This window comes from Zea mays, chromosome 6, assembly GCF_902167145.1.
Source record: "Zea mays cultivar B73 chromosome 6, Zm-B73-REFERENCE-NAM-5.0, whole genome shotgun sequence".
NCBI classification, from domain to species: Eukaryota; Viridiplantae; Streptophyta; class Magnoliopsida; order Poales; family Poaceae; genus Zea; species Zea mays.
In genome coordinates this window covers 95,801,824-95,928,973 of record NC_050101.1, presented here as the reverse complement: position 1 = coordinate 95,928,973, position 127,150 = coordinate 95,801,824, and the positions used below count along the sequence as shown (strand labels likewise).

Below are 127,150 nucleotides of genomic sequence, written 5' to 3'. Positions count from 1 at the left end.
GCAGTATGAGTCTAGCCAGTCCGGTATGAGTCTAGCCAGTATCGTTAGAATCAGGATGAGTCCATGCAAGCGATTTTGTTTGGTTAACACGTTATCAGCACGCTCTACCTCGACGTTACTGCGAGATCAGATCTGCATCAACTCTCCGTCAAGCCGGCATGTCTTCGGCCTAGCCGAACTGTCCTATGCGACAGGCTTCGATTTCCTCTACGCAATTATGCGGTATGTTTAAATTGGATATAGTATTTTTGATCTGCCAATGTGTGCGCGTTGTGATCCATGCGCCAAGAACTTGTCATCGTTGTGCCACGCCTACGCCGGAAGCGTTCGCGTCGGAGCCTCGCCGGGAGACGGGGCTACGCCAAAGTCACACCTAGTCGAGACCGTCACTGGCCGGAGGGACTGCGCTAGCATCCGGGCAAGCGTCGTGGTCGTGCTGGAAGCGGCTGCTCCGCGCCGCCTCGTTGGCCGTCTGGCCTGTAGCCTGCTAGGTCGTATGCTCCACTGCTCCTCCCACCAAATCGAGAGAGGTTGAGAGCAGCTGGATCCTCGGTCTTAGCAGGCTGATCTGTTTTTCCGGTAGATAAAGGAGAGCGTGCGGTTGAGAATTTTTTTTAATAAAAAAAGTGACCGCTATTGACCGGCTCGCCTCGTTTTCGCTTGGAACAATAACTGCCGTCCATGCAGCCACACACACAAAAAAAAAACTTTACGCCATGAGGTTGCATGCACCATGCAATGTGCGGGAAGGAAAAAAAAGTCCACAAGGGAACACACGTTACAGATTATTGTGCAACAGCGTCTCCTAAAACTATATATTATTGGTGCATTAATCAACTTTGGTGTAATTTTAATTTATACATGCTCATGTTATTTATTTTATTTATTTCCTGTTGCAAATAACAGATAGAATTAAGCATGTTCTCTACCGCAATTTTTATTTTCAATTAATTATTTCCCACAGTAAATAATTAGTAGAAAAACACATGTTCGAATATAGGAAAAATGCCTTCATACACTTGATCTGCTTATGCATTAATTCCAATATTATTTGTCTGCTTTATTTCTCGTAGTAGATAATCAGCAGAAATTATTAAAATGTGTGAAGGATATAGTGCGCATACTCAAATCACTCATGTTTTTTTTTGAGTTTTTGGACTCATATCGAGCGATTAAATTGTATATTGGGTACTCAGACACACCGATGAGATTGCGTTATTAATCGACTGCGTTATGGCATCAACTATGCATTGGCTGCGCCCTGGCAACACGACACAATATTTGTGTCGTACGAACTTGGCTGCGTCATGTGATTGCTATGTCGCGCTCTCTATTAATCGAATCGCTCCTGTTGAGTCAGACCGCTATCGCTGAGTCGCGTATTTTTCGCATGCCCTGTAGGCACTGTATGTCAACCGTGATCATCGAGCCACAATTGCACCTATTGTGCACGTTGCGTGGACTTATCGTGTACCCCAATTACCGAGCCATAATTGTGCCTGTTGCGCTTATTACGAAGGCTTGTTGTGTTGTCGTGGCCCTGATGGCCGCACACACGTTGACGCTAGATACGCTAGAACTTGTACTCGAGTGGATTGTGGTGGGTTGTTCAAGGTCCTGAAATCACATTATGCGCAACCTTTATAAACAATTTTGTTTGGCCCTATATTTTATTTGACTGTGTTGTGTGGCATTATATAAATATATCGCCAAGTGGCCATAACAACTATATCAAGCTCTATAGTGCTTGAATAATCTGGGAAATTAAATTGAAATACAATGAAACACAGATAAGTTAAATCTTTGCTCTCTCCTCGTGCATAAAGTTTTACCCGAAGTAACCTGAAGAAATTCAATATTAGTGCATGAAAGCCTTTTTGGCACAGAAAACATCACAAATTGGGATTCTATTAGTAAGCAAAAGGCCTTACTAAATAATTTAAGACTATAAATCTCAGCCATATATTGCTCAACCAGATGTTAGCACATTGCTCTCTTTGTCGCTAAATGACATGAAGCAAACTATGAGATAAAAGGACATGTAATCGCCAGCAACACGAAGTTGCGAGTATACCGAGAGGTTATTCTGAGAAAAATTTCACTATGTTGGTGTGAAAACCATAGTGTGTTCCCGTCGAACCACTTTACTCGTTCTATTTAGAACCTCTATGCTTGTGTCGCATACATCTCTCGGAATTGTAAATACTTATAGTCACTGAATTGACTCGGGATAGTCCTTTGACAAGTTTGGTATACACTGTAAACTAAATGGTAAAGGTCGGTCCTGAATGGACACATACCTGGGGTTTATGTAGTCGAACTACACTGAATTCCACCCTTTGGCATGCTTACCATTATCTACCTCCGATGTACCAGAAGTGAGAAGAGTAGACAAATAACTATGAAATCCCACATCACCACAAAGCTTGTAGCTAAATTAGACATTAACATATTCTTGGTCCTCGGATCCAGAAGAGACATATGTCTTGACCGCTAGTCTACTAGTGATGATAATTTGTGATAGAAATATAAAGATCTTATGGAGACATGTTGTATTCTCCCTAGTCCTGATGACTCCTTCGTATGAGAGTAGTACTATCTGTTGTTGAAGACGGATCCTAGGCGGATACTAGTCTTGTTTTGTTCTTGCCAAGCAGTTATCATCATTTGTTTCATGAATAGCTAGTTATATGGTGATTTTCCCAGATAAAAAGTGAATTCTTGGCCTTGTCTGTTCTATTCCAAAGCTTCTCTTTTTGCTGAACAATGAAGAGATCGAAATAATACTTTATAGAACAAGTTGGTATATAATATGAGGAGAAATATTTGTCATGATGGCAACACCATAAATATTTGACTATTGTTATAAGTTCTCTCCCAAAATTATAATACCTAAAAAAATGTTGCATAACTTGAAACCCGATTTCAGACCGGTATGAGTAATTGGGTAAACAATGGGCAATGGTAAAACGAGTTGGACTATACATCTCTGCATAACAAAAATATCTGTTTGGCAGCATTGGCCTGACGCCGTGCACTTTACTACCAATATAATCACACACATTTTTCCTATGTGCCTCAAAGCACAATGCAAACAGTGAATGTCTTTGTGAGCGTTAGACCTTGATGGTCATTTTACTTGTTGATCTGAAGTCAACTAATGGCTCCAAATGACAAATGGTATTCATGAGCCCCTGAAGAAGCCTTATGGATAAAATAGTGTTGTGCATGTTAGTCTTAATCTTAATGATTGACTGTGCATTTGGTAATAATAACAATAAGTTTGCAGAATTGTAACCATGAAGCAACTTGTTGTTGCATGTCTCATTGGATGTTGAGACTACCCCTTCATGTTGAAGGACAAATATGTAGTATTCATGCCACTACATTAATCTAAGTCCAAAGCTCACTGCATAAAACCCCTATCTGTAATGTGTGTAAGATTTCCCAAATAAATCACCACAATAGCATACATTGGCCACAACTGGATGATTGTGGTTGGGGATTTTATATGTATGCTTTTAGAACATCTCGGCATTAGGGGGAGGAATGCCCATATAGTGTAATGCCTCAATATTCTATTAAACGCACAAAAGCCAAATTGAACCTGTCGTTCGGTGTGTACTCCTGTGTATATGGAGTTTGCCAGAAATCGTTGAGGAGTAACCATATTGGTTTGAATGCTTCTACCAGATGTAGATGTGGATATACCCGGGATTAATATCGTATCTACATTTGACTTATTGGTATTTGATCTATTCTCGGGGACGCCTGCGAATATGATCCATCAGCCTTAGTCAAAGCATATGTTCTGATTGCAGATTCACGTGGTCTGTGATAACTCTCCTTCGATTAATTCACCCTGATGGTGATTTGCCTCACGAAGAGGTTCATCTTGATGACGAAATTCCTAGCAATGCGCGCAATATCATTGTGCTGGGAATACGGAACAATGCATCTTTCGTTTTGGGAAATGACGAAGATCATTATTAAATGTGGGAGACAAATATGTCGACACTTCTCTTGCCTCTCTAGATTGCAAAGGGATCCAAAACAAAGTCCTAGGCATGAGTGCTTTAAGCTCTCTTATCGGGTCATTGATAAATGCAATCGAGGCTGAACCAATAATCGCAAAATGAAAGTCGAGAGCTTGAAGTTCGGACATTTATGGGCACTATTGAAATAATGTGTGGTGAATGCGATGGTTCAAGTGGTCTTGTGAGAGACCCATCCCACATATGTGTTGAATAAACACTGTTCCGCTATGTAATATATCTGGCAAATGGCATGAATTAAAATATGCAGTTAATAGGATTCTAAAGTTCCGTCATGAGATCCTAGGAGGACTCATATATTTGAATTATAAATATGCAACATATAAATCTCATACCAAATAATACATTCCTGATGAATGATCACTCTCCTATGTAGGGAGAATATCTCGTAGTTGAGACTATCGTTCCCAGATGGAATCTATCCAGAAGAAACAAAGTCTGTGTTGAACACCAAAGTTTGATAATCTCTATAAAGGGATAAAGACCCATACAGACCCGAAAAGAAATAAGATGAGGTACCAAAGGACTTGAAGTTCACCGAATAAGCACATGTGCATTCCATGAGTTTTACTCATGGTAATTTTCACTAGATGTGGAATTATGGTATCCTCTAAAGCCCTGATGGCAGAAACCTATAAGGGTTAGGTGTTACTGGCAAAATATCCCCATTGTGCCAGAATGACAGACTATAATGATGTATCTGATCGATGAAAAATCCCTGATGGATTACGATCTTAGATGGACTTTTGTTACACCATCATAGATGTTGCAATAGATGAACGCCTCGAGCGATGTGTCATATTTAGAATATGTACTATTGCAACTATATTATCCCCTAAGTCCTATTGAAGGACATGTTATTTGCTTTGCACAACTATGTATAAATTGTGGTGTAAGATAGAAAATGATAGCACCCCAACCTCATTCATTCTTGTTATTCCAGATGAACAATGAGACATATATCTTGAAGAATATGCTTGAGTTATGAGGGATAAAGACTTTGACAGATGTCATCGTCAGGGGGAGCGAATGCTTATATTGATCACAACCGTGAGACAATAAATGTCATATTCTATGCCCTGAAGGCGTGAGCTTGATGATCAATATGTGAACATTTACGAAACTTTCTATCAAATATATAGATCTAGTCGATCGAACACCATCAATCAAAGTGGCTTATTTATATTGATACGTGCACTTACCTCGTATATCCTAGAAGTGAGTAGAGGTAAAGTTCCTGAAATAGTCCTTGCAAGGATATGCAATCCGTTTGCTAAATCTTTATGTGCATATACTTCTAGAAGAAGATGTTTTGCCTTATTGATACAGTTTTGCAAGGATCAGGGAGAGCACATTTCTAAAAGTTAGCCCTTGTAGAAGATTCGATAGAATCTAGATCTCAGAGGATCGAAATTTGTCCCGATGACAGCTGTTGTACTCTTTTTCCCTTTGTGAGTTTTCTTGAAGTTTCTCACATGAGGTTTTTAACGAGGCAACAAAGTGCAAATGCAATTTGTATCACCATGCTCTCATTCTCCATATTTTTCCCACTGGGGTTTTCGGAGTTTTAACGAGGCATGTGTTGGTCGCGGTATTCGCCCAAGGGGGAGTGTTAAGTAACCCTAGTTAGGGTTATGTAGGCAAATACCTGCTTTGCCCCTGAGGGGTCTCACATCTCTATATAAGGAACCTGTACACCCCTTCATATAATAGAGATCAGAAAGAGGCCAGAGGCCCAACTCTATATCATGTGTCTCGTGTGTTTCCTCTGTCGTGCTTATGGGAAGGGAGACGGGTTCTCTACATCTTCTTGCGCCTCTACTGCTGACGGGAGGGAAGGGAGCGGATCTGGTGATCTGTGGTAACGTAGTTCTTAACAGTTTGTACATGCTTGTGCAGATTAGACACCGACTTTGTTTGGTTGTTTGCACTGAAACGTGAGTGTATAAATAAATCTCTAATATTATATAGTATGATTGACATAGTTTTGTCCACCAAAGTCTTAAAAACACTAATATAAAATTAATTAGTTGATCAAATCTTTTTAATTAAAAGATATAATAAAAAAACAATCCAAAAATGTATTCTCGTTTTGCATGCTGCATGTAGCGGCCGACTGTGTCCAGCCTGGGCGCGCGCGTGCGCGAGATGCGGGCGTATGGCGTGGGCCTGGCCGGAAGCCAATATCTGCATCTGACGATCCTGCATCTATAAAGAAGAGAACCAAACAAACAACACTTTAATGACCCACGGGTGCAGCTGCATGCGAGCAGCAGTCAACCAAACACACAGTATATAATCCCTATCCATCAGTGGTAAACTTATCGACATTTGATTGTTCTATATGTATTTTTTCCATCTACATCCATATATAGATTTTTTTCCCCACTCCACATGGCAATATGGCATATTTGAGTGTCTTTGATGCATTTAGGTGAGACCTTATTTTATTTACGATGAATTTTGTTGTAGATCATGTCTTGTGAAGTCATGAACCTAGGTTTTAACTTTGAAATTTTGATCTTATTATTACTTGCCAAAGACACGGAACAAGGTAACGTGTTCTTCAAGGTAAAAAGGTTATCGACCTAGTCAGACTAAAGAAAAACTATTTCTATAATTGGATTACTCATATCATGTCAACATTTATATAATGCAGTAAAATAGTTTATCTCCTGTGCTAGCAGGCTTGTGTAGCTTAGTAGTTTTACTTAACATTTACTTAATTTGTGTAGTTAAGTTATTTATCCCTCTAATTTAGCTTGTGTAGCTTTGCTATTTGAGTAGTGCTAGCGTGCTAAGACTTTGTGCATGTTGCTCGCGAGTATGAGTAGGAGCTTTATGCTTGATTCAGTGTTAGTCATATAGGTTGTGTACTCACGAGTATGAGTAAGAGCTTTGTGCTAGGGTGCGTTTTTTTTTTTTTTTTTTTTTTTTGCTTTTGCCATTTTTGCATCGTCTATTTATAGATGGTTCTAGTGAGAGGAGTACGCAGTCATTTCTGTACCGCCTGCTCGGTCCAGTGAGTACTACAAACGTCTGTTCTTTCAGTTGCTGAGCAAACAATGGATGATATACATTTCCTTGACTTGAATATGGTACCACCGGTTGAAGAATAATGCTTAGGGTAAGTGATCTGTGATGTCCTCTCCAATTTTTTAGTCTTTTTGTAAAAGGTTGCTTAGCTAAGTAATTTGTGTTAGATGGACATTCTCTTCAATTTTTCAATAGGTTTAGATCTGAACTAAGGACTTGGCAATGAAGAACATGTCAACCACTTGTTTGACTTGAATATGTTAACATCGCGGCAGCACGCGGCTTGCTCTAGTTAGGTGAGGAATCCATGGCTCGGCGCTCGGCGAGATCAGGGGCGACGTTCTGCGGTCGAGAGGTGCAGATGTGGTACGAGTTAGACGCGCTGGGTCTCGAAGAACGAAGCCTTTTATTGATGAAAGAACCGAGCAGCCGCGCTAGCCATAAATGCAAGGGACAAGGACGTCCAAAAGTCATTTCAAAAGCAACGGCGATTTCCATTTGAATCTTTAGAAACAATGGCAGAACGACCGAGAAAAAAGAACCAGGAAAAAGGACCGGAGTGAGTACCGTTACCAGAATTTAGCTTTTTGCTGAGTGCCAAATATTTTATCGAGTGTTTTTTTTCGGCACTCGACAAAGAAATTTTTTGTCGAGTGCCACAAAAAAACACTTAGTAAAAAAAACACTCGGCGAAAAAACTCTTTTTCGAGTGTTTTATTTTTTACACTCGGTAAAAAATTTCTTTGCCAAGTGTTTTTTTGACACTCGGCAAATAGCTTCTTTGCCGGGTGTTTTTTTCAACACTAGGCAAAGATAATTTAAAAATCACATTTTAAAGCAGTAAATTAATTCAAATAAAAAAGTTTTGAACTACAAATTTGTATAACTCATCATGATGTACAATTTATATTTTGAACATTTCATATGACAAAATAAAAATAAATTTGTTTATAAAACATATCTCTCTCGTAGTTTATGAAACTATAAGAGAGATGTATAAGATTTATGCATATTGTTAGAACGATCATGTGAGATGAACAAATGACCAAACAACCAAAATAAATTTTGTAGATCTTGAGAAGTTATAGTTTTTTGTAGTTGGCAACTTTTTCATTTGAAGTCATCTTGTCAACGAAAACTACGTCTAAATTTTAAAAAATTAAAATTTGAATTTTAAAAACGACCTCGAAGAAAAAACCACCAGCATAAAAGTTGTAGGTATTGAAGAGTTATGAAACTTTGTAGTTGACAATGTTTTGGTTTAAAATCGTCTTGTCATGTAAAACTATGTTTGAATTTTAAATTTTGAATTTTTTAAACTACCTCGTATGGAAAAACCACCAAAATAAAAGTTGTAGACCTTGAAATGTAATGAAACTTTGTAATTAACAATTTTTTAATTTGAAATCATCTTATCAAAAAATTCATGTGAAGTTTTCAAATTTTGTAAACGGATTCGGATGTACAAACTATCAAAATAGAACTTGTAGATCTCGAAAAGTTATGCAACTTTATAGTTTGTCACATTTTCAAATGAATTCATTTAGTGCTTTAAATAATCAAATTACTCTCAATTTGTTATAGTACATGAGGAATGAAAATGTAATATAGACATAATTGATGTAGTGGTGTAGTGATAGAGGAGGGTATGCGCGAGAGAGATGTTGCGAGTTTGAATCTCACCATTAACAAAATATGTAAATTTGAGTCAAAATAATAGTGAAAATGATCATTCACAAAATATGTAAATTTGATTCAAAATAATAGTAAAAATGATAGGGTAATGGGTATGGTAATGTGTAGTGGTTGGAGAGTTGTTCCTATAATTTAAAAAATGTTTTCCTGTTTTTTTTAGATTTTTTCGATTCTTAATTTGTCAAGTGCTTTTCGACACTCGGCTCCGAAAAAAGTACTCGGCAAAGTATCTTTTACCGATAAAATATTTGTGAGTGTAATATTCGACAAAGTTTCTATCGAGTGTAAAATTAACTTTACCGAGTGTCTTAGACACTCGACAAAAAACACGATTGTGGTAGCATACTATAGTAAAGATGCCGATCGAGAGATGAGAAACGAGAGAAAGAGGTAGTATTATTCTTTTATACAATAGCTTGAGCTAGAGCCTAGAGGAGATGAGAGAAAGAAGAGGGTAGTTATCGATTTAAAAGGATGCAATGAGTTGGGATGGTACATATGATTTCGAATTGTATTTAAATAAGAAGAGCGGTTGCTTATGCACACTGTACGAGACTACTTTTGCTAATATACATTAGTATATAGCATAATACTGGCATACCGCGACGTGTCGAAGGCCCATTGGAGCCTCATGTAGCACTTGCTACGTGTCGCGTTTACGTACGCGCGTGTGATGGTCCCTGCTGAAACTGCAGATCGAAGGCGGCATCGTCACTCCTCGCTTTCTGAAACTGGGTCCATGCAAGATCTCTCACGGTCGTCCCTGCCTGCTGATGATCTGCAAATTCAGTTGGTGCAGGCACATCGGATTCAGCACACGCTGATGCATGCATGCAGCACAGGGGTACGGTGGATATATTAAAAAAATCCTAATCCTTGCAGCGCCGACGACTGCGCCGTGCATGGCTTGGCTTGGCTTGGCAGGTAAAATTGTTGAGTACGTACGCCTCGTGATCTGCCTCGGTATGTATCCAGCTTTCTTGTTCTTGCTTGCTTGCTCTTTCTTCGAAATTTGACTCTAGATTAGGCCCCTGTGCAGGTTGACCCGTTCAGATTTGACTGAGAAGGCCAGTTAGATACAATCATACAACTGTTTCTGTGCTTCCATTAAGAAATTTAAGATATACCAACACGCATGCAGAGCTAGATCTGTGTGCCGTAGTTGCAGCGTTAAGAGAAGATCTGTACATTATTCCTAAGGTGGTGTTTGGTTTCCACGTCCTAAACTTTAGTGTCTAATGTTTAGTCACTTTTAGTTCTAAAATACCCAACGAGATGACTAAGTCACTAAAACAGATTTTTTAAATTAAATAAGATTTGTAGGGACTAAAGTTTAGTATCTATATTTCTTAGGAGGAACTAAAGTTTAGTATCTAAAATTCTCAGTGGACAGTATCATACACATTAATGTGATGCCACTTAGGTTTTTTTTGATGTGACAAGGTATTTAATAGGAGGGAGAGAAAAGTTGTATCTTAAGTAAAATACAGCCTCTGTTCCCACCTGCAGGCTCGCACCCTCCCCTGAGGCGGGACCAGGGGCCACTGTCGGTACCCTAAATCAGGGGTACCTTCTCCTACAGCATAAAGGCATCGCACCCATGCGACGTCTCCTGGCCACGCGGAGGACTGCGCCTAACTCCACCGGATGGGCGGGCCAAAGGGCGCCACGTGGCGAGGAAAGGCACCATGCCTCAGTAAGACCGGACCCCCTCAGAGGGTCACCGGGCCCCTATATACATACAAGTCCGGAGCCCCAGGGTAGGTCCGAACCCCGGCAGGGTTCCGGAACGAGAAGGACCTTGGGGGATGCAGGGGTCCGGTGCCGACACGTGTGCAGGCCTTGCTCTCCGCTCCCCGCGCAGGCGAAGGCCCGCTGCTTGTGGCCCATGACATAAGCCATCGGGCCGAGCCTGACGTAAAGCGGTGTAGCCCCTGCATTTATTGAGGAGAGGACGCGCCGCCTGCCACTGCGCTAACGGGCGACATGCCCTCTCAGCATTTAATGTGTCCCGTCCCATCCGCTGGCAGGCGGCGTCAAGGTCATCCAGCAGGCGGCGCGCCTGCTGGGTCTGCTAGCGAACAGTGCGCCCGTGCCAAGCAGCGCATTGTGTTATCCCTTCTACAAGAAGCTTCCCCTGCACGCCGAAGATACACAGATCTCGGACGACAGGACACAAGGGGATTGCCCCGGCAGCAAATATTTATAGTCCCAAGTGTTATATTCTCTATGTCCCTAGGCCCACATGTCGGGGCTCAGTGCCTTTGTGCATGCCCCCCTTCAGCTATAAAAGGGGAGGCATGCGACGTTACGAGACCCAACTCTAGGCAAACACTCTCAAGTTCATACAAGCTCCCAAGCAATACATCACACAGTGGAGTAGGGTATTACGCTCCGGTGGCCCGAACCACTCTAAACCCTCGCGTGCTCTCGTGTGTTGATCCACCAGTCTTGTAGCAAGCAAAACGCTTAGGCCCCTCCTCTCTTTAGGGTTTAGGGAGGGTGCAATCCACCACCCGGCCGGGGAGATTTCCTCCCCGACATTTGGCGCGCCAGGTAGGGGCCAGGCTTCAAGTTTTTGCTTGTCTCCTCGCTCAGCATGATGGTGCGGATCATCGAGCACCGCGTCAAAACTTCGAAGGATTTCGTGATGGAGCAAGAGGTTGCATCCTCCGCGCCACGAGTGCCCGACCGCCCCGACTCTGGGACTGCTGCCGTGCACGCCGTGCAGCAGCACACGCCAGCGCAGGCGTCCCGGACTCCGTCGAGGGCAGTGCCTACGGCGTTGTCTGTGGCCAGAGAGTTGCTACGCCACCCCCTAGCTCTACGGCATCACCGGGGGCCATGAAGTAGTGGCGCGATGACGTCGACCGACTGCTCGGCATGGCACATTCTACTTCGACCAGGTCGAGGCCTCGGTCATCCCGGCACCAATGCGAGGCGACGGCGTATGTGCGCTCGCCCTCCGTAAGGGGTGCACAGACCGACGACCTCCGGGCAGAGCTCAACCGTAGGCGTACGGGAGAAGACGCCCGGGTCTCTTTGAAAAGGGCGCGTGAGCGCCGACAGAACGTCAAGGGTCGCAACCTCGACCGAGATTTCGCTGCGGAGGCGCCGCAGACACCAGTGGCCGCCCGGTCCCAAACGGGTGTCCCCTTGACCGGCGTGGGCTGCGCCGCTCTCGCTGACGATCTTCGCACGGCGTCATGGCCGCCCAAGTTCTGGCCACACCTGCCGGAAAAATACGATGGGACAACGAACCCATCGGAGTTTCTGCAAGTATATGTCACCGCTGAAAGTCGCCTAGAGGGGGGGTGAATAGGACGAATCTGAAATTTATAAACTTAAGCACAACTACAAGCCGGGTTAGCGTTAGAAATATAAATGAGTCCGAGAGAGAGGGCGCAAAACAAATCGTGAGCAAATAAAGAGCGAGACACGATGATTTGTTTTACCGAGGTTCGGTTCTTGCAAACCTACTCCCCATTGAGGTGGTCATGAAGACCGAGTCTCTTTCAACCCTTTCCGTCTCTCAAACGGTCACTTAGAACGAGTGAGCTTCTCTTCTCAATCAAACGGAACACGAAGTTCCTGCAAGGACCACCACACAATTGGTGTCTCTTGCCTCGGTTACAATTGAGTTGATCACAAGAAGAATGAGAAAGAAAAGAAGCGATCCAAGCGCAAGAGCTCAAGTGAACACAAATGTCGCTCTCTCTAGTCACTATTTGATTTGGAGTAATTCTGGACTTGGGAGAGGATTTGATCTCTTTGGAGTGTCTAGAATTGAATGTTATAGCTCTTGTAATGTGTTGAAGGTTGGAAACTAGGATGCCATTGAATGTGGAGTGGTTGGGGTATTTATAGCCCCAACTACCACAATATGGTCGTTGGAAGACTGCTGTCGCATGGCGCACCGGACAGTCCGGTGCGCCAGCACGGTCAGCCAGTCGTTGGGGTTCGACCGTTGGAGCTCTGACCTGTGGGGCCTTTGGGCTGTCCGGTGGTGCACCGGACAGGTCCTGTAGACTGTCCGGTGCGCCTCCCGCGCGTGCTCTGACCTCTGCGCGCACTGTAGCGCATTGAATGCGGTTGCAGTCGACTGTTGCGCGCGAAGTAGCCGTTGCTCTGCTGGCACACCGGACACTGTCCGGTGAATTATAGCGGAGTGCCCTCTGATTTTCCCGAAGGTAGCGAGTTTAGCTTTGAGTGCCCTGGTGCACCGGACACTGTCCGGTGGCACACCGGACAGTCCGGTGCGCCAGACCAGGGTGCCTTTTGGGATGTCTTTTGCTCTCTTTGTTTGAACCCTTTCTTGGTCTTTTTATTGGCTTATTGTGAACCTTTGGCACCTATAGAACTTATAGACTAGAGCAAACTAGTTAGTCCAATTATTTGTGTTGGGCAATTCAATCACCAAAATCAATTAGGAAAAAGGTGTAAGCCTAATTCCCTTTCAATCTCCCCCTTTTTGGTGATTGATGCCAACACAAACCAAAGCAAATATAGAAGTGCATAATTGAACTAGTTTGCAGAATGTAAGTGCAAGGGTTACTTAGAATGAAACCAATATGTTCTCATAAGATACGCATGGATTGTTTCTTTATATTCTTAATATTTTGGACCACGCTTGCACCACATGTTTTGTTTTTGCAAATTCTTTTGTAAATTCTTTTCAAAGTCCTTTTTCAAATAGTCAAAGGTAAATGAATAAGATTTTGAGAAGCATTTTCAAGATTTGAAATTTTCTCCCCTGTTTCAAAATGCTTTTCCTTTGACTAAACAAAACTCCCCCTCAATAAAATCTTCCTCTTAGTGTTCAAGAGGGTTTTAAGATACAAATTTTGAAAATACTACTTTCTCCCCCTTTGAATACAATAAGGTATCAATTGAAAAAATCATCATTTCAAGACTCAAATTTTGAAAATTGGTGGTGGTGCGGTCCTTTTGCTTTGGGCTAATACTTTCTCCCCCTTTGGCATGAATCGCCAAAAACGGATACTTGAGTGAAAAATAAGCCCTTTTAACTACTTTCTCCCCTTTGGCAAACAAAATATGAGTGAAGATTATACCAAAGTTGGAGAGTTGCTCGGAGCGACGGCGAAGGATGAGTAATTTCGATGGAGTGGAGTGGAAGCCTTCGTCTTCGCCGAAGACTCGAATTTCCTTTCAATCTATGACTTGGTTTGAAATATACTTGAAAGCACATTAGTCATAGCATATAAAAGAGACATGATCAAAGGTATATTAATGAGCTATGTATGCAAGACATCAAAAGAAATTCCTAGAATCAAGAATATTTAGCTCATGCCTAAGTTTGTTAAAAGTTTGTTCATCTAGTGGCTTGGTAAAGATATCGGCTAATTGTTCCTTGGTGTTAATATAAGCAATTTCGATATCCCCTTTTTGTTGGTGATCCCTTAGAAAATGATACCAAATGGCTATGTGTTTAGTGCGGCTATGCTCAACGGGATTATCCGCCATGCGGATTGCACTCTCATTATCACATAGAAGAGGAACTTTGGTTAATTTGTAACCGTAGTCCCTAAGGGTTTACCTCATCCAAAGCAATTGCACGCAACAATGGCCTGCGGCAATATACTCGGCTTCGGCGGTAGAAAGAGCTACGGAATTTTGCTTCTTTGAAGCCCAAGACACCAAGGATCTTCCCAAGAACTGGCAAGTCCCCGATGTGCTCTTTCTATTAATTTTACACCCTACCCAATCGGCATCCGAATAACCAATCAAATCGAATGTGGATCCTCGAGGATACCAAAGCCCAAACTTAGGAGTATAAACTAAATATCTCAAGATTCGTTTTACGGCCGTAAGGTGAGCTTCCTTAGGGTCGGCTTGGAATCTTGCACACATGCATACGGAAAGCATAATGTCTGGTCGAGATGCACATAAATAGAGTAAAAAACCTATCATCGACCGGTATACCTTTTGATCGACGGATTTACCTCCCGTGTCGAGGTCGAGATGCCCATTGGTTCCCATGGGTGTCTTGATGGGTTTGGCATCCTTCATCCCAAACTTGTTTAGAATGTCTTGAATATACTTCGTTTGGCTAATGAAGGTGCCCTCTTGGAGTTGCTTCACTTGAAATCCTAAGAAGTACTTCAACTCCCCCATCATCGACATCTCGAATTTCTGTGTCATGATCCTACTAAATTCCTCACATGTAGATTCGTTAGTAGACCCAAATATAATATCATCAACATAAATTTGGCATAGAAACAAATCATTGTCAAGAGTTTTAGTAAATAAAGTAGGAACTGTCTTTTCGACCTTGAAGCCATTAGTGATAAGAAAATCTCTTAGGCATTCATACCATGCTCTTGGGGCTTGCTTGAGCCCATAAAGCACCTTAGAGAGTTTATATAGGCCCTGTTTGTTTCGGCTTCTAGCAGCTTCTGGTCACCAAAAGCTGCTGCGGACTGCCAAACGCTCAACTTTTCAGCCAGCTTCTATAAAATTCGTTGGTGCAAAAACCATCCAAAATCAACGTAAACACATAATCGGTTGAGTCGTTGTAATAGTAGGAATCCGTCACTTTCTAGATCCTGAGCCCCATGAATAACTTTATCTTCCTCCACACGTAATCGTAATGATATTCAGATTCTCCTCGTAGCCAGATTCTCCTCACAGCCAGATTTTCAGAAAAGCTGGTCAGAAAAAAGCTGAACCAAACAGACCCATACATGGTTAGGGTACTCACTATTTTCAAAGCCGGGAGGTTGCTCAACATAGACCTCTTCCTTGATTGGTCCGTTGAGGAAGGCACTTTTCACATCCATTTGATAAAGCTTGAAGCCATGGTAAGTAGCATAGGCAAGTAAAATGCGAATTGACTCAAGCCTAGCTACGAGTGCATAGGTTTCACCGAAATCCAAACCTTCGACTTGTGAATACCCCTTGGCCACAAGTAGGGCTTTGTTCCTTGTCACCACACCATGCTCATCTTGCTTGTTGTGGAAGACCCACTTGGTTCCTACAACATTTTGATTAGGACGTGGAACTAAATGTCATACCTCATTCCTAGTGAAGTTGTTGAGCTCCTCTTGCATCGCCACCACCCAATCCGAATCTTGAAGTGCTTCCTCTACCCTGTGTGGCTCAATATAGGAAACAAAAGAGTAATGTTCACAAAAATGAGCAACACGAGATTGAGTAGTTACCCCCTTTTGAATATCGCCGAGGATGGTGTTCACGGGGTGATCTCGTTGAATTGCTTGGTGGACTCTTAGGTGTGGCGGTCTTGGAACTTGTTCATCTTCCTCATTTGATCATGGGCATCTCCCCCTTGATCATTGCTCTCCTCTTGAGGTGGCTCAACTTCTTGATCTTCTCCTTCATTATTTGAGCTTTATCCTCATCTTGAGTTGGTGGAGATGCTTGTGTGGAGGAAGATGGTTGATCTTGTGTTTGTGGAGGCTCTTCGGATTCCTTAGGACACACATCCCTAATGAACATGTTCCTTAGCTCGACGCACGGAGCCTCTTCATCACCTAATTCATCAAGATCAACTTGCTCTACTTGAGAGCCGTTAGTCTCATCAAACACAATGTCACAAGAAACTTCAACTAGTCCAGAGGACTTGTTAAAGACTCTATATGTCCTTGTGTTTGAATCATATCCTAGTAAAAAGCCTTCTACAACCTTAGGAGCAAATTTAGATTTTCTACCTCTTTTAACAAGAATAAAACATTTGCTACCAAAGACTCTAAAATATGAAACATTGGACTTTTTACCGGTGAGGAGTTCGTAAGATGTCTTCTTAAGGATTCGGTGTAGATGTAACCGGTTGATGGCGTAGCAGGCGGTGTTGACCGCCTCGGCCCAAAACCGATCCGAAGTCTTGTACTCATCAAGCATGGTTCTTGCCATGTCCAATAGAGTTCGATTATTCCTCTCCACTACACCGTTTTGTTGTGGAGTGTAGGGAGAAGAGAACTCATGCTTGATGCCCTCCTCCTCAAGGAATCCTTCAATTTGAGAGTTCTTGAACTCCGTCCAGTTGTCGCTTCTAATCTTTTTGATCCTTAAGCCGAACTCATTTTGAGCCTGTCTCAAGAATCCCTTTAAGGTCTCTTGGGTATGAGATTTTTCCTGCAAAAAGAACACCCAAGTGAAGCGAGAATAGTCATCCACAATAACTAAACAGTACTTACTCCCGCCGATGCTTATGTTAGCAATCGGGCCGAATAGGTCCATGTGTAGGAGCTCGAGTGGCCTGTCAGTCGTCATGATGTTCTTGTGTGGATGATGAACACCAACTTGCTTCCCTGCCTGACATGCGCTACAAATCCTGTCTTTCTCAAAATGAACATCTGTTAGTCCCAAAATGTGTTCTCCCTTTAGAAGCTTGTGAAGATTCTTCATTCCAACATGTGCTAGTCGGCGATGCCAGAGCCAGCCCATGTTAGTCTTAGCAATTAAGCAAGTGTCGAGTTCAGCTCTATCAAAATCTACTAAGTATAGCTGACCCTCTAACACTCCCTTAAATGCTATTGAATCATCACTTCTTCTAAAGACAGTAACACCTGTATCCGTAAAAAGACAGTTGTAGCCCATTTTACACAATTGCGAAACTGAAAGCAAGTTGTAATCTAAAGAATCTACAAGAAAAACATTGGAAATGGAATGGTCAGGTGATATAGCAATTTTACCCAATCCTTTAACCAAACCTTGATTTCCATCCCCAAATGTGATAGCTCGTTGGGGATCTTGGTTTTTCTCGTAGGAGGAGAACATCTTCTTCTCCCCTGTCATATGGTTTGTGCACCCGCTATCGATGATCCAACTTGAGCCCCCGGATGCATAAACCTACAAAACAAATTTAGTTCTTGATTTTAGGTACCCAAATGGTTTTGGGTCCTTTGACATTAGATACAAGAACTTTGGGTACCCAAACACAAGTCTTGGAGCCCTTGTGTTTGCCCCCAACATACTTGGCAACTACCTTGCCTGATTTGTTGGTTAGCACATAAGATGCATCAAAAGTTTTAAATGAAATGTTATGATCATTTGATGCAGTAGGAGTTTTCTTTTTAGGAAATTTTGCACAGGTTGATTGCCTAGAACTAGATGTCTCACCCTTATACATAAAAGCATGATTAGGGCCAGAGTGAGACTTCCTAGAATGAATTCTCCTGATTTTGCTCTCGGGATAACCGGCAGGGTACAAAATGTAACCCTCGTTATCCTGAGGCATGGGAGCCTTGCCCTTTACAAAGTTAGACAATCTCTTAGGAGGGGCCTAAGTTTGACATTGTCCCCCTTTTGGAAGCCAATGCCATCCTTGATGCCAGGGCGTCTCCCACTATAGAGCATGCTTCTAGCAAATTTAAATTTTTCATTTTCTAAGTCATGCTCGGCAATTTTAGCATCTAATTTTGCTATATGATCATTTTGTTGTTTAATTAAAGCCATATGATCAAGAATAGCATCATTGTTAACATCTTTACATCTAGTGCAAATAGTGACATGCTCAATGGTAGATGTAGAGGGTTTGCAAGCATTAAGTTCAACAATCTTAGCACGTAAAATATCATTGTTATCTCTAAGATCGGAAATTGTAACATTGAAACATCTAATTCTTTAGTCTTAGCAATCAATTTTTCATTTTTATTTCTAAGGCTAGCAAGAGAAACATTCAATTCTTCAATCTTAGCAAGTAAATTAACATTATCATCTCTAAGATTGGGAATTGAAACATCACTAACATTAGAATCAATCTTAGCAATTAATTTAGCATTTTCATTTCTAAGGTTGGCAATTATATCATTACAAGTGCTTAGCTCACTGGATAATTTTTCACATTTTTCTACTTCTAGAGCGTAAGCATTTTTAACCTTAACATGCTTTTTGTTTTCCTTAATTAGGAAGTCCTCTTGAGAGTCCAAGAGGTCATCCTTCTCATGAATAGCACTAATTAATTCATTTAATTTTTCCTTTTGTTGCATGTTGAGGTTAGCAAAAAGGGTGCGCAAATTATCCTCCTCATCACAAGAGTTATCCTCATCACTAGAGATTTCATATTTAGTGGAGGATTTTGATTTTACCTTCTTCCTTTTGTCGTCCTTGGCCATGAGGCACTTGTGGCCGACGTTGGGGAAGAGGAGGCCCTTGGTGACGGCGATGTTGGCGGCGTCCTCGGAGGAGGAGGAGGAGGAGCTTTCCTCGCAGTCCCACTCACGGCACACATGGGCATCGCCGCCCCTCTTCTTTTCTTTCCTCTTGCCCTTCTTGTCGTCACCCCTATCACTATCACTAGATAATGGACATTTAGCAATGAAATGACCGGGCTTACCACATTTGTAGCAAACTTTCTTGGAGCGGGGCTTGTAATCTTTCCCCCTCCTTTGCTTGAGGTTTTGGCGAAAGCTCTTGATGATGAGCGCCATCTCCTTGTTGTCGAGCTTAGAGGCATCGATGGGTTGTCTACTTGATGTAGACTCCTCCTTTTTCTCCTCCGTTGCCTTGAATGCGACCGGTTGTGCTTCGGGCGTGGAGGGGCCATCTAGCTCGATGATTTTCTTTGAGCCTTTGATCATCAATTCAAAGCTCACAAAATTTCCTATCACTTCCTCGGGAGACATTAGTGTATATCTAGGATTACCACATATTAATTGAACTTGCGTGGGATTAAGAAAAACGAGGGATCTTAGAATAACCTTGACCAATTCATGGTCATCCCATTTTGTGCTCCCGAGGTTGCGCACTTGGTTCACCAAGGTCTTCAAGCGGTTGTACATGGCTTGAGGGTCCTCGCCTTGGTTGAGTCGGAACCGACCGAGCTCCCCCTCGATCGTCTCCCGCTTGGTGATTTTGGTCACCTCATCTCCTTCGTGCGTGGTCTTGAGTACGTCCCAAATCTCCTTGGCACTCTTCAATCCTTGCACCTTGTTATACTCCTCTCGACTTAGAGAGGTGAGGAGTATAGTGGTGGCTTGGGAGTTGAAGTGAACGATTTGGGCCACCTCGTCCTCATCGTAATCTTCTTCCCCTACGGATGGTACATGTACACCAAACTCAACAACATCCCATATGCTTTTGTGTAGTGAGGTTAGGTGATATCTCATCATATCACTCCACCTAGAATAATCTTCACCGTCAAACGTTGGTGGTTTGCCTAATGGGACGGAAAGTAATGGAGTATGCTTAGGAATGCGAGGATAGCGTAAGGGAATCTTACTAAACTTCTTGCGCTCATGGCGCTTAGAAGTTATGGACGGTGCGTTGGAGCCGGAGGTGGATGGCGACGAAGAGTCAGTCTCGTAGTAGACCACCTTCCTCATCTTCTTTTTCTTGTGTGAAGGGGATCCCTTCACTTTGTTGGCAGACTCCCCGGATGGAGCCTTCCTGTGGCTTGTAGCGGACTTCTCACCGCCGATCCCTATCTTCTTGGCGTGATCTCCCGACATCACTTCGAGCAGTTAAGCTCTAATGAAGCACCGGGCTCTGATACCAATTGAAAGTCGCCTAGAGGGGGGTGAATAGGGCGAATCTGAAATTTATAAACTTAAGCACAACTACAAGCCGGGTTAGCGTTAGAAATATAAACGAGTCCGAGAGAGAGAGGGCGCAAAACAAATCGTGAGCAAATAAAGAGCGAGACACGATGATTTGTTTTACCGAGGTTCGGTTCTTGCAAACCTACTCCCCGTTGAGGTGGTCACGAAGACCGGGTCTCTTTCAACCCTTTCCCTCTCTCAAACAGTCACTTAGACCGAGTGAGCTTCTCTTCTCAATCAAACGGAATACAAAGTTCCCGCAAGGACCACCACACAATTGGTGTCTCTTGCCTCGGTTACAATTGAGTTGATCACAAGAAGAATGAGAAAGAAAAGAAGCGATCCAAGCGCAAGAGCTCAAGTGAACACAAATGTCGCTCTCTCTAGTCACTATTTGATTTGGAGTGATTCCGGACTTGGGAGAGGATTTGATCTCTTTGGAGTGTCTAGAATTGAATGCTATAGCTCTTGTAATGTGTTGAAGGTTGGAAACTTGGATGCCATTGAATGTGGGGTGGTTGGGGTATTTATAGCCCCAACTACCACAATATGGTCGTTGGAAGACTGCTGTCGCATGGCGCACCGGACAGTCTGGTGCGCCACCGGACACTGTCCGGTGCGCCAGCCACGTCAGCCAGCCGTTGGGGTTTGACCATTGGAGCTCTGACCTGTGGGGCCTCTGGGCTGTCCGGTGGTGCACCGGACAGGTCCTGTAGACTGTTCGGTGCGCCTCCCGCGCGTGCTCTGACCTCTGCGCGCACTGTAGCGCATTGAATGCGGTTGCAGTCGACCGTTGCACGCGAAGTAGTTGTTGCTCCGCTGGCACACCGGACAGTCCGGTGTGCACCGGACAGTCCGGTGTGCACCGGACAGTCCGGTGTGCACCGGACAGTCCGGTGTGCACCGGACAGTCTGGTGAATTATAGCGGAGTGCCCTCTTATTTTCTCGAAGGTAGCGAGTTCAGCTTCGAGTGCCCTGGTGTACCGGACACTGTCCGGTGGCACACCGGACAGTCCGGTGCGCCAGACCAGGGTGCCTTTTGGGATGTCTTTTGCTCTCTTTGTTTGAACCCTTTCTTGGTCTTTTTATTGGCTTATTGTGAACCTTTGGCACCTGTAGAACTTATAGACTAGAGCAAACTAGTTAGTCCAATTATTTGTGTTGGGCAATTCAACCACCAAAATCAATTAGGAAAAAGGTGTAAGCCTAATTCCCTTTCAACCACCATCACGGCAGCAGGTGGAAACACCGCCGTAATGGCGACATATTTTCATGTCGCCCTGTCTGGACCTGCCCAGACTTGGCTCATGAACCTCGCCCCAAGATCAATCTACTCCTGGGAAGAGCTCTGTGTGTGGTTTGTGGCGAACTTCGCCAGTGCTTATCAATAGCACGGTGTAGAGGCCCACCTCCATGCTGTGAGGCAGGAGCTAGGGGAGACCGTTCGGAAGTTCATCTCCCGCTTCACCAAGGTGCGAGGTACGATACCTCGTATTTCCGATGCCTCCATCATCACGACCTTCCGACAGGGGGTACGTGATAAGAAAATGTTGGAGAAACTGGCCACACATGATGTGGAGACTGTCCCCACGCTCTTCGCCCTGGCGGACAAGTGTGCAGAGCTGCTGAAGGCCGAGCATGGCACTCGGCCCCACAAACTGGGACCACCCAGATGGGTGGTTCGGGTGCCATCCCCTGGGATGGCAGAAAGAAAAAGAAGGGTCGCGACTACGAGAAGCCGCAGTCTACCGCGCTGGTCGTTGCAGCCGCGACCGGAGGCCGGGGCGACCGCAACAAATGCCCACGACCACAAAGGGGTAACGGTGGCTCGTGCCCTGTACATCCCAATGGTCGCCATAGCACCATGGAGTGTCACAAGATCATTGATCTCGCAAAACGCGTCAGCGAACGCACCAGCGAGCGACGTGAGCAGTCTTCCAGAGACGGCTCCCCACCTCGCCGCCGTCCTGGCAAAGAAAAGGTCGACGATAGCGAGGTGGCTGTGGCTCAACAGGACCTCGGGTATCAGTCACCCGAAGGGGACCAGAAGGACGTCTTCGCAAAAGACTCCCACTCCGACGGTGATGACTAGGCGGACCACCGGCGGGATCCCATGTCCCCCGGCCTACGGAGCTGAAGTCTGCCTTTGTCACTCCGTTTTCGAGCTTCGAGGAATCGACGGTCAAGCTTCGGTGACCAAGTGACCTGGTTCTTCGAGTTCTGCAAGGTTGAAGACCCTGAGCATCTATTTGGTGAAGGCAAGTGTCCTCTGACCCATTATGTCCTATTCACTTATAATTCACTATCCTGCATTACTTAATTGAAACCTAAGGATTTACTAGCTTTCTATTCACCTTGTCCTTGATTTACCTTTTGGGTTACTATGGTTAGCTACATGCTAGCGCTTTACTTTAATCAATGAACATGATGAGATACAATGATGATACTATGATTTTATTCTGGATATGATGATGTACTTGTGGCATCTAGGGGACTCGAGCAGTTTTCTCGAGTACCTCTCCATAAGGACCTGTTCGTTGAGAGACCACCCGGGATAACAATGCAACCATGAGGGTGGAATGGGGTGCCCTTAGCTAATTAATTAGAGGAACTAGAAGTTTAGTTGCTTCGCCGTCGTGCCGTCAATGGGGTCCAGGCACAGTGCTTGCTCTGCCGAGGCTGAGTGCCGAGGTTCTTTCGTTTTGCTTTTTAGTCACCTTCCTGCGGGGAGAGGTACTGTGTTTATCAAACTGGAGAAACCTAACGGGCAGCTATGACCTCTAGGGAATCTTTGTAAAGGCTTCATAGTGAATCCCTGGCCATTCACCTTGGGAGTGAATAAGGGTCTTGCAAGCCCGGGCTAGAGAGGGAATCACGGCTCATGGGTAAAGTGTGCGACCTCTGCAGAGGGTAGTGAAACTGGTATATCAGCCGTGCTCACGGTTAAGAGCAGCCTTGGGATCCTCTTTGATTAGAGATACTCCGGATACACTTCAGATGGTGACTTTAATTATGTTTTCTAGTATTTCTTCTCTGAGGAAGTACTTTTTGGGATTATAACTTGGGTTTTATGATAAAACCTGGCTCCTACTAATAATAAATACCTGACCAACTAAAAGCAACTGCTTGAGCCTAGCCCCACATAAAGCTAGTCCACTTCAGCCAAACGGGACATTTGCTGAGTACGTTGATGTGTACTCATCCTTGCTTTACCACCAAACACCAGGTTGTCCACATTGCAACCACTGCTCAGGAGAAGGCGAAGTCGTGGAAGGAGACTTCCAGGAGTTTCAAGACTACGACGAATTCTAGGTGTGGGTTGGCGGCAACCCCAGTTAGCTGCCTGTGAAGGCCTTATCTTTACTGCGTTTCGCTAGCACTTTGATTTAACTGTTAAGTTGATGACTATGTGGATGTCTATGACTCTGTGATGTAATAAGTTAATACCCTTTCATGTTTTTATTCGAGCACTGTGCGATGATGTTCATTTATGTAATCGTTGTGTACGTGAATTCTGATCCTGGCACGTACATAGTTCGCATTCGGTTTGCCTTCCAAAACCGGGTGTGACATAAGTGGTATCAAAGCCGTGCTGACTGTAGGACCGCTGACCTAGAGTAGCATTGACCGTTTTAAGGACTTATTGACTTTTACTTCACCCCATCCTTGATGCTGCTTCAAAATATTAGTCACCTCGACTAATTCTATGTTATGCTTCTATATATCACCTTGCCAAATGTATTTTGTTCTAATATTGTCTATGCTTCACCTATTCATTCTATTAGATCTGATCTCACTCTTGTGCTTGCGACATCTTTGTAGATGCCCCCTGACCATAACCTTCTTGTCTTTTTGGGATTCTTTCCTCTTTCGTCATTAAGTTGTTACCATCTGGCGAACTCTAGTTCTTTGGTATTGACATGCTTGTATCCCTTTAATACTCTTGTTTCAAATACTTGCCTCTAAATTTCTATTGCCTACTTAGACATTTCAGTTAACATGTCCTTGACCACCCCTATTTCTTAATGATCCATGAGCGATCATTTTATTTTGCACAACCGTGATAATCTCGTTGTTTCCTTGTAACTTCCTTCGGTAATGAATTTTTACTTCAACTCTTCTGTTGGAACCTCACTTATCTTATCCTTGATTGTTTTCTCCACTTAGTCACTTTGTGAATCTTGCCTTAACTCTGTCCATGGATTATGCTTTTCATCATTACCACCTTTACCCTTGTCACCTCTATATCTTACTTGATGCTTATGTTATACCTGTCCTTTAAAATGTTCTCTCTTCCATCTCAATTTTATAGTTGTATTTTACCCATTTTCCATTGGTTGTATCCTCTTCCTTGTCGCTTGCGAGTTTTTAACTCCATCCTTTGTTGTGCTTCGGTTGGGTATTATCTTTACCTTTCTCATCTCTAGATCTTACCTTGGTGATTACACTCTGTTCATTCTCTAAAATCTCCAATCTCCTATCCCAATTTGAGAGCGGTGTTTTACTTATCCTACCCTTGGCAATATCCTCTTCTTATCGCGTGAAAGCCTGGATGTGACCTCCTTTGTTTGTTGTACTCATACCACTGGCTCTCTAATGCCTTCATCTTTTCTCTCATACCCTTGTCTGTTATCGCCTTTGACCCTTGCGATATTTATGTCTTCTACTTAAACGCTTACCTTGAACTTATCCTTTAAAAGCCTCCCCTTTCTTTCGACCAAGTTTGAGAGCTGTGAGTTACCTATCTCTCCCTTGATTTCTTTTTGCTCCTTAACACCTTACAAGTGTTGTCTTAATTCCATCATTTGCTGTGTTTTTATTTGCTATCACCATCACCTTGTCATCCATCGATCTTGCCTTGATACTTAGCTTTATTCATATACTAAAAAAAATATCCCCTCTTCCACCTCAAATTGAGAGTGGCAGTTTACCTATCTAGCCCTTGGACGTGCCCTCTTTTTTCACTTGCACGTTCTATCTTATCTCCACCCTTTGTGGTATTTATATCCTTCGTTCTTATACCCATTTACCCCTCTCCTACATCCTTGTCTGTTATCACCTTTAGACCCTCGTGATATCTATTCCCTTGCCTTCTGCTTACATTGAACCTACCCTTTGAAGCCTCCTCTTTTCCATCCCTGTTCAGGGATAATGCCTCACCTATTTCATCGTTGACTGCTCCCCTTCTTTGACACTTTGCAAGTCCTGTTTAAAATACATCCTTTATTGTGTGTTTGTTCGTTATCACCTTAACCTTTGTCATCCCTCGATCTTTACCTTGATGCTTATCCTATACCTGCATTTTAAAGTGTAACGCCCCGAATTTTGCAGTTGAATTTTTTTCTTTTCTTTACTCGCCAAAATTCGGGCGTTACCTTTCCTTTTCTTTTTCCCTCGCTAAACCTTGACCTTTTCCAAAGTTCTAGCGGGATTCGGTTTGGATTTCCCGTGTAAGAAAAACCCTAAATGCTTTATGTTGCTCGATGCACCATGCCGAACCTTGCATTTCCTTTGATTGCTTTGAAAGTGCAAATGCATTCATGTAGAAGAATCGGATTTCGAAAATGTTTTCTTTCTCTTTTCTTTCTCTTTTCTCTCTCTCTTCCTTTTTTTTTCTCTCTCTCCCGCGCCGTGGGCCGACCCCGGCCGGCCCAGCCGCCCCTGCGCGCCCCCCCCCCCCTGGGCCCAATAGGCCCAACCGCCCCCCCCCCCCACCTCCCCTTTTTCCCCAAACCCTCTCCCTCTCCCTCTCATTTTCTCTCATTTTCTCTCCCTCTCCCTAAGCCGCCGCCCCTACCCCTGCCCTAAGCCGCCGCCGCCCCCTGCCCAGCCGCCGCCCTCGGCCGCCCCTGCCGCCGGCCGCCCCTCGCCGTCGCGCCCCTCCCCGGTGAGCTCCCCCTCCCCCTCTCCTCCCTCCCCCATCCCCTCTCCCCTTTCCCCATGGCCGGTTCGGCCGCCTCCCTGCCCGCCGGTTCGGCCGCCCCGCCCCCCGGCTCGGCCGCCCCCTGCGCCGCCTCCCTGCCCGCCGGTTCGGCCGCCCCGCCCCCCGGCTCGGCCGCCCCCTGCGCCGCCTCCCTGCCCGCCGGTTCGGCCGCCCCGCCCCCCGGCTCGGCCGCCCCCTGCGCCGCCCCCTGCCCCGCCGGTTCAGCCGCCCGCTCCCGCGCCCCGCCTAGGGCCGGTTCAACCGCCCTAGGGCCGGTTCAACCGCCCCCCCCCCTTCTGTTTTTTTTTTATTTTTTTTATTTTATTTTATTTACTTTCTGTAATCATAATTACTGTATTTTAAGTAGGCTAATCACTGTTCATGCTATGGGAAAATAGGAAGTTTAATTTAAAATTCCGTTATGCTATTGATGCACGTAGTTAATTGTTTACCCTGTGCAATGTTGATCAACTAAAAGTGATTAGGTTTCCATTAGTGTATATGTAACAGAATTCTTTTGTTAAAAACCAATTGTGTCATTAGTGCATAAGATTTAACCCCCCCTGCGAGACCTTTCCCGTTTCTTTCTAACCATAACAAATGCGTTATCGAATGTCATACTTGATGCATATTCGCTTTATTTGTTATCTTGTATGGTGTACTGTTCTTTTGTATTAAATATGTGGATGTATGTATGTATGTTTGCGCTCGCATAGAGAACGATCCGGTCGAAGAGCCCGAGGAATTCGCAGGAGAAGCCCCTGAGCAGCAGTCGTTTGGTGGAGGCAAGTGTCCTTTGACCTATCTATGTCCTATTCATTCTTTAATTCACCTCCCGCTTTACACATTTATACCTAAGGATTGACTAGCTTTTGTTATCCATGTCCTTGTTTACCTATTTGGGTCGGATTATTACTACTTAGTCTGATGCTATTGCTCAACTCTAATCAATGAACATGATGTGATTATCTATGATACGCTGTTTTCCCGCTCTTCTTTATGATTATACTTGTGGTTTTCAAGGGGACTCGAGCGGTTTCTCGAGTGCCTCTCCGTAAGGACCTGTTCTATGGATGACCGCCCGGGAAAACAGTGCAACCATGAGGGTGGAATGGGGTGCCCTTAGCTGAATAATTAGAGGATCCGGGGTGTAGTTCACTTAGCCGTCGTGCCGTCAATGGGGCTCGGTGTATGCGGCTCGCTCTGCCAAGTTTGGGTTCGCCCCTTGGGGAGGAGTGCGGTGCATTTAGGAAACCTAACGGGTGGCTACAGCCCCGGGGAATCTTTGTAAAGGCTTCGTAGTGATGCCCTGCTGGATCACCTTGGTAGTGATCAATGGAGAGTCATGATCTCCGGGCAGAATGGGAATCACGGCTTGTGGGTAAAGTGCACAACCTCTGCAGAGTGTTATGAAACTGATATATCAGCCGTGCTCGCGGTTATGAGCGGCCAAGGGAGCTCCAATGATTAGTGGTACTTGATCAGAGATATTGTGGTACAGGTGGTTATGAGACTGTTGAATCTGGTTATGATTATGGTGCTGGTAAGTGGTATTCTTTCCGTTTGGAAAGGATACATTGGGCTAATAACTTGGGTTAATGTTAAAACCTGGCTTTCTACTAGTAAGTAATAACCTGACCAACTAAAAGCAACTGCTTGACTTATCCCCACATAAAGCTAGTCCACTACAGCCAAACAGGATACTTGCTGAGTATGTTGATGTGTACTCACCCTTGCTCTACACACCAAACCCCCCCCCCAGGTTGTCAGCATTGCAACCACTGCTCAGGCGAAGATGAAGCTGTGGAAGGAGACTTCCAGGAGTTCCAAGATTACGACGAGTTCTAGGTGTGGGTTAGCGGCAACCCCCAGTCGGCTGCCTGTGAAGGCCGCGTTATCTACGTTTCTTTTCCGCACTTTGATTTATTGTAAGAACTATATGGACGTCTCAGACGTATGATGTAATCGACTATTGTTTCCCCTTTTAATACTATTTTGAGCACTGTGTGATGATGTCCATATTATGTAACTGCTGTGTACGTGAATAACTGATCCTGGCACGTACATGGTTCGCATTCGGTTTGCCTTCTAAAAACCGGGTGTGACATAAGTGGTATCAAAGCCGTGCTGACTGTAGGACCGCTAACCTAGAGTAGAATGGTCGTTCTAAGGATTATAGACCTCTGTCTCTTCCTTGACTTTGATATCCCTTCAAAAGTTGGTCCTACTGACCAAACCTATGTTCTACTATATACTATACCTTGCTAAAAATCATGTTTTATTCCAATCCTTCATTTACTTATGATTCATTACTTGCTGGTCATATTAACTCTGTTCTCACCCTTTTGCTTGCGATGTCTTTTGTAGATGGCTCGACTTAGACACACTGCACGAAAGTCAGTCATCCCCTTCTTACCCTCCCGTCTTGCTGAGCGTCCGCTTCGCCGTCCCGTGGCCGGACAGTCCAGCCACTTGGAGAGACTGCACCACCGCCTGCGTGAGGAGCAGGAACGTCGACGACAGGAGCAGCGGAGCTCTTCCCTCTCGCTCCACCAGGAGATAGAGTCTGTGAGGAGCTGCTCCCCTGTGCTTTCTCTGGAGCCGCCCCCTGCACCACCACTGGGCGCCCCAGCTTCTGGAGTAGCTGCTGGAGGAGACCCAGACGACGGAGGAGGCGACGACAGCTCGAGCCACGACACCGACTTCTCTGCTAATCCTGAGCCGGAAGGATGGGTTGCTCGACCCATCACTCGCGACGCTGCTCGCGGGTGTCACTTCCACGATGCGCTCGACACCCTGCTACGTCGGGCATTTGACCGGCATACTTGGTCCGTCGAGTATCGCTGTGTGGTCTACCAGCATAGTCGCGGGGTCTACCCGGACCGCTGGGAGGCGACTTGCTTGGTGCGCTGCCCGGAGGACAGTCTCCAGGGTGCAGAGGCCTGTTCAGAGCACTATTCTATCTCTGAGCGGGACTCAGCTGAGGCAGCCATGCAAGATGCTGCACGGCGTGCGCTTTCGCACTACTGCTCGGTTTTCGGTGGGGCAGCTGACGGTCTTGACCTGAAGTATTACCCCCGCCGTTCATCTGGCAGCACAGGAGGCGTGATTGTCTCACCCGTCGGTGAGGGCAATCCTAGGTTGAGCAGCACAGTCAACCTAGCCGCCGTGCTAAACACGGAGCTGGACCATGCATTAGACGAGCTGAGTAGGGCTCGTGCTGAGATCGCCCTGCTGCGGGCTGAGCGCGCGGAACGTCGTTTTCTGGACGGTGGATCCCCCGCTCCCGTTGGGACTCAGCACCCGTACCGCTCACCTCAGCGTGGACACCAGTCTTATGGCAATCCCGCCTGCAAGACCAAGATCAACCTAGAACCATAGATCGTTAGAGTTGGATCTTGTAATTAATACGAAATATATACATGGAAGCTTCAGTCTTAGCGTTAGCCTCGATCTTAGTTAGTTTTAGTTAGACAGGGTAGTTTGCTATATCCTGTGCATCTATGTTTGTCATGATGAACTATGTTTGGTTTGGATCTTTGTAATGATTGTCACCAGAGTGTGGGTATCCCCTGCATTTTGGTTTACATACTATGTCAATAAAGTTAGTTATATAGTTGGGAAACCCATAATTCTCCTTTCCTCTTTATCTGAGAAGCTGTGTGGTCTGTGTTGGAGAATCAGTGAAGATGCTCATCTGTTCAGTGCTGTTGGAGAATTCTATACTCTTTTCTTATGCTGCAAGCTTTGCCAGATCAGTTCTGATGTGTGGTTGCGTTCTGCAGATGTCAGAGAACAGGCGTAGAGGAGGAAGGCGTGCTCAGCAGGAGCGAGCCGCTCCGCAGGATGAGGTGCCCCAGCAGCAGCACCTGCCGCCCCCGCCCCCGATGTCGATTGAGCAGATGTTTCTGATGCAGACTCAGGCAGTTCAAGCTATCGGTCAGACTTTGGCCGCCATTCAGCAGCAGCAGCAGCAGCAGCAGCAAGCACCACCCCAGCCTCAGATGCCTCAGATGCCTAGAGATAAGCGTGCTGAATTCATGAGAGGTCATCCACCAACGTTCGCTCACTCTTCTGACCCCATGGATGCTGAAGATTGGCTGCGCACTGTGGAGCGGGAGTTGCATACCGCTCAGTGCGATGACAGGGAGAAAGTTCTGTATGGTCCCCGTCTGTTGAGAGGAGCAGCCCAGTCATGGTGGGAGTCTTACCTCGCCACCCATGCCAACCCCGACACCATCACCTGGGAAGAATTCAGGGGTAGCTTTCGTCAGTACCATGTTCCTGCAGGTCTGATGACAGTGAAGAAGGAGGAGTTCCTGGCCCTTAAGCAAGGGTCATCGTCTGTCAGTGAGTATCGGGACAGGTTTCTGCAATTGTCTCGCTACGCTCCCGAAGATGTCAATACCGACGCCAAGCGACAGTACCGTTTCCTGAGAGGCTTGGTTGACCCTCTGCAGTATCAGCTGATGAATCACACCTTCCCGACATTCCAGCACCTGATTGACAGAGCAATCATGACAGAAAGGAAGCGCAAGGAGATGGAAGATCGTAAGCGCAAGATCAGTGGACCCCAGCCTGGAAGCAGCAGCCGTCCCCGTTTCTCAGGCAATCAACCTCAGCAGTTCAGGCAGAACCAGCGTCCACCTCAGCAGCATCAGCAGCGTCAGCAGTATCAGCAGTTTCAAAGGCAGTACCCTCAGAATCAGTACCAGAACCGTCAGAGCAATCAGTCAGGAGGTCAGTTTCAGAAGCAGAATCAGCAAGCACCTCGTCTTCCTGCCCCAGCAAATCAGCAGAACAGTCAGGCAGCACCAGCTCAAGTTGGAAACAGGGCATGTTTCCACTGTGGAGAGCAAGGCCACTGGGTGATGCAATGTCCGAAGAAGGCAGCCCAGCAGCAGTCAGGCCCCAATGCCCCAGCAAAGCAGAATGTGCCTCAGCCTGGAGCAGGCAATCGCTCTCAGCAGCGCTATAATCATGGAAGATTGAATCACTTGGAAGCTGAAGCAGTTCAGGAGACCCCCGGCATGACAGTAGGTATGTTCCCAGTCGATTCCCATATTGCAGAAGTGTTATTTGATACTGGAGCAACACATTCTTTCATTACTGCATCATGGGTAGAAGCACATAATCTTCCAACTACTACCATGTTAACCCCCATTCAAATTGACTCAGCCGGTGGTAGAATTCGAGCTGATAGCATTTGTTTAAATGTAAGTGTGGAAATAAGGGGGATAGCGTTTCCCGCCAACCTTATAGTAATGGGTACTCAGGGAATAGATGTCATCCTAGGGATGAATTGGCTAGATAAGTATCAGGCAGTTATCAGTTGTGATAAAAGGACCATCAAGTTAGTGTCCCCACTAGGAGAGGAAGTGGTGACCGAGTTAGTCCCGCCTGAGCCAAAGAAAGGAAGTTGTTATCAGATGGCTGTTGATAGCAGTGAAGCAGACCCAATTGAGAGTATCAAGGTTGTGTCTGAATTCCCAGATGTGTTTCCAAAGGATTTACCGGGTATGCCACCAGAGCGGAAAGTTGAATTTGCTATAGAGCTTCTTCCTGGAACCGCCCCCATCTCTAAGAGAGCTTACAGAATATCTGGACCAGAGTTGGATGAACTTAAGAAGCAAATTGATGAGCTGTCAGAGAAAGGTTACATCCGGCCAAGCACCTCGCCTTGGGCCGCCCCTGTCTTGTTTGTGGAGAAGAAAGATGGTACTAAGAGGATGTGTATCGATTATCGAGCTTTGAATGAGGTCACGATCAAGAATAAGTATCCCTTGCCCAGAATAGAAGATCTGTTCGACCAGTTGAGAGGAGCCAGTGTGTTCTCCAAGATCGATCTGAGGTCAGGTTATCATCAGCTCAGGATCCGACCTTCGGACATTCCGAAGACGGCATTCATTACCAAGTATGGTTTATATGAGTTCACAGTGATGTCTTTTGGTTTGACCAATGCGCCAGCATTCTTTATGAACTTGATGAACAGTGTATTCATGGATTATCTTGATAAGTTCGTGGTGGTATTCATTGATGACATTCTGGTTTATTCTCAAAGTGAAGAAGAGCATGCAGATCATTTGAGGATGGTGTTGCAGAGATTGCGAGAGCACCAGTTGTATGCAAAGTTGAGCAAGTGTGAGTTCTGGATCAGTGAAGTCCTGTTCTTGGGTCACATAATCAACAAAGAAGGATTGGCTGTGGATCCGAAGAAAGTGGCAGACATTCTGAACTGGAAAGCGCCAACAGATGCTAGAGGAATCAAGAGCTTCATTGGAATGGCCGGATATTATCGGCGATTCATTGAAGGGTTTTCGAAGATTGCGAAACCAATGACAGCGTTGCTAGGCAACAAGGTTGAGTTCAAGTGGACCCAGAAATGCCAAGAGGCCTTTGAAGCGCTGAAAGAGAAGTTGACAACAGCGCCTGTCCTAGTCTTGCCTGATGTGCACAAGCCCTTCTCGGTGTATTGTGATGCTTGTTACACAGGTTTGGGATGTGTGTTGATGCAAGAGGGAAGAGTTGTGGCTTACTCGTCCCGACAGCTGAAGGTTCATGAGAAGAATTACCCAATCCATGATCTAGAGTTGGCAGCAGTGGTTCACGCACTGAAGACATGGAGGCACTATTTGTATGGACAGAAATGCGATGTTTACACAGATCACAAGAGTCTGAAGTACATATTCACTCAGTCAGAATTGAACATGAGGCAACGAAGATGGTTAGAATTGATCAAAGACTATGAGTTGGAGATTCATTACCATCCAGGCAAAGCGAACGTAGTGGCAGATGCTTTGAGCAGAAAGGGTCAAGTCAATCTGATGGTTGCTCGCCCGATGCCTTATGAGTTGGCCAAGGAGTTTGACAGGTTGAGTCTCGGATTTCTGAACAATTCGCGAGGAGTCACAGTTGAATTGGAACCTACCTTGGAGCGCGAAATCAAAGAAGCGCAGAAAAATGATGAGAAGATCAGTGAGATTCGGCGATTGATTCTAGATGGCAAAGGCAAAGACTTTCGAGAAGATGCAGAAGGCGTGATATGGTTCAAAGACCGCTTGTGTGTTCCCAATGTCCAGTCTATTCGGGAGTTGATTCTTAAGGAAGCTCATGAGACAGCCTATTCGATTCACCCTGGCAGTGAGAAGATGTATCAGGATCTGAAGAAGAAATTCTGGTGGTACGGAATGAAAAGGGAAATCGCAGAGCATGTGGCTATGTGCGATAGTTGTCGAAGAATTAAGGCAGAACACCAGAGACCAGCTGGATTGTTGCAACCGTTGCAGATCCCTCAGTGGAAATGGGATGAAATTGGCATGGATTTCATAGTCGGATTGCCTCGCACTCGAGCCGGCTACGATTCCATTTGGGTAGTAGTGGACCGCTTGACCAAGTCAGCCCACTTCATACCTGTCAAGACCAACTACAACAGTGCAGTATTGGCAGAATTGTATATGTCTCGGATCGTTTGTCTTCATGGTGTGCCAAAGAAGATAGTGTCAGACAGAGGAACGCAGTTCACCTCTCATTTCTGGCAGCAGTTGCATGAAGCCTTGGGCACGCATCTGAATTTCAGTTCAGCTTATCACCCGCAGACAGATGGTCAGACTGAAAGAACCAATCAAATTCTTGAAGATATGTTGAGAGCCTGTGCGTTGCAAGATCAGTCCGGATGGGACAAGCGATTGCCTTATGCAGAGTTTTCCTATAACAACAGTTATCAGGCCAGTTTGAAGATGTCACCATTTCAGGCGCTCTATGGAAGGAGTTGTAGAACTCCGTTGCAATGGGATCAGCCTGGAGAGAAGCAAGTGTTTGGGCCAGACATTTTGCTTGAAGCCGAAGAGAACATCAAGATGGTCCGAGAGAATCTGAAGATAGCGCAATCAAGGCAGCGAAGCTATGCAGACACAAGAAGAAGAGAGCTGAGTTTCGAAGTCGGAGACTTTGTCTATCTGAAAGTGTCACCGATCAGAGGAGTCAGAAGATTCGGAGTGAAAGGCAAGCTAGCACCCCGCTACATTGGTCCGTATCAGATTCTTGCAAGACGTGGAGAAGTGGCTTATCAGCTCAGTTTGCCAGAGAATTTGTCTGCTGTGCATGATGTCTTTCATGTGTCTCAGTTGAAGAAGTGCTTGCGTATGCCAGAAGAGCAGTTGCCAGTGGAAGGTCTTGAAGTCCAGGAGGACTTGACCTACGTTGAGAAGCCAGCTCAGATCCTTGAGGTTGCAGATAGAGTCACCCGAAGGAAGACCGTCAGGATGTGCAAAGTCAGATGGAGTCACCACTCTGAGGAAGAAGCAACTTGGGAGCGTGAAGATGATCTGATGGCCAAGTACCCGGAGCTCTTTGCTAGCCAGCCCTGAATCTCGAGGGCGAGATTCTTTTAAGGGGGATAGGTTTGTAACGCCCCGAATTTTGCAGTTGAATTTTTTTCTTTTCTTTACTCGCCAAAATTCGGGCGTTACCTTTCCTTTTCTTTTTCCCTCGCTAAACCTTGACCTTTTCCAAAGTTCTAGCGGGATTCGGTTTGGATTTCCCGTGTAAGAAAAACCCTAAATGCTTTATGTTGCTCGATGCACCATGCCGAACCTTGCATTTCCTTTGATTGCTTTGAAAGTGCAAATGCATTCATGTAGAAGAATCGGATTTCGAAAATGTTTTCTTTCTCTTTTCTTTCTCTTTTCTCTCTCTCTTCCTTTTTTTTCTCTCTCTCCCGCGCCGTGGGCCGACCCCGGCCGGCCCAGCCGCCCCTGCGCGCCCCCCCCCTGGGCCCAATAGGCCCAACCGCCCCCCCCCACCTCCCCTTTTTCCCCAAACCCTCTCCCTCTCCCTCTCATTTTCTCTCATTTTCTCTCCCTCTCCCTAAGCCGCCGCCCCTACCCCTGCCCTAAGCCGCCGCCGCCCCCTGCCCAGCCGCCGCCCTCGGCCGCCCCTGCCGCCGGCCGCCCCTCGCCGTCGCGCCCCTCCCCGGTGAGCTCCCCCTCCCCCTCTCCTCCCTCCCCCATCCCCTCTCCCCTTTCCCCATGGCCGGTTCGGCCGCCTCCCTGCCCGCCGGTTCGGCCGCCCCGCCCCCGGCTCGGCCGCCCCCTGCGCCGCCTCCCTGCCCGCCGGTTCGGCCGCCCCGCCCCCCGGCTCGGCCGCCCCCTGCGCCGCCTCCCTGCCCGCCGGTTCGGCCGCCCCGCCCCCCGGCTCGGCCGCCCCCTGCGCCGCCCCCTGCCCCGCCGGTTCAGCCGCCCGCTCCCGCGCCCCGCCTAGGGCCGGTTCAACCGCCCTAGGGCCGGTTCAACCGCCCCCCCCCCTTCTGTTTTTTTTTTATTTTTTTTATTTTATTTTATTTACTTTCTGTAATCATAATTACTGTATTTTAAGTAGGCTAATCACTGTTCATGCTATGGGAAAATAGGAAGTTTAATTTAAAATTCCGTTATGCTATTGATGCACGTAGTTAATTGTTTACCCTGTGCAATGTTGATCAACTAAAAGTGATTAGGTTTCCATTAGTGTATATGTAACAGAATTCTTTTGTTAAAAACCAATTGTGTCATTAGTGCATAAGATTTAACCCCCCCTGCGAGACCTTTCCCGTTTCTTTCTAACCATAACAAATGCGTTATCGAATGTCATACTTGATGCATATTCGCTTTATTTGTTATCTTGTATGGTGTACTGTTCTTTTGTATTAAATATGTGGATGTATGTATGTATGTTTGCGCTCGCATAGAGAACGATCCGGTCGAAGAGCCCGAGGAATTCGCAGGAGAAGCCCCTGAGCAGCAGTCGTTTGGTGGAGGCAAGTGTCCTTTGACCTATCTATGTCCTATTCATTCTTTAATTCACCTCCCGCTTTACACATTTATACCTAAGGATTGACTAGCTTTTGTTATCCATGTCCTTGTTTACCTATTTGGGTCGGATTATTACTACTTAGTCTGATGCTATTGCTCAACTCTAATCAATGAACATGATGTGATTATCTATGATACGCTGTTTTCCCGCTCTTCTTTATGATTATACTTGTGGTTTTCAAGGGGACTCGAGCGGTTTCTCGAGTGCCTCTCCGTAAGGACCTGTTCTATGGATGACCGCCCGGGAAAACAGTGCAACCATGAGGGTGGAATGGGGTGCCCTTAGCTGAATAATTAGAGGATCCGGGGTGTAGTTCACTTAGCCGTCGTGCCGTCAATGGGGCTCGGTGTATGCGGCTCGCTCTGCCAAGTTTGGGTTCGCCCCTTGGGGAGGAGTGCGGTGCATTTAGGAAACCTAACGGGTGGCTACAGCCCCGGGGAATCTTTGTAAAGGCTTCGTAGTGATGCCCTGCTGGATCACCTTGGTAGTGATCAATGGAGAGTCATGATCTCCGGGCAGAATGGGAATCACGGCTTGTGGGTAAAGTGCACAACCTCTGCAGAGTGTTATGAAACTGATATATCAGCCGTGCTCGCGGTTATGAGCGGCCAAGGGAGCTCCAATGATTAGTGGTACTTGATCAGAGATATTGTGGTACAGGTGGTTATGAGACTGTTGAATCTGGTTATGATTATGGTGCTGGTAAGTGGTATTCTTTCCGTTTGGAAAGGATACATTGGGCTAATAACTTGGGTTAATGTTAAAACCTGGCTTTCTACTAGTAAGTAATAACCTGACCAACTAAAAGCAACTGCTTGACTTATCCCCACATAAAGCTAGTCCACTACAGCCAAACAGGATACTTGCTGAGTATGTTGATGTGTACTCACCCTTGCTCTACACACCAAACCCCCCCCCCAGGTTGTCAGCATTGCAACCACTGCTCAGGCGAAGATGAAGCTGTGGAAGGAGACTTCCAGGAGTTCCAAGATTACGACGAGTTCTAGGTGTGGGTTAGCGGCAACCCCCAGTCGGCTGCCTGTGAAGGCCGCGTTATCTACGTTTCTTTTCCGCACTTTGATTTATTGTAAGAACTATATGGACGTCTCAGACGTATGATGTAATCGACTATTGTTTCCCCTTTTAATACTATTTTGAGCACTGTGTGATGATGTCCATATTATGTAACTGCTGTGTACGTGAATAACTGATCCTGGCACGTACATGGTTCGCATTCGGTTTGCCTTCTAAAAACCGGGTGTGACATAAAGTCACCTCTCCCATTTCATTTCAAGAGTGATGTCTTACCCATCCTGCTATTGTTCGTTCCCTTTTCCTCTATCGCGTTGCATGTCTTAGCTTTTGCTCGATATCACCCTCACCTTCCTAATATCTAGATTCTTTCCATGATGCTTATATCATTCCTACCATTTGAAATATCATCTTTTCCATCTCAACTCGAGAATGGTGTTTTACCTACCCTGTCCTTGGTTGCATTCTCTCCCTGTCGGATACAATCCTTGCTCCATCCTTTATTATGCTCATGCCCCTATCCTGCATGTCTTAGTATTCCCCTTGCCTTTCGATGGCCTTAGAGTAGTTTTCCCTTTGTAAGGAAAGACCACCATCTAGTTAACATTAACGTGTAGCAACGAGATGCCTGTTGAGGTGTGCTTGTGTTGTTTGTCTTTGTGTGAAGATTGATTTGCTTCTTTGTGATGATTGTGGATGTGTTGTGGCCCTTGGTCCGCAATGACATCAGTTCACTAGCTGAGTGCCATAGAGTTAGGTAGCTGGGTGCTCTCCCTTTTCTCTCTTTAATTCATCTATGCTTACATTTTCTATCTATACCCTTCCCTCTTGCACCTGTCCAGTTGGCATCCTACAACCTCTCTTAATTAGTCAAGATCAGAGTCGGCAGCATCTTCACCAAGTGCATATCAATGCTCCTATTAAGGGGGTTAGCCGCTAACCCCGATGAAGACAATGCGATCAACATCAACCAACAAGATTGAAGTGGCGCATCAAAAGCGTGCGTGGGTCCTAACCCACAGGTCCAAGGGATCCTCAAGAATGTTATCAATTGGTCTCGAGCTCCTGAAGGTCAAAGCAACCAGTCTGCAAGATAAGCTGGTAGAGTCAATGTTGAACGGAAGAAACTTTGGACAATCGATGAACCAACCTCATTTTTTTTCTCTTCTTGCTATCTTCTTCTTGAATCTCGAGGGCGAGATTCTGTTAAGGGGGTTAGATTTGTAACACCCTGAATTTGGGGTATAAAATTTCTTTTCTAATATTCACCAAATTCAGGTGTTACCCTCTTCTTTACCTGCTTTCTTCTCTTTTTCTAAATGATGGATAGTTATTTTATTATATATATATATATATATGAGTTTTTGGCGTAGTAAAACAAAATCCTGGAGAAACTTTGATTGTTGCATTCATGTTGTTACATAATGTTTATGAGTGAAAAGTTTTTCGAACTGTATCGAATTATCTTGACCATGTTTTCAGATTTTTTTCGGGAACCTTCAAAACGTTTCTTCAAGTACTAAAATATGAATTTTAGTTTTTCTAATAATAATTAAATACCTAAAATTTAGTATTTGCGAAAACTACAAAAAAATCTTGGAAAACTCGATTATATATATGTGTTCCTCTCGTCGAACTCGTTCTATGATTTGTGTCATTTTCGCGAGGTCGTCAAACCGGATTTCCTCCTCGTGAACGTTTGCTGCTCGCACACCTGTTACCCCTTTATTTCATCTACCATCGCCTACCTCTGCCTAACTCGGTCTCCGTCGTTTACTGTATCGTGCAACTCATCGCGCGATCGTCGCTTTGGCTCGGCCAGGACGCAACCTGCGACAAATTTTACAACCGCCTTCCACATCCTCTCTTTTCTACAAATACTACTCTAGCCATCGCAAAACCTCCTGACTTCCCCCAGATCCAGATCGTTTCCCCAGATCCAGATCGCAGGCGTGAAGGGCGACTGTTACCAGGTACTCACGGATCCTTCTTCCTCTCCCTCCCCACGCGTTCTTCTCCCATCCCTCTCCCTGGCCCCGGCGGGGAGCCCCTCGGGCCCTGCTCGCGGTACGCCGCCGTGCCGTAGCCATGGCTGAGGCCCTTCCCCGACGAGCTCCCTAGGCTGGCGCGCGAGCCTGGCCTCGTCCTCGGCGCGGCCAGCCGGTGGCTCACCCAGCGCAGCGGCCAGCGCGCGCAGCAACAGGCACGGCTTGCCCGGCGTGGCGACCAGCAGCCCCGGCGAGCCGCCGCGCACCGCGACCAGCCGTCCGTCCATCAGCGCCCTCGCCCGGCGCCCCAACCTGGCAGCCGCGGCGTGGCCCGGCTAGCGGCCAGACCCAACTCCCTCTACCCCGCGGCGGCCTGGCTAGCTGGCCGGTGAGGCCTCAGCTGGCCCCTCCTTCCCTCTTCCCCATGCCAGTTTTCCTGTCCAAACTCCAAGGAAGAAGAACCGTCGTGCGTTCTGCGTTGTGCGGTTACAACAGAGAAGAAGCTAGCCACATGTGATCCTAAGCTTGGGATCCTCTATGGCTGTGTTTCGTGTGACCATAGGTGTGGCCAGCCTCTAACCAATAATAATTAGCCACGTCGTTTAAAATCAGTGAAGTACTAAATAATTAATATATGTTGCGTTATAAAATTCGATTCCCTTTGTTCAACTTGCATTAGCTTTGTAATAACGTTACCGGCGAGTTAATAATATTATTTTATCGTGACAAGTGTTTTAACTAATTAATTGTTTGTTTGTTTATCTGATGGATGTTAAAGTAGAGATCTAATTAAAACTAATGTATAGTTTTAATTTGCGCACGTGTAAATGGACGTTAACATGATTTAAGCCAAATTAAATGTTTATATTTGTTTAATATGTGTTCATTCTAAGCACGATATCTGTTAATGATTTCCCGCTTGTCGTGTTGTTCGCGCACGTCGTCGCATCTTTGTAGCGTTTGCGAGTTCGCGTCTTGCGCTGTTGCCCGTGCACTGCCCGCGAGTTGTCGCACGGACTGCTTGTGCTATCCGCATGTGTCATTGTTACTGTTCACGTGCGGTTTGCGCGCGCTGTTGCGTGCCACATCGTTTAGATTCCGCGAACCATTAAATATCCAATATATTTGTGTTGTAAATCCGTTTCGACTTATTTCTTTTGTGTTAGCTTCGTAGAGCTATATTAACGATGTATTAGGTAACATTACTTTATCATCATGCACTTTCTAATGTTAATTAATTGGTCATCTATTTATCTGACAATTATTAAAGTAGCAATTAATTGAACTCATTTATAGTTTAGATTCACTTTATAAATACATGTTAATATAATTACGTCTAATAGAATGTTTTCGAAATAATACTTCTTTAGTATAAACACACTCTCTATTTAGTATTTCTCGTATGTTTCGCTCGTGCCGTCTTTCACGCAAATCGCTAGTTGCGCGTTTTAGTAAAATCATTTCGCCACTTCATGCATGTTAAATTATTAATTAGTAATTAGTTGTTTAGTGGTCGGTTATTAAAATAACAATTCAACCGAAAACAAATTTGTAATTTTAATTCTACGCTTCGTTAATATCTATTAAGGTAGTTGTATCAATCCGAAGCGTTTTCATTCATGTTTGGTTAGTCTACCATTTATGTTTGGTTAGTGTAGACATGATATCGATTCGCTGCGGCATAACGTGTTTGTTCTAAATTAATTGTTCAGTCGCGTCGATTTCGTATTAGTAATGTATTTTATCATGTCACAAGTTTTAATTATTTAATTATTTAATTATTTGTTCATTCAATACTTATTAAAAATGGTCTTCTAATTAAAACTAGTTTATAATTTCTAACTCACGATTTTATAGATAAATGTTAACTTGATGAACACCAACTTAAACACTTTTCATTTAATACTTGGTTAGTATAGTCTCGTTATATGTTAGCGAGTATCACACATCGTCGCACTGTCTGCACGCTGTTCACGCGTAATGTGCTCGTGGTGGCGTGCTGGTTCGCGCGTCGTTCACGCTGGTCGCGCGCATCGTTTGGTGTGTTGTCAGCGTGCTATGTCATGCTTTTTCCTGCATCGTAAACTCACCTCGCTTAAAATCTCTCGTGCTAACTATATTACTTACTTATTTGACAGCTATTAGTGTAATAAATTTAATCAAAACTAAATGACAGTTATAAGTTATATTTGAAAATGTCGAATTAAATGTCCTGACTATTACTAGCGTAGCGTAAACGTCATAACCTCTCGACCATAGCTCAGACTATCGTGTTCTTTTCCTTGCGTGACCGTAGTAGCGAGCTCTATTTCGTATTGCATGTTTTTATTATGTTCTCTTTGGCATGGTGTAACGTTCTTATGCATATATATGTTTGTTTGCTTGTGCCTGTTTGTCTTCGCTTCGCGTTGCGATTAGATTATGATCCGTTTTCGAGCTTCGAGGAATCGACGGTCAAGCTTCGGTGACCAAGTGACCTGGTTCTTCGAGTTCTGCAAGGTTGAAGACCCTGAGCATCTATTTGGTGAAGGCAAGTGTCCTCTGACCCATTATGTCCTATTCACTTATAATTCACTATCCCGCATTACTTAATTGAAACCTAAGGATTTACTAGCTTTCTATTCACCTTGTCCTTGATTTACCTTTTGGGTTACTATGGTTAGCTACATGCTAGCGCTTTACTTTAATCAATGAACATTATGAGATACAATGATGATACTATGATTTTATTCTGGATATGATGATGTACTTGTGGCATTTAGGGGACTCGAGCAGTTTCTCGAGTACCTCTCCATAAGGACCTGTTCGTTGAGAGACCACCCGGGATAACAGTGCAACCATGAGGGTGGAATGGGGTGCCCTTAGCTAATTAATTAGAGGAACTAGAAGTGTAGTTGCTTCGCCGTCGTGCCGTCAATGGGGTCCAGGCACAGTGCTTGCTCTACCGAGGCTGAGTGCCGAGGTTCTTTCGTTTTGCTTTTTAGTCACCTTCCTGCGGGGAGAGGTACTGTGTTTATCAAACTGGAGAAACCTAACGGGCAGCTATGACCTCTAGGGAATCTTTGTAAAGGCTTCGTAGTGAATCCCTGGCCATTCACCTTGGGAGTGAATAAGGGTCTTGCAAGCCCGGGCTAGAGAGGGAATCACGGCTCATGGGTAAAGTGTGCGACCTCTGCAGAGGGTAGTGAAACTAGTATATCAGCCGTGCTCACGGTTAAGAGCAGCCTTGGGATCCTCTTTGATTAGAGATACTCCGGATACACTTCAGATGGTGACTTTAATTATGTTTTCTAGTATTTCTTCTCTGAGGAAGTACTTTTTGGGATTATAACTTGGGTTTTATGATAAAACCTGGCTCCTACTAATAATAAATACCTGACCAACTAAAAGCAACTGCTTGAGCCTAGCCCCACATAAAGCTAGTCCACTTCAGCCAAACGGGACATTTGCTGAGTACGTTGATGTGTACTCATCCTTGCTTTACCACCAAACACCAGGTTGTCCACATTGCAACCACTGCTCAGGAGAAGACGAAGTCGTGGAAGGAGACTTCCAGGAGTTTCAAGACTACGACGAATTCTAGGTGTGGGTTGGCGGCAACCCCCAGTCAGCTGCCTGTGAAGGCCTTATCTTTACTGTGTTTCGCTAGCACTTTGATTTAACTGTTAAGTTGATGACTATGTGGATGTCTATGACTCTGTGATGTAATAAGTTAATACCCTTTCATGTTTTTATTCGAGCACTGTGCGATGATGTTCATTTATGTAATCGCTGTGTACGTGAATTCTGATCCTGGCACGTACATAGTTCGCATTCGGTTTGCCTTCCAAAACCGGGTGTGACAACCTTCCTCCAGAAACCCATCTGGATTCCCCACGGGTCCAGCTTTCTGATAGGTTCATCCAGGAATGACCACAGCCAAAGGCGGGGCCTCCTTCGTCAAATGCAGATGGGAACCCAGGGTCGGGACCTAATCCTACAAAGGTACCAGACCAAATTAGGGCTCCGTAACACTCCCCCAGCTGGGAAGGACCCTTCATGGTAATGTGAGTACCCCGACCCAAGGGCAACTGTCTAGCTACGACTGAAGGAATGCCTCCCCCAATGTCAAAATATCTCTGTAAGTTTTATCTATAGAGCAAGTCTAAGGGGTCAAAGTTTTTCCCTTTTTGTAACTAGGTAGTGCACACGGGTGTGCCAACCCGGTAGGGTGTGCCCCATAAACCCGGCCTGTTGGCCTGCACCCATGCATGATTAGCTATAAAGGAAAACTACCCTCTCAAGATATGCCTCTATGATAGCAATTTCCTACTGCTCCACGGTCTCACCCTGCAGTTTCTGATAGTGTTTTATCTAACCCACCTGCCCTGCTCCCATCCCACCAGGCATAATGACATCTGGATTGAACAGCCAGAGTTGTAGTTTAGGACCTCTATGTGAAAGCAGGGGGGACCCGACAGTCTGGGGGCCGGCTCTGAGGAACGAGTGCTCGTTTCATGGGGTGGTCCGGAGCCTGTGCGGCCGGTTAGCCTGGTTCCGTACCCAAAACCTTGCACACTCCAACACTCCGTGATGAGCACCCTTGTACTTAGAGCTATAAGTCCTGTGGGTCCGACAACTTGGGGTCTGAAACTAGAGAAGAGACGCTTGTCTCCTGGGGTGGTCCGGAACCATGTAGCCGCTCAGCCTGGTCCCGTACCGTGGGCCTGCATGTTCTACCACTCTGTGACAAGCGTCCTAGTATCTAGAACCACCATCCAGGGGGTCCGGACACACAACTTGCTTCCCCTAGCCAAAACACTGCAAATACCGAGCATGTATCAAAGGATGAAAAATGCCAGATGACGGGGTCTACGGGTGTATCACTAACACTTTTCAGCTAAAGCTATGTATAGATCCAGGTCTCGGTGAGGCTGCCTCCCGAAGGACGTTGACAACTCTTTTATACGCGCTGGTGTCTAGCCTCGACACATCGAGCCTGTACCCCAGGCGGGGGGCCAGGTACCAAGGGAAGTTAACAACAGGATCGAGCAACACACAGATAAGTGTTAAATACTGCTTAATAGATATTATCTATTACTTTACAAAAACAGGGGAAGGCCTAGGGGTCGGTTCTAAGGAACGGATGCCTGTTCCATAGGGTGGTCCAGAGCCTATGTGGCCGGTTAGCCTGGTTCCGTACCCAAAACCCTGCACACTCCACCACTCCATGACAGGTGTTCTAGTATTTAAAACTATAGTCCTGTGCGTCCAACGAACTGGAGGTCCGGTTTTGAAGAACAAACACTTGTCTCCTGGGGGGTCCGGAAGCCATGTATCCACTCAGCCTGGTCCCGTGCCGTGAGCCTGCATACTCCACCGCCCTGCGACAGGTGTCTTGGTACATGAAGCCACCATCTAGGGGGTTCGGACACACAACTTGGTTTCCCAGGCTAAAATCCTGCATACATATGTTATTACATTTTGCTTTCAAGCAAATGTTATTACATTCCCTTACAAACGGGACCCAGCTCCATCTCTGCAGGAATGGACTACGCTGCACCAACAAGAGTCGCGCTGGAAGCTGGCTCCGGGCTGCCTCACCAGCGGCGGCGACCACCTCTGCATCGACGGATCGCCGGCAACAGCGACCACCTCTGCATCAGCAGCGACAACGACCTCCGCTTTGGGCGGTATGCCAGCAGCAGCGACCACCTCAGGGTGAGCGCGGCTGTGAAAGGTCCTCGCCCCCGTCCTCCTATAGGGGGCGATAACGAGGCCATTAAAGCCAAAGAGTCAAGGACTCAGTGGCAGGTGGCCCTGATGGTCTCGATAGAGGAGGCAACCACCTCTGCAAGGGGCAGCCTCACCAGCGGCAGCCACCGCCTCAGCACCGACGACCACGGCCACCTCCGCATAAGAGGTCCTCGCTCCCGTCCTCCCACGGAGTGAGGACAAGACCATCCAAGAACGCCACCACCACTCTCGCAACGTACGGCGTCTTGGACGGTCCCCCCGTATGGCCGGCGGCGCGGGAGAAGCCGTGGATGTGGCGGACCCGCGCACGGCGCGACGGTCGCCCGTGTGGTGGACGGACAGCCACGCCCCGACCAAACGGCAGGAGGCAGCGTCGGAGGCGGCGACAGGGCCACCCAGGCCAAGAGCCAGGCACGCGGCAGCTGTCAGCGCCTGCACATGGCCGGCCCCGCATAGCCGAAGTTCGCCTCCTTCGCGTGGCTGTTGAACCCCTCTCCTCCCCCAAATGTTGGAGGAAGAAGCGGGCCGCTGGCCCACACGGGAGGCAGAACCCCGGCTCGACGCGCCTTCCGCCCCAGCGAGGATGATGAACATCCTTGAAGCTGAGGGCAGGAGGGAAGCCGCAGCCCGGCTTTGAGAGCACCTAGAGGGGGTGAATAGGTGATCCTGTGAAAACTTGAAACTTAATCCACAAAACTTGATTTGGAGTTAGCACAATTAAGCCAAGTGGCTAGAGAAGAGAGCTTGCACAACACGATAACCACAAAGAGATCAACACAGAGGTGGCACAGTGGTTTATCCCGTGGTTCGGCCAAGTCCAACACTTGCCTACTCCACGTTGTGGCGTCCCAATGGACGAGGGTTGCAATCAACCCCTTTCAAGCGGTCCAAAGACCCACTTGAATACCACGGTGTTTTGCTTTCACTTTACTATATCCCACTTGCGAGGAATCTCCACAACTTGGAGTCTCTCGCCCTTACACTTTGATGTTCACAAAGAAGCACGGAGTAAGGAAGGGATGAGCAACGCACACAAGACACAAAATTAGAGCGACAACACGCACACAAGTCGCAACAAGAGCTCACAACACAACTCGATGAGTTCACAACTCAAATAGAGCTCCAATTGCTATCACAAAGAATCAAATGCGCGGAATCGAAGTCTTGGTGCTTAGGAATGCTTAGAGAATGCTTGGTGTTCTCCTCCATGCGCCTAGGGGTCCCTTTTATAGCCCCAAGGCAGCTAGGAGCCGTTGAGAGCAATTCAAGAAGGCAATTCTTGCCTTCTGTCGCCTGGCGCACCGGACACTGTCCGGTGCGGATTTCTTTCCTTCTTCGGCGAAGCCGACCGTTGGCACTTGAGAGCCGTTGGCGCACCGGACACTGTCCGGTGCACACCGGACAGTCCGGTGCCCCCTTCTAACCGTTGGCTCGGCCACGTGTCTCGCGCGAATCGCGCGGCCGACCGTTGGCCCGGCCGACCGTTGGCTCACCGGACAGTCCGGTGCACACCGTACAGTCCGGTGAATTATAGTCGTACGCCGTTAATCACTTCCCGAGAGCAGCAAGTTTGCCTGAGCTAGCCTGGCGCACCGGACACTGTCCGGTGCACCACCGGACAGTCCGGTGCACCCAGACAGAGTTGACTTTGGCTGAACAAAGCCATCTTTAGTTTCAACTTGATTATCCTGTTTCCAGCACTTAGACATAATACATTAGTCTCTAAAACAATGTACTAAGTCTAAGAAACATACCTTTATACTCGATTTGTACTTTGTCCACCATTTAACACTTAGGCACTTGTGTTGGACACTAAATCACCAAAATACTTAGAAATGGCCTAAGGGCACATTTCCCTTTCAATCTCCCCCTTTTTGGTGATTTATGCCAACACAACATAAAGTAAGTAGAACAAGTGCAAAATCAATTCAACTAAGAACTCAAAATTGTTTTGATTCAGATTTGACATATATGGATCATTCTTTGCCACCACTTGGTTTGTTTTTGCAAATCAAACTCAATTTCTAAACACACTTGTTGAAACATAAAGAGAGATATTTCAAGAGAAATTCATCAAAGAGTTCAAAAACTCCCCCTTTTTCCCATAATTAAGCCTTCTCCCCCACAAGAGACCAACTTTTGACAATAAGAGACAAACAGGAGTATTTTGACAAACAAAAACTCTAACTCTTCTTTTTCAAAATTCTCAAGTGGTAGCTGATCCATTTCCTTGCTTTGGCCTTATTTTCTCCCCCTTTGGCATCAAGCACCAAAACGGGATCAATTTTGGCCCTTTAACCCCATTGCCTCACCAAAATCTTCAACTAAGAGTAAAAAAGGCAATAAGAGTACAAAGATGAACTTGGAATCAGTTACTCTTTCATCGGAGTGCAGTGGAGGTCTTGCATGGTCCAAGTCCACCTTTTCCCTTTCAACCTCCTTTGAGACTAAATTAAGCAAACTCAAGCACACAGTTAGTCTCAAAGGGTCAAGTTGTAGCACAACTCCCCCTAAATATGTGCATCACTTGCAAATGGACTTGTGAGGTCCGGGGAGTGCTTGTACAACTTGAGCACCATAATTAATCAACAAAATGCATTAAGGAACATGATCAAGGCATAAAACACATGTATGCTACACATCAATCCAAGTTCCGCGAATCTAAGACATTTAGCTCACTATGCAACCTGCAAAAGGTCTTCTCATCTAGAGGCTTGGTAAAGATATCGGCTAGCTGGTTCTCGGTGCTAACATGAAACACTTCGATATCTCCCTTTTGCTGGTTGTCTCTCAAAAAGTGATGCCGGATGTCTATGTGCTTTGTGCGGCTATGTTCAACAGGATTATCCGCCATGCGGATAGCACTCTCATTATCACATAGGAGTGGGACTTTGCACAAATTGTAGCCAAAGTCCCTGAGGGTTTGCCTCATCCAAAGTAGTTGCGCGCAACACTGTCCTGCGGCAACGTACTCGGCCTCAGCGGTGGATAGGGCAACAGAAGTTTGTTTCTTTGAACTCCACGACACCAGGGACCTTCCTAAGAATTGGCACGTCCCCGATGTACTCTTCCTATCGACCTTACATCCAGCATAGTCGGGGTCTAAATATCCAATCAAGTCAAAGGTAGACCCCTTTGGATACTAGATCCCGAAGCAAGGCGTAGCGACTAAATATCTAAGAATTCGCTTCACAGCCACTAAGTGACAATCCCTTGGATCGGATTGAAATCTAGCACACATGCATACACTAAGCATAATATCCAGTCTACTAGCACATAAATAAAGTAAAGACCCTATCATAGACCGGTATGCCTTTTGATCAACGGACTTACCTCCTTTGTAGAGGTCGGTGTGTCCGTCGGTTCCCATTGGAGTCTTTGCGGGCTTGGCATCCTTCATCCCAAATCGCTTGATCAAGTCTTGCGTGTACTTCGATTGTGAGATGAAGGTCCCATCCTTGAGTTGTTTCACTTGGAACCCAAGGAAGTAGCTTAACTCGCCCATCATTGACATCTCAAACTTTTGAGTCATCACTCTGCTAAACTCTTCACAAGACTTTTGGTTAGTAGAACCAAATATTATGTCATCGACATAAATTTGGCACACAAAAAGATCACCATCACAAGTCTTAGTAAAAAGAGTTGGATCGGCTTTCCCAACCTTGAAAGCATTAGCAATTAAAAAGTCTCTAAGGCATTCATACCATGCTCTTGGGGCTTGCTTAAGTCCATAGAGCGCCTTAGAGAGCTTATATACGTGGTCGGGGTACCGTTCATCCTCAAAGCCAGGGGTTGCTCCACGTACACCTCCTCCTTGATTGGCCCGTTGAGGAAAGCGCTCTTCACATCCATTTGGAACAGCCTGAAAGAATGGTGAGCGGCATACGCTAGCAATATACGAATGGACTCTAGCCTAGCCACAGGAGCAAAAGTCTCCTCAAAGTCCAAACCTGCGACTTGGGCATAACCTTTTGCCACAAGTCGTGCCTTGTTCCTTGTCACCACTCCGTGCTCGTCTTGTTTGTTGCGGAACACCCACTTTGTTCCCACAACATTTTGCTTGGGACGAGGCACCAGTGTCCAAACTTAATTTCTCTTGAAGTTGTTGAGCTCCTCTTGCATGGCCAACACCCAGTCCGGATCTAGCAAGGCCTCTTCTACCCTTTGAATCGTCGCTCGAACTTGAGTTGGAGGTGCCGGTTGCGCTTCTTCCTCTATCACATGAACATCTTGTGCTCCCCCTTGATCACACGCCTCCTCTTGATGAACCTGTTCATCTTCTTGAGTTGGGGGATGCACTGTTGTTGAGGAAGAAGGTTGATCTTGCTCCTTTTGTTCCATTGGCCTCACATCTCCAATCGCCATGGTGCGCATTGCGGCCGTTGGAACGTCTTCTTCATCTACATCATCAAGATCAACAACTTGCTCTCTTGGAGAGCCATTAGTCTCATCAAATACAACGTCGCTAGAGACTTCAACCAAACCCGATGATTTGTTGAAGACCCTATACGCCTTTGTATTTGAGTCATAACCTAACAAAAACCCTTCTACTGCTTTGGGAGCAAATTTGGAATTCCTACCCTTCTTCACTAGAATGTAGCATTTACTCCCAAAAACTCGGAAATACGAAACATTGGGTTTGTTACCGGTTAGTAGCTCATACGAAGTCTTCTTGAGGAGGCGATGAAGGTAGACCCGGTTGATGGCGTGGCAAGCCGTGTTCATGGCTTCCGCCCAAAAGCGCTCGGGTGTCTTGAACTCTCCAAGCATCGTCCTCACCATGTCTATAAGTGTCCTGTTCTTCCTCTCTACCACACCATTTTGCTGTGGTGTGTAGGGAGCGGAGAACTCGTGCTTGATTCCTTCCTCCTCAAGATACTCCTCCACTTGAAGGTTCTTGAACTCGGACCCATTGTCGCTTCTGATCTTCTTCACCTTGAGCTCAAACTCGTTTTGAGCTCTCCTTAGGAAGCGCTTGAGGGTCCCTTGGGTTTCAGATTTATCCTGCAAAAAGAATACCCAAGTGAAGCGGGAAAAATCATCAACTATAACAAGACCATACTTACTTCCTCCTATGCTTAGATCGGCGACGGGTCCGAAGAGGTCCATATGAAGTAACTCCAGGGGTCTTGATGTTGTCATCACATTTTTGGCATGATGAGAGCTTCCCACTTGTTTCCCTGCTTGACAAGCTGCATAAGGTCTATCTTTTTCGAAGGTAACATTAGTTAGACCTATCACGTGTTCTCCCTTTAGAAGCTTGTGAAAGTTCTTCATCCCCACATGTGCTAAGCGGCGATGCCACAGCCAGCCCATGCTAGTCTTAGCAATTAAGCATGCATCTAGACCGGCCTCCTCTTTTGCAAAATCAACTAAATAGAGTTTGTCGTCTAATACACCCTTAAAAGCTAATGAACCATCACCTTCTTCTAAAGACAGACACATCTACATTTGTGAATAGACAATTATATCCCATACTGCATAATTGACTAACAGATAACAAATTATATCCAAGCGACTCAACTAAAAACACATTAGAAATAGAGTGCTCAGATGAAATAGCAATTTTCCCTAACCCTTTCACCTTGCCTTGATTCCCATCACCAAATATTATTTAATCTTGGGAATCCTTGTTCTTGACGTAGGAGGTAAACATCTTCTTCTCCCCCGTCATGTGGTTTGTGCATCCGCTGTCGATAATCCAGCTTGATCCCCCGGATGCATAAACCTGCAAGGCAAATTTAGACTTGGGTCTTAGGTACCCAACTCTTGTTGGGTCCTACAAGGTTAGTGACAATATCCTTAGGGACCCAAATGCAAGTTTTATCACCCTTGCATTTTGCCCCTAGTTTCCTAGCAATCACTTTTCTATCCTTTCTACAAATTTCGAATGAAGCATTGCAAGCATGATAAATTGTAGAAGGTTCATTTATTATTTTCCTAGAAACATGAACAACATTTCTTCTAGGCATGTGATTAATAACATTTCTCCTAGCTAAATTTCTATCATGCATAATAGAAGAACTAGAAGCAACCATGGTATGAGAATTAAAAGCATCATAACTTCTATAAACATTTCTAGAATGTCTCCTATCATGATACATGAAGGCATGGTTCTTTTGAGCACTACTAGCCATAGGGGCCTTCCCTTTCTCCTTGATGGAGATGGGAGCCTTATGACTTGTCAAGTTCTTGGCTTCCCTCTTGAAGCCAAGGCCATCCTTAATTGAGGGGTGTCTACCAACTGTGTAGGCATCCCTTGCAAATTTTAGTTTATCAAATTCACTCTTGCTAGTCTTAAGTTGGGCATTAAGACTAGCCACTTCATCATTCAATTTAGAAATTGAAACTAGGTGTTCATTACAATCATCAACGTTAAAATCTTTACACCTAGTGCAAATCATAACATGTTCTACACAAGAGTTAGATTTATTTGCTACTTCTAGTTTAGCATTTAAATCATCATTAACACCTTTTAAAGTAGAAATGGTTTCATGACAAGTAGATAATTCACAAGAAAGCATTTCATTCCTTTTAACTTCTAGAGCAAGAGAATTTTGTGCACTAACAAATTTATCATGCTCTTCATACAAAAGATCCTCTTGCTTTTCTAATAACCTATTCTTATCATTCAAGGCATCAATTAATTCATTAATTTTATCAACCTTAGTTCTATCTAGGCCCTTGAATAAACATGAATAATCTATTTCATCATCATCACTAGACTCATCCTCACTTGAAGAAGCATAAGTACTAGTATTACGAGTGCTTACCTTCTTTTCCCTTGCCATGAGGCAAGTATGATGCTCGTTGGGGAAGAGGGATGACTTGTTGAAGGCGGTGGCGGTGAGTCCTTCGTTGTCGGAGTCGGACGAGGAGCAATCCGAATCCCACTCCTTTCCAAGATGTGCCTCGTCCTTCGCCTTCTTGTAGTTCTTCTTCTTTTCCCACTTTCCACTCTTCTTTTCCTGGTCACTATCATTATCGGGACAATTAGAGATAAAATGACCAATCTTACCACATTTGAAGCAGGAGCGCTTCCCTTTCGTCTTGTTCTTGTTGGGGTGCTCCTTGCGACCCTTTAGCGCCGTCTTGAACCGCTTGATGATGAGGGCCATCTCTTCATCATTAAGCCCGACCGCCTCAACTTGCGCCACCTTGTTAGGTAGCGCCTCCTTGCTCCTTGTTGCCTTGAGAGCAATAGTTTGAGGCTCTTGGATTGGGCCATTTAATGCATCGTCGACGTATCTAGCCTCCTTGATCATCATCCGTCCGCTTACGAACTTTCCAAGGATCTCCTCGGGCGTCATCTTCGTGTACCTAGGATTCTCACGAATATTGTTCACAAGATGTGGATCAAGGACGGTAAAGGACCTTAGCATTAGGCGGACAACGTCATGGTCCGTCCATCGCGTGCTTCCATAGCTCCTTATCTTGTTGACGAGAGTTTTGAGCCTGTTGTACGTCTGGGTTGGCTCCTCCCCTCTTATCATCGCGAATCTCCTGAGTTCGCCTTCCACCAACTCCATCTTGGTGAGCATGGTGACGTCGTTCCCCTCATGTGAGATCTTGAGGGTGTCCCAAATCTGCTTGGCATTGTCCAAGCCGCTCACCTTATGGTACTCGTCCCTGCACAATGAGGCTAACAACACAGTAGTAGCTTGTGCATTTTTATGAATCTGTTCATTGATAAACAACGGACTATCTGAGCTATCAAATTTCATTCCACTCTCTACTATCTCCCATATACTAGGATGGAGAGAGAACAAGTGACTACGCATTTTGTGACTCCAAAATCCGTAGTCCTCTCCATCAAAATGAGGAGGTTTGCCAAGAGGAATGGAAAGCAAATGTGCATTTGAGCTATGCGGAATACGAGAATAATTGAAAGAGAAGTTTGAGTTAACCGTCTTCTTTTTCTCGTAGTCGTTGTCGTCGTCCTTTTGGGAAGAAGAGGACTCGTCGCTGTCGTCGTAGTAGACAATCTCCTTGATGTGCCTCGTCTTCTTCTTCTTTCCATCTTTTCGTTTGTGGCCCGAGCCCGAGTTGGTAGGCTTGTCATCTTTTGGCTCGTTGACGAAGGACTCCTTCTCCTTATCATTGATCACAATCCCCTTGCCCTTAGGATCCATCTCTTCGGGCGATTAGTCCCTTTCTTGAAGAGAATGGCTCCGATACCAATTGAGAGCACCTAGAGGGGGGGTGAATAGGTGATCCTATGAAAACTTGAAACTTAATCCACAAAACTTGATTAGGAGTTAGCACAATTAAGCCAAGTGGCTAGAGAAGAGAGCTTGCACAACACGATAACCACAAAGAGATCAACACAGAGGTGGCACAGTGGTTTATCCCGTGGTTCAGCCAAGTCCAACACTTGCCTACTCCACGTTGTGGCGTCCCAATGGACGAGGGTTGCAATCAACCCCTTTCAAGCGGTCCAAAGACCCACTTGAATACCACGGTGTTTTGCTTTCACTTTACTATATCCCACTTGCGAGGAATCTCCACAACTTGGAGTCTCTCGCCCTTACACTTTGATGTTCACAAAGAAGCACAGAGTAAGGAAGGGATGAGCAACGCACACAAGACACAAAATCAGAGCGACAACACGCACACAAGTCGCAACAAGAGCTCACAACACAACTCGATGAGTTCACAACTCAAATAGAGCTCCAATTGCTATCACAAAGAATCAAATGCGCGGAATCGAAGTCTTGGTGCTTAGGAATGCTTAGAGAATGCTTGGTGTTCTCCTCCATGCGCCTAGGGGTCCCTTTTATAGCCCCAAGGCAGCTAGGAGCCATTGAGAGCAATTCAAGAAGGCAATTCTTGCCTTCTGTCGCCTGGCGCACCGGACAGTCCGGTGCACCACCGGACACTGTCCGGTGCGGATTTCTTTCCTTCTTTGGCGAAGCCGACCGTTGGCACTTGAGAGCCGTTGGCGCACCGGACACTGTCCGGTGCACACCAGACAGTCCGGTGCCCCCTTCTGACCGTTGGCTCGACCACGTGTCTCGCGCGGATCGTACGGCCGACCGTTGGCCCGGCCGACCGTTGGCTCACCGGACAGTCCGGTGCACACCGGACAGTCCGGTGAATTATAGTCGTACGCTGTTAATCACTTCCCGAGAGCAGCAAGTTCGCCTGAGCTAGCCTGGCGCACCGGACAATGTCCGGTGCACCACCGGACAATGTCCGGTGCACCACCGGACACTGTCTGTTGCACCACCGGACAGTCCGGTGCACCCAGACAGGGCTGACTTTGGCTGAACAAAGCCATCTTTAGTTTCAACTTGATTATCCTATTTCCAGCACTTAGACACAATACATTAGTCTCTAAAACAATGTACTAAGTCTGAGAAACATACCTTTATACTCGATTTGTACTTTGTCCACCATTTAACACTTAGGCACTTGTGTTGGACACTAAATCACCAAAATACTTAGAAATGGCCCAAGGGCACATTTCCCTTTCAGGCTTGCTTCTCCCCACCACGAGGCTGGTGGTCATTCTTCTGGGTGACCATCGGCGGGGGACTACAGCCGGGCTGCATGATGAAAATCCTTGAAGCCAAATGGTGGTAGAAGGATACCAACTCCCATGGGGTTGCACCCCTCCAACAGCAGCGGAAAGAAGACAAGATCGGCGACACCACCACGAGTGCACGCTCTCCCATGGTGAAGTCGTCGGAAGAGACGGCCTTGCCGCGGATCCCTCCAGAGAACACCGGCGCACACCATTTGGAGGCCCAGAAGGCGAAAGGGTGCGGTGGTCGCAAGAGGAGCGAGGCATGACTACTGACCGGGAGATCGACCCCCTTTTTAAAGGCAGATCTTCCCGCTCGCGCCCCTGAAGCGTCACGAGTGAAGTCTCCCCCAGTGTGCACCAAGGATCCCACCTTATGACATGGGGGCCAGGCCCCACATGTCATGCAAACTGACCCTAAGAGGGAGCGTGCGACTGCCCTGCGGTTACGCGCCCCTTCATTTTCGGGGCAACTAGCAGTTAGGAAGGCGGACCGCCGTGCAAGGGGCATGCAACCGCCCCACGATTAAGCGTCCTTTCATCTTCGCCGTATCCAGCGGTCAAAGAGGCAAACCGTCGCGCAAGAAGCGTACAACCGTCCCATGGCTGTGCGCTCCCTCAGCTCCGCCACAACTGGCGGTCCAACTCAGGGGCCCAGGCCCACACGTCATGTAACCGACGCACCGGTTACCGTGTGCAAAGAAGCCGCATCGCCGCCTGCGCCAATGCCTTGTCTTCTCGGGACTGTCACGAATTCTGAAAAGGTAAATTTTTCAGAACCAGTGCAGCGACTCGAGGCAGCCCCGCGCATGGCCAAGCAATGTCGTTAAGTACGACAGTCACGGATCAGCCAGCTGTAAGAATAGGCACGGCAGTTGGCGGGGTCATAAGCGGGCCGACAATAATTGCAGCAACAGGCGCACGGAAGCAGCGGTCCAACCACCAGACAGACTCTGGTCCCACATGCAGGCTCGCACCCTCCCCTGAGGCGGGACCGGGGGCCACTGTCGGTACCCTAAATCAGGGGTACCCTCTCCTACAGCATAAAGGCATCGCACCCCTGCGACGTCTCCTGGCCGCGCGGAGGACCGCGCCTAACTCCACCGGATGGGCGGGCCAAAGGGCGTCACATGGCGAGGAAAGGCACCATGCCTCAGTAAGACCAAACCCCCTTAGAGGGTCACCGGGCCCCTATATACATAAAGGTCCGGAGCCCCAGGGTAGGTCCGAACCCCGGCAGGGTTCCGGAACGAGAAGGACCTTGGGGGATACATGGGTCCAATGCCGACACATGTGCAGGCCTTGCTCTCTGCTCCCTGCCCAGGCGAAGGCCCGCTGCTTGTGGCCCATGACATAAGCCATCGGGCCGAGCCTGACGTAAAGCCGTGTAGCCCCTGCATTTATTGAGGAGAGGACGCGCCGCCTGTCACTGCGCTGACGGGCGACGTGCCCTTTCAACATTTAATGTGTCCCGTCCCATCCGCTGGCAGGCGGCGTCAAGGTCATCCAGCAGGTGGCGCGCCTGCTGGGTCTGCTGGCGAACAGTGCGTCCGTGCCAAGCAGCACAATGTGTTATCCCTTCTACAAGAATCTTCCCCTGCACGCCGAAGATCCACAGATCTCGGACGACAGGACACAAGGGGATTGCCCCGACAACAAATATTTATAGTCCCAAGCGTTATATTCTCTATGTCCCTGGACCCACATTTCGGGGCTCAGTGCCTTTGTGCATGCCCCCCTTCAGCTATAAAAGGGGATGCATGCGACGTTACGAGACCCAACTCTAGGCAGACACTCTCAAGTTCATACAAGCTCCTAAGCAATACATCACACAGTGGAGTAGGGTATTACGCTCCGGCGGCCCGAACCACTCTAAACCCTCGCGTGCTCTCGTGTGTTGATCCACCAGTCTCGTAGCAAGCAAAACGCTTAGGCCCCTCCTCTCTTTAGGATTTAGGGCGGGTGCAATTCGCCACCCGGCCGGGGAGATTTCCTCCCCGACAGACACCATATCTTAGGTTGTGGCACAAAAAATAATACTTGGGGTCCGTTCTCATAGACACAACATCACACCAATTAAATAATTAAAACATATAACTATAATACTATACACTACAGAAGGTGTATCTTGTAGCGGTATCATACTTTTCATCCTATGTGGCATTATTGGATATTGGACTATAATATTTTGGACTGGGAATAGCCTAAAATAGTATGACACTGGCATATATATTTAAACTAGTCGATTGCCCGTGCGTTGCGACGGCTTACAACAATATCCATATAAAGTATCCACCAAAAAATTTAATATTTTTTATTGATTGTCTCCACTATAATATTTTTTAAAAAATTTGGCTAACTGATGTTATTATTTACTCAATCCAATATAACATGACCAATAAAGTGAGCGATTAGAAGAGAGTTCATAATGACTGACTGAACGAACATAGATTATAAAATAACATAATTCTATCATACAGAGACCTAAGAGAAAGTTTTTATTGATGTCTGACTTTAGCAATCACTCCATATTTTGATATATCTTTTTTATAAGTTTGAGTTCATGTGACTTCTTAGCTCCATATAAATTATGCTACTTCGTAGCAATTACTAACGTTTAAAACTAACAAATAACCTTTCATTTTACTGTTAGTGTGACAAATTATTGTTGCTCCATCCAATTCAGCAACCTCAAACACCATGGAGTCCATTGCGCCAATGTGGTCTCAGAAACGATCTAATGTTTGCAAGAGCCAAGAATGTCGTGACGTGCTTGGGATGTAGCCTCGGCCCGTAGTGCAGGTCCGGCCCGATACGATTATATATTTTTTATTTCACAAAAAATGTATATACATATATATAATTTATATTCAATATTAAAAACATCTGAGCATAATATTCTACTGGTTAAACAATTGTACCTAGTGTCTCTCGTCTTTCTTCCATCATGACATGTGTTCGAACCTATCTCCTGCACCATTTTTAACATTTTACGCTGGTTTAATCAAATGGGTCGACGGGCTAACAGGCTGTCCTGACGCAGTCAGCAGGCCGACATGACGTGTCTGAGCCAGAGTTGTGGCCCGCGGGGTGTCTGGCGTGCAATAGACTAATTTGAAATAGCTGTGAGGGGTTATTTATAAAAAGATGACGCGAGACGACCGTTGAAACTGGTGCTTTAAGTATAGTATAGATTGGATATCAGGATCATTATACAACATACATACATACATAAACTTAGTTACTAGGAGTATACTCCTCTCTCTCTGTCCCCTTAAAAATGCAACTACACAATTTGCGTGAGAGAATTATTTTTCACTTTGATCAAGTCAATAACAAATGGTGCTGATATTTATGTCACCAACTAAGCTTAGTATGAAAATACATCTCATGATCAATCTGATGGTATTTGTTTTGTATCATTTCTCCAAAAAAAACATGAATTGCACTTTTTGATATGGAAGGAAAAACTCTTATTAATTTAGGAGCCAAAGTGCCAAGCTTTCATTAGAAATATAATAATGTCAACACTGACAAACTGTGTACTCGTCATCTAACCTCCTAGCTAGCTGCTCTACCATGTGAACACAGAGCATAAGAGAGGCAGAAAAACAGGAAAATTAGTTAGAATTGCAGCTGCATATTCCGCCAATAGTCCGATGGAATTAATGCATCCATTCATGCATCGATACATCGATTCCATCGGACCATTAGCGGAATGCAGCTACCTGCAAGCAGATTTCACGTTTGCTAGCTCGATTAGCCGTGTTGACATTCTAACTAATCGGACCATGTGCGTGGTGGTTCATATTCAGGATAAACTAATTGCCTGATTGGGCTATAGCTAGCTTTGGGTGCTGCCAATTGCCGCCTGTTAATTTGGGTCCATCTGCATCTGCTGCTCTTGATTAATTAGCATGCATGCACATGATGCAGGGAAGGAATCTTGCATCATCGCCTGCTAATATAATCTACTCCACTTGGACTGTGCTTGTTGCAAGCTTCAGGTGAGTTGTTCACATAGACTGAACTGGAAGAATATATATCGAGAGAAAACAGATATCTAGTACATATACGTACGTATGCGAATACAATAATCTTGCATTAGTTGTTGTTTGGCCACTTCATCAACCCATTCATTTTCCCTCTGTTATTCAACGCACTGCTTTAGCTTCTTTTTTCGACATTTTTTAAAAAATGAACCGTACGTACCATACCAGGATCAGAACTAGTGTAAAGCTTGATGCCGATCGATATCATCGCCATGCACGTGAAGTGGAGCCTCCCCACGCCCCACATCAAGAGCAGCTGAGTACTCCCGGTTCCATCCCCTAGTTTTCAGTCCTGCCATCCGTGTGTTAATATGCACACGGACTGAAACACAGGAGAGATCGAGAGATTCTTGAACCAGATGAGAAAGCTGGTAAAAGATGCAGTCAGAGAGCAAAAGTACATGAATATACATACACCCATCTGCATGTGGATGCATCCTGCTGCCAAAAGTTTGGGGGCGCTCAAGATTCTGTTTGCGTTTGTGCAGTGCAGGCCACCTGGTGAACTAGGAATCCCCTGGTCGATCGAGATCGAGCTGCTGCAATGCAAGCCTGTTGTTGGCTTTCGCGTTGGCTCCCACCCGGCCGTTGTTTAATTTTACTCATCCTGCCTCGTCGGCAGTTTGTTTTTGGCGCCTGCTGCACTCGCCTTAGTACAGTAGGATACACGTAAGGCAAAACGGCTCGGAGAGCGGTCGAGGTGTCTCAGAAAAATGAGAACTGCCGCTCACAGTTTGGAGAAGAACAGCTCGAACTCAACAACAAAATGACAACATTTATAATGCGTAGAAGTGGGATACATTTTCAGCTTCGTCGAGCTGGAAGAATCCGGTGCAGAATTCACGAGGGCCTGTTTGGTTAACTCGTCCGAATTGAAGAACTAACCTTAGATCAACTCCAGTAGATGACCAAAAGAAGCTCTAAGCCAATATTTTTGAGGGTTACATGGAAAATCATTCCTTCAGCAGCTCCCCAAAATATTTTGGAAAAGTAGCACAGCCCGAAAATATCCCTTGACGACCCTCATTTGTGCGGGAGGTGGGAAGGCCCCAATCTTTTTTCCCGCGCACACAGCTTCTCCCGGGCTGCTATTTTGGTGTGTGACTTCTTTTTTCTCGCGCACAAATCTAGCTTCTCCCGGGCTGCTATTTTGGTCTGTGACTTTCCTGGCTTCTTGCTCCTCTGCCATCCTACTTTCTATCTGTCATCTCTACCTCTTGACGCTGTCAGTTGCTGCTTGTCCTCCCTGCGTGCAGAAGCAAATGGATAAGACTAGTTAAGCAGCACTCCTCTCCTCCTCTAGCGTTGGCGCGGATCTCGTCGGTGATGAACATACGACAGGTACGTGCACCTATTCCCTTCATCCAGTGTGAAATGAAACCTCCAAACCTTGATATATATATGTATTTGGATCTAGATCTGGCCATGGTTTCTCCAAAACTTTGATTAGGAATTGGTACTGCTTCAGATTTGTGCCTTTAATTACATATGTTTCAGATGGTGTTTCAGTCTACTAAGACGTGGCAGAGTGCTAAGTAGTAGATGCCATCGATTATTTAGTTGTTAGATAAAACTATTAGCACTGCCAGGATGATGTTTTTAGGCTGGGGTCGGCATGTGATCTGCACTACTACAGCAAGAGGTTTCACTTCGTGCTGCCCAAGAGGCGAGATAAAACCATTAGCTTTTGTTTGAAGTTTGAACATATATATTACATTATGTTGTATTAGGATTGAAACTTAACATTCAGGAAATAATAAGTAGGACTGGAACTAAACATTCTGCTAATTTATTAGCTTGTTTGTGTACCATTAGCAGGATACTATACCAGCCTCCTAAGTGAAGGCACAAATCCACAAGACTATGACGATTTAGTTGACTTGTATCCTGAGGAACAACCACAAAGGGTCGAAGTAAACACTTATGCACCCTCTGCTAGACCGAACCATAAGAGGTCAAAGAATTTCAGTGACGTGGAAGACGAGCTTTTGGTGTCTGCATGGCTTAACATAAGTTTGGATCCAATTATTGGTTATAATCAAACTCGCAGTTCATATTGGACTAGAATTTATGACTACTTTCATGCCAATAAGACCTTCTCCTCAACCCGTAGCCAGAACTCTATTATGCACCGTTGGACCAGCATACAAGAAGGTGTAAACAGGTTTACTGGATGCCTTGCTCAGGTTGAGAGAAGAAGGCAAAGTGGTGCTACAATGCAAGACAAGGTAATGATTTGTTTTGCACAACCTTCACATATTGTCTATATATGTGTACTTCACAAATTAATATTCTCCTCTTGCTATGTGCAGCTTACACAGGCGTGTGCTTTATATAAGTCTGAAGATAAGCAACATAAAGCTTTTCCATATATGCATTGTTGGAATAAGTTGCGGACACAGCGTAAATGGGAGATGAAACTTGAAGAATTGGCTGTTGGCAAGTCATCTAATAAGAAGCAAAAGATGAACTCAAATGAAACCTCACCTCCACATTTACCAAGTGCCACCGAAACAAGCGAGCCTACAACTCCAAATGAGACTGTCACAACAAGACCACCTGGAAAGAAGAAGGCCAAAGCAGCAGCATTTCAAGCTGAAAAGAAAGGCTACACAGAAACTTTAAACAAATTATTTGAAAAGAAGAAAGAAACAGATGAATTTAAAGAAATGAAAAAAGACGAGAGGTTTAGATTAGCATTAGCAGTTGAACAAGAGAGGGCTGCGAATGAGAAATTAAATATGCAGTTAAGGAGTAAAGAGCTAGAATTGAGGCAGCAAGAAGTTGAACAACATAAGAAGAGGGAAGAAGAGAGGATTATGACACTAGACCTTAGTGTCATGCCTGCTGATCAGAAGCAATATTACATGAGACTACGATCTAAGATATTGTCTGAAAATGCCTAATGTTACATGGTACATTAGGTGTTGATTAGTCTTTAGCTAAACTGTTTGCTTTTTATCACTATAGATTTAGGTTTCTTTCTTTTGGTGCTATGTAATTGGATAATACACAACTAGCTTTGCTTATTTTTTAGCTAAAATGTTTGCTGTTTTTATCACTGCGATTTTAGGTTTCTTTCTTTTGGCAATATGTAATTGGATACTGCACAACTAGCTTGTCATATATAATTCAAACATCAGGTGTTTGTTTACATTTAGAAATACTAGTCGTTCACATTTTCTTATGGGAAATCATCTCAATACTGGACAACAAAAACAGGTCAGTGTACTATTATCTGTAAAACAACGTCTTGCTCTGTGGAAAGCAGGCCAGTGTACAGATGAATTCAAACATCAGGTGTTTTTTATCACAGCTATTGTTCAATGTCTTGCTCTGCAGAAAGCATGACTTGAATTCTAGACGTCTTGCTACAGAAATGTCGCCCACACATTTTTTTTATTTTCTATTCCTTTGTATTTCTCACAGGAGTAAGAGTTTCCTTTGTAGTACAGTAGCTGAAACAAATCGTATGGATCTCATGAAGTACAGTAGCTTTAGGAGAGCTAGCTGTAGTACAATAGCTGAAACAGATCATGCAGATATCTTGAATCAAGTAGGCATTTGGTTTTTTCATTGTTTTCAAATAAAAATAATAATGCTAAATACAACTAAGTCTATCCCTCAATTCTGATCTCCATAGTGTTTCCATAGGTGCTCAACAAGGTCATCCTGAAGTTGTGTGTGCGTTGATCGATCTTTAATTGTCTGGTAATTTGCAATAAACTCATCCAGATCAGGTGTGGATTCATGGGAAATTTTAACATTTTCACCCATAGTGTCATAATTGAAGTCATCGTGTTCATCTCGCTCATCCTCAACTATCATGTTGTGCATAATTATACAAGATGTCATGATTTTATTAAGTGTCTCTTCATCCCAAAAACGAGCTAGCCCACGAACTATAGCAAAACGAGATTGTAGCACACCAAATGCACGTTCCACATCCTTCCTACAGGCTTCTTGGACTTCAGCAAAATATTTTTTCTTCATACCTTGTGGCTCTGGTATGGTCTTCACAAACGTCGCCCATGAAGGATATATACCATCTGCAAGATAATAACCCATTGTGTACTCATGACCATTGATAATATAATTCACCTTTGGAGCTTGCCCTTCTGCTAGCCTTGCAAAAATCGAAGATCGTTGCAATACGTTGATGTCATTATGCGACCCAGGCATTCCAAAGAAAGCATGTCAAATCCAAAGATCTTTAGAAGCCACTGCTTCTAGTATAATTGTGGGTTCATGCACATGTCCACTATACTCCCTCCGGTGCAGTAAAAGAAGTCATCCTGCGCGTGACCGAGCGTGCACAAAAAGAAGTCATAGCGCGCGTGGGTCTGGGATTTGGACGTTGTTGCCCCTAGTAATTGCACAAAAAAAGATGCATTTAAGAGGAATCGAACTTGAGACCTCCAGTCTAGAATGCCTTGAAGCTGCTGCAGCAACCAATCAAGCCTGATTGTTTTAGTGACGTTAATGCACCCATATCCCTATTTAATAGGGGCAAACAGGGAAAACTCTATGATAATTAATCACTCCTTGGTATGCACAATCATGTCCTAAACGACTACCTTTACTGCACTGGAGGGAGTACATACCTTGCAATGCAGACGGGCAATTTTTCCACCTCCGGTGCATGCAGTCTATGGACCCAAGCATACCTGGAAAACCTCTACTCTCATTAACTGCAAGTAATCTAGCAGTGTCATATTCGTCGGGCTCTCTCAAGTACTCATCTCCAAAAACTTGAACAATAGCTGTGACAAACCTTCGTAGACTCTCAATAGCAGTACTCTCACCAATACGAATGTAATCATCTGTAGCATCAGCTGCCATTCCATAAGTTAGCATCCGTAAAGCAGCAGTAACCTTCTGCAAACTAGATAACCCAAGCTTTCCGGCTGCGTTTCTTTTTTGAACAAAATATTCATCATGATGTTCGACAGCATTGAGAATGCGTATAAAAAGTGTACGCCGCATTCGAAACCTATATATATATATTAATCAAACTCAAATCAAATTATTACAACTCAAGATAACCAACGTGGAATAATTGATTCCTTACCGTCGCCTAAAATAACTTGGGCCATAGGTTTGATAATCTGCAAGATAATCTTGATATAGCCTCACGTGTCCTTCCTCTCTATTACGTCGAACCGTTTGACGGCCATGAACAGAACCGCGGCGTCTCGATTCTTCATCAAACTGATCTTCATCAATGATCAAATGCGCGGCATTGAAAAAGAATTCTTCTTCGTCATCTGAGGATGATGAATCCAACACCTGCTTAACAAGTCTGCTTTGTCCACTCATCAATTATTCTTTTTCTAATTGCCCTACTTTTTTCTGTCGGCGGCGCACACAACAAATAATGAATCTGCCCTAGTTTTTCTAGCGGTGGTGGTCGTTTCTCCGATCACGTGGACAAAGTAGCACTAATTTGGGCCATGGCGTAGATCAGCTAATTTGACGCCTTTTTCCTGGTGGCGTAGCATCAACTCATTTGGGCCATAGCCTTGACGTGGCATATTTTAAATATTGGGCTATTAGTTTATTAGGGAGCTGCTGTGCGCGTACATACTTTTAGCCTATGAAAAAATTATAGTATCCCTCAAAACTGGTTTTTCGGGCCGACTTTTTTCACAATCTACTGGAGTTGCTCTTATGCTAAGAAAAAGTTAGACAAAATATGTTAAGTTAGACAGCAAACCAAAACAAACTGAGTGACGAGGACTCGAGTGGCGGCGTTGCCGAAAATCAAGGGAGGAAAACTGAACATCCGTTCACATTTTCCCCCACACCAGCTACATAGGAGAGGAGAAGAGAGGAGAGGAGGCCACAGTTGGTAGTTCATGCATATGCATGCATGGGATCTCCACGCCCATAAGGGCTTGTTCGGTTATTCCCAATACACATAGATTATATGGGATTGGAAAAAATTGTGAAGACGTTTGACTTGTCTGGGATTCAAACCCATCCAATCCCACTCAATCCACATGGATTGAGAGCCAACCGAATAAGCCCTAACTTGGCATGATATACTGAGTTATTGACCATGCATGCAGGTTCAGCTCCACTCCAGTGAGGTCACTCGACCAGCTGTAATGGGTGCCGTAGCAAGCAGCAAGTTCATATGCAGAGTTGTTCTAGTCGCCAATACACAAGTGCAGCGAAGGGTAAACAATATCAAGACACAGAGTTAGACGATTCCTAGTCTTCATGTCAAAATGCACATCTCTAACAGGGCTTGGTAGTAGCTTTACTTCAGCAGTTCAGCTCACGCTAGTGGTAAAGGTTTCGAGAATATTAGTACCCTTCCGTCTTAAAATAGAAGTAGTTTTAGCTCTTGGTTTATATATACAAGTGTTTGATGAATATTTTGGCACAGAAATAGTATACTGCTACTGATGCACGATTCCCATAGTGAGTGGCGAAGAACGAGAGAGAGTGTAAAATGAATTTTATTTTAAAAAACATTGCGCGCGGATCAAATGATTCGTGAATTAAAATAACGAAGCTCTTAAAAAAAAGCAGGGCTCCGTTACCGAAGAGTATAATCGTTAAAAAAAAGTTGAGGAACCAGAACCTCCGTCGATTTGAACACATAAACAAACTGTTGGTGAAGACGGGAGAGGCTCAGAAGTCACGAGCCGGCTGCGGCGCACCGGCGATCCCTTTCCTCCTCCAACCTCCCCGCCCTCCTATATATTCTCATCCTCCGCCCTTCCGGGTACTCCTACCAGAGCAAGGACGCATCGGTCGAGGCATTACTAGCTCAGCGGGCGGCGGCAATGGAGGAGTACCAGCAGGTGCATCAGCAGCAGCAGCAGCAGGGTGGCCGTGGGAGCAACAAGATCCGGGACATCGTGCGGCTGCAGCAGCTGCTGAAGAAGTGGAAGAAGCTGGCCACGGTGACGCCCTCGGCGGCCTCCAGCGGCGGGAGGAGCAGCGTGCCGAGGGGCTCCTTCGCGGTGTACGTCGGCGAGGAGATGCGGCGCTTCGTCATCCCCACCGAGTACCTGGGCCACTGGGCGTTCGCGGACCTGCTCCGCGAGGCCGAGGAGGAGTTCGGGTTCCGGCACGAGGGCGCGCTCCGGATCCCCTGCGACGTCGACTCCTTCCAGGGCATCCTCCGCCTCGTGCAGCAGGGGCAGGGCGGCAGGAGGAATGAGCCCGCCGCCATGTGCGACTGCGACTGCTCCTGCTCCTCCGAGACCGAGATCCTCTGCAGATGAGATGACGACTCGACGACGGCCGCCACGAATCGAGGCCTCGCTCTCGTCGTCTCGTCTCAGTGCCCTGCTCTGCATTTCTTTCTTTGTTTTTTTTTCCCTCTCTCCTTTCTCGGGTTGGTTCTTTCTTTCTTCGCGGTTTTTTTCTGAAGAAAGGAGGAGAGGTTGCATTGCTCTGCAGTCTGCACCGATAAGATCTGTAATCTGTACAACAACTATGGGAGGAGATAAAGATCTCTTTTTTTTTGGTCTCCTGGTCAGAACAAGGATCTAATGTAAGACAAACCAAACAAAGCTTTGATCTTGCAACTTGTGATGGCTTCTGTCGCATGCAATTCTTGTATCTGTATTTTTTTAGCTTACCCGTACTATCTTTTGTTACATCTCTTATTTCAAATTTCATCCCTGTAAATAACAGCACGATCTGCTGCGTAACAATCAGAGAAAGAGAACAAGAAGGCGAGCAGTGCAGAGTGAAGTTTACAAAAGCCGCGGCTGCCGCGCTACAGAGAGTGTGCAGGGGGAAGACTAGCTGCTTAAAGACTAGTTCAAAAAAAAAATGTGGTACTACAAATATGATACTACTATTTATGTTGTTCGTTTGACTTTAATCTGTATCGACTTCTACTATTTTTATACTGTTTTGTCTTTATAGATTACTATTATTTTTATACTGTTTTGTCTTTATAGATTATAGTTGCAGCAGTTGGAACAATTGTCTTTTAACAGCCGGTCCTTGTTCTGACTATTTTGGGAGAACGAAGAGCAGGGCATCTACTGTTCCGATCCAGACGTAGGGAGAGCTGGAAAATGTCTTTTGTTTACTTCGGTTCATGAGATACGCATTGTACTCTGCACGCTGCACTGCGTTCTTAATACGTGGTTCTGTTGGCATATTCTTAACCACCATGCCTCACGCTCACATAATGCCAGGCTCTGCAACAAAATAAAAAAGGATTTTTTTCGTACGTATTCACATGGCAAATTGGCAATGGCGCCCGGCTTCGCATCGACGACACATGAGCGGATCCTCTGCATCTGCACCTGGATCTTGGGTTCCTGAAAAGAACCAGGTTACCTCCGTGTGCATCATCAGCCACCAGCCCAGATTTTTTGTTAAACCTCTTACCTCTGGACCTAATTGTCAGCAGTTCTTCAGCCGTGGCGGGAGAAACTTGTGCTGAAGAAGCAGTACAGGAAGCTGAAGCCAAGGAGAAGCGCAAGAGAAGGCCTAGTGTTCGGATTTCTGGTGCTGAGTGGGTCGTGTAATGGGCCGTGGGCCGAGTTGGTGTGGGCCGTGTGCCATTTGCGCTACTGTAATGGACAGGGGTATAAACCTGTAGACTGATGCTATGCGAGACAGGAAGGAAATGAATAACAAATAATTCCTCCTCACCTGCGCTTCTTCCTTGCTGTACTGGCTGTCGTTGCCGCAGGGAAGACGAGCACCTCACATTTGGTATCGGAGACACCGGTTTTGGGCGGACGGCGCCACCGTACTTCACCAGAAGCGCTCGGATGGCGGGTGCTCCGGATCCGGGCATCGCGGCGGCCTTGGAAGCACAGTCCAAGTCTCTCGACGCGCAGTCGCGGACCTTGGCGACGCAATCCAAGTTACTCCAACAACTTTGTGACCGGCTTGAGTCCCAGGATCATCGTTGGAGCAGCTTGGAGAAAGTGGTCGGTGCAAATGCGGACAACATCGCAGTGTTGCAGGCTAAGTTGGACGACGGGGAGATTGAAGCCTTCCGCCGCGAGGTGGGTGACCAGGTCGTCTCGCAAGTAGCGGCTGTGGAGGCGGCGGCTCAGGAGCGTATCGGGGCCATCGCGGCTGATGCGACTACGCGTATGGCGGTGTTGGAAAATGTCAATTCGGTCTACGAGTCTTGGCGGCCACGGATCGAAGGATATATTGAATCGCTTCAAACTTCCGTCGATTCAGTTCGTTCCGATCTCCATCGATTGACGGATGCTCTCGAACATGGCGGCCACGGCGCGCCTCACAACCAGAGGTCGGAGGAGGAGCGACCGCCTGCGCCATGGAATTTTCCCAACGGTCCGATCGGACACGGCGCTACACATCGCCCTCGGGAGTATGGTGGTGGAGCTCAGTTCTCCCCAAACCATCTCTCGAACAATGGTATGAATCCACCTCCCACTCCTCATCATGAGCAGTATCCGGCTTATCAGTTTGGGGCGCAATATCCTTCTGGGGCTGAGGTACATGGGGGTCGCTTCCAGGATATGATTCACCCGAGAACCTTAGGCAATCTTCCTAAAATCCAGTTTCCATCGTTTGATGGTGAGAATCCCAGATTGTGGCAGAAACGTTGTGAGGACTATTTTCATATGTATTCAGTAGATCCGAGTTTATGGATTCAGGTAGCCTATATGCAGTTCACAGGTCCGGCTGCCCGTTGGGTGCAGTCTGTAGAGTCCCAGTTATTTTCATTGACCTGGGATCAGTTTGCTTGCATGGTGCGCGAACGATTTGGCAAGAATCATCATCAGATGTTGCTTAGACAGTTATTCCATATTCGCCAAAATGCATCTGTAGCTTCTTATGTTGAGGAATTTCACCAGTTGGTCGATCAGCTTAATGCTTATCAAACCATGCCGGATCCACTTTATTATACGATGAAATTTGTTGATGGTCTTTGTGATGATATTAAGGCAGTGGTTATGTTGCAACGACCCCACGACGTCGATACTGCTGTTGTTCTTGCTCAATTGCAGGAGGAAGCTGGAGCTTTGGTGAAGAAGAGGGAATCTCGGTGGCCGGATTCTAAAAATTATACCAAGAATTTTGGGGCCTCAGTTTTGCCAGCCAGGGATATCAAGAGTAGTTCTGCAACAGGGGAGGACAAGACTAATACAGGCACATCGTCTGATGATCGGCTCACATCATTATATGCTTATCGCAAGGCGAAGGGTTTATGCTACAAGTGTGGGGCACCATTTGCTCGAGGTCACAAGTGTGCTGACTCGGTTCAGTTGCATTTAGTTGAGGAGATGTGGCAGATGGTGCAACTGCCAGAGGACGATTCAGTGGAGCATACAGCGGATGGAGAAACCGAACTTAATGTTTTGCACCTGTCGCAGGCAGCAGTCACTGGTTTGGAGGTTCCTCGTACGATGAAATTTGTGGGACATATATCTGGCTTAGATGTTTTATTTCTGTTGGACTCAGGGAGCTCTCATTCTTTCATCAGCAATACTGTAGCTCAGTCCTTGCCACATGTGACCACAATCAGTAAGCCTTTCCAAGTCCAAGTGGCGAATGGATCTCAATTACAGTGTACACAACAGGTGGTGGATGCATGTTGGTCTATTAGTGGTGTTTCCTTTTCATCCACATTGAAGGTGTTGCCCTTGCCAACTTATGATATCATTATTGGTATGGATTGGCTAGAAGCTCATAGTCCCATGTGGATCCATTGGGCACATAAATGGTTGTGCATTCCTCTTCGAAATTCTACTGTGATGTTGCGAGGAATTCAAGCTTCGGTCATGCAGACTGCCCTGATACAAGTCTGCAGTATCCAAGACCTGTCGGATAAGGAGCAGTCAATTCTTCAAGGACTCCCTGATGATATTCAGCAGCTTCTGCATCAGTATTCGACAGTATTTGAAGTGCCTCAGGGAATGCCACCTGTTCGGGATTGTGATCACAAAGTACCCTTGCTTCCAGGGGCTCGACCTGTCCAGATGTGACCATACCGATATGCTCCTGCCCTCAAGACTGAGATTGAACAACAAGTCACTGATATGTTGAAGACAGGGATTATTCAGCCAAGTCAGAGTGAATTTGCTTCTTCAGTCATTCTAGTTAAAAAGAAAGACAACACGTATCGCTTTTGTGTTGATTATCGCCACTTGAATGCCCTGACAGTCAAAACTAAGTTTCCAGTGCCAATCATCGATGAATTTCTGGATGAGTTGTCAGGAGCTGCTTGGTTTACTACTTTGGATCTTAGAGCTGGATTTCATCAGATTCGCATGAATCCACAAGATCAGCACAAGACGGCATTTCAAACTCATCATGGCCACTATGAGTTTAGAGTAATGCCTTTTGGACTTTCTGGGGCTCCTGCGACCTTTCAAAGCGCCATGAATTCTGCGTTGGCCCCACTTTTGAGGAAAGGTGTGCTTGTCTTCTTCGATGATATATTGGTTTACAGCCATACATGGGCCGAGCACTTGCATGGTTTACAGCAGGTACTTCATATTTTGCATCAGCAACGTTGGTATGTTAAACTCTCTAAATGCACGTTTGCCAAGCAACAGATAGCATATTTGGGGCATGTGATCAGCCAGAGGGGCGTGGCTACAGATCCTACCAAGGTTGAAGCTGTGGCATCTTGGCCTGTTCCTTTGAATGTCAAGGATCTCAGAGGATTTCTTGGGCTTGCCGGCTATTATCGCAAATTTGTCCGGAATTTTGGAATTATTGCAAAGCCACTTACGGAATTACTGAAGAAAGGAGTGTTGTTCGTATGGACTAGTGTGCATAATGAGGCTTTTTCTGCTCTCAAGCAATCTCTTGTATCAGCCCCGGTGTTAGCTCTTCCAGATTTTTCAAAGCAGTTTGCTATTGAAACAGACGCTTCGAGTTTGGGCATTGGTGCAGTTTTATTACAGAGTGGCCATCCTCTTGCATATGTGAGTAAAGCACTTGGGACTCGGAATCGAGGATTGTCGACATATGAAAAGGAGTATTTGGCAATATTGATGGCTGTGGACAAGTGGCGTCACTATATACAGCATGCTGAATTTTTTATATATTCGGACCATCGCAGTCTATCTCATTTGACAGAGCAGCGTTTGAGCACGCCATGGCAACATCGGGTATTCACTAAGCTGCTCGGGTTGCAGTATCGCATTGTATATAAAAAAGGGGTAGACAATGGGGCTGCTGATGCTTTGTCACGTCGACCAATGTCTGAAAGTGAATCCTCGCTGTTCAGTATTTCATCAGGTACACCACAATGGTTGACTCAAGTCGTGGAAGGGTACTCCAGTGATGCACATGCACAACAGTTGTTGTCTGAACTGTCAGTAACTAGGAATTCTCAGGGTAATTTTACCTTGTCTCAAGGCATTTTGAGGTACAAAGGTCGAGTCTGGCTGGGGGCTAATGAGACCTTGCAACTCCAAGTGATTAGAGCCTTACATGATGGTCCAATGGGCGGACATTCGGGTTTTCCAGTGACATATCGCCGTATCAAACAGTTGTTTGCCTGGGCTGGAATGAAAAATCAAATCAAGTTTTATGTCATGAATTGTTCAGTCTGCCATCAAGCTAAGCCGGACAGGAGTCGTTATCCTGGACTTTTGCAGCCTTTGCCGGTACCTGAACATGCTTGGCAGATTGTCAGTATGGATTTTATAGAGGGTCTTCCTCGCTCTGGTGGTGCTAATACTGTGCTGGTGGTGGTTGATTTGTTCTCCAAATATGCTCATTTTATTCCATTGTCGCATCCATTTACTGCTCTTAAGGTGGCTCAATTATTTGTGGATTCCGTTTATCGGCTCCATGGACTGCCACATTCCATTGTGTCGGACAGGGATCGGATTTTTACTAGTAAACTTTGGCAAGAGCTGTTTCGGTTGGCTGGTACTACTCTACGGATGAGTTCATCTTACCACCCTCAAACGGATGGGCAGACTGAACGCGTTAATCAATGTTTGGAGACCTTCCTTCGGAGTTTTGTCCATGCTTGCCCGTCAAAATGGATTCAGTGGCTGTCCTTGGCTGAGTATTGGTATAACACAGCATTTCATTCTTCCCTGGGCAGATCTCCCTTTGAGGTGCTTTATGGGCGTCAACCGCGTCATTTGGGTTTGTCCTTGGCTGATGCTTCAGTTTCAACTGACTTGCAGACATGGCTTTCTCAACGAGAGCTGATGGTTAGTCTTGTCAGGCAACACCTTTTGAGGGCTCAACAGCGTATGAAATCGCAGGCTGATAAGCGCCGATCTGAGCGGGAATTTCAAGTGGGTGATAAGGTTTATCTTAAACTACAGCCGTATGTCCAGTCTTCTGTGGCTACAAGGGCTAATCATAAGCTGAGTTTTAAATATTTTGGTCCTTACACCATATTGGAAAGAGTTGGCAAGGTTGCTTACAAGCTCCAGTTACCTCCGTCAGCAACTGTTCATCCTGTGATACATGTTTCGCAGCTTAAAGGGTCTGTTGGGAATCAACAAGTGAGTGCAGTGTTGCCTGATTTGACCGACAGCACTCAAATTCCATTCCGGGCTCTGGACCGTCGCGTCATTCATCGTGGTTCGTCTTCGATTCAACAAGTGCTTATCCAGTGGTCCGATGGCGATGAGGTTTTGTCAACTTGGGAAGATGAAGAGGCTTTGCGGACACGGTTTCCAGATGCGCCCGCTTGGGGGCAAGCGGCCTTTCAACGGCGGGGGAATGTCAGCAGTTCTTCAGCCGTGGCGGGAGAAACTTGTGCTGAAGAAGCGGTACAGGAAGCTGAAGCCAAGGAGAAGCGCAAGAGAAGGCCTAGTGTTCGGATTTCTGGTGCTGAGTGGGTCGTGTAATGGGCCGTGGGCCGAGTTGGTGTGGGCCGTGTGCCATTTGCGCTACTGTAATGGACAGGGGTATAAACCTGTAGACTGATGCTATGCGAGACAGGAAGGAAATGAATAACAAATAATTCCTCCTCACCTGCGCTTCTTCCTTGCTGTACTGGCTGTCGTTGCCGCAGGGAAGACGAGCACCTCACACTAATGAACGATAGAATGGTAAACCAGTATCATTGGATTCAGTGTGTTCTACTTCTGCCAGGACAAGGAAGTAGGGCATTCAGATCCACTCACTAGTCTTGCATTGCATTGCACGCACATCTTCCGGACATTTGCTCAATGCTAGTATGTTTCAAAACGAGGTGAAGGGACGTTCAGATCTATAGAGCTCGAAGCACATTTTTTTTGGCCGATACGAGCTTAGCCCGCTTAAAATGGATCCAGATCGGTCCGGTGCGAATAAGTGGATCAGAACCAGACAGATAATTAATTCCGGCAGGCTGGCTCGGCCCAACCCATTTAGCGCTTAGCCCGTTTTTTTACTAACCCGTGCTTTTTGGCCCGCCGAGACTATTTTTCTGTGCTTACCATGTCGGGCCAGACCGAGCGACCCGTTTGGACATCACTATTCAGATCCAGATCTATTTGGTTTATATCTATCGATGAGTGTTCGTTTCTATACTTTCTAAGCAACAATTCTCATTAACTAGTGATGTCCCAAATGCAAGGTCCATGTTCAGACTTAGCGCAAGTATGGAACAGGGGTAGGAGTCCATCACTAAGAATTGATGAACGTGAACATGGAGACACACTACACTACCACCATCATCACAGATCTCTAACCAACCAAATAAATCGGGCCTGTAGTAAGATGGGGAAAAAAAACAAGTACAAATACAATTTTTTCTCGGTTTCTGTAACAAACAATAAGAACAGCATGACAAGACAAGGATTCATCCTCTGAAGAGGACTGCTCCTCTAATCAGGAAAGCACAACATGAACTGAAGAAATAAAGGTCTATCATCTTACTGCATATTTCTCTTTTCCTCGATCGCTCTAAAAGCAGACAAAACGCAAATCTCGTACGTCCTGTTTGGAACGTGGAGATTTGGTTCGAATCTCACAGGTTTTAGACATAAAATAAATAAATAAATAAATAGCTGAATCCCCCCAAGGAGTTCTTTGTAAGTCTGTATGCTCTTTCCCCACAGTTCACGGAACAAACAGTGAATCAAGACGCCATGCATTCATGCAGCTGCCTACGCTGTCCACCCATGCATGCATGTGGCTGCTTGCTTGCTTGCTATTGCATTCTATCTGTACAAGGTAGAACTGCATCGATCGATGCTCGAGTGAACTGAACTGATCTAGGCGTTGTCGTCTAACATGAGTAAAAGACCTAGTATCAGATGCTCTCACATGAGTAAAATTTAACGAACTTCCACCGCAAATATGAAAGGCTTCTTTGATCCCATCATCTGGTAACTCGACGAGCTACACCAGATCTATCCTTCAAACGTCATTTTTTCTTCATATATTTCTGCAACATGTTACATGTACAGTCTGGTAGAAGGCACTGCTCCCCCACAGTCCCTCTCTACACGTTGCATTGGTGAAAACAACAGCAGCAGCAGCAAAGGGCTCAAAGCCCAACCACGTACAGCTATACATAAAGAATGGGTGTCGAACCCGGTTTGAGTCTCTAGCTAAGACCTCACACGCGGACATACCCCTCTTCTTTCCCTGCAAAATGTGGAAAAATTGCAGGATCTTCCGTTGGGACTATCTTGAGGTGAGGTGGTTGTCGTCCATGTAACTGGACTCCTAACAGCCAGCAGCCCTTAGGAAATTGTCGTACGGGCTCGCCGCCGGTAGCTTCAGAGACTGCTGTTGGAAGTCCTGGCCTGGCTGTGCGTTGTCGCCGTTGGGCCCGTTCATGTACTGTGGGTATCCCTGAACGCTCTCATCAGAGAATGGGTTTGTGCTCTGCGCCCCGGCCTGCTCAAAATTAGACATTTTCATTCATGTTAATACGTTGTCAAAATTAGAAATTATTGAGGGTGAATAAATGGCCTTGCGGATGGGAGGTAGTACTCCACCTGAGGCAACTGCAGGTCTTGGAAAAGGTCCAGCTCCGTCGTCTGGTTGGGCTGGCTGCCTGGCACCCCTGCAGCTTGCACGCTTTGCTGGAAGCTCATGAAGGCAGACATTTTCTGCTGTTTCCCGATCGTCAGGGCTTCGCAGTGGCTAGTCATATCCTTGAATCCAATGTCTGCCGACACTACTCCAGCCTGAGGTGCTGGTTCTGCACCAACCTGAAATAAGTGGCACGATTACAATACGAAAATTATCATGCCAAGTGAACACGAGTTGTAAAGCAAGGCCATCTCAGCATGACCGTACCCCAAGGACAGATAAACCAAGGAAAAGCAAGGAAGAACAGATTTCTTGAATAAAGGCCATACCGTTTCAAGGAGCTGATCGATACTCAGAAGATCTGATGCAGGTACAGAAGATGTGCGAGCTTCTGCGCCTTCCGAAGCTTCCCCAAAAGCATCATGGTCATTCCCCAGGTCAATCAGCAAACCCTGCTGAAAAGAACACACGTTTTTTTTAGCATGGAAAGTAGGAGATGGATGTACGTGTCACTGTGCCAGAATGATGTATATACCTCTTCATGGTGACCAGTCTCATGAAACCCTGAAGGATTATCAACATGCATTTCAAAGAACTGAGTGCTTGTAGGACACATGTCATCGGGAGTGAAATCACTTAGCAGTTGGCTTCTCACATTATGCAACTCCGCCTGCAGATATGGGAAGTCGTCAGCAGCTGCATGGAACTCGGTCAAACAACGAAAACAAGATGCGGCCAGGAAGGTCAACATTACATCCATCATATTTGCAATGTTGTTCATGATTGTGGAGACTATGCATTCTCGAGATTGACTTTCTGACAGTTCTATTTCTGAGAGGGACTTCAGTGCATTAGCGTTGTCCTCTGGTGATCCATATATTTTTGAAGGATCATTTGAACAATCCTTGACAGCTGTAAGTTTGCTCTCATCCACCAAACGAAGGAATGGATCGGCCTAAGCAAAATAGCAAAGAAATGTGAAATATAAGGCACATGCAGAGTCCTCAGGAGTCAAGATGCAACATAAGTACTTTGAAAATCAATACCACAAAACTTCAGTTTTTTTAAAGAGGAGGCTGTCGATTGTATTAAAAAGAAGAAACCAAGTTTGGGCGTTACAACTAAGCAGGGACCCAAAAGGCCCCACCAACAACAGAAAAACGACAAACAAAAAACTAGCAACTAAAACAACTAAAGAGAGTAACCGGTTGGATTGAGACTTCAACTTGCAACACTTCGTAACTCTAAACTGCTGCGCCGCTCAATAACTTCAATACTTCATGTTTGTTGATCTCCATAGTAAAATGAAGATGCAATCAAACTCTAATTTGGTATATCAATAAAAAGAGGCTGCCAAGTCTAGGCGTCATTATTGTGATCAATATGTATAAAACACATTTGTCAACTTAAACTCTAAAACATAGAGCACAGAAAAATAGCAAGGGGCCATAAGATGGAAGGGTGAAGAATTTTAACATACTTTCCAGGAATAGCTAAACATAAAAAGCTCTTTATTTACAAACAAGTAGCAGGGTACAGACAAGAGATACAGAAAATAAGAAGATTAAGTAACAAGTTTGATTACAAGCTTAATTCTAATTCAGACCCTCAAATTGGTACCATAGTGTGTTCTTATTACTTCCCAACTAATATTATATGCCATCATTCTGTAAGGGGGTGTTTGGTTTGAAAAATCAAACTATCCAAGATGAGGTGGTGCATCATAAACTCATTCCTCAAATTTGGTGGGATGATCCATTCCTCATGTTAGTACTAATTAACTAACTATAAACTATGAGAAATGAGATGGTGATGGATTAACTCATTTCATTCCACAAACCAAACAAAAAAAGTGAGGAGTGATAAAATGATAGACTAGCTCACTCATCAAACCAAACACCCTATAAAGTCTTGTTTAGGGAGTTCCCAACCATAACCAAAAGAAGAAAAAAGGAAGACCCAGTGCCGGAGGCACCCGCATAAGTGGGGCCTCGGGAAGGGATAAACCAAGGAAAGACATTCCTCCGCAAATGTGGAGAGGCTGCTTCGAACATGTGACCTAATGATTCAGTGAGACAACTCTCACCACTGCACCGTGCCTATCCTTCTACCATAATCAAAAGAAATGCAGATAAATAAAATGAGGCTTCAAATTTTGATCTTACATACCGCGCGATCATTGATCATTTGTTTACAGATTGGAATGAGTGGCAACACATTGTAAGCTCTTGACGAGAAAATAATCATGGCTGTCGACAGAGTAAACAATGACCGACGCCGAGACGGTTGTAATGAATCTGCAAGATTAACAAAATCAAAACCACATTTAAGTATATGTAACTTCTGTGCCATCTTGTACGATATGAAGCCTATTTATAACAAGTTACATTATAAGGTACACTGAGTTCTTATTGACTTGTAACACTTTAAAGGGAATTTGACTGTATCACCTGCTTCAGTGAGCGCATAGCTCCTCAAAGAAAATGCAACCTGAAAACTCTGGGTAAGAGCCTCAAAAGTTGATGCCTGGAAGAGGAAAGGGAGAAAACATCAGCAAGTAGGACCTAACAGTTGGCATTCTCTCTCTCCCTCCCTAAGGTCCTTCCTTATGTTTTTGTTGAGGAAAAGCAATAGTTCACTAGATGAACAGGAGGAGGAATTCACGTAAGAGCTGCTTATGACTTATGAATGGGCTTAGGCAACATAGTACGTATTGAAAATAAGAGGTAGCAGAACACTTAATTCAGACCTCATGAACCATATAGACTATAGATAGAGTAATAGAAGCTCGTGAAAATATATGGTTCCTGGAATATGGGGTTAGTTCCACCAAATTCTAATGATCTCTAAAAAATTCTTAGTTTATAGAAGATCATGATTTGTTGCTCACAGTGTTGTCTAAACTAGTTCCTAGAACATTTGTTCAGGATCAAGGCGCAGTTAGTACTAGCCAACGAGAACCGAAGGGACCTATTGGGAGGTGAGGAATAGGGTGGTCCATCATCTTCTCACTGCTCACTTTTTTGTTGATTTGTTGAATGGAATGAGTTCATCCATCCAAACCACATCCCTCACAAGCACATAATAATTAGTATATAAGCATGAGGGCCCCAAATTTGCACAGACATCTTCTAACTTTAAAATTTGTGGTACATATTCAAAAACTGGTCTTTATCAGCATATCTAATCAATACAAACTTCTGGTGTATCATTGATTTTAGGAGTGCTATAAAGAAAGTTACCATATAGTTTGTAAAGATTTGGAGGGATAAAACGCAAGATTTACAAGATCCCTTGTGTTCCCTTCTCCCAAAACATTTTCGGGTCCAAACAGAACTTGCAATCCTACACAATACCCGGACACCTCATCTCCCCAAGTAAATGTTGGACTGGGTGACAATTGAATAATTACCAGGCTCCTCCCTTATAAGCAGGTATTGCTGTCAAGGAAAAGAACACCACATAGAAGGTGGGATTACCTTGGATCCAGAGAACAGTAGAAGCAAACTGTAAGTATGAGCAATGGCTTCATAGTTCACAGGAGTATTTTCAGGGGATGTTGCTTGAGCCCAAATGGATGATAGCAAAAGTGTGATCTGACGGGCGCTCAGCTTCACCAACACTGATTCCTGAATGCATTAAGCATAGTGCGCAAACAATTATTCATGATAAGAAATCTTTTGCTCAAATGTAGCTAATTATTACTTCATACATTTGGAATAGAATCGATTATACCGTTTCCTCGTCGGATTTCTTTGGGGAAATTTGGTCTTCCTTTACAGACACAGAAGATGCTCTTGAAGACATTGAAGGACCTCTCAGAGATATTGAAGGAGCTCTGATAGCTACTGAAGGAGCTCTCATGGCCATTGAAGGGCCTCTTTTCATGGAAAAATTAGAAATTCTCATGCTACTACGTCGGCTTTGAGACACATGAAGGTTTTGATTCTTTGGTTGTCCGGTCCCTTCACCAACGCTATGCAAACTATTGTCCTTGCTTTCTCCTTGTGAATTTTCTGAGTGCTTGTCCTTTTTCATCTTGTCAAAGATAGCAGCCGAAGAAGAAAACACAGAGACGGCCCTAGAGAGTGTCCTCTGCATGTCATGTTTCTTTACCTGGCCTGAGGGACTGGCTTGAATCGAAGGTGAAACAGAAGATGGGACTAAGACAATAGCAAATATGCGGTGTGCAGCAACACGAGCTTCATGGTCGGGGTGGATCATTGTTAACAGCAACTGATGAAACAGAGCTTCAGGAAACACCTGACATCAAGTACAGAAGATCAGTTTCAAACCAGAAGAAAGTAATGTTGTCTGGGATTAATTTTAACATTTCAATTCATTTATTCTAACAGCATACCTTATTCTGATATTGCAAATTTGGCACAGAAGCGATTATCTGAGCTGTGCGATAAACAGCAGCTGCAGTTGATCTAGCTACAACAGGAGTGCTCGCAATGTTTTCTAGCATAACAGCCATCATGTCAAGAACTGGCCCAGCATCAGACACCTGATCAACACAACAAAGTCTTGATAAGCCTTATATGCATTGCGTGTAGATCATATGAAACTAATCAACATATTATACAGACCAAACTGCAAGGAGGACTGGAGGAATCAGTTAAAAAAACAGATTTACTGAAGTAGCACCATTATATTGTGCATGAAGGTAACATAAAATTTCAAGTGAGAAAATGGCAAATGCACCTTCTTTGACAGCTGAACTAGGCATTCATCTATGCCCTTCCGGAATTTTTCGTTCCATTTTACTAATTCCATATCTTTGCTGCCAAGAGTAATATGGAATGTCCTTTTCAAATGCCTCACAAGATCACTTATGGCACCTACAGTTGCTGGTGAAGCGATAGCACTGGATTGTTCTGCAAGGGTAGCTGCCACCTCCACGATGCTAAGCTGCATGTCTGGCTGCTTCAACATTGTCTTGTGCTCAATATGTTTTATCAAAAGTGACAACATTAAATGCATATTTTGTCCTACAGAAATCGTTTCAACATAATCAACCACATTACCCATAGAGAATATATTAAGACTCAGCAACTATAATGCAAAAGTACCTGAACTTTCTACTAAAAGTTGCATGTCCAACAAGACACACAAAGCAAGTCCATTTTCTGATAACCATGAACTATTGTTACCAAAGTACCGAAACAAACATTCCAAGATGCGGCGGAATGTGGTTGCCTCCCTAGAAAGCTTGGCCATATTGTGCACACAGATTCTGGACCAAACCTTAGGATCCCTAACATCTTCCCTGCAGCACAGGAGTATGTTTAAGAACCACTTGCTTGCTGTATATGAAGAAAAGACAAAGTCGATAAAAGAGTAAAAGTAAAATTATATTACTCTGGCAGGTTGATTCCTCCCTTGGCATTAACTATGTTCTCCCAAGAGGGGGCCGGAGTGATAATGAAAGGGGAAGGCGGGTGCTCAGCCTTCTGGTCTTCCTGCACCAACTGGTTGTCAGCATCATTGGTACTTTGATCATCATTTTGCATCTTCTGAGGTTTGTAGTTTTCCAGTACAACTTGAACAACCTAAAAGATACAATAGAAAAAACAAGAGCTGATGAAACGTTTGTGGCTCCAATCTGCTTGCAAAAGTGATAGCTTGATAGTAACCAAATGAACATAAGCATGTAACCTTCCTTGCAGTACCAAATAATGTTTCTTATTTAGGGCTAGTTTGGGAACCTCATTTTCCAAGGGATTTCCATTTTCTTAAGGGAAATTAGTTCATTTTCCCTTGGGAAAATTAGAATCCCTTAGGAAAACGGTGTTCCCAAACTAGCCCTTAGATGTAATCTCAATATGGACAGGCACATATTAAACAGGAAAGTAACACACGAAAAAAAGGTTCCCTTTCATATTACTTACATTGTCAAACTCTGACGAGATATGAGAAAGCTCCCCCATAAACCAGATCTGCTCAACGAGAAAACTACATGATATTATGACTGCCAAAAATATTTTTGTTTGAAAATTTTAAATACTCAGTGGTTATGGCAGAATAGAACAATAAGAAAAGCAGTAATCTTTAAGAAGATGTCATGCATACACTGAAATATTTTTTGAAAAGATATTTAAGTTCTAGATAGCTACTCCCTCCAGTCAAAACAAATCATGTCATCAACATGCTGATGTCCAAAACTACATGCATGTGTGACTGGAGGGAGTATGAGAAGTTACAACAATACATAATCCACCTCCGCCGAACTACATGTTGTCATGTTTAATTAATAAAGCAGAAATAGGAGTGAAAGTTGCATCAAATAGGGTTTGAAATTGAGTGATATAGGCATACATCCACACTCACACAACTGAGTTAGGTTTAGTTTCATAACTTATGCATATAAGTTATGCATATGAAATTAGTCAACGCACGAGTACTTATTGGCTTATTGCCTTTGAGATTTCATTGCTTGCATCATAAGATATTAAGTAAACTGTGAATTAGAGTTATGCTGGAAGAATGCTTTAACTTCCTCTTGGAAATATGAGCATAGCAGCTCTCTTACACTGAGTTTTTTCTTATTAATTTATCCAAAACTTTTAGAAAGCCATGCTAACATATGACATCAGTTTGATAAGGCGCAATCACAGAACTTACCATAGCTGAAAGAGATTGCAGGGCTGCCGCTCGTAGGGCACTTGCCCTTTCATCTTCTCCTACTTCTTGGGCTATTTCACACAGTCTTGGGACCAGCCCTTCCAAATTGAACTGATATGTACCATCCACCTGGAATAGACAGACTCAAGATCACCAATAATGGGACATACCTATATAAACTTAATCCTGCTAACGGGCATTGGCATCTAGTCCATTAGGAATACCTGATTGACAGTAAAATCAAACAAGGTTTCACACCCAACAATGCGCAAATCGTCCTGCCTCTTTTGGTCTAAAAGAGTGTGCACAATGCTTAATAGGCTACTTGCAAACAGAGGCCTGAATTAAGAAAATAACAATTTCATTTGTAACCAGCAAAGGTAATAACAAAGTGTAAGAAGTATCCATTGCAAACCAAATAAAAATATTAACTTCACAGAATACAGGGCTATATGAGCAAGAGAAACTTGAAAAGAAGACTCACATCTGTTCTTTACAGGAAACCGACAGTCTGCGATATATCAACATCACCACTTTTGCAAAGCCGTACTGCTCACTTCTTAAGTCCCGGTAAATGTGCTGCTCCAAGTAAACTGTGATCTGCTCAGATATCAACATGCATAAGACAGCAAGCTTACAGAGCCTGAATTTGCTTAAGAGGCAATCATGCCTGACAATATGTTTAACAAGGACTACTACTCTGAAATGAGGGCACCAAGGAGACAAGGGAACTATACTGAAAACATTAAGTTTAGAGGCCTAGAACAATGATCCATGAGGCATCTCCAGTTTCAAGATAAGTTATACCACTCGATCCTCGATTGCATTTATAATCAGTACTACAGAAGCTACAAAGCTAGCAAACTGTATTCTGAAGGGTCGTCTAAGTTTAGCAGCAAGATCAATTCGCTCAAAAGGTCAGAACCTCCACACCTGGCATGGAAACAACGAAATTCCAATGAGGAAGCAAGGGGAGTGAACCTTTGGCACTCGAAGAGGGTTTTTCGAAGCGTACTCGCACAACTTCCCAATCCTTCTCTCGTTAGGCTCTTCATCCTGCAACCGAAACAAACATGCTCATTAAATAAATAAATCCGCAACACAGTTCAAGCGTCAACATGCTCATATTCGACAAAGGGAAAAAACGGACACAGCATGTCCCGACCTGTGTTTTGGGGAAGATTTCAGCAAGGATCTTCTTGTACCGCTTCACGGGCATCCGGGACCGTGTTGTGAGCCCGGGGCAGAAATAGCATAGTGATACAGCCATCCTATACTTCTACGTTAACAATTGAAGAGCCGTGTCTGTCAGTGAGAATGGCATCGGTAAGAAACACCTCGTGATCCAGAGATTACAACAATGAAAACAATATTGGGTTGATCAAAGTGTGTGTGTGGGTGTGGGTGGGGGTATTCAAATGGATTTCGGGTGAGATTGTGAAAACTGAACCAGGGATTTCAACTGAAGCCAACCGCAAACAAATGAAGCTACAGACTAGAACTGAAAACATCCAGAGGTTTGCAAAACCGATACCCATTAACCAGCATTCGATGATCAATCAGCATCGACCCAAAAAGGAAATCAATAAATGAGGACACGATCGATCACCCGCACACCCCAGCGATCCCGATCATTAGCGCACACGCCAGAACCGACACAACGGCGTGTGAACGTGGGATAGAATGTGAGCATTACATTTCTACGTGGCGCCTGCCGGCCGGCGAGTTGGTCGGTCGGGTCGAGCTGCCGTGGCAGCGGGGGTCAGGCGGGGCCGGATCGGGGGAATGCGGGACGCCTGCGTCCGCGCCGGTGATCGTCCTCCGCTCCTCCGCCTCCGACCTGGAGAGACGCGACGCGCGTCGAGGTGGGGAATGGGGCGGTGGAGGTGGGGCGGGCGGGGAGGGACGGAGAAAGGCACGCACGCGCGCACGCCCCCACGGTTATTCGCGACGCGGCTTTGCCCTCGGTGGCGCGGTGACAGCGGGGGTTGGGTGGAGGGGAGGGGAGGTGGTGGTGGACTGGTGGCGTCCCGCCGTCCGCTCGTGCGTGCGGCCCGGCCGGGGCTCCAGGACCGCCGGGCGCGACTTCCGCCATCCTCGGCGGCGAGGCAGGCATCAGGCCCGCCCTCCAGATTTAGGCAGGAACCCGTGCCAGTTTGCGCTCGCCAGCAGGACGTCAGTTGCCACTTGCCAGCAGGACGGCAGGATGGTTTTGCGGTTAGGCTGGAAAAGGCTAGGAACTATTCCAGATTATCAATTTATACTATAAATTATACAATTATTCTAGCTGAAATCCTTCCCGGAGTAGGTTTCTGAATAATCGAACGAGCCCTAGAGCATTTTAGAGGCCCTAAACAAGTTATGTATTTTGAAATATAGGGATTGAGGCCATAAAACACCCTCCAACCGCGGCACTTTTTAATAAAATTCGTTAAATAATTATAAGTTTTGATCTATCGGATAATAAATATAATATTTTATATGTTAAAGCACTATCCTTATTTTTTATTAATTTACAACTATTTATTTTTTTTAATAACGTGATTTATTTCTTAAGTAGTATTTAAGGCCTAGCTGTTGGAGTACAAAAAAAATTGAGGCTCTAAATCTCTACTACTTATTAAGTTAGCAATAGTAGCCTGTTTTTTGTGTTCTGTCATTCTGCGATCTCAGCCGTCCATTCTACCGTTCTACAATCTCAGTCGTCCAATCCCGCACACCAGTTTTCCGCGCACATATTGAGCAGAATGTCTAGCCTTCCACCCTCTAGCCAACATGACTCATGTTGAATTATGTACAACTTCAACTAAAACGTCTTTTGTGTTTAACCCACCGTCCACTCTGTATGCTCACTGAGTCTAGAAAAATATTTATAGCTTGGCCCCTGATCTTTCTGGAATTTGGGATGCAGTCCAGGAAATAAAGAAAATAGGGAAAAGGAGTTTAGAAATTGATTTTTAGTTTAAAAATAATTGCAGAAACCCATTTAATTCATGGAAATTTCATATTAAATCCAAATGAGTTCGTTCCAATTTCTATAATTCTATAATATTATTTTTATCACATAATACTATGTTTTGTCATGAAAACAAAAATAAAATTGATTTCCTAATTAATCCTATATCAAATACATAGAAACTTTGGAAATTCGTAACTTCCCCATTTTAATTCCAAATTGAATCGTTCTAGTTGTGTTAGTCTCGTATGAATATTTACTACGCAGTAACAACATTGATTATACCATTTTCATACTTTTATAATTAGATATTTATTTATCCTATGTTAATTGGGTTAATCTATGTCTATTGGATTAATTTATTTAATATATTAATATAGTATTCTAACTTTGTGGTTATACGATGTTTGACCATTAGTCTTGCAAACACACACTTACCTTTTTGTTTAAGCAAAAGCGTATGGTGGTACGTGTCCAATGACTAACGATGTACGAGAGAATTTCTTCCAGTATGTGTGAAACGTGCTCTCCAATAATGAGACCATACAAATCGTGATATATATCAAAGTCTGCATGATACTGATGGTTGCAATATAGTGGTGAAACAGATAGATTATAAATAACAAAATTTATGTATGGCCAGAATCACAAATTGATTATGAAACATTTTCTCATAACGGTATAACACATATTTTGTATATAAGTTATCGTAGTATACTGGTATTATATATTCCCGTTGCAACGCACGGGCATTCAGCTATCATGTATAGAAGTCTGCACGGTACTGTTGGTTGCAATGTAGTGATGAAATAGTTAGATTGAAATAACAAAATTTATGTATGGCTAGGATCACAAATTAATTACGAAACATTTTCACATAACTGTATAACACACATTTGTTCATAAGTTATCATGATATTAAATGTTTCCGTTGCAACGCACAGGCACCCACCTATATGTGTTTATGTCTACATCTATGACAGGAAACACATCTACTACATCTCTCTCTAAGCTCACTTGCTACCATTGCACAATGCGTAGTAGTAGATAAGTATCACCGATATTCTTGAATTATATTTTTGGATGGAGGTAATATTATTTAAAGAAGAGTTTTGCATGCTATTTCTTTTGTTTGAATAATGCATTATACTTAAATTCCCTTTTTTTGCATGTGTGAAATTTTTTCTTCGTAATATTTTTTTCCATGGATCAGACTTGTGAGTCATTTTCATAAACCAACGCCAAGCATGAATCCATGTTTCCTACTTCAAACCCCGAACAAACTCCATGAGAAGGAGGCATTCGCGTTGTCGTCGCTCATCGATGACGAGAAGAAGCTTGGTGACTGTCAGTTCGACCTCTAAAAGCAGTCTTATGTGGTCGCATGCGCCGCTGTGTACGACAAGCTCCCACGAAGCCACCGCTTGGACACGATCCAGAGCAGCTGCACCGCGTTGTCCATCGTTAAGCAGGGGGCCTCATGGTTGTCGCCAACATCGACGACTCTCGGGTTGTTCTGGACACCGCATCCGACGACGACGCCATCACGCCGTCCAGCTCATCGTCCACTTGAAGCCCAACATACCACGTAAGTCGCTACTGACCGGACATGAATTCTTGTGCGCTGGGACGATGGACGTTGCTGACGTTGTGTGAGTGTCCTCAAACATGATATATGTAGTGGAATAGCGCATTCGGTGGTGCAACGGCCAGGGGTACTACCTCGCTGATGAGCCCGGGGTGCACTTCGTTTGGCAGCCCAACCAAGAGTCATCGGTACTCGTCATGTCGCGTGCGTTCGACGACTACTATATCGAGGATTGTGGCGTTATCTTGGCGCCGGAGGTGACACAGAGGAGGATCGACAACAGTGACCAGTTCGTCATCCTCGCCACCGTCAGGGTAGCTTTTGTGCCGGCCTGCCTTTAATTCTCTTCGCAAACACATACACACTTACCTTTTTGTTTAAGCAAGAGCATATGGTGGTGCGTGTCTGATGACTAACGATGTACGAGGGAATTTTTCCGGTATGTGTGGAATGTGCTCGTGCTCTCCAATGATGAGACCATACAAATCGTGGCATATATCGAAGTCTGCATGATACTGATGGTTGCAATGTAGTGGTGAAATAACTAGATTAAAATAACAAAATTTATGTATGGCTAGGATCACAAATTGATTATGAAACATTTTCTCATAACAATATAACACAGATTTTGTATATAAGTTATCGTAGTATACTGGTATTATGTATTCCCGTTGCAACGCACGGGCATCCAGCTAGTATTTTAACTACGATCTTATTTTAATTTTTAGGGCTCTATTTTTTATTTTCTTGTTGGAGATGCTCTTAGAACCAGGTGCCAAAAACAATCCTTTTATTGGCCTTTTAGGTTTTAACTATACTACTAGTACTATTTTCTGTACATTTCAAAAAAATATACTACTAGTTATGTGTCATACTCTTATTACTGTTTCTATATATATATATATATATATATATATATATATATATATATATATATAGACATGGGCTTCCAATAGCTGGACCAATTTTTTTGTTTTTAACTTTTTTTGTGACAGAAATTTACAGTTAAACCCCTGGATGACTTATTTCAGGATTTGGACCCGAAGCTCGGTGCCACAGGCTATGGCGCTGAGCTCTAACGTGGCCTAGGCGTCCAGGGCTGTGTGGCGTCACGTGGCTCCCTAGCTCGGCGCCACAGATCTTGGCGCCGAGCTAGGAGTTAAGGCCCAGCCGCCGACCTTCTCTCCCACCTTTCTCACCACTCACTCAACCGCTCACGCCGCTGTCCCGATGCCGCCCTCACCGCACCGCCCCACCGCCCTCGCCGTGGTTCTGCCCCACCGCCCCCGCGCCTCCACAGCCCTGCCCGTCGTCCGCCCTCATCGTGGTGCCACCCCCAGCACTCCACAGCGACGGTCGTCGCGTCTACGCCGCGGACCCGGCCGCCAACCGGCGCGCCTCCACGCCACCGGCCGAGTCACACACATCGGAGCCACGCCGTCGCTCGGCCCCTCGGAAGGTATTTTTTTGTTTTTTAAGTTAATCTTACCATATTCGGACCATATATGGTTTAACATATTGTTTAGCATATATAGTTTAACTTAACATTAATCCTTGTTGTATAAGTTAGTAAGCCTTATTGTTTTGCACTTATAGTTTAACTTAACATTAATCCTAAACTTACCATATATAGTTTAGCATATTATTTAGCACATTGTTTATCATATGGTTAGCATATTGTTATATTATGTTGCTATCGTATATATTTTTTGTATTGGTTAGTGTGTATGGCAGTCATCGTGTTGTTGTGTCTTTGCATGTTCTAGAAACCTCACCGTATAGGGGAGGTGCTGCCGAATTTTTTACTGATAGTACTATTTTATTTTGTACATAGGTGTCCTTCTGACTCAACCTTCACCACTGTTAGCTTGACTTGTTTGCGATCTCAGGTATACATTGTTTACGTGCATTATTCATATATTATGTACTTATGTTTGTTGTGATCCTTTAATAGTTACTATATAGGTTAGTTAATAAGTAGCTATTACTTATTTATTACTTAGTGAGTATGTAGGCATGAGTATTTAGGTATTATTGAGTTAGTAATTGAAAGGGAAATGGACTTAACCATTTCCTATAATCAATTTTGGTGGTTGATGTCCAACACAAACCACGTGGACTAACTAGTTTGTCTAGATATCATTTATCACAGGTGCATAAGGTTCAACACAAACCAAGAACGAAATTCAGTTAGAGACTCAATCAAAAATTGGAGCAAGACTTAGAGTATGCTGATTTTTGGCGCACCAGACACTGTCTGGTGCGCCAAGCCAGACGCCCTTCGAACAAGACACTCTCAGGAATTCAGAGGCGCGCTCCGCTATAATTCACCGGACTGTCCGGTGAGCCAGCGGAGCAACGGCTCCATGCGTGCCAACGGTCGACTGCAAAACGCTACAGTGCAGAACAGTGTCGCGACAGAAGTTAGAGCGCAGAAGTCAGAGGTCACCGGACTGTCCGGTGTAGCAAAAAGACAAACGTCTCCAAACGGTCAATTGCTCCAAACCCTAACGGACGCGCTGACGTAGCACACACCGGACAGTGAACAGTGATTGTCCGGTGCGCACATCGCCAGCAACAACTAGGAAGTGGTTGGGGGCTATAAATACCCCCAACCACCTCATTCAAAGTCATCCAAGTTTTCAGAAGTTCACATTCAATACAAGAGCTATAACATTCATACCAAGGCACAATTCCAAAGATCAAATCCTCTCCAAGTCCTAAATTCATCCCAACCACCTCATTCAAAGCCTTCCAAGCCTTCTGAAATATTCATTCATTGCAAGAGAAAAGTCCAACACTCCAAGACACAATCAAAGCAATCAATCCACTCAAAGTTCCCAAAATCAACGCTAGTGCTTAAGGGCTTGTGAGAGGATATTTTGTGTTCTTTTGTTGCTCTTGTCGCTTGGATTGCCTTCTTCCTTTCTCATTCCATTTCTCAAAGTGCTTTGTAAAGCTAAGCAAGAGACACCAAGTGTGTAGTGGTCCTTGCGGGGTCTTAGTGACCCGTGTGATTAAGGGAAGGCTCACTCGGTCTAAGTGACTGTTTGAGAGAGAGGGAAAGGGTTGAAATAGACCTGGCCTTTGTGGCCTCCTCAACGGGGATTAGGTTCTTTGGAACCGAACCTCGGTAAAACAAAATCACCGTGTCTACTCGCTTTGATTCTTGCTTGATTTGTTTGCCCTCTTTCCTCTCTCTAACGTTTCCTTGCTAGTATTAATTTAAGTTTGCTCTCATATGTCATCCACATCCTTTGAGCAACTCTTAGCAAGAGAAACATTCTTTCGAACTTGAATCTAATTCTAACTCTAACCCCAAACCTAGTGTGTTTAAAGTTTATAAATTTCAGGTTTTGCCTATTCACCCCCCTCTAGGCGACTTTCAATTGGTATCAGAGCCAGTGCTTCATTAAGAGTCTAACCAACTCGAAGTGATGTCTGGAGATCACGCCAAGAGGGAGATCATGACCGGCGACAAGCCCGCGGGCTCGGGGAAGACTCTCTCAAGAGAGTCCGACAACAAGTACAAGGAGGAATCCTCTTCCTCCATCAAGTCACATCGGAGGGGTGATAAGAAGAAGAATAAAATGAAGAAGGTGGTCTACTACGAGACCGACTCTTCATCACCCTCCACGTCCGGCACCGAGTCATCCACTACTTCTAAGTGCCATGAGCGCAAGAAGTATAGTAAGATGCCCCTACGCTATCCCCGTATTTCAAAGCGCGCTCCATTACTTTCCGTACCCCTAGGCAAACCGCCATATTTTGATGGTGAAGATTATTGCATGTGGAGTGATAAAATGAGGTATCATCTAACCTCACTCCACGAAAATATTTGGGATATTGTTGAATTTGGAGCGCAGGCACCTCAAGTAGGGGACGAGGACTACGACTCAGACGAGGCCGCCCAAATTAGGCACTTCAACTCCCAAACAACTTTTATACTCATCGCCTCCTTGTGTCGAGAGGAGTATAACAAGGTGCAAGGGTTGAAGAATGCCAAAGAAATTTGGGACGTCCTCAAAATCGCGCATGAAGGGGACGAGGTGACCAAGATCACCAAGTGCGAAACTGAAAGTCGCATAGAGGGGGGTGGATAGGCGAAATCTGAAATTTATAACTTAACCCACAAACTACAAGCTGGGGTTAGAGTTATAGAGAATATCAAGTCCGGGAGAGAGGGGAAAACAAATCAATCAAGAAATAAAGCGGATGACACAGTGATATGTTTTACCGAGGTTTGGTTCTAAAGAACCTAGTCCCCGTTGAGGTGGTCACAAAGACCGGGTCTCTTTCAACCCTTTCCCTCTCTCAAACGGTCACTTAGACCGAGTGAGGCTTATTCCTTAATCTCACGGGTAACTTAGACCCCGCAAGGACCACCACACAATTGGTGTCTCTTGCCTCGCTTACAAAGCACTTGAGAGTAAGAAGTGAGAAAGAAAAGAAAGCCAAGCCAAGCAAACAAGAGCAACAAAGAAACACAAATGATCCATTCACAAGTTCTAATGCGCTAGAGTTGAATCGAGAACTTTGAATTGTGTCTTTGGAGTGGAGTCTATTGCTCTTGTATTGAATGAGGAGTGTTGAATGCTTGGATGGTTGGAGTGGAGGTGGTTGGGGGGTATTTATAGCCCTCAACCACCAAAACAACCGTTGGGGGTGGCTGCTGTCGATGGGCACACCGAACAATCCGGTGCGCCAGCCACGTCACCCAACTGTTAGGGTTCTGACGCAGTCGGCCGCTGGAGCGCTGACTTCTAGTGGCACCGAACAGTCCGGTGTTGCACCAGACAGGCACTGTTCACTGTCCGGTGTGCCTCTGACCTCTGCTCTGACTTCTGCCGCGAACTGTAGCGCTATCAGGGCACTGTGCAGTCGGCCGTTGCGCTGGTAGCCGTTGCTCCGCTTGGTGCACCGGACAGTCCGGTGAATTATAGCGGTGTGGCGCTGGAGAAACCCGAAGCTGGCGAGTTCGCAGTTGTACGGTCCTGGTGCACCGAACACTGTCCGGTGGCACACCGGACAGTCCGGTGCGCCAGACCAGGGCACTCTTCAGATTCTTTTGCTCCTTGAATTTGAACCCTAACTTGATCTTTTATTGGTTTATGTTGAACCTTTATGCACATGTAGAATATATAATCTAGAGCAAACTAGTTAGTCCAATCATTTGTGTTGGGCATTCAACCACCAAAATTATTTATAGAAAAAGGTTAAACCCTATTTCCCTTTCAATCTCTCCCTTTTTAGTGATTGATGCCAACACAAACCAAAGCAAATCTATAAGTGCAGAATTGAACTAGTTTGCATAAGATAAGTGCATAGATTGCTTAGAATTAAACCAATTTATATTTTCATTAGATATGCATGGTTTGCTTTCTTTTATTTAATATTTTGGACCACATTTGCACCACTTGTTTTGTTTTTGCAAATCTTTTTGGAAAATCTTTTCAAAGTCTTTTGCAAATAGTCAAAGGTATATAAATAGAATTGCAAGAAGCATTATCAAGATTTGAAATTTCTCCCCCTGTTTCAAATGCTTTTCTTTCGACTTAACAAAACTCCCCCTTAATGAAATACTCCTCTTAGTTTTCAAGAGGGTTTTAATGGATCCCAATTTTTGAAAATTTATCTCTATATGTACCAATTGAAAAGATTGTCATAACAAGATACCAATTGAAAACAAACATTTGTGAATACCAACTAAATCTTTTATTTCAAAATTTTTGAAATGGTGGTGGTGCGGTCCTTTTGCTTTGGGCTTAATAATTTCTCCCCCTTCGGCATTAATCGACAAAAAACGGAGACTTTGAGAGCCCTTTTTACTTTCTTCCCATTGGTATAAGTAATAAGAGTGAAGATTATACCAATTGAGAGTAATTTGGAGTGACGACGAAGGGTAAATGATACCGATAGAGTGGAGTGGAAGCCTTGTCTTCGCCGAAGACTCCATTTCCCTTTCAATCTATGACTTAGTAGAAATACACTTGAAAACACATTAGTCATAGCCTTGGTACATAAATAATAAGAATTGTGCATTTGTACCAAAATGAAAGAGATATGATCAAAGGTATATAAATGAGCTATGTGTGCAATGTTTCAATCAAAGTTCCGAGAATCAAGAATATTGAGCTCATTCCTAAGTTTGGTAAAGGTTTTCTCATCTAATAGTTTGGTGAAGATATCTGCTAACTGTTCTTTGGTGCTAACATAAGCTATCTCGATATCCCCCCTTTGTTGGTGATCCCTCAGAAAGTGATACCGAATGTCTATGTGCTTAGTGCGGCTGTGTTCAACGGGATTATCTGCCATGCGGATTGCACTCTCATTGTCACATAGGAGAGGGACTTTGCTCAGTTTGTAGCCATATAGTCCCTGAGGGTTTGCCTCATCTAAAGTAATTGTGCACAGCAATGGCCTGCGGCAATGTACTCGGCTTTGACGGTAGAAAGAGCTACTGAGTTTTGTTTCTTTGAAGCCTAAGACACCAGGGATCTCCCCAGAAACTGACAAGTCCCTGATATGCTCTTCCTATCAATTTTACACCCTGCCCAATCAGCATCTGAATATCCTATTAAATCAAAGGTTGATCCCTTGGGGTACCAAAGTCCAAACTTAGGTGTATAAACTAAATATCTCATGATTCGTTTCACGACCCTGAGGTGAACTTCCTTAGGATCAGCTTGGAACCTTGCACACATGCATACAAAAAGCATAATATCCGGTCGAGATGCACATAAATAGAGTAAAGATCCTTTCATCGACCGATATACCTTTTGATCTACAGATTTGCCTCCCGTGTCGAGATCGAGATGCCCATTTGTTCCCATGGGTGTCTTGATGGGTTTGGCATCCTTCATTCCAAACTTGGTAAGTATGTCTTGAGTGTACTTGGTTTGGCTGATGAAGGTGCCTTCTTGGAGTTGCTCGACTTGAAATCCTAGGAAATACTTCAACTTCACCATCATTGACATCTCGAATTTTTGAATCATGATCCTACTAAACTCTTCACAAGTAGATTTGTTAGTAGACCCAAATATGATATCATCAACATAAATTTGGCATACAAACAAATCTTTTGCAATAGTTTTGGTAAAGAGTGTAGGATCGGCTTTACCGACTTTGAAGCCATTAGTGATAAGAAAATCTCTTAGGCATTCATACCATGCTCTTGGGGATTGCTTGAGCCCATAAAGCGCCTTCGAGAGTTTATAGACATGGTTAGGGTACTCACTATCTTCAAAGCCAGGAGCCCAGGAGGTTGCTCAACATAGACCTCTTCCTTGATTGGTCCATTGAGGAAGGCACTTTTCACGTCCATTTGATAAAGCTTAAAGCCATGATAAGTAGCATAGGCAAGTAATATACGAATTAACTCAAGCATAGCTACGGGTGCATAGGTTTCACCGAAATCCAAACCTTCGACTTGTGAATATCCCTTGGCCACAAGTCAGGCTTTGTTCCTTGTCACCACACCATGCTCATCTTGCTTGTTGCGGAATACCCATTTGGTACCTACAACATTTTGATTAGGATGTGAAATTGAAAGTCACCTAGAGGGCGGGTGAATAGGGCGAATCTGAAATTTATAAACTTAAGCACAACTACAAGCCGGGTTAGCGTTAGAAATATAAACGAGTCTGAGAGAGAGGGTGAAAACAAATCGCGGGCAAATAAAGAGTGAGACACGATGATTTGTTTTACCGAGGTTCGGTTCTTGCAAACCTACTCCCCGTTGAGGTGGTCACGAAGACCGGGTCTCTTTCAACCCTTTCCCTCTCTCAAACGGTCACTTAGACCGAGTAAGCTTCTCTTCTCAATCAAATGGAACACAAAGTTCCCACAAGGACCACCACACAATTGGTGTCTCTTGCCTTGATTACAATTGAGTTTGATCACAAGAAAGAATGAGAAAGAAAAGAAGCAATCCAAGCGCAAGAGCTCAAATGAACACAAATGTCGCTCTCTCTAGTCACTATTTGATTTGGAGTGATTCCGGACTTGGGAGAGGATTTGATCTCTTTGGTTGTGTCTAGAATTGAATGCTATAGCTCTTGTAATGTGTTGAAGGTGGAAAACTTGGATGCTATTGAATGTGGGGTGGTTGGGGTATTTATAGCCCCAACCACCAAAATGTGGTCGTTGGAAAGCTGCTGTCGTATGGCGCACCGGACAGTCCGGTGCGCCACCGGACACTATCCAGTGCGCCAGCCACGTCATCCGGCCGTTAGGGTTCGACCGTTGGAGCTCTGACTGGTGGGGCCTCTGGGCTGTCCGGTGGTGCACCGGACAGGTCCTGTAGACTGTCCGGTGCGCCAACTACGCGTGCTCTGACTCTGGCGCGCACTGTAGCGCATTTAATGCGGTAGCAGTCGACCGTTGGCGCGAAGTAGCCGTTGCTCCGCTGGCACACCGGACAGTCCGGTGTGACACCGGACATTGTCCGGTGCTTCACCGGATAGTCCAGTGAATTATAGCGGAGCGGCCTCCCATTTTCGCGAAGGTGAAGAGTTCAGCGTCGAGTTCCCTAGTGCACCAGACACTGTCCGGTGGCACACTGGACAGTCCGGTGCGCCAGACCAGGGTGTCTTTGGGTTGTCTTTTGCTCTCTGTGTTGGAACCCTTTCTTGGTCTTTTTATTGGCTTATTGTGAACCTTTGGCACCTGTAAAAACTTATAGACTAGAGAAAACTAGTTAGTCCAATTATTTGTGTTGGGCAATTCAACCACCAAAATCAATTTAGGAAAAGGTGTAAGCCTATTTCCCTTTCAGGAACAAGACGCCATACCTCATTCCTCGTGAAGTTGTTGAGCTCCTTTGCATTGCCAACACTCAATCCGAATCTTTTAGTGCATCTTTCACCTTGTATAGCTCAATAGAGGACACAAAAGAGTAATGTTCACAAAAATGAGTCACTCGAGATCGAGTGGTTGCCCCCTTATGAATGTCACCGAGAATCGAGTTCATGGGGTGATCTCTTTGAATCGCTTGGTGGACTCTTGGGTGTGGCGGTCCTTGACCCTTAATTTCTTGATTATCTTCCTTGTCTTGATCAAATTCATCTCCCCCTTGATCATTGTCCTTCTATTGAGGTGGCTCACCTTCTTGATCTTCATCTTCATTGTCATGAGCCTGATCCTCATCTTGAGTTGGTGGAGATGCTTGCATGGAAGATGATGGTTGATCTTGTGCTTGTGTAGGCTCTTTGGATTCCTTAGGACACACATCCCCAATGGACATGTTCCTTAGCGCGACGCACAGAGCCTCTTCATCATCTAGTTCATCAAGATCAACTTGCTCTACTTGAGAGCCATTAGTCTCATCAAACACAATGTCACAAGAAACCTCAACTAATCCGGTGGATTTTTTGAAGACTCTATATGCCCTTATGTTTGAGTCATAACCAAGTAAAAAGCCTTCTATAGCCTTAGGAGCAAATTTAGATTTTCTACCTCTTTTAATAAGAATAAAACATTTGCTACCAAAGATTCTAAAATATGAAACATTGGGCTTTTTACCGGTGAGGAGTTCATATGATGTCTTCTTGAGAATTCGGTGAACATATAACTGGTTGATGGAGTAGTAGGCGGTGTTAATCGCCTCAACCCAAAATCGGTCCGGAGTCTTGTATTCATCAAGTATGGTCCTCGCCATGTCCAATAGAGTTATATTCTTTCTCTCCACTACACCATTTTGTTGAGGTGTGTAGGGAGAAGAGAACTCATGCTTGATTCCCTCATCCTCAAGAAAGCCTTCAATTTGAGAGTTCTTGAACTCTGTTGGAACTTGCTCTCGGTCGCAAGGGGATCCAACAAGGGTGAACAGTGGTGTCAACAGGGCACACGTGCTAGATGGCAAAAGCTCTGCTGATCCAGCCTCTCACGGGCACTGTGCAGGGGTATTTATAGGTACCTGAGCGCGCAGCGCCTTGAGCTAAGGACGCATGTGCCCTCAGCTACCTAGATTATCCCCAGAATATTCCCATAAAGCAGGGTTACAGACCGTAATTACAAGGATGTCTTTACAAATTAGGTCTGTAACGCACGGCGGCCACGCGGGGCCCGTAACGATGGGCCGGATCACACGTGGGCCTCTGAGCTGGACGAGGCTGCACTGTGGGACGCCCTTCGTCGCCAGTCTTCGTCTGGTGCGGTACGTGCGAAGGGTGTCCCTGCCTGTTTTGTCTCTGTTAGCTCAGCTGCTGCAGCGAAGCCTTCGAGCGAAGGGTGGCGCCTTTGCCTTCGCCCCAACATTTGCCCTTCGAGGGACCAGTTCGACAAAGTCACCTGGTGCCGAAGACGTCGCTAGATGGCGGAGACGCTGCCCTCGCTCGAAGTGGTTCCGCGGGGGTTTTTGATATGACTGTTGATTGACGGCGTACTGTTGGATTGCGGGTTTCCCGAAGCGCCGCGCCCTGTTGGATTGCGGGTTTCCCGAAGAGCCGCGCCCTGCCTATAAAAGGGGGCGGGGGTCGGCGCTTTTTGAACTTCACCTTCCGCGCTCCGCGAAAACCCTAGCCGCCCTTTCCACCGTCTTGCTGCTCGTCTGCCCGCCGCGCTCTCGTTCGCCAGAGATCTGGCTCGAGTGAAGCAGACCGCCCGCCGCCGCCGACGGTACGTAGCGATGCCGTCCTCGTCTTCTTCCGCTGCCACTACACCGCCGGCCGTTCCCTCGCCGCCGGCCGCCGCCTCGTTTAAGACGCTAAGTAGTTTAATGGCGGAGGAGTTGCGCGCCGGCGATTCTGTTGACTTTGGCATATCGCGGATGTCGTCGGTCCGCGTGCAAGATATGCAGCGGTTGGGTTACTTCGGCGGCGGAGTTGCTCGAATCCCGGGGACGGAGGAAATCCCCAAGCCGGAGGGCGAGTTGGTTGTTTTCGAGGCGTTCTTCGCCGCCGGACTCCGTTTGCCTGCGCACCGATTTGTTGGCGAAGTCCTGCGCAAGTTCAACGTTCAAATACATCAGCTGACACCGAATGCCATAGTGGCTCTGTTGAAGTACGTCTGGGCGACGACTTCGTACGGCGGACAACCATCAGTCGAAGTGTTTGCGAAGTATTATTGTTTGCACTGGCAGAAGAGGATGATTGGAGACGAAGTCGCTCAGTTTGGGTCCTGCACATTCACGCCGAAGACCGGCAAAACCACGATGCAGGTAGTCGAGTTGGTTCCCTGCGCCCGCAACAAGTGGGGCAACTGGAATGAATTTTGGTTTTACGTTGCGGAGGGCACCGTCGAAGGCCATGAGGGACTCCCCGTGTCCGAGATGTGCTCTCATTTTTACTCAGCGTACCCGCCCTTTGAAGTGGCGGAGGAGGATGTGGACAAAGGGGCCCTTCGTTGCGCCGCCGGTCTGAGCAGTGGGCGCGACTTGGTTGAAGAATTCGTGGCGTACGGGGTATGGCCCTTGGCGCATGGCTGGGTGTTGGGCGAAGTGTGCCCTCGCCAGATGCCTTTCCATGGCGGTAGGGTGGTGCGGAGTCCCGCCTTCGCCCTGAATTTGCAAAACCGCGATCTGGCCGCCTTTGTGCGTGAGGCGGAGGATGGGGCGGTGCGGCTTGTTGGACGTTACGTGCCGAGGACGGAGGGCCAGCGTAGCTGGGATATCCGCGGGTCGAATGACCGTTTGAACAGGGTTTTTGAATTAAATCAATTGCCATATGACGGCTACCCTGGTCAAGACGATGCGGACCGCCGTGGGAAGAAACCGGCGGTGGAGACTGGAGACGACCCTGCGCCGGCGGCCGCCCCATCCTCTAAAAAGAGAAAATTAGGTACTGCTATGGGAGGACTTGGGGTTTCTGATGGTTTTGCTAGAGAGTTGATGAGGACGTGCGCGGCCCCGGGGGAAAGGATGTCTTCGCCCGAGCTCCGGGAGTCTTCGGCTCGGATGCTGAGGGTTACCGGGGGTTGTTGGCCTAGGAATGTTCCTATCCCCCGCGCGGCTGGCAGGGACTTTTTTACATCTCGCATGGTTCGTGAATGGAGGGTTTTTCCTTACGGGCGGAATATTGTTGCTGTTGTGTCAGCAGTGATGGACAAAGATCGCCAGGGAGCTGCACAGAAGCGCCAGGCGGCTGTCAGGCTCGTTGAAGCCAGGCCAAAGAGGCAGCGGGGGTCTGCGAAGGTTGTGGCCTCCGGCGGAGGCCGGCCGCCGCTGGCGGCGAAGTCGGGCAGCCCTGCAGCTAGCAAGGCGCCGGAGGCAACGGCAGGCGCCGGAGGCTCGAAATCGGCGAAGGCGGTGCCGCCGTCCGGCGGAGTGGCGGAGGTCGCGAAGGCGGCCCGAGCGTTGCCGTTGTCGGGCAAACGTGTCGCCGACTTCGCCACCGATATTAGTGTGGAGGACTATCTTGGTGGTAAGTCGTTGGCTCTTTTTATTTATTATAGATTCTTTTTTTTTAAATTATTCGTTGGTACGTCGCAGGGTCGGGCAAAGGCCAACTTGCTATGGTTGCGCCTGCCGCGGCGACCACGACGGCTGCCGCAGTGCCGAAGGCAAAGGGCGGGGCTCTTAGCGCCGGGGGCGAGGTGTCAGCCCTCGCGGTTGTCATGGATGAGGCGGGCGCTGCGACCCGCCGGCTGAAGGAGGTGACAGAGGCGCTGAGTCAGGTCCGCTGAGCTGGACTTCGTCCCCCCTTTTTTTTATCGGCTTGCTGGGGCCGCGGTCTTACGATTGCTCTGCAGGTGGCTGACTTCGCCAGCCGCACTGCGTCGGGGGCCCTCACGGCAGCTGTGGCTGCCGAAGTCGAGAGACTTCGGGCACAACATGCTGACGCCGTCCGTGAGAAGTCGGCCGCCGACAGCAAGTGCCGCAAGCTGGCAAACAAGGTGGCCACGCTGGAGGGAGAGAAGGCTGACCTCCGGCGCCAGTTGGCAGGGAAGAGGAGGGAGACCAACGAGGCTCTTGTTAAGGCGCAGGCTGCGCAGGCGGAGGCTAACCTGGCACGGGCGGAGGGCAATCTTGCCAGGGAGCGCGCCGAGCAGCTGCAGGAGCGGCTCACCGCCCTGGAGAGCCGCGTGGAGAGGGCCGAGGCTATGTCGCGCGCGGAGGCGGAGCGGACGCGCCAGATGCTTGTGGATACATACCGTGGGCTGGGCGCGGGGACCGGTGATTTCGAAGTGCCGGACCGGGAGCCCGGGCTTCGCTGCCTGGAGTGGGTGCAGGAGGAGTTGCAAGCACTCCCCACTGTCGTGGAGGGATTTATGGCGTATGCCTCCCTGGTCACCTGCGAGGGGGCGATGAACGCGCTCTCCCGCGAAGGGTGCAGGCACTTCGAGGTCTTCGACCAAGCCGATGAAGATTTTGAGCGAGATATCTTTAAGGTTGAGGACCTCGTAGTGAAGGAATCCGCCGGAGCCCTCTACGACCGGATGTGGGGTCTGCATGGTCGCGAGGTGGTCAGGGAGCGGGCCGAGACAGCGAGGGCGCAGGTAACGTTTTCGTTTGTTTGGTGTTTGTTGGATGTGGGCTGTGTGTGTGTTTGCTGAATTTTGTGTGTTTTGTCTTAGGCGGCGCGTGGCGAGAGGGTGGACGACTTCGGGGCGTTGAACAGCATGCTGTCTGACCCGGAGCCGACCCCGGGGACCGCGGAAGACGCGCCGGGTGCCCCCGCATCCGCTGCGGCCGGCGAAGACCTGCCCCCGGAGGTCGCCGAAGGCGCGCCTGATGCCCTCGCAGCCGCTGCGCCGAGTGCTGAAGATCCCGCAGCGGTGGCGGCGGAAACAGCAGCGGAAACAACGGCGGAGCCAACGGCGGAGGCTCTCGCAACGTCAGGGCCGGCGCAGGTGGCGTAGTGGGTGTAGAGGGTTAGGGAAATTTGTATATGTTGCTGAATTTTGGTTGCTGCGCAGGTTCAAGATTTTGGGCCTGCGCACACAACCGCTACTACTGAATTTTTGGCGGCTTCGACCGCGGAAGATGGTAATGAATGTGGTGGATCTGCGTCTGAGTGTTTTGATTGTGCTGACTCTGGGAGCTCGGTTGAGTGGACTGAGGAGTCGTCGGAGGAGGACTTGGACTATTTTGCGGCCTTGGATGTGGCTGCGGCGGAGGCCTCGCCGCGCGTCGCGGACGCAGGAGATGCACCAGGTCCTAGCACCGGGCGACGACGACAAAGGGCGATTGCGAAACGTAGAGTTAGTGGGGCGGAGGGGGCTCGGCTTCGTGTGAGTGGGGCTGGCCGGCAGGAACTGTTGTCTTTGCCGGCCGCCGTGAATACAGGTGAAGGGGAACTGCGAAGTCTTTTTGCGGGTGAGGAGCTTAGAATAATGTTATTTAATTATAGGGAGATGGGAATTATTCCCAAGGTTGAGCCGATGTAGAGTGTGGTGCCCTCGCTTGTATACGTGTGCGAAGGCGTTGTGTACTTTGTCTGGTTTGTTCTGTTGTGCTGATGTGATTATAGTTGGTCTTGGTGCGGAGGGTTTAATGTTGTCGTTTCTGCCTTTGTTGTGCTAGTCCGGCTGCACCCTTAGGCGACTTCTGCGCGGATAGTCTTCGCGGTAGGCTTTGGTTGCTTCGCACTTGTTGTGCTAGTCCGGCTGCACCCTTAGGCGACTTCTGCGCGGATAGTCTTCGCGATAGACTTTGGTTTTTTCGCACTTGTTGTGCTAGTCCGGCGGCACCCTTAGGCGACTTCTGCGCGGATAGTCTTCGCGATAGACTTTGGTTTTTTCGCACTTGTTGTGCTAGTCCGGCTGCACCCTTAGGCGACTTCTGCGCGGATAGTCTTCGCGATAGACTTTGGTTTTTTCGCACTTGTTGTGCTAGTCCGGCTGCACCCTTAGGCGACTTCTGCGCGGATTTGTCGCACGCGAGGGTTGCTAGCGCTTAGCCTCGCGCTGACCTCGTGTTGGTCGAATGTCGAAGGCCGTCGTCGCGGTCTTTTTTCGACGCATGTTTTTGCGGGGGATTTCTCACACATATATTACATGGCTCCGCCTCGTTAAAAACCTCACCCCCCGGGAGGAAAAGAGTGCGGGCCGATACAAAGATTGTTTTTGCGAATTACAAGGGCGAAATCAGCCCTGAGGAGTCAAACAAAAAATTTACGGAGGTTGTCGATGTTCCAGGAGTGCTCTAGGTCCTGGCCGTTTGGCGTTGTGAGCCTGTAAGCACTGGGGGAAGCTTTTGTCTTGACTATAAAGGGGCCCTCCCACCTGGGCTCCAGCTTGCCCTTGGACTCCGTCCGAGCTGTCCGGACGAGTATGAGGTCCCCCTCGCTGAACTCCCTCGGGATGACTGAGTGGTCGCGCCATGCTTTGGTCTGGGCTTGGTATTTGTTTAGGGCCTGTAGGGCGAAGACTCGGTCTCCGTCAATGAGATCCTTTGAAGTTGGCTCGTCCACGTCGGGGACGGCTGACGGAACTGTTCGCGGGGACCCATGCTTTATTTCTTGCGGGGTCATGGCCTCCGATCCGTATAGAAGGCGGAAGGGAGTAAACCCGGTCGCCCTGCACTCAGTCGTGTTTAGTGCCCAGACTGCCTCAGGTAGCAAATCGGTCCATCTGCCCTTCTTTTCATCAAGGAGCATTTTCTTGACAGCTGTGAAGATTTTCTCGTTGGCGCGTTCCACGACCCCGTTGGACTGTGGATGATAGACTGAGGCGAAGGCAAGCTTGGTGCCAATGGAGAAGCAAAAATCTTTGAAGTCTTGGTTGTCAAACTGCTTGCCGTTGTCAACTGTTAGTTCGGACGGTACTCCGAAGCGGCAAACAATGTTCTGCCAGAAGAATTTTTGGGCAGTCTTTGATGTTATTGTAGAGACAGCCCGCGCCTCGATCCATTTGGTGAAGTACTCGACAGCGACGAAGGCGAACTTAAGGTTCCCCTGAGCAGTGGGCAGGGGCCCGACGATGTCCAAGCCCCAGCGTTGGAGAGGCCATGTATGGGCGATCAGCTTTGTATACTGCGAGGGGCTGCCTGACCAAGGAGAAAACTTCTGGCAGGCTTCGCAGGACCGTGTGACCCGATTTGCGGCGCAGATCATTGCGGGCCAGTAAAAACCCTGGCGGATCACCTTAGCAGCTAGGGCCCTTGGCCCTGCGTGTGAGCCGCACGTGCCACTGTGGACTTCACGTAGGATCTGCATGCCTTCGGCTTCGGTGACACACTTAAGCATTAGCTGACTGACCCCTTTTTGTAGAGTTGGCCTTCAATCAGTGCGAAGTCTCGGCTTCGATGTTTGAGGCGCTTGGCCTCACTGATGTCGGCTGGATGATAATACCCCTGTAGGAACAGGGCTATTGGTGCCCGCCAGTCCTCGGTCATGATAAGGTTGACTATGCGGTGGCCCTCGCTGTCGTTGGTTATTTGGAGCCCTTCGGGGCTCCGGACGGCTGGCGTGCCGATGACATGAAAGAACACGACGGAGGGCAGAGTTTCGCCCCTGGCGGCAGCCTTGGCCAATGCGTCGGCCTCTTCATTCTTGGCCCGATCCACATGCTGCAAGGTGAACCCCTTGAATTGCCTCTCGAGACTTCGGATGGCCGCGAGATACTGCATGAGCGCGGGGTCCTTTGCCGCATAGTCTTTCTCGACTTGGCCGGCAACTACCTTGGAGTCTGTTTTGATGATGCAGGTGGTGACTCCGAGGGCCCTCAGCTTGCGGAGGCCGAGGATGACTGCTTCGTATTCTGCTATATTGTTTGTGCATCTGTCGGATTCCAGATTGAAGCTGAGTCGTGCTGCATATCTGTGCTTGACCCCGACTGGTGAGGTGATGACTGCAGCGACGCCTGCCCCCGCATGGCACCATGCGCCGTCGCAATGGATCGTCCAAACCTTCTCTGCGAATGGGTCTGGCTGTGTTGTTGGCCCAGTCCAGTCGACGACGAAGTCTGCCAGGACTTGAGATTTGATAGCTGTCCTGGGCTCGAAGCAGATGTGGTAGCCGGAGAGTTCGGCCGCCCATTTGGCAATCCTCACCGACGCCTCCGGGTTTCTGAATAATTCGCCGAGTCCCCTGTTTGAGGTGACTCGGACCTTGAATGCTTCGAAGTAATGGCGCAGTTTGCGCGACGACATGACGACTGCGTAGGCAATCTTCTCCAGCTCTGTCATGTTGCACTTGGACGATGTCAGCACTTCGGAGACATAGTATACGGGGCACTACCGGACCACGCCCTCGACAGTCTGCTCCTGCACTAGTGCCGCGCTGACCGCATGTGGCGAAGCCACAACGTAGAGCAGCAGGGGGAGCGAGGGGTCGGGGCTGGTAAGGACGGCCAACTCTGTCAGGTACTGTTTTAATGAGGCAAAGGCCGCCGCCTGCTCTGGTCCCCAGGCGAAGTCCTTTGCACCACGGAGTGTCTTGAGGAAGGGGAGACTTCGCTCGGCGGACCTGTAAATGAATCTGTTGAGAGCGGCCAATCTGCCTGTCAGGCGCTAGACGTCCCTGACGGACTGCGGAGGCGTCATGTCTAAGATGGCCTGAATCTTGGTTGGGTTGGCCTCTATGCCGCGGTGTGATACCAGGTAGCCCAATATTTTGCCTTGGCGAACGCCGAAGACGCACTTTTCCGGGTTTAGGCGGAGTTGTGCGTCTCGCATGTTTGCGAATGTTTCAGCGAGGTCGGCGAGGTGGTCCTCCTTGCTCTTGCTGGCGACGACGATGTCGTCCACATATGTGAATATGTTTCTGCCGACTTGCCCCTCGAGCACAGTTTTGGTAAGCCGGGAGAAGGTGGACCCGGCGTTCTTGAGTCCCTCCGGCATTCTGATGAAGCAATATGTGCCGAAGGGTGTTATAAAGCTGGTGCTGGCCTTGTCTTCTTCCTTCATGTATATCTGGTGGTAACCGGAGAAGCAATCGAGGAGGGACATGACCTCGCATCCGGCCGCGCTATCGACTATTTTGTCGATCCGCGGCAGCGGGAAATTGTCCTTTGGGCAGGCTTTATTGAGACTGGTGAAGTTGATGCACATTCGCCACTTCCCGCTCTTTTTCTGCACCCTCACGACATTGGAGAGCCATGTGGGGTAAGCCACGGGCTCGATGAATTTGGCTTCCAGGAGGCGGTGCACTTCTGCCTTGGCGGCCTCCATCTTCTCGTCGGACATCTTGTGAAGCCGCTGCTTTTTCGGTCGTACCGAAGGGTCGATTCCCAAACTGTGCTCAATTATTGAACGGCTAACCCCGACCAGATCGAGGGCCGACCAGGCGAAGACATCTTTGTTCTTGGTCAGGCAGCAGAGGAGCTTCTCTTCTTCATGCGAAGTAAGGTCTTCGCTGATAATGATTGTCTGCCTGGGCGTGGTCTGGTCGAGGGGGACAATCTTGGTCCCGTCGTTGCTCTGCAGCTGGGCCTTGTCATGCTGCTTATTGGTTGGGCTGGCAGGCGTGGGGACCTCGCGTTGGGCCGTGAGGCAGTGCACGTTTCTTTGACCGGGCACGAAGTCCCGCTCTATGTTGCGCGCAGTCTGTTGATTGCCGAAGACTGTGATGACGCCTAACGGACCTGGTATCTTCATACATAGGTACAGTCCGTGAATGGCTGCTTCGAACTTATTAATGGAGCCCCGGCCCATGATGGCATTGTAAGGATATACCATGTCCACAATGTCGAAGGTTATTTGCTCGCTTCGGGCATTGGGTGCTACACCGAAGGAGAGAGGCAGCTCTATTTTGCCGACGGGGAAGGTGCCCTTGCCACCGAAGCCATACAGCGGGTTGTCCGAAGGCTTAAGCAGGCTGTGGCTTATGCCCATGCGATCGAAGGCATGGAGGAAGATGATGTCCACCTGACTGCCGTTGTCAACTAGGACTTTGTGCAGGTCCCAGCCTGCCACGCTGCAATTGATAACCATGGCGTCGCAGTGGGGGGCACTGCGCAGGTCGACGTCCCGTGCGTCGAAGGTTAGCGGTATGTGGGACCACTTTGTCTGCACTACTGGACCCGTGACGGCGACATGGTTGATGCTGCGGTAATGGTCCCGCTTCTGCCGCTTGGTGTCGAAGTCAGTGCTGGACCCCCCAGTTATCATGTGGATGACTCCGTGATACGGTTGATCGGTGAAGTCTTCCTGCTTTGGGGCATGGGGGATGTTTTGATGTTGCTGGTGTGGTGGTGGGGGTGGAGGAGGTACGATTTGTACTTCCTGATGGTGTTGGTAAGCGTGGTGCGGTGGATGCGGGGCGGGAGCGTGGATATATGGTGGAGGAGGTTGCTGGTAATTGTGCGCGACAATTCTGGGGTTGTCGGCTGGCTGCGCCCGTGCCATTCTGTCTCTGGTAGCCTTCGTTTCGGGGCAGTCTTTGGTTTGGTGGGCGCAGTCTTCGCCATGGAAGAGGCAGTAGAATCGGCGCGGCGGCTGCGCACGCCCTCGGCCCCTACCACGAGTGCCATTTCCGCGGCCCTGGGGGGATATTCCTGGCGGCGAGGGGGGTCAGCAGCGGGATGCTGGTTGGCGATGTTGTGCACTTGCTGCTGGTTGCGGCCGTCTCGACCGGAGTCTGGCTGCGGAGTCCTTGTCCACGTGCGGCTGGACTGTGGGCATCTTTTGGCTTCCTTTGGGACTCAATCTTGCGCTGGTGGAGCTCTTCGGATCTGGCGTACTTTTCAAACAACTGATATAACTCCTGGAGGTTCTTTGGCGGATCTCTGATGCAGTGGCTGTAAAGGACGCCAGCGCGAAGGCCACTGATAGCATAGTGGATGGCAATCTGGTCGTCGACTGAGGGCAGCTGTGATTTGAGTGTTAAAAATTTGCGGTAATACTCCCTCAGAGTCTCCTTTTCCAGCTGCTTGCAGAGCGAGAGTTCGGCCAGGGCGTCGGTGTCTGGGCGGTACCCTTGGAAGTTGAGCAGGAACTTGTCCCGGAGACTTCTCTAGGAATCAATGGACAGCGGAGGTAACCTGGTGAACCAGGTGAGTGCCGGGTCCTCGAGGGCGATGATGAAAGACTTCGCTATTGTGGCGTCGTCCCCTCCGGAAGATGCAACGGCGACCTGATAACTCATTATGTATTGAGCCGGGTCGGTGCTGCCGTTGTACTTGGGATAGGTCCCTGCCCGGAAGTTGGCTGGCCAAGGCGTCACTTGCAGGTGTGGCGCCAGGGGACTTCGCTCATCGAGATAGTTGACCCCTTGGAACGGCGCGGCGTGCGGGAAGGTGTTGCAGGGGGGAAGCGCGGGTCCTCCGGTTGCGCGCGGTGTTGCAGGGGGGGCCCATGCTGCAGGCCGAAGTGGCCTTCGCGCGTGTCTTCGAGTTGTGCGCGCTGCTGGAGGGGTGCCTCGTGCTGCAGGCCGGGATGGCCTTCGCGCTGCATCAGCGCAATCTCCCGCTCGAGTTCTTGGGCCTTCTGCTCTTCGTCGCGTATCATTTGCCGCACTTTGGCTAGTGCGGACACACGCTGGCGCTTGGCCTCCAGTATCTCCTTCTGCCTCTGGAGATTGCGGTTCTTGAGGCGCAGGGTGCGCAGCTGTAGCTGTTCTTCTGCTGAGACGCCGAGGACTTCACCGTCCTCGGTGAGGTCTGCGCCCTCCGGTGGTGCGAAGCCTGAGGGCAGCTGCGGTTGTCCTTCAGGGTCGCAGGTGTGGAGGGTGTCGTCTTCGCAGGCGCGAGGAACATTGTCTTCAGTGGCCTCTTGGTGGGTGGAGTGGGTGAGGGCGAGGGCCTTGCCCTTTCTTGCGGCGAGCAGTGCTGCCTTCGCAGCCTCGTCAGCCTTCGGGTTAGCTCTCTTGGGTGCCATCGCGGGTGGTTTTCTCGTAGCACGAACGGTGGGCGCCAAATGTTGGAACTTGCTCTCGGTCGCAAGGGGATCCAACAAGGGTGAACAGTGGTGTCAACAGGGCACACATGCTAGATGGCAAAAGCTCTGCTGATCCAGCCTCTCACGGGCACTGTGCAGGGGTATTTATAGGTACCTGAGCGCGCAGCACCTTGAGCTAAGGACGCATGTGCCCTCAGCTACCTAGATTATCCCCAGAATATTCCCATAAAGCGGGGTTACAGACCGTAATTACAAGGATGTCTTTACAAATTAGGCCCGTAACGCACGGCGGCCACGCGGGGCCCGTAACGATGGGCCGGATCACACGTGGGCCTCTGAGCTGGACGAGGCTTCACTGTGGGACGCCCTTCGTCGCCAGTCTTCGTCTGGTGCGGTACGTGCGAAGGGTGTCCCTGCCTGTTTTGTCTCTGTTAGCTCAGCTGCTGCAGCGAAGCCTTCGAGCGAAGGGTGGCGCCTTTGCCTTCGCCCCAACAAACTCCGTCCCGTTGTCGCTTCTTATCTTCTTGATCCTTAATCCAAACTCATTTTGAGCCCGTCTCAAGAATCCCTTCAAAGTCTCTTGGGTTTGGGATTTTTCCTACAAAAAGAATACCCAAGTGAAGCGAGAATAATCATCCACAATTACTATGCATTACTTATTCCCGCCGTTGCTTATATAAGCTATCGGGCCGAATAGATCTATGGGAGTAGCTCAAGCGGCCTGTCGGTCATCATGATGTTCTTGTGTGGATGATGGGTTCCAACTTGCTATCCTGCTTGACATGCGCTATAGACCCTGTCTTTCTCAAAATGAACATTGGTTAGTCCTAAAATGTGCTCTCCCTTTAGAAGCTTGTGAAGATTCTTCATCCCAACATGGGCTAGTCGGCGATGCCAGAGCCAACCTATATTAGTCTTAGCAATTAAGCAAGTATCGAGTTCAGCTCTATTAAAATCAACCAAGTATAGCTGACCTTCTAATACTCCCTTAAAAGCTACTGAATCATCACTTCTTCTAAAGACAGTAACACCTATATCCGTAAAACGACAGTTGTAACCCATTTTGCATAATTGAGATACAGAAAGCAAATTATAATATAAAGAATCTACAAGAAAAACATTGGAAATGGAATGGTCATGTGATATAGCAGTTTTATTAAGTCCTTTGACCAAACCTTGATTTCCATCCCCAAATGTGATAGCTCTTTGGGGATCTTCGTTTTTCTCGTAGGAGGAAAACATGTTTTTCTCCCCTGTCATGTGGTTTGTGCATCCGCTATCAATTATCCAACTTGAGCCCTTGGATGCATAAACCTGCAAAACAATTTAGGCCTTGTTCTTAGGTACCCAAACAGTCTTGGGTCCTTTCACATTAGAAACAAGCACCTTGGGTACCCAAACATATGTCTTTGACCCCTTGTGTTTTCCCCCAGCATATTTGGCAACTACTTTGCCTGATTTGTTAGTTAAAACATATGATGCATCAAAACTCTTAAATGAAATATTAGGCTCATTTGATGCAGTAGGAGAATTCTTTTTAGGCAATTTAACATGGGTTGATTGCCTAGAGCTAGAAGCCTCGTTCTTATACATAAAAGCATGGTGTGAAACATTACGAGGTTTCCTAGCATGAATTCTCCTAATCTTATGCTCAGGATAACCAGCAGGATATAAAATATAGCCCTCGTTATCCTGAGCCATGGGAGCCTTGCCCTTAACAAAATTAGACAATCTTTTGGGGGGCATTAAGCTTGACATTGCTTCCCTGTTGGAAACCAATGCCATCCTTAATGCTAGGGCGTCTCCCACTATAGAGCATGCTTCTAGCAAATTTAAATTTTTCATTTTCAATTTCATGCTCATTGATTTTAGTAGTTAGTTGTGCTATATGATCATTTTGTTGTTTAATCAAAGCAAGGTGATCATGAATAGCATCAACATTAATGCCTCTACATCTAGTACAAATAGCAACATGTTCAATAGTAGATGTAGAGGGTCTGCAAGATTTTAATTCATCAATCTTAGCATATAAAATAGCATTCTCGTTTCTAAGACTGGAAATAGAATCATTGCAAACATTCAAATCTTTAGCCTTTGAAATTAAATTAGCATTCTCAGTTTTAAGGCTAGAAATTGATTCATTCTTATCAATCTTAGCAATTAAACTAGCATTTTAAATTCTAAGATTGGCAATTGAATCATGGCAAACATTTGATTTTTCAACCTTAGCAATTAAACTAACATTCTCAGTTCTAAGGTTGGAAATAGTGTCATGGCAAATGCTAAGCTCCTTAGTCAAATTTTCATTTTTCTCTACTTCCTGAGCATAAGCATTCTTTACCTTAACATGCTTTTTATTTTCCTTAATAAGGAATTCCTCTTGGCTATCCAAAAGTTCATCCTTCTCATGAATAGCATCTATCAATTCATTCAATTTTTCTTTCTGTTGCATGTTAAGGTTGGCAAAAAGGGTAAGCAAATTATCCTCATCTTCACTAGAGCTACCCTCCTCACTAGAAGTTGTGTATTTAGTGGAGGCTCTAGATTTTACCTTCTTCCTTTGGCTGTCCTTTGCCATGAGGCACTTGTGGCCGACGTTACGGAAGAGAAGACCTTTGTTGACGGCGATGTTGGCGGCATCCTCGTCGGAGGAGGAGTCGGTGGAGCTCACGTCGGAGTCCCATTCCCGACACACGTGGGCATCGTCGCCCTTCTTCTTGTAGTATCTCTTCTTCTCCTTCTTCTTCCCCCTCTTATCGTCGCCCATGTCACTATCACTAGAAATAGGACATTTTGCAATAAAATGACCTGGCTTACCACACTTGTAGCATACCCTTTTGGAACGGGGCTTGTAATCTTTCCCCTTTCTTTGCTTGAGGATTTGGCGAAAGCTCTTGATGATGAGCGCCATCTCCTCGTTGTCTAGCTTGGAGGCGTCGACGAGGAGCCTACTTGATGTAGACTCTTCTTTCTTCTCCTCCGTTGCTTTGAATGCAACGGGTTGCACCTCGGGTCTAGAGGTGCCGCCGTGCTCTAAGTTGACGATTTGTTTGGAGCCTTTGATCATCAATTCAAAGCTCACAAACTTTCCTATAACCTCCTCGGGATACATTAGCTTATATCTAGGATCACCACGTATTAATTGAACTTGCGTAGGATTGTGAAAAACGAGTGATCTTAGAATAACCTTGGCCATTTCATGGTCATCCCATTTGGTGCTCCCGAGGTTGCGCACTTGGTTCACCATGGTATTTAGCCGGTTGTACATGGCCTGCGACTCTTCCCCATGGTTGAGGATGAATCGACCGAGCTCTCCCTCGATCGTCTCCCTTTTGGTGATCTTGGTCACCTCGTCCCCTTCATGTGCGGTCTTGAGGACGTCCCAAATATCTTTGGCGGTCTCTAACCCATGCACTTTGTTATACTCCACTCGACTTAAAGAGGCGAGGAGTATAGTAGTTGCTTGAGAGTTAAAGTGTCGTATTTGGGCGACTTCGTCCGAGTCATAATCCTTATTTGTAACACCCTGATTTTAGGGGTATAAAATTTATTTCTATTTATCACCCAAAATCATGTGTTACTCTTCCTTTTCTCACTCTAGGTTTTCTCTCTCTAGATTCTTTCTCTCTTTTTCCTTTTGATTAGAAATATCTTAAACTAGTGGAAGTTAATTATTTATTTTTACCAAAACCTTATGAGTCATGACATGTTGCATCATGCTAAGCTTAAAATATTCTTTGAAGTGTTGCATAAGTCTGAATTTATTTGAATTTGAAACCTAGTTTGAATTTGGATTTGAAAACCCTATAGAAAAAGAAATAGAGAAGGAATTAGAAAATCCAGACAAAAAGAAAAGGAGAAAGCAGCCCAGTCGGCCCACTAAGCGAGCCAGGCCGCGTGCCCGCGCGCCCGCGCCGCCTGACAGGCGGACCCCGCCTGTCAGCGGCAGTTATCCCTCGCGCGCGCCCTCCCTCTCTCGCTTGCTGCCCAGTGGGGCCGATCTATCGGCACCAGTTTCCTTCGCCCGTTCTCTCTCTCTCTCTCTCTCTCTCTCTCTCTCTCTCGCGAGCCCGGTTCGCCAGCCGCTGAGCCGTTGCCCCGCGCGTCCCCTCTTCTCTCTCTGCGCCGTGGGCCTGCCCTGTCAGTTCCGCCCCTCTGCGCTCGCCATGGACCGGCGCGTGCGCACTCATGCACGTCGCCGAATTTCTCGGCCACGATGCCCGACCACGACGCCCGGCTCCCTTTTTAGATCCCCGCCAGTGCCCCGCGCACACCCCTCGCCTCATTTCGCTCGACTTCACCCTTTCTCGCACTCTGCCCACGCCGCCAGCCACCGTCGGAGACCCGTGCCCGTGTTCTCGGCCATCTAGCTCACCGGAGATCGCTCCAAGCCTCCCCGAGCTCTGCCCCGAGGTTAGACACTCGTCCCCGTGCCCAATTTCCCCTATTGTGCCCTGTGTTCGGCCAATTTCGTCTTCGCCGGTGCTCGGCCGCGGTGGTCCGCTGTGCTCGCGCGGTGGCCGGCCGATGTAGCCCTGTCTAGTTCACTGGAGTAGTTCCCTGTGTCGCCCCTGCCTCTGCTGAAGTTAGTCAAGGTCTTAGCATGCCCTAAGTCCCCTCCCCGTGGTCGGAATGGCTCACCGGAGTTTCTCCGGCCCGTCCGAGGCCTTCTCACCGCCGTTCTCCCCTCTCTGCCCGTGGACTCGTGGTCCTTTCCCCGCCATCGAGTTCGCCGTGGCACCCTCTTCCCCTCTGCCCAACTCCGGTGACCTGGAGCCACCCTAGCTCGCGCCTGCCTCAACTCCGGTGACCTCACCGCCGCGGAGAGGAGCGACGCCGCTTCGTGCACGTCTGTTTCCCCGGTCTGATTTCCCCTCCGTCCGATCTCGATCGAACGACTCGGACCCCAGGATACCGCTTCGCGCCCGCGTGCCCTGATGCCCTGGCCCACCTGTCAGCGCCCAAACCCCCCTGGCGCTGGGCCCGCTCGGTCAGCGCGCTCTCCCCCTCTGTCGCTAACACTCCCTGGCCCGCTTGTTAGTGCTCGCCTGCCCACGCGCGCGCCCTCGGCCGCAGATCTAATCTCGGTCGTCGGTTTCTAATCTAGCGTAGTTTTATTAAAGAGACCTTCGGTTTATTGAAAATCAACCCGCCAACCCTGGTTTTCGCGCGCAGACCCCTGTAATCTTGCAGATTTAGCCCTGGACTTTTAAATATTCACAGAACTAGCCCTAATTTCATATTTTGAATTCCCAAACTTGTTTATTTCATAACTTTTGCATATGAACTCCAAATTTAGTGATTCAAATTGTAAAATGTTCATATAATTATTCTCTATTTAAATAAAATGGTTTCACTTACTGTCTGCACATTCTAAATTTTTATGATTGAATATGAACTAATATACATGTAGTTTTATTTATTTAATAAAATAAATAAAAGGAGAACCTTAGAGATTTAAACTTGTTCAAGTTTGTGAGATTAATAATATGTATTACATAAGTTCATCCCTGTTCTAAATTTTAGGTCACCATAAAATGAATTAATCTATGATTATGTACTTAACACTTAGGGAAATAATAATCTATTTTCAAATAAAGTTAATGTATGCCATAGTTTATGTTATACTTTGAATTCATTATCCCTTGTGTAGTATTATGTCTTTTTAAGATGTGTTCCAATGTTTGTAAATGTTTGGTGTGATGTTCATTTGTACTTTCCAAATGTATCGAATGCATGCTCGCTTTATTTAGACAACGAGCAGTCCGAGGTTCCTGAGTGTGTTGTTGGAGACCTCCCTGAGCAACAACCTGGTGAAGGCAAGTATCCTCTATCCTATTATGTCCTACATACTTTATGATTCACTGTCCCGCATTACTTTATGAAACCTAAGGATTGACTAGTCTGTATTCACTTATCCTTGTTTACTTTTTGGGTTACCATGGTTAGCATGTTGGTATTGCCTTAACTTAATCAATGAACATGATGTGAATATTTATGATATGATACTGTTATCCTGATTATGTGGATGATCTTGTGATACCTTAGGGGGCTTAGGACTTTTCCTGAGTACCTCTCCGTAAGGACCTGTTCGTGGAGTGACCACCCGGGATAACAGTACAACCATGAGGGTGGAATGGGACGCCATTAGCTGATTACTTAGATGAACCTGGGGGTGTAGTTGGCTTTGCCGGATGGCCATCAATGGGGGCCGGGGCGTAGTGCTCGCTCTGCCAAGGTTGGGGTGCAGAGGTTCTTTCGATTTGGTTTTGTTAGTCACCCACCTTGGGGAGGTGTACTGCGTTTGTACGACTGGCGAAACCTAACGAGCAGCTATGCACCAGGGGAGTCTTTGTAAAGGCTACGTAGTGTATCCCTGGCCATTCACCTTGGTAGTGAAGATCGGGTCTGTACAACCCAGGCTGGAAAGGGATCACGACTTGTGGGTAAAGTGTACAACCTCTGCAGAGTGTTAAAAACTGGTATATCAACCGAGCTCACGTTTAAGAGAAGCCTTGGGATCCTCTTTGATTAGAAGAACTTTGGATACTATTATGTGATGATTAACAATGATGTTATAAAATCTGATCTCTGGTATTTCCTCTTTTGAGGGAGTACTTCTGGGTAATAACTGGGTTTATTACTAAAACTTGGCTCTACTAATAATAATAAATATTTTACCAACTAAAAGCAACTGCTTGACCTCAAACTCCATATACAGCTAGTCCACTTTAGCCAAACGGGACATTTGCTGAGTACGTTGATGTGTACTCACCCTTGCTTTACACACCACCCCCACCCCAGGTTGTCCCCAGTGTGCTCAGTGCTTAGGAGGTGATGCTGGCAACATGGATGACTTCGAGGAGTTCCAGGAATATGACGAGTTCTAGTTCTTTCTTAGTGGCAAACCCCCAGTCAGCTGCCTGTGTAGGCTTAGCATCTACTTTTCGTATTTCCGCACTTTGATAATTATGTTGCACAGTGGTTATGTAATAGACTCTGTGGATGTCTTGGACATCTTGATGTAATCAAATACCTTTCCGCTATTTATTCCGAGCATTGTGTGATGATGTCCAATTATGTAATCGTTGTGTACGTGAGTTTCTGATCCTGGCACATACATGGTTCACATTCGGTTTTCCTTCCAAAACTGGGTGTGACATTATCCCCCACCTGTGGTACCTGCGCTCCATACTCAACAACATTCCATATGCTTTCATGGAGTGAGGTTAGATGACCTTTCATTTTAACACTCCACATAGAATAATCTTCACCATAAAAAATTGGTGGTTTGCCTAATGGAATGGAAAGTAAAGGAGCGCGTTTAGAAATGCGGGGATAGCGTAGGGGGATCTTACTAAACTTCTTGTGCTCATGGCGCTTAGAAGTGACGGACGCGGCGTCGGAGCCAGAGGTGGAGGGCGACGAAGAGTCGGTCTCGTAGTAGACCACTTTCTTCATCTTCTTCTTCTTGTCGCCACTCCGATGCGACTTGACGCGGGGAGGTGATTCCTCCCTTCCTTTAGTGTCGGTCTCCCTTGATGGAGCCTTCCCATGGCTTGTGGCCGTTTCCATCTCCCTCTTGGAGGATCCTCCCGACATCACTTCGAGTGGTTAGACTCTAAATGAAGTACCGGGCTCCAATACCAATTGAAAGTCGCCTAGAGGGTGGGGATGGATAGGCGAAATCTGAAATTTATAACTTAATCCACAAACTACAAGCTGGGGTTAGCGTTAGAGCGAATATCAAGTCCAGAAGAGAGGGGGAAACAAATCAATCAAGAAATAAAGCGGATGACACGGTGATATGTTTTACCGAGGTTCGGTTCTAAAGAACCTAGTCCTCGTTGAGGTGGTCACAAAGACCAGGTCTCTTTCAACTCTTTCCCTCTCTCAAACGGTCACTTAGACCGAGTGAGGCTTCTTCCTTAATCTCACGGGTCACTTAGACCTTGCAAGGACCACCACACAATTGATGTCTCTTGCCTCGCTTACAAAGCACTTGAGAGTAAGAAGTGAGAAAGAAAAGAAAGCCAAGCCAAGCAAACAAGAGCAACAAAGAAACACAAATGATCCCTTCACAAGTTCTAATGCGCTAGAGTTGAATCGAGAACTTTGAATTGTGTCTTTGGAGTGGAGTCTATTGCTCTTGTATTGAATGAGGAGTGTTGAATGCTTGGATGGTTGGTGGAGGTGGTTGGGGGGTATTTATAGCCCTCAACCACCAAAACAACCGTTGGGGTGGCTGCTGTCGATGGGCGCACCGGACACTGTCCGGTGCGCCAGCCACGTCACCCAACCGTTAGAGTTCTAACGCAGTCGACCGTTGGAGCGCTGACTTCTGGTGGCACCAGACAGTCCGGTGCCGCACCGGACAAGCACTGTTCACTATCCGGTGCGCCTCTGACCTCTGCTTTGACTTCTGTCGCGAACTGTAGCGCTGTCAGGGCACTATGCAGTCGACCGTTGCGCTGGTAGCCGTTGCTCCGTTTGGTGCACCGGACAGTCTGGTGGCACACCGGACAGTCCGGTGAATTATAGCAGAGTGGCGCTGGAGAAATCCGAAGCTGGCGAGTTCACAGCTGTACGGTCCTGGTGCACCGGACACTGTCCGGGGGCACACTGGACAGTCCGGTGTGCCAGGCCAGGGCACTTTTCGGTTTCTTTTGCTCCTTGAATTTGAACCCTAACTTGATCTTTTATTGGTTTGTGTTGAACCTTTATGCACCTGTAGAATATATAATTTAGAGCAAACTAGTTAGTCCAGTCATTTGTGTTGGGCATTCAACCACCAAAATTATTTATAGGAAAAGGTTAAACCCTATTTCCCTTTCAGAAACGATCGAGGGAGAGCTCGATCGATTCGTCCTCAACAAAGGGGAAGAGCCGCAAGCCATGTATAACCGGCTCAAGACGATGGTCAATCAAGTGTGCAACCTCGGGAGCACAAAATGGGATGACCATGAAATGGTCAAGGTTATTCTTAGATCCATCGTATTTCATAATCCTACTCAAGTTCAATTGATACGTGGGGATCCTAGATACAAGCAGATGTCTCCCGAGGAGGTGATTGGCAAGTTTGTGAGCTTTGAACTTATGATCAAAGACTCCAAACGCATTGTCAACTTGGAGCAAGACGCCACCTCCACACTCGAGGTGCAACCCGTTGCATTTAAGACAACGGAAGAAAAGAAGGAGAAGTCTACACCAAGTAGGCTTCCAATCGATGCCTCCAAGCTCGACAATGAGGAAATGGCGCTCATTATCAAGAGCTTTCGCCAAATCCTCAAGCAAAGGAGGGGGAAGGACTACAAGCCCCGCTCCAAAAGGGTGTGCTACCGGTGTGGTAAGTCCGATCACTTTATCGCTAAATGTCCATATTCTAGTGAAAGTGACAGGGACGAAGATAAGAAGGGGAAGAAGGAGAAGAAGATATACTACAAGAAGGGCGGCGAGGCACACATGGGGCGGGAATGAGACTCCGACGAGAGCTCCACCAACTCCTCTTCGAATGAGGACGCCGCCAACATCGCCGTCAACAAGGGCCTCATCTTCCCCAACATCGGGCACAAGTGTCTCATGGCTAAGGACGGCAAAAAGAAGAAGGTACACTCTAGAGCCACACCCAAATATACCACATCTAGTGATGAGGGTAGCTCTAGTGAAAATGAAGATGATTTAGTTTCTCTCTTTGCCAACCTCACCATGGACCAAAAGAAAAAGGTTAAATGAATTAATTGAAACCATTAACAAGAAGGATGATCTCTTGGAATGCCAAGAGGACTTGCTCGTTAAGGAAAATAAGAAATCTGTTAGATTGAAGAATGCTTATGCTCTAGAAGTAGAAAAGTGTGAAAACTTAACTAGAGAGCTTAGCATGTGCAATGATTCAATTTCTAATCTTAGAATTGAGACTGATAATTAAAATGCTAAGATTGATGAATTGAGTATTTGCAAAGCATCTACATCTACTGTTGAAAATGTTACCATTTGTACTAGATGTAGAGACATTAATGTTGAAGCTATTGATGATCACCTTGCTATGATTAAACAACAAAATGATCACATAGCTACATTAAATGCCAAAATTGCCAAGCATGAACTTGAAAATGAAAAGTTTAAATTTGCTAGAAGCATGCTCTATAATGGGAGACGCCCTGGCATTAAGGATGGTATTGGTTTCCAACAGGGGAACCAAAACAACACCAAGCTTAATGCCCCCAAGAAATTGTCAAACTTTGTTAAGGGTAAGGCTCCCATGGTTCATGATAGAGAGGGTTATATTTTAAACTATCCTAAGCATAAAATTAGGAAAATTCATGCTAGAAAACCTCACAATGTTTCTCACCATGCATTTATGTATAAAAATGAGGCTTCTAGTTCTAGGCATACCACTAATGTTAAAATGCCTAAGAAGAAAATTCCTAATGCATCAAATGAGCATGTCATTTTATTTAAGACTTTTGATGCTTCTTATGTTTTAACTAACAAATCTAGCAAAGTAGCTACCAAATATGTTGGGGGCAAAGACAAGAGTCCAAAGACTTGTGTTTGGGTACCCAAGGTGCTTGTTTCTAATGTCAAAGGACCCAAGACCGTTTGGGTATCTAAGAACAAGGCCTAAACTTGTTTTGTAGGTTTATACATCCGATGGATCAAGTTGGATAATCGATAGTGGGTGCACAAACCACATGACAGGGGAGAAAAGGATGTTCTCATATGAGAAAAACGAAGATCCCTAAAGAGCTATCATATTCAGGGATGGAAATCAAGGTTTGGTCAAAGGTTTGGGTAAAATTGCTATATCCACTGACCATTCCATTTCTAATGTTTTTCTTGTAGATTCTTTAGATTACAATTTGCTTTCTGTTTCTCAATTATGCAAAATGGGCTACAACTGTCTATTTACTAATGTAGGTGTTACTGTCTTTAGAAGAAGTGATGATTCAATAGCATTTAAGGGAGTGTTAGATATTCAGCTATACTTAGTTGATTTTAATGATAAAAAAGCTGAACTAGACACTTGCTTAATTGCTAAGACTAATATGGGCTGGCTCTGGCATCGCCGACTTGCCCATGTTGGAATGAAGAATCTTCATAAGCTTCTAAAGAGAGAGCACATTTTAGGACTAACAAATGTTCATTTTGAGAAAGACAGGATTTGTAGCGCATGTCAAGCAGGAAAGCAGGTTGGAGTTCATCATCCACACAAGAACATCATGATGACTGACAACCCGCTTGAGCTGCTCCACATGGACCTACTCGACCCGATCGCTTATATAAGCATCGACATGAGTAAGTACTATCTAGTTATTGTGGATGATTATTCTTGCTTCACTTGGGTATTATTTTTGCAGGAAAAAATCTCAAACCCAAGAGACCTTAAAGAGATTCTTGAGACGAGCTCAAAATGAGGTCAGATTGAGAATAAAAAAGATTAGAAGCAATAATGGAACAGAGTTCAAGAATTCCCAAATTGAAGGTTTTCTTGAGGAAGAGGGCATCAAGCATGAGTTCTCTTCTCCCTACACACCTCAACAAAATGCTGTAGTGGAGAGGAAGAATAGAACTCTATTGCATATGGCGAGGACCATGCTTGACGAGTACAAGACACCAGACCAGTTTTGGCTGAGGCGATTAACACCGCTTGCTAATCCATCAACCGGTTATATCTTCACCGAATCCTCAAGAAGACATCATATGAACTCATCACTGGTAAAAAGCCCAATGTTTCATATTTTAGCGTCTTTGGGAGCAAATGCTTTATTCTTATTAAAAGAGGTAGAAGTTCTAAATTTGCTCCTAAAGCAGTAGAAGGCTTTTTATTAGGTTATGACTCAAACACAAGGGCATATAGAGTCTTCAACAAATCCACTGGATTAGTTGAAGTTTCTTGTGACATTGTGTTTGATGAGACTAATGGCTCCCAAGTGGAGCAAGTTGATCTTGATGAATTAGATGATGAAAAGGCTCCATGCATCGCGCTAAGGAACATGTCCATTGGTGACGTGTGTCCAAAAGAATATGAGGAGCCCACACAAGCACAAGATCAACCATCATCTTCCATGCAAGCATCTTCATCAACTCAGGATGAGGACAAGGCTCAAGAAGAAGAGGTCGAAGATCAAGACGATAAGCCACCTCAAGAGGAAGACATTGATCAAGGGGGAGATGAAGATGATCAAGACAAGGAAGATGATTAAGAAGTTAGGGATCAAAGACCGCCACACCCAAGAGTCCACCAAGCAATTCAAAGAGATCACCCCGTCAACTCCATTCTTGGTGATATTCACAAGGGGGTAACCACTAGATCTCGAGTTGCACATTTCTGTGAACATTACTCTTTTGTGTCTTCTATTGAGCCATATAGGATAGAGGATGCATTAAGAGATCCGGATTGGGTGGTGGCTATGCAAGAGGAGCTCAACAACTTCACAAGGAATGAGGTATAGCATTTAGTTCCACGTCCTAATCAAAATGTTGTAGGTACCAAATGGGTATTCCGCAACAAGCAAGATGAGCATGGTGTGGTGACAAGGAACAAAGCCCGACTTGTGGCAAAGGGATATTCACAAGTCAAAGGTTTGGATTTCGATGAAACTTATGCACCCGTAGCTAGGCTTGAGTCAATTCGTATATTACTTGCCTATGCTACTTACCATGGCTTCAAGCTTTATCAAATGGACGTGAAGAGTGCCTTCCTCAATGGACCTATCAAGGAAGAGGTCTATGTTGAGCAACCTCCCAACTTTGAAGACAGTGAGTACCCTAACCATGTGTATAAACTCTCAAACACGCTTTATGGGCTCAAACAAGCCCCAAAAGCAAGGTATGAATGCCTGCGAGATTTCCTTATCACTAATGGCTTTAAAGTCAGAAAGGTCGATCCTACTCTTTTCACTAAAACTGTTGCAAAGGACTTGTTTGTATGTCAAATTTATGTTGATGATATTATATTTGGGTCTACTACCAAGTCAACTTGTGAAGAGTTTAGTAGGATCATGATACAAAAATTCGAGATGTCTATGATATGGGAGTTGAAATATTTTCTTGGATTCCAAATCAAGCAACTCCAAGAGGGCACCTTCATCAGCCAAACTAAGTACATTCAAGACATACTTAAGAAGTTTGGAATGAAGAATGACAAACCCATCAAGACACCCATGGGAACAAATGGGCATCTCGACCTCGACACAGGAGGTAAATCCGTAGATCAAAAGGTATACCTGTCGATGATAGGTTCTTTACTCTACTTATGTGCATCTCGACCGGATATTATGCTTTCTGTATGCATGTGTGCAAGATTCCAGGCAAATCCTAAGAAAGTTCACCTTAGGGCCGTGAAAAGAATCATGCGATATTTAGTTTACACTCCTAAGTTTGGGCTTTGGTACCCCAAGGGATCTACATTTGATTTAATTGGATATTCCGATGCCGATTATGCAAGGTGTAAAATTGATAGAAAGAGCACATCATGGACTTGTCAGTTTATGGGAAGATCCCTGGTGTCATGGGCTTCAAAGAAACAAAATTCTGTAGCTCTTTCTACCGCCGAAGCCGAGTACATTACCGCAGGTCATTGTTGTGCGCAATTACTTTGGATGAGGCAAACCCTTAGGGACTATGGCTACAAATTGAGCAAAGTCTCTCTCCTATGTGATAATGAGAGTGCAATCTGCATGACGGATAAACCCGTTGAACACAATCGCACTAAGCACATACACATCCGGTATCACTTTTTGAGAGATCACCAACAAAAGGAGGATATTGAAATTGCTTATGTTAGCACACACAACCAATTAGTTGATATCTTTACTAAGCCACTTTGAAGAACGACTGCATGGCAACAAGAGGTTGACGACGACGTTCGCCGCCCGAGGTAGCAGTCCCATCAAAAGTTTAATGGATTCGTGGTATTCACACGACTTGGCTTCATAAAAATAGTTTTCTGATCGTAGAAATTGCAATTATAATACTATAACAAGGGCTAGTTTGGAACCCTATTTTTCTAAGGATTTTTCATTTTCTAAAGGAAATTTGATTCATTTTTTCTTGAAAAAATAGGAATCCTTTGGAAAAATGGAGTTTCCAAACTAGTCTTAACAGTTGTATCTTTGGATTTTTGCTATCGGTGCATGGCTTAAGCCTTTAACCCCTTCAAATCCGGTCGGCCCCACCACCGCCGATGTTCGTGCTCCAATCAATCATTCGACTCGACATAAGCAGCTGCACAGTGCACAATCATGAAGCCCATCTCATCGTAGATGCACAGTGCTAACTGCCAACCATTCCTCATACTCAACTCCTATTTACTCTTTAACCGAACTGTTTTACTTTTTAACATTAGTTTTTTGGAGTTTTAAAAAATACTACCACAATAATATTGTTATCAGATAATTAAATTTGAAAATAATTAATTTCATAGTTAAAGCACAGATTAACAAAGCAGAGGGAGATTAAAGCCTCCTCGCATGGGACGTGGATCGCCTGACTTAGCGTTTTTACTGCACCGGCTTGCAGTACAGCTACATCCACCGTTCCTTGCATCCAACGCTTGGTAGCGTTCTGTTGGGAGAAGTACAGCTATATCCAAAATACATGTGACACTGGCTATAAAACTGATGTGCAGAAGAACAGGACGCATTGGGGGATTGCAGATTTTGGATCTCTATACTTCTGAATTGTATTTAATCTGTTGCTTAATTGTTTGGTCTGTTCGCCGACATGGCTCCCAATAATCCTTTTTTTATGCTACCAGTTTGAAGAGTGCAAAACATGCTAATCCCTTAGTTCTCTTTGCAATCAGTGGTAGGAGCATCTTACCAGAAAACGAATGCCCAGAAATCATAATTGAGATGGCTAAATCCATGTATAAGTTCTCGAGTTATGGTCACATGTTACAAAATAAAATCAAGATGTTCACTTCAGCTTATTCTAGCTATTGCTGCAGCACCCACCACAAACAACTTTCTACTATATACAACAAAATATGAAGCAGCAACAGCCTCAACCAAAAGAAGCAGAACTGAACATGCCAAGCATCACCATTCAGCTAACACATTCGTCAGAACACATTATCCAAAATTACTACTCTTAAATATAAGCTTCATTACGCCAACAGTTCTTCAGCATTAAGATCATTACTTGAACTCTGAAAAAACAAAAATAACAAGTCAATACTCTGTATGTTAACAACAATTTATAAATGTAGTATAAAAAAGATTACCATTAATAGTTGTGTGAATGAGCTGATGACATGATATTCTCCTAAATCCTTGCTGCTGTCCCAAAGTGCACTTCCGGCTGCTGCTTGCATTTGCACATCATTTTGTATCTATAAATAGAACAAAAAAAGACTGGTAAACTTGGCAGTGAAAATAATACACTTTCTAGCTTTTAGTCAGCAACATACCACTGATTTCTCTATTTCTGGTATACTTTTACTTCGTATTTTTTTATTTGTCTTGCGTTTCACCTCAAACCATTTTTTCTTTCTTCTAGCACTTTTTGTTGGAACCTCCTTTTTCTTGAACCGTGCACTGCTCAGTACATCATTTGGTGCCTGAACATTCTTTTCAACTTGATATATATTAGTAGTCTCTTGACTTGCACTTAGTTCTTCAACTTGCCTACCAAGACTGTCAAGTGTGTTGGCCACTAATATGAAGCTTTCCGAAGTGTTGATAACTTGATGTGCCAAATTAAAAAATTTATATGATAGAATTTTGTAGCGCCGCATGGCATTTAACTTTGGATTTTCAATTATGCTTCTTCCTTGCGTATCTTGTACAGTTTCATGCTTTGCCTCACGTGTCTAGCGCTTCAAAATATAGTGTGCCGGTAGTAACTTAACATTCATAATGTCAAGAACTTTCAAAGCATGAGCGCACAATATGCCACTGTTGTTGAATTGCTTGCAGGTGCATGTAACAGTTTCCTCCATGGGATTTCCAGTAACTCTATGCTCATCCTCAAATATTAATTCTTGATCAAGACTTGCAATGGCAACAAGGTATTCATTATTTCCTAACACTTCAATGCGTGATGCTATGGACCTCTCATATTCACTCTGGAAAGCTTCAAAAATAATGGGTGTGTACAACTTGCTTACTTGCAACAACATGGGTGTCATTACTTTAATTCTGGGTTGTTTTCTCCTAGAATCAAATTCTGCAAGTAGTTCCTTGTCTCTTTTGCCTTGCACTACCCTTTCAAAATGCCTTAGAAACCGAAGGATATCCAAATTTGCCTTCAAATGATTTTTCAAGTCATTATTTAGGCTCTCACTTAATTGTGTGCTTCTCATTCCTAGAGTGAAAACACCATTCATAAAACTGATGGCCCATTTTTCTTTCAACCTGTAGATACTATCCAACCAAGTTTTCTTTTGCACCTTGTTTCTCAAGATGAAAAATTCTGCTTCAAATTGTTCCTTATCCTCATATTCAAACATGCAAGCACTAAAGCTAGCCAAAATATTTGAGTCATCACATTTCTGTTCATTAGACAAATGTTTGATAGCGTTCTGCATGATATGAAATGTGCACAATCCATGCCATGCTTCTGTAAAGACTTCCTCCACAGCTTTTCCCATTGCAAAATCCTGATCAGTAAAGATTGTCCTAGGTTTCTTTCCATTGTGTGCTTGTACAAAGGTCTCAAATAGCCACTTGAAGGACTCATATGTCTCAGAATATAAAAGAACAGCACCAAAAATCACTGTTTCTCTAAAATGATTGAATCCAACGAAAACACCAAAAGACCTTGACTCCTTGTTAGTTCCAAAAGTAGTGTCAAAAGTGACAACATCACCAAAATGTGCATAATCAACCAACATTTTAGCATCAGCCCAAAACACATTTGTAATTTTTTCTTCACAATCCATTAGCAAAGTGTATTGAAATGAATGGTTCTCGGTAATTTTATCTTGAAAATACTTTAACATACTCCCAGCTTCTCCATATGCCATCTCACGCTCACGTTTGGTCCGCAAATAGTTTTTATGATCAAGACGTGTATAGCTCAGATTAAATGATCCACCAACTTGACGACTAGCTAACTCGTGTGCGGCTCTTGGCCCAATTCCAGAATCATCGGCGGTCTCAATTTCAAAAGCTTGTACTTCTGAGATTTTCCTTTGCGATACCATTAAATGTGAGGTCTCTGCCAAGTGAAGGTGATGGTTATGCTCCAGAAATAGCTCATATACTACATAACCCTCTCCCTCCATTTTAAGACACATGCGGACTTCACAATCAGTTCTAGTTTCAGCTCTAGGACATTTTACTAGATGATCTCTTTTGTCTCGTGCTCGATGACCTTCATTGGAACAAACATAACGACATGATGTAATTTTGCCATCAACCTTCCTTTTATTGTTGTACCTTTTTCTGACTGAGAATCCCATATAGCCTCCATACTCTACCCATAATTTCCAAGCCTGAACCTCATCTCTAAATTTCATCCCAACACACGGTTCCAAATTAAGCACGCCATTTTCTCTGAAATGATATGGAGAGACATTTAATAAGTGGAAAGAAATGTTTGGCGACAACACTACTACTTTAACCTTTGAAATTTGTAGCTAGTTTACTTTTAACTATGTGGACTCAGATTGACGTGAAAAAAATTCTGGAGGTATCATCACTTACGTTTTGGAACCATTCTGCTCTCCATTTGCCTTGTCCATCTTGTGGGCAGAACTTGATGGCTCGGATAGAACAACCTTCAACTCATTGACTCTTTTCGTGGTTGTGTCTTCTAATTTGATGCTTTGTTTTCTTTGGCCAGATATGAGAAGAAGGAACGTCCGAGAAAGAGAAAGGCAAGAGACAAATAGCTTATTTATTAGTTATGGCGGCAAAACAGAGTAGCAGTGTCCGGTTTCCCTCCAAAACTAATTCTGCGTGCATTGACATATTCTGGGCTGTGTTCCTGTTTTCCATTATTTCAGCCCATTGAAGTCCATAAAATTTGGTTAGGCAAGCAGGAGCGTTGGATGCAAGGAACGGTGGATGTAGCTGTACTGCAAGCCGGTGCAGTAAAAACGCTAAGTCAGGCGATCCACGTCCCCTCGCATGAGGGATGAGGGGGTGCCCTTGAACTGTGACAGGGAGCCAAACGTCCGTGTCCGGGGGGACATGGCGAGAGTGCAGTTAATTGTTGGAGGTGTTTCCCCCCATAAAATTCATTCTAAACTCGATTTACTAAAGATTATTTTTTATTTTGGAGATCCAAAGAGCCACTTTGTTGATTATTTTTTAATTATTGGCAAAGTTAAGTTTTTTTTGAGAAATTTGGTAACCTCACGTTTGAATCATTAGAATTGAATTCCATTCTAATAATAATAATTTTGACATATATCAATTAAGCTAATTCAGTTTTATACAAAATATATTTGTATACTATTATTAACAAGATGTCGGAGATATTTATGTACTATATTTTTACTATAGAGGAGTGAGACGAAGAGTGTCATGTAAATTACAGAGTAGAAACAAATTCTACTAGTGCATAAAATCATTTCTCATCCTTCAACCTCATAAATTTGATACAGGCTTATATCTGAACTTTGAAAAGTGGTGTAATGATAAATTCCAAACTAAATAAGTTATTTTATTGGGTAAATTCCAATTCATATAAAATAAAGGGATCCAAATGGCCCGTAAAGTTAATTCAGCATCGCGGGATCCGTACCAAATTGTGCGGCAGGCTGCATCATCCATGCAAGTCCCGCTCCGTTTACCCAATCACCCACCACCCTTGCAGCTTGCGCTGTGGCCCTGGCGCCCTGCCTTCTCTCTCGTGGCCTCTCTTTCTCGCCGCGCAACTGGGTGGGCGGTGGGCCGGTCAGGTTTTAGCCGGCGACGAGCACATTAGGTATGCCCACCCTTTCACTTCCCTGCTCGAGACCGAGCATCCCAAACCCCAAACCCCAAGATGTTTGGCTATTCATATTCGGATATGTTGTAATTACAAGATAATTAATACATGATGTGCATGAGGCACGCCTACTAACTTCGATTCTCTTCCTGCATGAACGACGACAGGTTCGCCCCTGCTCTCTGGAACCATGGGGACCTCTCCTCAGGATTCGCCTCTTTGGAAGCAAATCGACGACGCCGAGTAGTAAGATTCCTCTTCCCTTCTGCTCGGCCCTTGCTCCTTCCTGCCCACTGCGCCGTATTCTATCAGTGTCGTTTCTTAGGGTAGCTACTTTCCCGCCCTTGCTTGTCACTAGTTGATGAGTACCAATGTGATGGAATTACGATATCCTGAGTACAAATCTGTCATGAGCATATTGCTTCATTCAGTTTGGAACTGCAAAAGGAGGGGAAGCACGGAAGCACAATCTCATTGTTTGTTATGGTTGTTGCTATGATTGCCGAAATTTTAGAACCTCTTCTTTCCTGCCTGCTGATGATCGATGGAGCTGCAGAGTGCTTTCCATAATTCCATTATTTACCGTGCTTTTTCATGGCATAGCTGAGTATGCAAAAGGACATGTTTTATCTGAAAAGTAAGAAGTACGGTCAGCTGTTTCCTTACACTGTTACCATCCTCATGTCTCAGCTATCTAGTCAGTGGATCGTTCGAGCCAGCGTTGTTGACTGATTTATCTGTCGCTGATCAAATACGCACGGCTTCTCTGGAGAGCGCATGCTTGAATCAGCTGGGATGGTACTTGTACAGGCACTAAAAGAACTCAGGAGGTAAATCCTCCTCAATTTCTATTAATTTTTTTGTACCTTATACTTCCTGCCAGAACCAAATTCGGTATATTGCTACGTGCTGTAATGAGACAAACTGCCGATAATGAAAAAAGTGCCTAGATTTGCCAAATGGAAAGCATCACTTCCTACACACTGATGATGTAGAGATTCGCTGTGCTGAACACACACAGATCTGATGCCTATGGTTTTATCCTAACACGCTATGCTAAATGTTCCAGGACCCCTGAGATGTTTGTTCAGCTTAGGACGATGTTTGGTTCAGTGGCATCAGTACCTGCTAGAGTTTTCCTTACATGGTAACCGCTACTCAGAAGTCTCAGATACTTAGTATTACTTGTAATGCGTCCATCATTTTTCTGTATCAATGACCGCTATATTTCTCCTCATAGAGCTACCATTCAAGTGGCAGAAGGATCTGTATCTGACCTCAGACCAATCTTTGAGGAATACCTTGCTAATTGGAGATATTAGAATAATGAGGCTTATGTTTTGGATGGAGGAGGGCATGACAGCGCCTCAAATGGTTTTGTTGTTGCATCTGTTATGTCAACCGGGCAGTATTTTCAGGTGGCAGGATTGTATACAGTAACATTCCTCTGTCTTGTCTCTCAAGATAGTGAAACTGCTATCTCACGGGCAGAAAAGGCTGATCTGACTGAGCAAAGACGACAGGTATTGTTCTTGCAAACGTTGGTTAATAGCTCTAATACAACATGCTGAATCCAAATGTTCCATCATGCCAACTCAGGTCTATACCAGCTTGGGATCTTATAGGCTTCCAGATAATTTTTAAGTTAAACTAGGACTCTTTATATTTCCGAAACTGTTCCTTTTTTTCTGGATGAATTCCCACTACACTATGCTTGTTTTTCTCATTTCCAAATATTTCTCATGCTAAACTAGGACTCCCTATATTTCCAAAACCACTTGTTTCTGAATCCCTAGTATTCATGCTTCTCTCAGGCCTTGTTCGGTTAATCCCGTTACCCATGGATTAGATGATATTGGAAAAAATTAAGAAGTTTGACTTGCTTTGATTTTAAACCCACCCAATCTCACTCAATCCACATGGATTAAGAGCTAACCGAAAGCCCTCAGTAATTTTTACTTCTGCATTCTTTTTCCATCGAACTGTTCCTTAATATTCTACAGGACCTACTAAAAAAAGCTCCATGCAGTACGATTAGCTGCAAATAAAGA

The 127,150-nt window shown here is 45.8% G+C and overlaps 2 protein-coding genes and 1 pseudogene across 22 annotated transcripts; 2 read left to right on the top strand and 1 right to left on the bottom strand.

The window, feature by feature from the left end:
* The first annotated feature begins 38,989 nt into the window (after positions 1-38,989).
* On the top strand, positions 38,990-67,045 carry LOC542563 (small auxin up RNA1). 19 transcript variants are annotated; one of them, XM_035959992.1, is made up of 6 exons: positions 39,017-39,083; positions 41,517-41,628; positions 58,297-58,367; positions 59,669-59,753; positions 64,484-64,594; positions 65,162-65,980. In XM_035959992.1, exons 4-6 carry the CDS (start codon positions 59,739-59,741, stop codon positions 65,651-65,653), a joined length of 618 nt encoding a protein of 205 aa, XP_035815885.1. In that variant the 5' UTR covers positions 39,017-39,083; positions 41,517-41,628; positions 58,297-58,367; positions 59,669-59,738; the 3' UTR covers positions 65,654-65,980. The 19 variants fall into 19 exon arrangements, 12 of the variants coding, with proteins under 12 accessions (XP_020394787.1, XP_035815885.1, XP_035815887.1 ...); XM_035959994.1 differs by lacking the exon at positions 64,484-64,594; XR_002262637.1 differs by lacking the exons at positions 41,517-41,628; positions 59,669-59,753; positions 64,484-64,594; positions 65,162-65,980 and adding exons at positions 66,069-66,443; positions 66,584-66,723; positions 66,802-67,045 and having other exon boundaries at positions 39,024-39,083.
* Positions 67,046-73,673: 6,628 nt separating this feature from the next.
* On the bottom strand, positions 73,674-83,183 carry LOC100217264 (uncharacterized). 3 transcript variants are annotated; one of them, XM_008649255.3, is made up of 20 exons: positions 82,654-83,183; positions 82,123-82,262; positions 81,939-82,013; positions 81,442-81,557; positions 81,182-81,296; positions 80,958-81,086; positions 80,225-80,272; positions 79,695-79,885; positions 79,406-79,602; positions 79,038-79,324; positions 78,691-78,840; positions 78,066-78,593; positions 77,810-77,959; positions 76,781-76,856; positions 76,500-76,627; positions 75,085-75,285; positions 74,866-75,000; positions 74,660-74,785; positions 74,294-74,509; positions 73,674-74,192 (listed from the first exon to the last, which is right to left on the bottom strand). In XM_008649255.3, exons 2-20 carry the CDS (start codon positions 82,225-82,227, stop codon positions 74,019-74,021), a joined length of 3,147 nt encoding a protein of 1,048 aa, XP_008647477.1. In that variant the 5' UTR covers positions 82,228-82,262; positions 82,654-83,183; the 3' UTR covers positions 73,674-74,018. The 3 variants fall into 3 exon arrangements, with proteins under 3 accessions (XP_008647477.1, XP_020394409.1, NP_001346497.1); NM_001359568.1 differs by having other exon boundaries at positions 73,702-74,192; positions 74,660-74,782; XM_020538820.3 differs by lacking the exons at positions 81,939-82,013; positions 82,123-82,262; positions 82,654-83,183 and adding an exon at positions 81,765-81,896.
* A 41,737-nt stretch (positions 83,184-124,920) lies between these two features.
* Positions 124,921-127,150, top strand: part of LOC103629583 (protein APEM9-like) — a 2,899-nt pseudogene continuing 669 nt past the window's right edge.

Excerpts from the sequence above, each read along its gene's own strand:
- LOC542563 (XM_020539198.1), top strand. The coding sequence starts at position 41,520 with ATGATCCGTTTTCGAGCTTCGAGGAATCGACGGTCAAGCTTCGGTGAC. Across the intron at positions 41,629-60,230 it reads TGAGCATCTATTTGGTGAAG|GATACTATACCAGCCTCCTA; the intron begins GCAAGTGTCCTC and ends TACCATTAGCAG. Across the intron at positions 60,641-60,724 it reads GTGCTACAATGCAAGACAAG|CTTACACAGGCGTGTGCTTT; the intron begins GTAATGATTTGT and ends TGCTATGTGCAG.
- LOC100217264 (XM_008649255.3), bottom strand. The coding sequence starts at position 82,227 with ATGGCTGTATCACTATGCTATTTCTGCCCCGGGCTCACAACACGGTCC. Across the intron at positions 76,857-77,809 it reads TACTGTTCTCTGGATCCAAG|GCATCAACTTTTGAGGCTCT; the intron begins GTAATCCCACCT and ends TTCCTCTTCCAG. Across the intron at positions 75,286-76,499 it reads AAATGATCAATGATCGCGCG|GCCGATCCATTCCTTCGTTT; the intron begins GTATGTAAGATC and ends TATTTTGCTTAG.